Here is a 121559-nt window from a genome sequence, read left to right on the forward strand (position 1 = left end):
CACTTTATTATAGCATTATTATATATTTTGCAGAAAATGATTATACCGGTCAATATATTTCGTCGTGATAGAATAGAGAAAACATAAGGTAAATTGAATTCTAGAAAAGCTAAACATAAATGAGTAAATGACCAAGTTACTAATTTGATATACGGATCTAAAATTTAAAATTTATGAATTTTATAACAATTCTAAGTGTGCAGGGTAGCACATGATTTTCTATTCTTTTCTTTTCTTAGTTTTTTTTTTCTCATGATCTCTCTATCCCACAAAAATAGAAATAAGTATGCTTACATTTTACTTTGTCCAAACTCTACCAATGAAATTACATTGAACATGTAATTGATTTTTTTTTTTGGAAACTCCAGGGATAACCCACAGTTGTTACAATCAGTGTGCACTGGCTAAAACCCCCCACTATATAATAGCTTGCAAATCACACACGAGATGTAAATCGCAATAGGCAAGTCTTATGCAATAAGCTCAACTTAGAAGGCATTGAGGAGTGATCGATATCGAATCATCTATGTGGATGACCACCATCCAAACCAACTGGGTCAAGCCTAAAGGACAAGCAAGTCATTGTAATCATCTTATTCTTACTTCTTTTTTCCTAATTCAACAAATATATTTATTAAAACATCTTTTTCCAGTTTATGTTTTGACAAAATTGTACATTGACTATAAGCTCAATTCATAAAACATTGAGGAGTAATCGATATTGAATCATCTATGTGGATGATCACCATGCAAACCAACTGAGTCAAGCCGAAGCATTATCATCTTATTCTTACTTCTTTCTTATTCTTACTTCTTTTTTCCTAATTCGACAAATAAATTAATTAAAACATCTTTTTCCAGTTCATGTTTTGACAAAATTGTGCATTGACTGTGGTATTACTCCATTATTATGGTTATAAAAAAGACAAAAGTGCAATGCAACACCATCTTTAAGAATAAAACAAGACAAAATAATAGTAAGACAAATGTGACACCCTAGATAACTCAAAAAGACAAAAAATACATAAAAGTTACAATGGACTTTAAGTTACTGAAGTGTTTCTCTAATATCAACATGAACAAAATACAACAAATAATAACCAAAATAAAAATAAAAAAGATAGAGAGAAACACAACAGTAAAAAAAAGTGAAAATTCACCCCTTAAAATAAGACTAAAATTTCAAAATTCACCAAAGGGGGGGAATTTAATTTTACATGGAATACAATTATTTTTCACAAGGCAATAGATAGATTAAGATTAACATTTTGCTTTTCACATAAAGAAAGCCAGTGATACTGATGGTGATTCAAATTGGATCCTCCTCCTGAGTATGAAGAAATTGCTTCACTAATTTCACTTATTATGGACGACGCGTTACTTCTCTGAGTTGAAGGATGGTACAATGATAGAGACAATGATAATCCACGTTCATCCTCGACTTCTTCTTCTTCTTCTCTAACATTTTCCATCTTCCTCGAGCCCTCGAATGCCTGATCAACAAAACAATGGATGTACGTACTATCAGTATAGTTTAACCTGTTGAACTAAGTAAATGGTTGAATATCTATAGCCATTTTTGAACAAACCTAAACATTGTTTGTATATAAAGGTTAAACTCAATTGTAATCTAACATTTTGTAATGATACAAGATAGTCATATCATAAAGAGCAAATTTTAATGTAAAATCATGTTGTTCAGGTTTTGATAAAAATATTATCGAGACTATGTCTTACATTACTTTTGAAGGATCAAATACACACCTGATAATTTTATTTTTTTAAAAAAGTTCGAGCAATATAGCTCATAATATTGTTGACTGTGAAGTATAATCCAATAAGTCCAAGGCCAATTTTTTTTTTATTTTTAAGTATGTTATATGAAAAATAGTAAATATCTATATATAAACTTCTCACTTATGAAAAAAATAGTACCAAAAAGACTACTCATTACTTATTAAATAATGTGGTCCACCATAATAAATGCACTGCTGCTTTCATATTTGTACCCTACCAAATGTATTAAATACCTAAATTTACCATATGTTAACAACTAGAATTTTTTGTCAATATGCTGAGGTTATTGTATGAAGAAAATACAAAAGCTTAGGTAGTATAGAAAGACTAATTAATGTTGGAATATAATTGTGCACCATTTCCTCATCAACGTGTTTCTTCATGTCAAAACATGACCAATACACAATAAATACTCTCAACCACCCATCCAATATGAAGAAATATTTACACTATCAGGTCACCCGACATATAACATTAAGTAACTGTCCATGATAATCGAAGATTATGAACCTATAAATGAGGCGTGCGACTACTAAAACATAAGAATGAAATTCTTTTATGCTAAACAACAAAATTCTTCACTTATCCTATTCAGTGACTGATTAATAACAAATTATCAAAATAATGTGTCATCCTAGAACACTTTTTAGCAAAATTCGTCGCTTATCCTATTGTACTTGTTATTATGTTTATCCTTTAATTAATTATTCTAATGCTTCTTATAATTTCTCAAATCAATATGGAAAGTTTCCCAAAATGGCTACCATTTTAAGCCATTGATTTAAAAATTATTGCCCCATATGTCATGGTAACAAACTCATCAATTAGTGTACCAAAAGAGAAACTCAAACCACACCAATGACTATACTTGGTTTATTTTCTTTTTAAGGAAAAAAACATTTTTTTTAAAAAAAATAATTAGAAAGAAATAAGACAAAACAAGAAAAGAGAAAGTAACATTAACTTTATCTGTCAACTACTTACTAGTATACCTAATACCCTATGGAATGAAGACTTAATAGGTTTTGCCAGTTGTAGACATCATGTTGAAGATTCAAGCAAAGAATTTACAGGCAAAGTTAGACAAAAGGAAGAAAAAAAAATAAAAGTATGATGTATGACTAGAGTAGGAACTTGAAAGTAGACGAATAAAATGATGTAGTACTATTTAGTCTCAATTTATGTGACACTTAGCTTTTCTGAGAATTAATTTGACTAATTGTCAAAACTAAACTAGATTGAGGCTAACTCAATAATTTCTTTGTCCAAATTTAAGTGGCACATTTTTTTTTTTGGTCTGTCGCAAGAATTATGCCACCTAACTATATTTTTTAACACATTTTAACTTTAAATGTGTCAAGTCAAATAATATCACATAAATTAGAACAGAGGATGTACTTTAAAATTATATAGATATTCAAAAATTATACGAGATAATCATAAGTAGCAAGTTTTTCCATGTCATATGATGTTATATGTTAAAATATTTATCAAAATTCACATAATTTGAATATTGAGCGAAAAAACACCAAATAATTTGGGACGAAGCTAAAGCTTCGGTTCAAATTTTGTATTTGTGTTTAATATTTCACTTAACTATGTATTGAAAGTTCTCAATTTATAAACTTAAAAAATCTTGACTCCGCGCCTCGAATTACCAACAGTAGACTCAACCTTATGGTATAGGAAAAGCTGCACAAAAGGAAACAACCCCTACTACTACTAGTACTACTACTAATAAGACTTATAACTAGCAGTTTAATTTGAACAAAAAGAAAAAAAAAGTATATTGGGATATGTACCTTGAAAAATTGAGAATCTTGAACTTCATTGCTTCTTGTAAAAGGATTAAAGATATGAGTAGTACTATTGCACAATGGATGTGTTGTTTCATTTTTCTCAGCCATAATACTATGGATATAATCATTTCTACTGTTGTACTGATTGGTCACTGCTTCACGTATTCTCTGGCTGCTGCACCTCTCTATTCTAGCTCTGTGGAAAAATTCATAACAATAAGTTGTGTGAGACAAGTGCAACATGTGTTGTTTTTCAAGCTACTAATGTCATTTGTAACAAGTTTAATTACATATAACTCTATGTTGTTCGGACTCTTTAAAAATACAATGGAATTTATAACGGATTTGATATGAGTGCGGTGATAGTTTTAGAGGGTTCAAGAAACATGATTGGTAATGTAATTTAAGAATTTTTACATTGTTAATCTTTACTTATTACAAGTTACATGTAATTCTATGTTGCTTGGACTCTTGAAAAAACCGCTAGATGTGTGTCATGTCCTCTAAAAATGCTACTCCCTCTGCCCCATTTTATATGAGTTAATTTGACTTGACACATAATTTAAAAAAGAAAGAAAGACCTTAAAAGTTGTGATCTAAAATAAGTGATAGATGTTTGTGTGGCTATAAATCATTTCATTAAAGATAAATAGATATTTTAAAGTTAACTTGTTACTTAGTATATAAATGTTTCATTCTTTTTGAGTTTGACTAAAAAAAAATGAGACATAAAATGAATAGAAGGAATGTGTATTTTTAAGGATCTGATATGAGAGCGACGATGATTTAAGAAGGTCCAACATGGGTGCAATTGCATTTATGAAGGGTCTATGCAACATAGCTATAGTAGTTCTTTAAGGTGTCATTTGGTTGGTGGTATGGTATAGATGAGAATATATTATGAGATTAATTTTATCTTACGTTTTGTATGGGATAACTTACTATCATTTATATTTAATAGGTGAAATAAAATATTCTTGAGACCCAATAATCCCTGTTACCTAATACATAATAAAATAACCTTATAGAATATCTCGAAATTATTATCCTTATCGGATTGACCAAACCACCCCTTCTTTTGGGTTACCAATATATAAAAGTAATTAGACTCTGAAAAAGTTAAAAGGGAAGGATAATAATGCCATATCAAATGCAAAATCCTTTTTGTTTCTTAGCACAACACTTTTTAAGACATGGGAAACTGAGGCAAACAAAAGAGTACAAAATCACCTTTTTGTGGGTTGAACACTGTTAAAGTATGGTGTAGAATCTGATCTCTCCATATTGGGGCTGCTGCTAAAAGATGGATATTGGAAAATCATAAGCTTTTGTTGTTCAACACACCCCTCTTCTTGTTCTTGTTGTTGATAATGACAATCAAGATCTTCTAAAGACTGTTGTTTTCTTGGTTGAATGCTCATTCTCTCTGCTGCTATTTGGCAAACACAAGAGAAATTGGTTATGATTTAAAGTTTATCGGAAACAGCCTCTTTACCATCACACATAGAAAAAAACAAGCTCTATTTACATTTTAACGTCTTATGATGTAATTCGTGGGATTACACTGAGTATGTTGTATTGATAATAAATGACAACTAACAATTTTTTTCTATATAAAATACGCCAATATTAGAGGATGTAAGGGGATGGTTTGCTTGTAATGGATTTTAATAAAGAAAAGAAACGTGCATTCATTGGGAAAGAAAGAAAGATGTGCAATAAATGAAAGTGAGATATAAGATGATTTCCAAAAACATGTTTACATGTTAGAAATATATACAAATGTGAAAAAAGCTAAGATCAAGAAAGTCTAATAGAGGAAACTCAACTAGAAACAAAAAAGATATGGTCAATAATCCATAATGAAAGAACATTTAATACTAGTACTAGTAGTATATACAAAGAACATTAATATACATACCTTGCCTGTTGACATCACTCTTCATGCTTCTGTACATCTGTTTTCATGAAAACAAGTATTACTTACAATAAAGTTTTAAACTTTACTAACTTTACAGAACTTACAAAACAACAAAGAAAATGGTAAAAGAGGTGGAAAAAGAAGGGATCTTTAACCTGAAGATGACTTTTGACATGAGAAATAGTAAGTCCTCTCACATCCATCATCTGAAGAACAAGCTTAGGTGTAGCCTCTATACATATATTAGCACCAAAACAAAAAGTCAAAAATAAGAAGGAAAAAAAGTACAATAACATGTGCAATGTAATCACATAACGTAGTTCGAAAAAAGGAAAATTAGTGAGTAAAAAACTTACTGTCTTGGCCACCAAGTTTTTCAATAGCATGAACAAAACAATGATGAAGATCAGGTGTCCATCTCAAACGTGGAACTTTTGATCTTATATATTGTCTAACTCCTCCATTTCTTCCACAATTTCCCATTCTTTTTTTTCTCAAATATCAAAAGGGTATCTCCAAGACTCCTTTTTTATCACAAAAATCACTTCAAAATCCAAAAGGATATCTCCAAGACTCCTTTTTTATCACAAAAATCACTTCAAAATCCAAAAGGGTATCTTCAAGACTCCATTTTTACCTCCAAAATCACTTCAAAATCCAAAAGGGTATCTCCAAGACTCCTTTTTTTCAACAAAAATCACTTCAAAATCCAAAAGGGTATCTCCAAGATTCTTTTTTTACCTAAAAAAATCACTTCAAAATCCAAAAGGGTATCCCCAAGATTCTTTTTTTACCTCAAAAATCACTTCAAAATCCAAAAGGGTGTCTTCAAAACTCCTTTTTGAATGAAGAAAAAGCCATTTTCTTCAAGGAACAAAGAAGAAAAATAAAGCTAAGTTTTTTTTTCCATATAGAGGTTGAACAAGATGGTGATATTTGAAGTTAGAAAAGAGAAGGTATTTTGGCAATCCCGTTGAAAGTGTCTAGGTTTAAAGCAACAAAAAAAAAAGGTACAATTATTACCTGTAGAAAGAAAAAGAAATGAAAAAAAAAAAAGATCACGAGAAAAGGAAATTCCTTGTCAAAAAAATTTCATTCTGCCTGCAGAGAAAAAAAAATAATCTGATATTGCTATATATGTATTTTGTTTTCACTCTGCTGAAGAGAAATGATTACTAAATACAAATAGTAGAAGCAACTGATGCGCTGATGCTTTGACTATCTTTGCTTTTGGCTCATATTTTCCTTTGTTTTCTCTCAACTACTATCTTAATATGCCCATCTTCCTATCATATCATCCTAAGCTAATTTATGTGATATAATTTAATTTGATATAAAATTTTAAAAAATAAAATAAAATTTATGATCGAAAATGAATCATAAATATTTGTATGGCTATAAAATATTTATTAAAGATAATTAGACATACTTCACTATCATATATATATATACTATTATTACCTATACTTTTAAAATTCTTACCACTAATTAAAAGTTTATTACCGTATATTGAGGAAGATACATTTCGATCTATGTATTTTTCCTACTAGATACATTAAAATAGGGGGAGACGCAAGTGAGATAGAGAGAAAGGCGAGCAAGATTCGTTATGTATTTCAGATATATGTGAATCACATTAAGTACATACTAGATATAGGTATCTATATGTATATGGGATACCAGATACATATGAGAGTGGCGAGCGAGATTGGATAGAGTCGAGGAGATTTGTTATGTATCCGATACATGCGAAATAACTTCAATACAATATATTTAGAATAAATTAAACCTGATTTTGACCTTATGTATTCCGAAATACATGTATCTGGGAGCATCTGAATGTATATGGATGCATCAAAATCTGATAAATTAGCTCCTAAATTCAATTTTTTGAAAAGTTTTTCGGTGTGTTCTCAAACAGTCTACTATATGAAAATAACTACTTAACCATAAAAAAAGAAGTCATTTTCTTTAATTATACACACTGATCTAAATTAAGACAAGCCTCGGGTTTTAATATTTATTGAGGCTAATATATATATTAAAAAATGTGATATGCTTTAAGTGGTTAACTTATACCTAATTAATACTTGATACACATCAAAGATTTATAAATTTGAGTCAAAAACGTCTAATAAAAATATTATATTATATGTTCATATGATTATAGTAGCTATAATTCCTTAACTAAATTACCAATCAATACTTAAATAAGAAGTTATTCACTTCGTTTCAACTTAATACTTGATTTTTCTTTTTAGTCATAAATGTTACTGTATCTCCAATGAATATGAATACTTGATTTTTCTTTTTAGAGTAAATCAAAAAGAAATTCACATTGTTTTTTAATATTCAAGTACTCCTTATAATTTTCTCAAAAAAAATATTTTTCTTTTATTTCACATTATAATTAGTCAAGTAGATCGACATATATGACACCTGTACAAGATACCACGTTTTACTCATTTAATTTGGATACACATTTTGTTTATTTGATTAAATAAGACTATCAATATAAATTAATGTATTTGGTCAATAATTTGTCTTTTAAAATAATCAATCATAAATGCAATTTATAACATTAAGATATTCAAGTAATTAACAGTTATATCAAACTACATTTTAAACTCTAGTCTAAATGGAATGGTATTACATAATAATTAAATAATATATACGATGTAGACCATCTAATGATGCATAGTTATTATTGTCTATTTCCCACCTCAATTTCAAAATCTTAATTACACAAACAAAAGTAAGAATAAATAAATAAAAATTAAAGTGAAAAAAAATCTTAGGCTATTACACCACCAAAGGTTAAGGCTTGAATTACACGTACTTCAATATCATTAATTAGTGGTGTCGAATTTGAGTTGTGATATAAAATCGCATTTGATTGTAATTTACCTTACTCCCTCCTCAATGTAGGATTTTTTTTAGTGTGAATTCAAATTAATTGAATTTCAAAATGAATATTAAATACCGGTTAGAAAATTCAACAATTATCCTCGGCCATTACAAGGAGAAATACTTTTTTTGTTCAAATTTATGTGACACACATTTTTTCTAGTTTGTCCCACCTCCCCCATATAATATCACCTTTCTATGATTATAAATAATTTAACGTTAAAATATCTCTTTCACCCTTAGGGATCGTTTGATAGAGTGCATTAGCTTTGTGTATTACTAGTATCTTGTTTCTTATGTATAAGTAATGTAAAAATTAGGTATACACATGATAATCCATGATATTAGTAATGCAAAAAGTTTCAATGCATGCATTAGCGTTGTTAAATATCCAATTATCCCTCAAAATCTTTTCCACGTCCTTTCAATTGTATTTGAGGAGGATATATATGTAAATAATTTTTTATATATATAAATTACGTAATGCATGTTATTTTTAATACATCAAATCAGATACTTTATAAAAAATAATCTCAACATAACTAATATTTACAATACCAAATATCAACATTACTTATGAATCATATTAAGCAGTATTCTTATATACTCAACTGAATGACTCTTTAATTTATTTCTAAATTTTATGTCAAGTAAAACTAAGTCAAATCGAAAATTAAGAGAGATTATAACAACTTTCCAAAGTCAAGAAAAAAGAAGTCCATTTTCTTACCTTTCACAAAGTCAAGATAGAGAAAAGGTCAACTTTACCTAAAACAAAGGCAAAAAGATTAAAAGAAAGAGTCCAAACAAAGAAAAAGTCATCAAAGGACAAAATTTGAAAATAATGAATAAAATCCTAACCGTAGAATAGATTTCTTTTGTTGGAAATCAACGGTAGAAAGACAAAGAGAGAGTGAGGACAAGATGGTAAATTAGTCAAAAGACGGTTTTGGTAGCCGGTGCCAATTATTTGAAAAATTAAACTCCACGTACAAAAAAACATCCTTATTTTCTTGCACTTTAAATACCATGTTCAAATTTGTCCTAATAATTATTATATTAATTTTCACTTTAAAAAAATAGTATTGTGTATTAATTGCTATAAAATACCTTAATTCGATCATCTTGTTATACTTTTGTATGAAAAATATTCAAATTTGTCACTATATTATTTGAAATTGCTCAATATTTATTATTCATTACGCATTTGATTGACTATAAAAACGATGATGTATGTTCAAAATACGTCATAATACCATTCGTTACACCTTTGGTTGTTGTTTTACTTATTTAGCAGGTGGTATAACTAATAATATTGTTGAATTCTATTAAGTTTTTAAAAATTTTTCTTGGGAATTTTTGACTAATGTCGTTAGAAATCTAATTTTGAGCATATGATTCGTTGGAGTGTTCTATATATTTTCACATAAATAACAACCTCCAATTATTACAATATCATATTCAATGCAACCTTATAAAGAGGTGTTAGAGAAGGGTAGGATATATGTAATTTTTATTTCTATCTTTCTGTAGAAGAGAGATAATTTTCGATAAATCCTTAACTAAAAATAAGTGTAATCAAAGTAGGATTGCTAGGAAAACAATGATAGCATGATAAACAAAACAAATTAAACAATATTTTATAGTAAAAATAAAGAATAAGATACTATGCGAAGATTAACTACTACTACCAAGGAGAAGATGAGAAAAGTAGGCTAATTAACCCCTGCCTCTTCCGCATAAAAATACGGCAACACTCGGCTATTTAATATCCTTCTATCTTAATTCTCGACCTTTAGACCTTCCCATTTAGAGTTATGTCTCCACTAAATTGAAAATGTGTCATATTATGTCTAATCATCTCCCCTCATTTCTTCTTTGGCCTACTTAATTCTACCTCTCATAAAACCTGATATAGCTAACCTCTCACCATAGGCGGAGCCACATTGTGGCTAGGGGGTTTTATCCAAACCCCCTTCGGTAAAAAATTATATTATTTATATATGATTAAAATATTTTTTTATGTATGAATAGTAGATGTCGAACCCCCTTGGGCTAGTTCGTGTGTCTACTTCTTCAGAATTTGAACCCTCTTATTGAAAATTCTAACTCCGCCGCTGCCTCTCACACCTCCTTAATGCATTCGAGCACCTCATTTTCATATGTATGAACCATCGTTTTTCTCATCTTGTCTACTATAGTGATAACTCTTACCTTGTTTTATATAACTCTGTTTCTAATCTTATCTCTCATATTATGCCTACACATTCATTTAAGCATCCTAATTTTTGCTATCTTCATATTGTGCACGTGCACATTCTTTACTAGCTAACACTTTTTCTCAATAATGTAAGTCTAATCATCACTCTATAGAACTTAACTTTAAGTCATAATGATACATTATTATCACACAGTACCCCTTCACGCCAATATGATACGTGATATCATCATTAATCTCTTTATTTTCCTGGATTATAAATCCAGGACACTTGAAACTTTACCCTTCGAATAGAACTTGTATATCGATCTTCACTTTCATATATACGCTTCGTATGTTACTTCATTGAACTTGCACTCTAGTCTCTAAATACTCCATTTTAATCTTGATCATCCTGAAAATAGGTTTTACGATCAGTCTTAAAATTTTCAGCCTATTATTAACTCCCTCATGCATCTCATCGATCAATATTTATAACATACATCACGACACCTCTCACTCAATTCAAGATAATTTAAAAACTTTCAAATTAATCTCTTTTTTCCTAAAAAAGTTAATGGACCCTTGATCAAGGCTAAACTTGTCATTTCAAGCTGTATAAAAAGTAATGTCTCCCTAAAAGGACAGTAGTCAAACATTACTTTTTATATACCCCTTGTATAAAAATACAACAAATTCAAAAAGCCAGTGGTGCATTAAATTCTTCATCCAAACTTAAAAAGAAAGAAGCCAAGAAAATTAAAAAATTCTGTAAATATTTTTGAAATGACTGGATTTTTTTTTATAGGGATTGACAAAGTGAAAAAAAGAAGCAGAGGGGTGAGTGGGGGTGGGGTGGGGTGGGGGTGAGGGGGTGGGGTAGCTCAGAAGGAATGATGGATATTCCTGGCTCATTACAGAGAATGGAATGATGCAAAATTGGAAGAAGTCATAAAGAAGAGAGAGTCAGAAAGACTTTCACAATAACTCCAAATTTATTTTTTTACCATAGGACCTTGTCTTATTACTCACCTCGTCGTCCATGATGCAAAATTGGAAGAAGTCATAAAGAAGAGAGAGTCAGAAAGACTTTCACAATAACTCCAAATTTATTTTTTTACCATAGGACCTTGTCTTATTACTCACCTCGTCGTCCATCTCAATTTATGTGATATAATATTTTTTTTAAGAAAGTAACAATCTATAAATATTTTAATGCCATTTTTAATAATTTAATTATGAAGATAAAGAAAATTTAAAAATTAATTTATTTTTAGTTATAAAAAATAACATTATTTTGAAATAAGACTTAAAAAGTGAATGCCATATAAGTTGAAACATAGAGGAAAATATACTCCAAAGGTACATAGGACAATTGATATGGGCAGTTGATGAGCAGTCACATGACATAACACTTTTTTCTCTTTTATTTTTATTTATTTCATGGTTTTTTTCCTAATATTTTAGCATTGCTTTGTATTATTTTTCAGTAATGATAAAAATAGCCTACAATTTATTTTTCTTAAATTTTATTTTATGAAATTACATTAAACATGTTATTATATTATTATTATCTTATTTTCCATTCAATATTCAGTATCGCTTTAAGAATTTCGACTACTATTGATTTGTATGAATAAGGTTCATTAAAAAAAGAAACGATATCATATTTTTCTTAATTTTGAAGGCTCAAAATTCAAGACTTATGATTAAAAATAAAATTGATCATAGCATATAGCAAGTGATTATAGAAATATTTATGTACATTCGTTCTTTATTACCAATACAATTATTGTTAGCCATAAAAGTGTATTTGAAAAACACCCACTATTATATATTTATTGATTTTATTTTTATCTAAAGGTACTTCTGTTTTAAAATAAATAAATAAAAATGTTCAGAGTGGCTTAAATACACTTCAGGTATTTCACCCAATACTTATTATATATGCCTTTAATTAGCATAATTATCGAACAACTTATGATATGAAATCATATATGAGATATATGAGATGAAGTTGAAGTTTTGTTTGGACATGCAATGTGAATTTTTAAGTTCGATTTTGTGCTTATAAATATTAAACCTCCGTAAGTTAAAAAAAAAAAAACATCAATATTACCCCCAACTTTTTTATACAATCTTACTAAATAAACAAAAGTATAACACATTATCACAAAGTTATTCTAAAAAAAATACAACAGTTTTTTATTGAACTTTTGTTCAGTAAAAAAGTAAATTTAATAATGAGTTGTAGTGTACTACTTTTTAATAAAATTGAATATGGTCAATATTATTAGTAACTATATCATCATGTTCATATTCCGTGAATATTTCATCACTTCTTTGGTATTTTTGCAAAAAAATATGTAGATATAAAATGATGGATTTCTTTTACAAAATATAAACTTGTGGGTCAGTTTTTGTATTTGAAAAAATATAAAATTATGATATGAAATTTCAAATCAAGTCTTTTGAATAATTTAGAATTTCAGCTCATGCCGGATAATTTAGAATTTCAGCTCATGATTTGAAATCACATGTCGTCCAAACACTACTTTCATTTCATAATTTCAAATTACAAAATGAAATCACATACTCATACATTAATTTTATCTCATAATATCAAATAACAAAATAAATCACATTTTCAAATACCTACTTAGTCAAGTAGACTAGAAATTACTTTAGTACTAATATTTTTTTGTGTATAATTTTAAACACCAATATTTAAGATTTCACCTATTTTATTGACCATTGGATGCTGGGACAATTGATTGCAGTGAGAGTAGCCACAGATCATCAATTTTTTCCTGCCATACCCATAGGCCATAGGAGTCACCACACTATATTCTAGGCAATTGTCAATACATATTGACTTTGAAAGAAGTAATTTTGATATTTTGATCAAATATTTATAGGGATGATAGTGGTGGATCCTACTATACTTATTATTAATAAGTATGGTATTCAGATTAACTTGTATCCATCCCAATTAATTTTATAAGATATTAAGTAATTTTGTTCACTTAAATTAAAAAAAATGATCAGAAGAAATCACTCAGTATTTTTTTTATCTCTATTGTAAATTTAAATATCAAATCTCGTGATGCTCAACCGATTTCATTGACCTCTAAAACATACTCTTGAATTATGCATCCGTGTGCACTTTATTTGCAAAAACTTTTTCCTCTCTTTATATTAAAAAAAATTAAAGAAAATATCGAAATATGACTATCTATTGTGTCAATAATACAAGAACAAACTTGACCAAGACACACAATAACATATTTTATGTAGTCTTTATAACAAGTGGTATCTAAAAAGACTAAAATATATATATGCAGGTTTTATTCGTATTTTTTAAAAATAGAAAGAATGTTTTCGATAAATCGAGATAAATTGAAAATATTTAAATGAAATTTAAACTAGGTTTTAGGTCTAAGTAGGTAGGGTTATAGGCTTATAGGGAAGACCCTGATGGAATAGCCAAAAGGTATAGTATATTGTACTATGTAGATTAGAGCAAAAGGAATGAAATGAGTTTAAGAGGAGAATAGAATAGAATTACAGGCCTATTCTATCTATAATATATCAGAAGATCTAAATAAATATCCATCTTGATTCTTGAATGCATGCTTTGTACAGTTTGACAAGATATATCCTCCACACCACACCTATGTATTCTTTCATTCTTCCAAGTTTTTTTGTTTTTTTTTCGGCTCTTCTCATCCTCTTTTAGTTTTTTTTACGATTTTTCACTCGGTGTCTGAAGCTCGTAGAATTTCAATTTAATTTAGATTGTACACTGCAGAATTTTTTTGGGAGTGACACTCTCAATAGTATTTTCTTCATACCGAGAGTTCGAACACCAGACATCAGGATAAAGATGAAACAGTCTCATTACTTCCCCACAATCTATGTTGGCTCATCCTCTTTTAGTTACATATACTTTTAAAGGGTTGTTTAGTCACTTGTTAGAGTTAAATGCATGAATTAGTTACTAAGAAATTTATCTACTCCCTTCGGGTTTTTTATTTAAAAAATGTTCTAGTTTAACTTGATACAGAATTTAAAAAAAAAAACAAAGAAGACTTTATAATTTTGTAGTTCTAAATTAAAATTATGTTAAATGTACGCAAATGTCCTTTAATCTTGTGGCATTAAACATGTCACGTGAATTCAACTATTGTCAAAAAAAAGGGGGGGGGGGGGTCATTATTTTTAAGCACACTAAAAAAAAGTATGTCATTCTTTTTTAAACGAAAGGGGTATTATTTTATATACAGAGGATTTAGTTATTCATATATTTTCTCCATTCCAAAAAAAATTGATTTCTTCTGATATGATGTGTGTCTCTATTAGTATATACTAGTATTCGTATCCAATCGCTATGCAATTATTTTACTTAAAGAATTGAATCATTAAAAAGTTCTACCCAATTATACGTAGTGTTCTTGGTAGAAATAAAATACTAATTTGTTATACAATTCTTAATTGTCTAAGTTATTAATGAGAAAATTTTGTATTATTTCATTACGTTACATTAGTTTTTAAATGAATTCGAAGGACAAATATTGTCACATTATCTTTATCACTCTTTCTGTAAATCATTTTCTATTGTAGATTAGTTTTTCTCATATAGGATTTTACATGTAATCGTAATATGATTTTATTAATAGTTTTAAATTAAGATTTTACATTTGTCCAAAACATAAAAAGAGATATTTTTTTATTAAACAACCATTGATCTACATATACTTTTAAAAATTATTTTTCCTATTATGTGCGATAAGATACTAAAATTTTCATCCATATTTTTCAATATAGAATTTGAGATTTAGTTCAAGTTAATTTATAAAATTTCCTATATGAAAATTTAATTAATTTTTATTTTTTTATTAAATTGCTCGAAATTTTTTCATTATTCAACACATTCTCAATTCTTGACATTATCTTTTAAGAATTAAGTTACATGATGCTATTTATTGCATGATTTCTTTATACATCATCATTCTCCTATTTATTCAATTCTTTTTCTACAATGATACTTTTAGTAGTTTTTTCATTTGTATTTCATTTATAGTTAACAATGTCATTAATATCTTCCATATAAAAGTTTGAGTTTTACCTTTAAAATTGAAATATCAACATGAAAATTTAAATTTAAATTTTTAAATTTAAAATGTCATTAAATGTGTTTTAGTTTTTTTCATTATTTAATTATTTTATTTTTTTCATTATTTAGTAAGATTTCAATTATATGATCTATTCAAATAGTACAACTTTTTTTGATAATTCAAAATATTTATCTCAAAAATTAAACAACTATACTCTTACACTGAAGTTTTTTAATTATATGTTTTTCATTTTTTTTGTCCATTGTTGTTGTGTTATATTTTTTAATGTGTTCTTTTTTTAAAAAAAGTAATATTTTTCACATATAGCCTTTCCATTACTCATCTTTTAATATTATGCAGATACATATATAACTTTTTACTTCTAAAATTTTATTTATTTATTATGATACTTTTTTTTATTAATAGATAAAAACACAATAATTGTATAATTTTTTTGTACAATAATATATATATATATATATATATATATATATATATGTTAAATTAAAAGTGTATGAAAATAATAAAAATAAGATAAACGAGACTAATTAAATTATAGAATGTATCAACAATTAAACAAATATGACTATTACGAAGAAAGTATAGAAACTTGATGTCCTCCTCGTGATTTACATGAATTAATCAAGAGGTAGGCATCACGTTGGCAATATAGACTACCACTTCAATTAGCATTGCACCCTGTATAAATAAGGTGTCATAAGTGACCTCTCTGTTGAAATTTCTCTTTAAATAGCACCAAGTTCAATTGGTGCTCTAAATTTAAGCCATTTTGTTGTCAATCTTGAAGTGACTACGCGAAAAAATGATTAGATAGTGTTATGTTAACTTGTAGATATTATCTAAAGAGAAGGTAATTTCTTAAAAGAAGAAATAGAATATACCTCCTAGCATGCATGATTGCATTATATTTACACGTAATATTATCGCACACACGTACATCATTCACGTCTCAACAAATTGCATTACGAAGATCTGTCATGTACAAAAAAAATCATTACTATATTAAAATTTATATTCATAAAATTAAGAGAGATAAAATAGAGATTATGAACGTCGTTCTCCAATGAATATTTTATCAACTATAACTCTAAGTAATGAATATCCTCTAATAATAAATTAAAACCTTCTCACAAGACTATATACACAGTTCAACATGATATCATAATATATAAAGCTCTTAAGTTCAATCTCAATAATCATAGACAGTTGCATAATTATTGATTTGTTTTTGTTTTTTTTTGAATTGGACACCATATGTTTTTGAATTGTACATATAAAGCCGTAAATGGGGTATAGTTTATTTAGAATGTGGGGAGGGAAATGGGGTAGTTTTTTTAGGAAACTGTTTTTAATTTTTTCCCTTTTCTTCTTTTGTCTTTCTCATTCTTTTTGGTATTAATAATGTATAGATATTTTATTTTCTTTTTATTTTGGCTTTTGATTTTTTTCTATATTTATATTTTTTCTTTTTAAAAGTATAATAATAAAATATTAATTAACTATTTCTAGGGTAATAAAAATAGAGAAATTTTCAAATGCTAGATCAAGATCAAAATATCTAATTTAAACTTTAAAAAACTATTTAGCAACTAAAATGATATAAAATTCAAACTTGATTAAAAAAAGTGCTTGCACTAAAAAGGTGTTTAAAACAGTTATTTTGTCATTTTAATTAAGATACTAAATACTAATAGATAAGTACTATAAAAATATAATTGAAATAACTTTTTTTAGATAACTACCATTTACTTGGAATGTTTAGTATTATCTAATACTCCATATTATGAGAAATTGCCATGCAGGTTTTTTATTATTATTTTATTATTTTTTTGTATTAAATATAACAATGACAAATTCATTATAATCCAAAAAATAAGGTCTGAAAATATTAAAATATAGGCTGAACTTTTAAAAATCACCCTATTTTTAGAACCGTTTTAATTATTTTTTTTTTAATCGTAAAAATCACCTTAAAATCATTTTAAAAATTAATTGGTGGAGCCAGTCCTTTTTTTTTTCTTGGAAGAATGTAAATTCAACGTTTTCTCTTGTTTAGTATTAATTGTTTTTATTTCCAGTTAAACTAAATGTCAAAATTTGATGTATTTTTATAAGAAAAAAACTAAACGGTGTGGGAAGTTAATAATTATTTTTTAATTTTATTTTTATTTTTAATGTGCAGATAATATAAGGGCCAGTTAACCTTTTTTAAAAAATAATTAAATTTGAATTTTAAATATTTTCTTTTCAAAATAATATATTTACTTCGCTCCGAAAAGCTGAGTTTTTCGGATCGCCTCCTATGTGGTTAGCGTTCTTATTAATTTTAATTATTTAAAAAATCTATTTTTTTGTGGTCCTGACATGTGACACTTTTATCTCTTCTATTATCTATAAATAAATGCTTTTTAATTTTGAATGCGAATAAATAAATAATTATATAAAATTGAACAATCATACGTTTATGTATAATGCCAAATTTAAAAGATAGTACAAATTACAAAATCCATATTATATTAAAACTCTCCACTTTTATATAATAAAATCTATTTAACCCCTAGTCAGCATTAAATAAGTAGGGCCCTAATTGGATGTTTGAAGTGTAAAACTAATTACGCTATTGAAAGAGATTAGTCGATTTAAGACTAGTAAACTCAACAATTTTAGTACCAAAAAGTAGAAAAAAGGTCACGATTAAGGGTATTTTAGTATCAAAAAGTAAAGAAAAGGTCATGATATGGAAAAAGATTTGTTTAAATTTTTTCTATGTTCTTTTGCTCAATTTTTTCAAAATGAAGTAAACTTCTCTTCTATTAAAAATCGGGAAAATAAATTTCACAAACACATCCCAAGGACTCTTTAGGTTGGAAAATAAGTTATCTCCAAATTAATTATTTTAAAATTGTTATTTTATTTTCAATGTAAAATAAAAATAACACTAAAATTTTAAAATAAGTTATTCTATAATTTATATCAATCAAATATAGAATAAATTTATTTTTAAATTATTTTCAAATTAATTATTCCTTATTTGTCGTACTAATGAGCCCTAAGTGATAACAGTATGATGCTACAGAATCGTTTGGTGTGAGGTATAAGGTATAATAATTACAGAAATAAAATATAGGACTATTTTATCATGCATTTAGTTGGAAGTATTAGATAGTTCTTGAATTGTTTATACTATCATTTCTACCATAATTATGAGATAAATTATTTTTTATATATAATAGGATATATAAAATAATTTATTCTAATATAATTAATCACGTAATAACTTATTTCCAATCAATCGACCATTATGAAAGAATGATTGAATATAATGGGATCCATGTCCCTGGACTTTTTGTCCTCCGGGTTACAAATTAGGTGAGATGGGATTGAAATTTATAGTAACACAATTTTAAAAATCTATATTTAATGGAAAGAACTTTTGTAGTCACATCCATGTGATTTAAAAATTGAAATATATGCAAGGTTTGACTTGTTAAATTATTCTAATGGCTTCACATATAAGGTAAGCATTACGTATACTCTTTTCCTCAAAAAATTTTCTTTTTTATTTAACGTGTTTGATATTTAATTTGAGACTTACAATTTCAATTAATTAGATATTTTATGTCGTGTAGAATTTATTTTAAAAAAAGGTTTCTCATACTTAAAAAAGATAAATCATGATCATGGCTCAAATTTGAAATGTTTTATTAAAATTAATGAATTAATATTTTTAATTTTAATCTTAGCTACTTTTTAAAAATAAAATAAAATATTAATAATGCATATTTTATAATAGGTCTTATTCTTCTACTCTTTATCAAAAGATTGATGAATAATTATAACTATTATCTTGATATCAAAGAAAAGTTGAAGATAGTATATCTTTGATATTTTATTTCAAAATTATTATTTTCGTTTGGCATAATATAAACGAATACTACAATAATGATGTACAATCATGAGTTTATTTATATTGAATTAAAATTTTATATTATTATTTTCATTAGGCATTAAAAATTGAAGATAGGATTCTTTGATATTTTATTTTTAAGAATTAATATTTTCATTAAACATATATAATATATAAACGAATACTACAATAATGATGTATAATCATGAGATTATTTATATTAAATTAAATTTTTAATAAAATGTGAAATAAAATAATCTTATATTTCTTTTCTTATCATGCTAATCAAAACGAGCTATAGGAAGAATATAAGTTTTTTCTTTCAATTTTTATATTTTTCCGTTCAACTTTTTAGCCTTTTAGGTGTGAATAAAAAGTGAAAGAATGAAAAAAAAAACTAATTTAAGCCTTTCATATTATTGAGTACTCAAAAATTCCGGCTACCTTATGAATACATATAAAACTATATATAATACTTTTTTAATATAAGGAATAAATATAATTATAAATACTTTTACTTGCTTTTCAAATTATATAAGGCCCTACATGAATGTAAGCATATGAATTACTATATTTCTGTTTTTCTTTTGCTTCTCCCACTATTTGGTGAGCTCATGTCAAGAATCATTTGTTTATATAATTTAAAGGGATAATAATGGCGGAGAAAGAATTCACATTGAGGGTTCAACACTTTTAATAAAAGTAAATACGTAAAAAAAATCAAGAAAATTCAACATTTAAAATATTTTAGTATAGTTTTTTCTTATGACGATTTTCTGAAACAAGGAAAGGAGATAAATCTATCTAAGTAAAGTGCCCCTTCGAAGGCTTTAACTTCATTCGGAAACTTCTTCTTTTGTTTGAAGTTTATTGGACAGGAATGAATTCAAACAAGTACCCCCTTCCCGAATCCGCCCATGGAGATAACATTTCGGATCACTCAATTATTGGTAAATTTTAAGCTTACTCTTTGTAATATTTGACTAATCATATTTAACCTTCGATAAGTTAGAATATATCTTTTTTATTCTATTGCTTATGAAAATCACATAATTCCAGAAGCATTACTTATTTCACCATTAATTATTCATGTGTTGTTTTGTTGAGTTTGTATTGTTACTCCATACTTGAGGGAAATATCCTCAAGGGCGGAGCTAGAAGTTTGGATACAGATTTTGATGAACTCAACAATTTTTATTTAAACAGTGTGTTTGTGTTAAGAAATTCACTAAATAAGTATAATACTAGATTTATATTCCGAATATTAGTTATTTTAAAATTCAGAACTCATACAGTTAAAATTCCAGCTCTGCTTCTAAGTATACTTTTAAATACAGTCCCAATATTCTGCGTAAAGAACCAAATGCACACATTTTAATGTTGAAACAAATGTGAAACGAGTGATCCTTGATCTTGTTCCTAAGTTGAAACAAATGTATATCTATGTTAAAATTCTAGATGTTCCAAAATAAAAACATGTGTAAATAAATAGAGAGAAAGGACTTTTTCCCTCCTTCTTGTCTTGGAACATGTAACAAGATCGCTTGGTGTGAAAGATAACACCAAATAATTTTTGAATTAAATTATAGTGGCATTTAAGTTGGTGTTTGATTGATAAGTCCGGAATAACTTATTTCAAAATTAATAAATAGTATCAGGATAAGTTATCCCTTCTCTTGGTGATATATTAATCTTGAGATAACTTATCTGTAATAAAATAGGTAAATAACAAATATATCCCTTTAAATATTTTTTATACCTCACTTTTCATATTCATATATATTTACATTATTTTTAATACCATTTATAACAACATTCACTCCTTATTTTTATGATAATTCTTCATATTTTTTCTATTAAAAAATTACACTATATAATATAATTTTTATTTATAAATTTAATTGACTAATTATTATATTTATTTATATTTTGATTTCTCATAAATTCTTTTTTACTTTAACAAATTTAAAATGAAATTTCTATTTTTAAATTAAATAAGAAGAAAATTTTATTTTTAACTACATACGGACATCACGGAACAAATAAAAATATTTAAGGTAAAGAAGATGAAAGTTTTATTTTAAGAATGAATATTAAATAATTAAAGCTTGCAAAGAAAATATATAAAAAAAAAGTGAAGGGTATTTTTGTAAACAAAGAACTTATTCTTAAAATTTATGCAATGCATATTATTTTGAATACAACAAACCAAACACTAAATACGAACTTATCCCAACATAACTTATTCCATCATAACTAATTTCATCATAACTTGTATTCAAACCAAACGACCTCTAAGTGTTTGGATTGGCTTTTCTAAAGATGTTTATAAGTTATAAGTTAAAAGTCATAAATTGGAAATACTTAGTTTTTGGATTTTGACTTATTTTTGAACATTTTCAGCCCCAAACATGTTCAAATTTATTTTATTTTTAAAAAAAACTTAAAAATCAAAAGCTACTTAAAATAAGTCAATCCAAACACCCGCAAAGGATGGTATTGATTAATAAAGCTTATAAGCAGATTGTTCATGTAATCAAAAGGGCAAAATATTGCAAATATATTGTTATTCTATCTAGTAAAATGAGTAACAATCTCTTGTGCTTTCTTTAGTATAAGTTTTTTTAAAGAAAATCACAACTAGAAATTCATATTTATTGGCTGCTTTTGTTGTTTAATTGTTACTATGGAATTGTATGCTTCAATTGTGACTTGTGTGTAGGGGGAATTACGATAATGAATGATTTTTCAGTAAGAAAGAGCTTATTTAGTCTGCCCTATTTGCAAATATATAATCTCATGAAATGAAAATTTGTATGTCCAGTTTGAATTGATCTTAATGAATATTAGAAAAGAATCGATATGAATAACAAGATTTTAACCAGTGACATTTTTTAACCAAAATAAAAACGTTACCAAATTACACTGCATCCCTTTGACCCTTTCAATTGGTTTACAGTAGTGTTATTGTAGAGAATATCTGCTCACCAACCTCCTTTTTAATCACCCTTTAAATCATTTTTTTTCCCCATAAAAATCTAATTTATCTTGTCATTTATTTTATATTTTGATCTTTATTGATTTATACACTCATCATCACCTCACCTCACCACTCCAACCAACCCTTACTTACAATTAAGCCCAAAAAAGAAGTTTCTAAATAAGAAGCCCTTTTGTGCAAGTGAGGCCAAAGATTTACATGCAACAAAGATCCCAATTTCATGTATCCGATTAAGCAAGCCCCATCCATCAATTTCCATCCCGACAAAAAAAAGTGAGCGTCTAACGGGAAAGGTTATTTTACCAAGTAAGGTAAGGCAAGAAACAAGAGCATAGCAATTGCACAACAGTACAATTTTTCAACAAAGAAAATTCAGTTGAACTCCTCATTGGTTTTAGTTCCATAATTGCGATATTGTCAACCTAGTACTATTTTCTTTTCTCACTCAACTTTATTCATGGACTACCATGTATTTTTGGTTATAATTTCCCCTCCTTTTCATGTATAATTAGTCATCATAAAACACAGTCATTGCCTCATTAGTCTAGGGCATTTTAGAAGCCTTAAACTTCAAGTTGAAGACCTCAAAATGCCATCAGATAATCAATGAAAGACACATAGTTTGCATTCATAGGTTTGGTGTAATCACCTGGTACACAAGTTAGATTTCCTAAAGATATTATGAACACTTGTAATATGATCCTCTTTCACTCAAATAAGTCTCAGTACCCATTCTTGCCGTACTAGGGCAAATTTATAGGCAAAAATCGGAGCACATGAATCTATGATCTCTCCGTAAAACTAGATATTTTATGTATATATTTTCTAAAGTTGGTATAATATTATTGTTGACGCTCATACTGCAAGAAGACTACATGGTGCACTTGGTTGAAGGTTGAGTTACTTAGAAGACTAGGAATACATTCTCATTAAATACATTTTTTCCTTCTTTTTTTTTTAGGGGTGCACCCATGCAATAGAATTCCTAGATTCACCACCGCTTGTATGTTTTTGTTGTTGAACAGCAACATCTTACATGAATTATGAAGGAATGGAACAAAATATTTAAGCAAAATGTCAAACTGGTTTTGGAATAGTATAAAAACTGTTGATGAGAAAACATTATTTGCATTCAGGTAGAGGTTACAAAGAGTTCACCATCTTTATCACTCAACAGAAATCAACTCCAAATATAAATCCACCAACTAGTATTTAGACAATTCTCTTTGTTACTGGAGACCTCTGGCAATTTTTCACCTCCCTGTCAAAACAGTCACCATAGTTGAATTCAGATGAAGGAAAGCATGATTTGGTAAAACACAAAGTAAAGTGGTTTGTCAACCATGACGACCACCATAGAAGATAAACCAACTTCATACTAAGTGAGAAATAATATACAAGTGGCTGTAAGAGAAGAAAATTATAATGAAAATTTATAAGAGATACTCTTGAATCAGTCTAACAAATGATACTAGATGGATTAGGACCAGTTCACTCACCACCACAATAACGGTTCTTAACGTTTTCATACTAATTGTTGAGGAGCATCTTGGTACTAAATCAAAAAAGAGAAAGTAGCTCAGGAGGTTGACCAACTTCCAAGAGTAAACATTCCAAGTGTCATTGAGGTTAGAAGAAAGTTGAATAACCATGCACCAGGAGTGTCATGCAATGTCCATTTTTATGGTCTTCCAAAGCTTATTCAAGATTACCTGGACATTTTGTAATTTTGCAGACTACCAGAATTACTAGGTTATATGCCTTTGAATGGATTTCTTTAGCAGAGTAGGCAACCCCTTGGTTCTTATTATGGATAGAATCTTCTCTTTCATCTATCCAAAGAAGGAAAGAGAAAAAAAAAACAGAAAGAGAAGAGAAGAAGAAAGAAGGAAGAAGTCATAATTTTGCTCCAACTTAAATCTTGTTCCTTTCCCACCAAGTAAAACCAAAGGTTGGGAGTTTTGAGAGCACTAGAGTAAAGGGAGAAAGAGCATTAGAAGCAGTTGCGGTCCTTGTGGAAATCTAAGGCCCATAATGTTAGTTGCTTTATGCCGCTAGTTACACACAATGTATGCCGCACTCGTGCAGCCTTCAGACTAGAGGGTTGGCAATGTGCAGCAGGTGCTTAGCATTCAAATAATTAAGTGGGGGGATTGGCAGCAACCTATTTGCAGTATTCAGTGGCAAGTCAAATCTGGTCTTTATTTCTCAACATATTCAGAATTCTTTCTGTTAAGTCATACACAGTGAAGGAGCTATTGAGTAGGTTCGCTGGCTGTTAGGTGAATGAGGAAATCAGAGGAAGGTCTGGAAATACAGTCTCAGAATGTGTCTGTTAGGTATTATGGAAAGGAAGGAACAGTAGATGCTTCGTTAAGGAAATCAAATACTTACAGAAGATTAAGTTATAGATGCATATGGCTTTTGGCTTTTTGGTGTAACTTGCAGGATGTTAAAGATGAAAATACTCAAAATAGCATATGCTAGATTTCATACTCTTTACAGGAATAGGATCATGTACAGCTGGAACCCCTTTTTTATGTTTTCATATAATTACCCTGAAACCATCTTAGTGCTAATATTCTTATTTTGACATACGATTATTTACCTCTTCAAACAAAAAAGTGAGAAGGGAATTTGCAGGTGGAGTTTACCACACCCAAAAAAAGAATCTCTGGGCTCCATACATGTGGGCTATGTGTTAAAAAGTAATACAGTAATAGGAGTACTAGATCAGAAAGTTGTACGGTAGATGAAAATTAGAGATGAGCACTACAAAAAGACAAAAAGAAAAGGATAGAAGGGAAAGAAATTCAAGGAATTCCTAGTAGAACCCTTTGGAATACCTGGGAATGATAAGGTTGCCGCAAGCTTGGCCGAACAACAACAAAATACCCAGTGTAATCCCACAAGCTCGAACATAGAGAGAAATAGAATTTTATAAACTTACTTTTCTATACTTCTAACGGCATCACCTTATAAGAGTTATATGACCTTTTCATTGTTTTTCGAAAATACCTCCACTCAACCTCGTGGAACAATGGAGAAATCATTTGCAGTGACTTCTTCAAAGAGATCAACATGAATTATTTCCAGTATGCAAGGGGCTAGACAAAAAATTTAGATTTTATGATAATTATAGTTAAAAAAGTCTCTAGTCTGCTCAAAATGCTTGCAGCAATAAAGTTGTTGCTGGACAAACAACCACCTATATCAATTGCTACATAAGGTACTACTTATGTTCCATGAAAAAAAGGATTCTTTTTTTACTTACCAATCATCGCATGCCCAACTATAAAGCTGATAGCTATTAACACAGAGAATAACGAAGCTCATATCTCAATTAGATGAAGCGTGCTTAGGCGAAAATCACTATTACTCACTAATCAGTCAAACCTAGCTACTAACACAGAGAATAATGAAGCTCTTTTCTAAGTTACAAAAGTGAGGTCAAATATCAGACAGACTCTAAAACTTAGTCTCAGGTCTGCACTCGCTGAAAAGAGTCAATGGCAAATGAATAATTGTTGCAGTAAGTGAACCCGAAAATCCTCACCATGATAAAAGAAGGAACTAACATTCTTGAAACTATAGATCATCAATTGTAAGAGAAACATTCAATTTCCAGAAGGAAAAGTTGATGACAAAATATATGCATCAATGGTGAAGAATCTCAAGATTTATTACTATAATCTCAATCACACACGGTGTCAGTTTCCAATAGACACATTGAGGACATGTTCTAGAACCTACCGAACTCCATCAGCTCTCAGAGAAAATCCTCAAATTTTCTTCAAGAGCAGTTGATGGTAAAAAGGTATGGATATGTGGCAAGGAATCTAAATATGTGCCAACATAATCTCAATCATGCACCACATTATTTTCCAAAGAAACACTCCATTATGATTTCCTTAACTTTTATTCAATGAAAGGCCAATCATATGCTGGATATTGAGTTTTGTTGTGCCAAATGCCCCTAAAATCTATTTAAGTTCTAAATGAGTCTCATCTAGACCAACCCCTCCATATGTAATTTGCACAATAATAACTAGAAAATTCGCACAAATACCACATAGAAATTGTTTTTTTATAAAAGCATTAAATCTTGTCAAACCAATATTTCACACAATATCTAAGTTTATCATTATCAGCTCCCTTCTCACTATGTTGTTTTCAAATCTGTCAAAAATCATACTCAAACACAACAAATAAATGTCATATATTAGCAAATAATATGGCGTGGTTTATATGAAGCAGCAATGCAACTCAATGCATGATGAGCTAAAGCTAACTAAATTGGAAATTCTTAGATCAAGCCAAGTGGACCCTAGAGATTAAAAGGCAGCAAATGTCAAACAAATCAGCAACAACAACAACAACAAGAAAGTACCCGGCGTATCCCACAAGTGGAATTTGGGGTAGAGTAGAGTGTATGCAGACCTTACATCTAAGCTATTTCCAATAGATCCTCGACTCAAGTAAAAACATTTCAAAGCAACAGGAATAAAGAAGTCATGACAAAACACTACAAAAAACATGTCAGAGCATTCTTACTGAGGAACAATAACTACAACAAAATAACTCGATAATTGAAGTACAAGAAATATAAAATAGTAACTGAGATCGAATGACAAGAAACTACCAAAGTAATACTACGACTACTAGCATGGAAGGATAGGCGAAACAACACTCTACTACCTAACTAACCTTCTACCCTTATCAGTGTGATTGTGTCTTCCATAATCTCCTATCTTAAGGTCACGTCCTTGGTCAGCTGAAATTGTGTCATGTCTTGCCTAATCACCTCTCCCCAATACTTCCTCAGCCTACCTCTACCTCTCCTGAAACCATCCATAGACAATTTCTCACACCTCTACACTGGGACATTCGTGCATCTCCTCTTCACAAATCTGAACCCTCTCACACCTCTGCACTCGGACATCCGTGCATCTCCTCTTCACATATCTGAACCATTTCAACCTCACTTCTCGCATCTTGACCTCAATCGAGGCCATTCCCACTTCGTCCTGAATATCATCATTTTCAATCTTATCTCTCCTAGTATGGTCACAATCCCAAAGCAGTGTAGATAGGCAATATGAATAATCCATGCCCATTGCACTCAATTCAGCAGCCTGTTTCATTCCAATACAAATACATTTGTCCTAAATACAAAATGGAGCTGGAAAATTAATCCTTAGTATCTACTATAATCTACACTCTCCATACTTTTGAACTACCAAAATGTTAACACGATTCTACAAATAATATTTTCTATATACTACTTTTTTTAGAAGGGATTACTGTACAATTTTCAAACTAACTTGTTAACTACTACTCTGATATTTCCATGTTTCTTCTATAACGGTGGTGTCTAGGCTACTTTGCCACTTGTCAATTAATCTACTGGCTACATGCTACCTTCAACCAACAAACAAAAAGTACCAGACATCTGTCCACCAAAACTTAATACTTTTGTCTAGATATGAGCCCTAGTTTCCTAGGGTCCATTGCAACCTTAGTGATGGTTTCATTCCAATACTAAAAACACTATTGGAGTGGGAACTAGAACTCTCTATCTACTTAACAATAACTATACTCTTTTCATTTCAATATCGCATAATTTGTCTTTTAGTACAAAATTAGTGAAATTCTTTAGATCTTTTAGTTCTTTGAATCCTACAAGTATCCTTCCAAGAAATCCCTTAAATCAATAAAATGGCAAAAAAATAAATAAAATTTAAGCTACACTCAAGGGTGTGGCTTAGTGGTCATTAAAGTGGGTTGATAACATGATGTCTCACCCCACTTGTGGGATTTCACTGGGTATGTTGTTGTTGTTGTTGATAACCATGATGTCTCAGGTTCAAATTCCAATAGAGAAAAAAATACTAGCTAATTTTTTCCTATCTGTCCTAGCTCCTTGATGGACAGAGTTACATGATATTTGTTGCTTGTGGGAGGTGACAAATATCATGTGGAACTAGTCGAGGTGTGGGCAAACTAGCCTGGACACCTATAACAACAACAAACAACATATCCAGTGTAATCTCACTTGTTGGATCTAGAGAGGGTAGAGTGTACTTAAACTTACTCCTACCTCGTAAAGATAAAAAGGTTGTTTGTGATAGAAACTCGGCTTAAATAAAGCATTTCCAAACAGTTTGAAAAAAGGAACGGCGTAGACACCATGTTATCACAAAAAAAAAATAGCTTTCCATTCCAATTTGGGTAACACTCTTAAGTTTTCAAATGTTTGATAAATTCCACAAATAATACAACTTTCGCAACATTAAAACAAACTTGCCAAACTACTACTTAATTCATTCATCAAGTTAACATCTTAAGCACTACATTAGTCAAATACCATCATTAAAAACAAAACATAGCAATTGGGAGCAAAATCAAAGAGAGGCTCTAGGAAAAACTCATTAAAATATATATAAGGAGATCAATTCGAACTATCAATATAACAACTAAGAAATCAAGTAGCGATTAACTGACCTAGATGATGGAAAAACTAGGCATTAGCAGTCTTAGGAATGAGAGGAGGAAAAGATTGATGTCCCTTTTGCTTCATTGGTGCTTCCTCTTCACGGATCTTCTGCATCTGAAGCATGCGCTCCATAACAAGCTCATACGCACACTTTTCATATGAATGGCGCTCATCCTCACACTTCCATGGAAGATAAAATTCCGATTGCCGACACTTGTTCAAAGGAATCAAAAGGTGTGCGCACTGATCTCTATATGCTAATGGAACTTTGTTTTCCACCATTTCTGCTTGTGTTGCTATCATCTTCTTCGATGAACCGGGAACCTCCATTGCCAAATTGACTTTGCTTGTTCGATTTTTTTCTCGGCGAATTTTCCCCTCTTTTTGATTGCTCTAGAGATTAACTATTGTGCTTGTGCTTTGTGATGTATTATTATTGGGCTTTGGGCTTTGGATGTTTGGGGTTGTGATGATTGGGTTAATCTTCAGGCCCAAAATAATTTTGTGTTTTTTGAAAAAAAAATGATACGGCAAATTATGTGAAATGTAAGCCCATGTATTTTAGTAGGGATTACACAAATATTATAGTGTTATGAGCTAATTACATTCTATTCTTATTTTTTTAAAATTATAAAAATTTCTTAAATTTGGTGGAATTTACTTTAAACTCTTTGGGATGTGGTCTGGTCGACCCAATCATGATATTGAAGGAGGGATACATCCCAAAACGTTCCGATACATTACGTCTTGGTTTCAAATACATCCCTCAACATCTCGATACATCGTGTTTCAATTATGGATAAATCACTCAATGTTCCAATACATCATGTATGTCCCGATACATCGTGTAAAGTGATATATCCGAAAATAAGAGAGAGTAGGGATTTTGATAATTTTTTTAAGTGATAGAGAATTTTAGAGAATATAATAAAATAAGTTGTATATTTAGATAATTTTTCCTAAATTATATTTACCATTTTTTAGCCCATTTTACAAAATTTACAAAATATGGTCATTCGGCCTTCTTTATTGCAGCTGAAGTGCATGTCCAGCTGCCATTTGGGTCGTCTTCTTCCTCTATATCTTTTTCTACTTCTTCGTGGTTTCTCTTTTTTCTTTAAAATTTGAAGTATTGCAAATATGAATTATTTGGAGGAAATTATATATTAAAAGATTTGAAAATCGAAAAAAATTATATCTAAAATTTGAGACTGCATAGAAGTGATTTTAAGTTAATTGAGATTAAATAGTCAATTTATACTTCATGTATAGTTAAGTTATATTTAGCTTTTGAGTGTATTATATTGTATAGTCACTATATAATTTCTCTAACATTTGACTATCTTTTTAATGCAAATAAAATATGGTTATATTTATTGCAAACTAATTACTTATACATTTGAAACTAATCTAAAATGATACTTTTCCTGTCTCAATTTATGCGACACTCTTTTTTTTAATCTATCTCTAAAAAATATTTTTTTTCCTTATTTAGCAACTATTTAATGGTATTATCTCCATTTTACCTGTATTAGTCCCACTTAACACTTTATTAAGGAGAAAAATCAAATAATAAAAGTAAGCAGTAAAGTGATTTTAATAAGGGTAATTTAATTAACATAACAATTTTTTATTCCTTATGTAAATCTTTGTTTGTCTATTATACTATTTTGGGATGTCCAATAATATTTGTCCAATTTATAAAATCAATGAATAATTTATCATTTTGTGTCTATTTTACCCTTGTTATTTCGTACTATTTATTTTTCAATGTTTAGATGACTTATATTTAATGCGGGTGATTTTATAAAATTACCCCTATCATTTACTGTTTCTTAACCCCTCTGCCAAGTCAATAGTGGACAACTATTGTTGGACAGAGGAATATTTCTTAAATTTTGTGTCGGATCAAACCGTGCAACATAAATTGAGAGTGAACAGAGTATGAGGTAACGATTTATAGGACCGATAATTGGGACTCAAAAATAGTTATAACTTAAAAAAGCGATAAATTAGTTGAAAAATAGACACAAAATCTAGGACCCTATGGGAGATTGAGACTTTTACAAGTGAAATTCTAGGATCGTGTCTTAAAGTTCAAAACTACGCAAGTAATACTCAAAAATCGTATGTTGGGAATTCAAAACAAAGAAAGTGAAATTAGATTAGTATCATTTAAATCTTACAGTAATAATCCGTTGAATTCGAAATCAATTATTTATAATTATCTAATGAACTTTTTAGTATATATACAAAGTTTGAAAAAAAATTATTAAGTTTCAATAAATCTGTAATTGACCTACGCTTGCCTTAGTCACAAGCAAAAACTATGGTATCAAGATATATACTTTGAGTTCATGAATCTACCATAACTTATTTAATTTATTGATTCCTAAATTAATTATTTACTATTTTACTTAACTAAACTTTTTGAATAAATATTAATAAAATATTCTTTATGTATTTTTCAAATATAAAAATAAATAAAAATTATTACTTATTTTTCGTGAAAAATATTTTCCTCCGTACCAAACTATACACCCTTGATGTTGTCATATATGTACTAATAGTCTCCCTTGTCTTAAATCAATAACTCATCATTCTCGCACCTATAAATATAATTCTTGGCAGTCGTCATTATCCCTTCCCAACAAGAGCCACCACCAAAAAACAAAAAGAAAAGTCTGTTATTTTTAAGTCTTGACAAATCACTAGTCTTAAGTTATATGTTGTTCATCACCAAAATTAAAGAATGTGTTAGGATATAAAATATTATCTTCATTAAAGTTTACAAATTCAAGCTAGAGGTATTTATCTGTTGGTTCGATTTGATTTACACGTTAAATCGATAATCAGATTATTAAGATATCTATGAAGCTAGGTGTGTAGGTAAAAGAGTATTAAAGTTAACAAATTGAGTTATTGATTGAACTATTAAAGAAATTCAAAGAATTATTAATTGAACTAATAATTTAATAGCATCAAATACAAAAAGTTTTGAACTGTTAAATCGATAATCTAGCCCATACAAATAAATCAATACAGTAATATTTTTTCTGTTCAATTTATCGATTAAATCAAAATGGTTTAACCCCCCCCCCCCCAACCAAACCCAAAACCCCTCTTCTCTAATTCAAGCTTCAAAATTTTTATAAAAAATTGTGATGAATCAAACATAACCGGTCCATAAGGATGAATCAATAACATCTTGCCTATTAGGTGAATGGCGAAAGGTAAAAATAAGATAGACTTTAATAAAATAGAGTAAAATGGTAAATTCAACGGATCAATTGCCTTCCAAAAAAAAAATATGTAACAATTTTCGTAATTATTTTTTGATTTCTCATCTAGTGTCCATATCTATACGATAGTCTAACTAAACTACCATACATAATACTGAATTCACATAGGTTCCCAAATAAAAAAAAAGTATATATAATGGCACTAAGAAGCAAATTAAATTCAACTTCAGACTAATTTAATGGACAAATTTGAAAACAAAATTTAATAGATTAAAAACTAAAACAGTAATGAAAACTGACAATATGCTTGATCTTTAGCAAACAGGCTCCACAAGAACATACCTAATAAAAGCAATGACACAAAATGGCAAATCAAAACTTGACAAGGACTTCAACAATTTTATATACATTTGGAATATTTATTTTGACTACTAGCTAGTTATAATATGTATACACTAGATGTAAAACTCTGTAGCCTAATAAATCATATTAAAAGTGAACTTATATACTAGTCATGTCCCAATGTATGTTACAAATAATTTTTTTCTTCGTAGTCTGTCACAAAAAAAGACATATTTCCTCATTCACAAATGTTTGATAACGTCATCAACATTTTACTTATGTTGGGTTTTACTTATTTTTCAATTTTTTAATTGATATGAGATCGCAAATTATGAGCGAAAAAAATCTGTAAAGCACTTTCAAAGGTCGAAATCTATTAGGGTCTTCATGGAATTATCTAAATATAATAAAAATAGAAACAACAACCCTAGTCGCAAATCAATCAGCCACAATAATACGATATTATAAGTATCTTCCTCTTGATCGAATCTGTAATCACATACAAATCCAAAATCGGGCGGATCTTTGTTCTGAGTAGAGCATAAACCTAAAAAGATGAAACAGACTCATTCAGAAATAAAAAAAATACCATCGCAGTTTGGATTAAATCTCGATGAAAGAATACATAGACATTGAAATTTTAAAAATACTCTCAACATCAAGCAGATACATCGATAAAAGGATTTGAAATTTTAAAAAGTTCTTTAACATGAAGCAGACACATCAATAAAGAGATATTTACTTCTAATTAGCCTTTTATTATTATTATTATTATTATTATTATTATTATTATTATTATTTTAAAGTTGACAGCCAAGAAGAAGGTGACGAAGGAGCAATTTGTCTGAGAGTGAGTAGAAGATACGAAATGAGAGAAAGGGAGGCAACGTTTGCTGGTCAGTGGACCCAAAATTATCATCACATCATCCTAGCCTAATTATTCCAAAAATATTTATTCGCGCTCAATATTTACATATTACTTTAAATTATGGTAACTTATCGTTATTAGTTAATGAATGGATCAGATTAAAATATATATTAATTAATCATGATTATTGTAAAATTACGTCTACTCTGAGTTATTTAGCTACAGATTTACGATGAACTCCCTAACTAATTAAATCCAATCTTTTTGGTAGCCTCTTTTCCTCCATCATTTTTGCATTTTATGTAGTGATATGAAATTATATAAAATAGAGAAAAATGAATAGGACAATCCGCTGCACTAATTAAGTTTCTATTATTTACGGAGTCTGAAGAAAGATCAAATCAAAAGGATCAATTATATGTAATCTTATTTTGTATTTTTATAAGAGGATGTCTTCACATTTCAAATTCGTAACCTAGATTCTTACTACTAATAAAACACTATTTTTCCATTGAAAAATATTCAGTGCCTATTCTCATTAGATATTTTTATTGAAAGGTGAGAAAACAAAAAATATAGCAACGTTTTCATACGAAAAAATAAAGAAGTTACATATTATTTCAGTGAGAATCTGTTTCTTACCATTCATTTTCTCAATAAGTTGATTCGATGAAAAATTAGTGAAAATATTTTCCATTGATTCATGATGAGAAAAATCTTTGTTTTTATTAGTGCCTAATTAATAAAAGGGAAAAATGATACAGATGAAAAAAAGGAGGGTAGGGGGTGGAGGTGAGGGTGGGGGGTGGGGTGGAGGGTATTATGGATATGTGTTTGTCTATGCATGACACCTAAAACAAATATAGAGGAACCTCATATAGCATCTTTTCTTGAAAAAATTCATTTACTAGCAAAGTGTTAAATGAGAGAAAAAGAGAGAGAAAAAAACATCAAATATATCATGGGATGAATATTCTCTTAATTCCTCTTACTCAAGTCTCCCTCACTTAATTTTAAGTTCTTGATAAGGTAAGTGTAATTTAATTCTTCTCTTTGGTTAATTAATTTTCCTTCATCTTTTTTATTAATTGAGTTAATTTTCTTACTTTAATTTCTCCAAACATTTAGAAGAGCAAAAAAAGAGATCAAGATCAAGAGGAAATTAATTAAATCAAAGAAAAAGTTAGTGTATGAAGCTTTATTGTAATTAAATTCTTTTTTTCCTTCATTTTTATGGTTAATTTCTTGATATTTTTTTATATAGATGGCTGGAGGTTCATCAACATCATCATCTATGTTTTTTGGAATGAGAGAAGAAGAACTAATTCAAAATCCACAAGAAATTCTCCTTCAAGCTCAAGTACCAACAAAGAAGAGAAGAAATCAACCAGGCACACCAAGCAAGTATCTAATTAATTAATTAGACTAATTCTATGAAAAAAGGTTTTTTTTTTTGAAACATAAGAACAAGAGAGAGCACTAGTTATTTTTTAAAAATTTCTTATATTAATCTATCTATAGTACAAATAAAAGTTGAAAATAATAATTTATAACATAAGTTCAAGTTTTACCTTAATTTGTTTTTGAGGAAAACCCTAATTTTGATAGGGTCTTCCATTTTTTTTGCGCTCACCCTTTTCAGTAATGGACTATGAGAGATAAAAAAAACGAAAGAAACCGACTAAAAACTTGAACCGCTTGACTAACCCCTTCATATATAGTTCATTCATTAGTGTTAGCGTATATAGTTGAAACCAATCAGAAGTGTAAATCGTGATAGCAAAGAATTATGTATCTTCATTTTTTTAGTTTCCACCATATATATGATGAATTTTATGAACTATGAGGGTAGTTAAATGAAAATTGAAAAAATCCATTTGTTCAACTGAGTCCATTCATTGTGGAATTTTGTAAGTTTCCATCATATATAAATCATATATACTAATAATTCATCATTTTTTTTTATTGTGGTGGAATGAACAGGTCCAGATGCGGAAGTGATAGCGTTATCACCAAAGACCCTAATGGCAACAAATAGATTCTTATGTGAGGTATGCAACAAAGGTTTTCAAAGAGAACAAAATTTACAACTCCATAGAAGAGGACACAATTTACCATGGAAATTAAAGCAAAAAAATACAAAAGAAGTTGCAAAAAGAAAGGTTTATCTTTGTCCAGAACCAACATGTGTTCATCATGAACCAAGTAGAGCACTTGGTGATCTTACTGGGATTAAAAAACATTATTTTAGAAAACATGGTGAGAAGAAATATAAATGTGAGAAATGTTCAAAGAAGTATGCTGTTCAATCTGATTGGAAAGCACATACCAAAACTTGTGGTACTCGTGAGTATAGATGTGATTGTGGCACTCTTTTCTCCAGGTACGGAATTTCGTCGCTAATCTGTCGCTAAATTAGTCATAATTATATAACATGATTATGTTACTATAGTGATATACAGAAGTTGATTAATTTGTTTGTTGCTAATTTTTGTATTTTTTCTAGTAAACTCAACTATTTATCTTTTTTTTTCTTTTCTCTATGAGATTCGTCACTAAATAGATCGTAGCTAACGAGAGTTTTTGATGATTTAATGTTTATTTGTTGTTAAATGGAATTAGCAATTGATTTTTATTGCATTGTTCGTTCATCGTTGATTCCTGTTTTTTTTAAGTATGGAACTCGTCTATCTATCTTTTATAATGACCAAATTTTCTGAGTGTTGTCCACTTTTAGTCACAAAAAGATCGAAATTTAGGAACCATTTTTCTTAAATGTTGTGATTAGTCGAATTATGTCATATAAATTACGTAAGAGAGTATAGAGTTTTTTTCTTCAAGTACTCAGTATTAATTGTTTTTTTCCTCGTAGGATTTTGGGTCGTGTCTTAATTAATTTGGCAGTGTGACTGATCATTCTTTCAAAACAACTATTGATTATTTAAAATTTTAATTTTTGTTTTTATTTGTTTTATTTTATTCATCATAGTCTAGTTGTTACTTGATGAGACTTTTGAATTAAGCTTGGCATCTTTTTTTATTTGTTTTTTCCCCAGGTGATGAAAAAGTTTTCTCCATTTTTTCTTGCAGTTACAAGATTCTCTTTTCTTTAAAAAAAAATAATCATTTTTCTTCACTTTTTTTAATTTCTTTCTTTTTGGTTTTTTTCTCTCTGGTAGTTTTTTGTTTTTGTCTTTGGATCTTTACTGGCATAGACAATGTGTACACGTGAAATTATAAACACCTTGGTCGTATTTTTTTTTTGTCTTTTTTGTTTACCATTGGTAGTATATAATAATTTATTTAAAAGATTAAACAATGATAAAATTGTTTAGTAAATATATTACTATTTGTAATGTTTGATTTATTAAATTAAAAATGGATTATGAAATGTATAATTTATTTTTTCAATTTTAACCTGTCTTTTATTAAAAAAATATAGCTTTGACGATGAGTAATGTGTTATTCCGTTGTTTTATCTCGAGATTAGTAATTTTAAAATTGTTATTCTTCATGAAAATAGGGTACTATTTCCTTCGTTTCTTTTTACTTGTCACATTTCATTTTTCAAGAGATAATTTGAATAGTTTTTTGAGTTAAATTGAATTAATATAATTACTACTACTACAACAACATATCCGGTGAAATTTTATTAAGTGGGTCTTAAGATGATAGAGTGTACCCACACCTTACCACTACCTCGAGAAGGTAGAGAGTCTATTTTCGAAAGATCCTCGGTTCAAGTGTCTCAAACCCAAGTAAAAGAAGAAGAAGAAATAATGAAGACAACAAAGCAATTAATAAGAAAGACAAATGTAAAATCTACAATAAAGAAACAACAATAACAACAAAATAGTGTGATAATAGAGACACAATACACAACAAAATACGATGATCCTCCATTAATCCTTCACCCTTACTAATCTTCTGTCCTAATACGCGTCCTCCATTCTTTTCTATCTAGGATCATGTCCTGGGTAATATGGAATTGTACCAAATCTTATCTAATCACCTTTCTCCAATAATACAATATTTTAAATTTTAAAAATTTAGATATTCAAAAATTATTTAAAAAATACTATAAATAATAAAAAATATATATCTTAAAATATTTAAATTATTTATCTTGATATTACGAAATTATAATTTTTTATCCCACCAACAAAACGAGCGTATCACCCAGAGACACTCTCTCCTAGGAAGTATCGTCCTTTTTCCGTTACATTTACCTTTTCAAGTTATTCACGTGTTGCTATGGTCATGCATGAATAGTAATACTTGTCAGATTTTGTTCTTTTATTTAATTGGTTGGCTATATTATATGTTCTGAATTTTTGCAGATTATACCCTTTTCATGATAAAGTTTTTGACTACTTTCTCATTATATATATTCATTCACAAATTAAAGTAAATGTGAATTTATTATATATAGTAGATAGTAGGGGCGAAGCCATCTTGAGTTCAATGTTTTATTTGAATTAATTTGACGAAAAATTATATTATTTATATATGGTTAAAATAATTCTTTGTATATATATAATAGATGTCGAATCTTCTTTGGCTAGTTTGTGCGTCTATTCTTCATACTTTAAACCTCGTTAATGAAAATTCTGACTCCGCCACTGATTGATAGATAGATAAAAGTTATAAGTATATTTGAATTATTATTATTCTTAGAAATTTTATACTTTAGTAAAGTTTTCTCATGTCTATTGGCGATTGTTTTCAAATATTTGGTCATAGTTAATTTTGAGATGCCATACATGAATAGTGATAATTTAGATAAATAAAGGAAAGAACGAATAGGTAAAATATAAAATTCAAAATAATGAGGGTATGAGGTATCATTTTAGCTATATTAAGGCTATTTTTATGTGTTTTAAATTAGTGATTTATAAATATAGTTTTTTAAACTGGCAGTTTCATTTATTGACCATTAATTTCCTAGTATCTTCTGTTGCATTTATTTGTTTATTTATTGTGGAAAGTTTACATCATTTATTTCCCAATTTTGGCAAATTATTCTTTGTCAATATTCCTTGCATTATGTTTCCGTCAAATTTGGCCAGACTTTTAGTTATACTATATATTTTCATTAATGTAAGAAATTTTATATCATCAACTTATCTTTAGTTGTGATATAATATGTAATCTATTTTTATTTTTTAAAATTATACATTTTAAGGTGGCTTATCTGTCGATATCTTGTAAGTTATAAATTCTTTATAACTTAAACTTATATTCTTCATGTTCTTTTTTTTTTCAAGTTATAATTTCGTCTATTCATCATGTTATTTTTTATATTATTTTTTATTTTGTTATTTTCCCAACAACATTAATTTGATAATGACAAGGCCGCAAAAAATTAGATTGAATTTATTGAATATTGTAAATGCATTTTAACTTCATTTTTTTCTACAAGTTTTCTTTTCTAGAATGGGACCACTTGCCAAATTTTGAGTCATTATCAAGTCAGTTTCTTTTACTAGTTTAGGTAAATTCAATTGTATGTTTAATCATATAGTACATAAAAAGTTTTTACTTAGACTAGTTAATATAGACAATATTCATGTATAGTAGTTGTTACAAAAGTCTACAATTTGTTAATTTTAGCCCTAAAAATATACTATTGTCATTGTCATTAGTGCAAAACAATTTGAATTGGATTTAACTTACCATACTCAATTCTAATTTATCTTTAATCTCACTTATTATGATGATTATGTGTAATTATCTTTATTTGGGTTGAGCATAAGGTCTTAATTAGATTCTATATTTACTTCAGCGCGAATTATTAGTTTCATTCCCGAATTATTTTCTGTCTTAGAAATACCCCTTTACTTGGCTAACTGAACTTAAATACACCTCCGATCTTGCAACCCTCGTGGAACATGAGTGTCAGTTGATAGTATTAGCTCAATTTTAGGAACCATGTACTAGTTTAGCGGAGAGATTGTAAGTTCATGTGCACCACAATTTCTATACTAAATCTGCCCCTAGAGAGAGAGAGAGGGGACAAGGCGGGCATTTCAACCCTCACCAACAAGGAGTTTAAGACCAACTGAGCTATTAAAATTCTCCTTTTTTTTTAGCTTGAGTTTGTGTATTATTTTTTGGAATTTGATTTATATACATTAACACCTTACACTTTCCTTCTTTTTTTCTTTTACATCATATATATAAATATTTCTTAAATGTCAATGCACATAACTTAACCTTGTATATATATATTTTTTGTCGTGTTAACACAGGCGCGACAGCTTCATCACACACAGAGCCTTTTGTGATGCCCTGGTTCAAGAAAATGCAAGAAATATCATTTCACCAAACACCTTGATGAACACCCTTGGCATGAACAACAACCAATATTTATATGAAAGTAGTAGCAACATAAACTTAGGTAGCTTCTCCAAATTGGGCAATAACAACAACAACAACATCACAAAGACTACTACTAGTAGTGGTGTTCAATTTGATCATCATCATGACAACAACCTCATTGGGTCAAGTACTACTACTAATAATAATAATTCCTTTTTCCTTCAAGAAACAATTCAAGATTATAATGCCAACAACAATATCAAGCCATTAATGGTCCATGGCCAAATGCAACTTCCTAGTCTTGATCAAAACAATGGCAATAATAATAGTAGTAGTGCTATGTTTAACCTCAACTTTTTTCAGAACAATTTGTCTACCAATGGTGGAATTTTGGGTGATCATCATCATGATCATAACAATAATATAACTTGTTCAATTCCATCACTTTATGGGGTACAAGTACTTGAGAGTAGTAGTACAACTTGTTCAGCTGGTGGACCAATAATGTCAGCCACAGCATTACTACAAAAGGCAGCACAAATGGGATCTTCTAGTACAAGTAATATTAGCACAACTGCCTCATTGTTCAAAGCCTTTAGAAGTACCAGTGGTTCATCCTCTAGTGGTACAAAATCTGATCAACAAGCTTTCAACTTTGGCAGTGAAATTACAGGTATGGTATATTTAATTCTTATAATTTGATATTTTAAAAAGAATCGATTTCATTCAACATTTGATTCAAAGAACTGCGCTTAGCAACCCCCCCCCCCCTCTCCCTCTTCCTCTTGTTCATGAAACGGCTCTGTTGCAATGAATGACATAGGTTATATATGTAGTATCCGAAATAATATTGGAGTGATCTAGTAGTTGGGAAGGGGTCTAGAAGTGTCTGCTACTACACCACATTAGGTTTTACACATTTACGGAGCTAAGGAGCTCAATCCTTGCTCTTTATTCCCATTTTCGCTCAGGCAAACCGGGCATTACTTTTTCATCTATTGCACTTTAAAGTTTTATATTAAGTTAAATTTTGGTGGTCATAGTGCTCAATATTGAAAATATATTAGGTTCATGCAGAAGTAAAGCTAGGATTTTTGAATTTTACGTACGGAGTTTTAAATAAATTATTTGGACACATTAAGTGATTTTTTAAACCCAACTAAGGGTTTGGGCCAAAATTATAGGTTCTGTCAATACTGTAAAGCACTAAGCAGGATTGTAGCCCTCCCCCATTTAATTAAACTCATTAATAATATACTCCATTTATCCAATTTCATATGACAATTTTCTTTTAATTTATTTCAAAAAGAATAACATGCATGTATGCTATTTAAAAATAAAGTAACTTTAGATTTCATAGTTTACCGTTAATAACAGTATTTTATGGATGTTGAAGTGTCTATTACATGTTTAAGACTGCGGTTTCGATTTTCTTTCTTTCTTGTTTTTGATGCATAATCAAACATGTACCATCATATATGTTAATTGAGACGTAAAGACTATTACGTTTGTTTTCTGCTTGTTAAAATTTTTGACTCCGCCATCAACCGTGAAAACTACTTTGCATGACCTTGTAGATGGTGTCATCAATGCTTATGGAGGTGGATCACATGAAGGGTACAATACAACAACCAAGTTAAACTTTGAGCAACATCAAGGTCCACCTCAAAAGAAACAATTGACTAGAGACTTTCTTGGAGTTGGGGAGATAGTAAGAAGTATGAGTGGAAGATTTAGTACCCAAAGAGAACAACAACAACAGCATAATGGATTGAACATGATGAGCTCATTATTGGATCCAAACAGAAACCAAATCCAACAGAGTTTTGGAAGTGCTGCTAATTTTCAATGACTAACTTGTTCAAGAAACAAAAGCACAAGAAAGCACAGGTATAAGTTTAAATTTAGCTCATTAATTGTACAATTGATTCTGAGTAGCTTTATCGAGATCAGAAACAAATCATGCAAAGGCTTCTAATAGTCGGTCAAATTTTTGAAAGGTCAAAAGTGTTTGTTTTAAAAAAGTGAGGTGTTTGGCCGAACTTTAGGAAGAAAATAAATATTTTAGGGAATAGCATAAGTTGTTTTTCATGAACTAAAAAAAAATATTTTTTTCTAAAAGTAATTTTGAAAAAAGAATACACTTAGAAACACTTTTAAAAAACCTCGTTAAACATTAATTGTTGCTAAAAAGTTTTTTATAAAATTTATTGGTCAAACACATACTTTTTTTGAAAAGCACTTTTGAAAAAAACGTATTTTTTAAATAAGTTGAGTTTAGAAGCTTGACTAAACAATCTATAGCTCTGTAATTTGTTCTAGTTCTAATTTTAATTTACTAGCTACTTATTTCATGGCTTTTATTTGTGCAATATAAATACAAAGACATTTTAAGTACTAAATATGGGTTACTGGGCATGTGAGTTTTTGATATAGCCAATTTGATACCTTTGTATTAATTACAAATTTGACTCTGCATTATTCGTAAAATTTAGACTCTTCATTTTTATCTATGATTACTCGGTAATTTCCACAAGCACAAATTCTTTATATTGTTATATTAATGATATGTATTGAGATTATTATTTATAACTTAACTCAACAAAAAATATTATTTTATGTTAATACATTTCTAACGGGGAGTACGATAGTATATCTGATCCACTTGGTTAACGTTAAGCTTATTTTTGTGCCAAAAGGTATAATTACTCTATTTTCAATATTTCGAAATTATAATAAATTCATAGAGACACACAATTAAGAGAACGCCCTTATTGATTAATTTATGATTATATTTTGCAGGGTATGTATCTATGTTTGGAAGAAGGAGAATTTCAAGGATGAAGAAAAAACTTTGTTTTTTTTGTTTTTGTTTTTCCTTTAAATTGTTAAGACTTTCCCCCCCCTTTTTGTTGCTATGAGTTCTATAGTCTTGACTCTATTTCTTTAGTCCTTTCTTTTTAGTTTTTGATGTACTGTTTAGAAAAATAGGCCAGGGCACAGACAATATATAGCTTGATGAAAACAGTACTCTTTAGATCTAAATGTACATATATAATATGTTTGAATTTTCTTAAATTTCTTAGTGTATTTATAATAGCAAAAATAATAATTAAGATTGAAAAATATCACAATAATCGAGGTTTTTATTTCAATGTAATAGGTGTTACAATCTTTATAATTCTTTGATATTTTTTTTCTTTGAAAAATAAATTTAAGGACTTTTTAGTTTGATCTTGAACTAGACGGATCGTCACAAACACTTTAATGATCGCCACAAGTAATAAATATCTCACGAACAAGTAACTTTGATCTTATACACCTTGGTATTTGATTCGCCTTCATTAAATTTGATCTTGAACACCTTGCATAGTTGATTTGCTTTTAACTTGTAGATGAATGTTTGCGGTTTGTAGAGAAACTTGTAGTTTTTGATTCACAAGTTCCCTAGATTTCTTATATATTTTGTCTCTATTTTAAATTATTAAGATCCTTATTTATTGTTGTAGAATAGAAGGATTATAATGAGGATGAACTCTTCGACATAAATATATATTGACCTTTTTTTTGACTTTTGATTTGACTAGACAAGTTATGTCATTTTGATACATGACATGATTTTATTAATTCTTTCATTTACGTCATTTGACATGTGGCATAAAATTTGGCCTCTATGATAAGATGACTTTATAGCCCAACAAAAAATTAAACTCGTATTTATTAGACTTAAATAGTTAACTTAATTATATTATTCCAGAATATTTATTTAAAGTAATATGTTATGGATTTAAAAATATGGTCTAAATAATTTAATTAGTCGGTAAATATTAGTCAAATTCTGTCCCCTGAATAATCTAAGGATATTAAATCGACTGAAAAAGAAATGAGAATGGAAGGATCTTAGGAGTATAATACTAGTATATCATAATTAATAGCATATGTTATTTGTCATTTTTACTAGGTAATCGATTAATGAATATCATTAAGAAATTTATATGTGATTACCACCAATTATATATAACACAATTGTGTAAATACACTTCTGTTAGTTAAGAAGTATCATTTCGATTTGGACTAAAATTTTAATTTGGTGTATAGCATGACGTAGTGGATAATAACTAAATACTCTAAAAATCAAACTTTAGTTTATCGAGTGATTAGTGATCGTGAGACATTATTTAATATGATAAAATATTCTTGAACTTTGTACCCCTACCCCCTCCAAAAAAAAAATAATAATCTTAAACACGTAAGATTTAATTAAATGATTTTTTTTTATAAGTCTTTGAGTATTTCAAACACATACAAATAATTTGTATCTGATTGAAAGTGTTGTTGCAATGCAAAAGGTCATTAAATATTATCAAGGGCAAAGTGTCACGATTCAATCTGACCATGAGTGACACCCAAACTTAACCTTCTAGATGGGAGAACCAACGATACAAACCCTAACTTATATTAACGATTCAACTTATAACCCATTACAATAATGCGGAGCTCAACCTTATTAAAGTCAGAAATAACAAAAGCCACTAAAATCTATTACGTAACGTTTCCCAAAATCTGAAAGTCATCATTTCAAGAACATCTAATTCTAAAATACTGAGGCTGAAAATATCAAACAACAGAATAAATAAATAACATAATGTGTCCGAAAACTAAGGACATCATGCCATGCCCGAGAGAATTCAACACGAGCTAGAACGAATAGCTCACCCTAGAACTTGATGTGCTGGACACTGGCTAGAGCTGAGGTCGAGTCAAAGTCGATGGAACACTCGCTACACTCCACAAAATAAAGCAAAGAAAAAAACACAAGGGTCAGTACAGGATAACATGTACTGAGTAGGTATCATCAGCCGACTCAAAATAGAAATCAATATGCATAAAGTAATAGCGGAAAATCAAACATACCACTTAACAGGTGGCAACCAACAAGATCAAGATCAAGATCAAGTGACAACATAATGAACAATTACATAACCAATCAACAATATTAAGATTATACATGAGGAGTTAGACCTCCACATCACGCCCTTTTGGAAAATGAGTTATTGGAGATTTGGTAGCATTAAGTCATTTTAAGTTGTTTTCCTTTAATATTACCGTGTCGGAATGTGACACTCGATCCAAATATATCATGCCGGAACGTGACACCCGATCCAAATATAATTAATTTATCATTCTTTATTATTACATTCCACTTCATTAACAATATTTCATCAAGCCTTCTTTATTCAAGGCACCATTTTTGATAGGGCAAGTTCAAGATTATGAATTTCACGATCTTGAGATTTCAGACCAATCACAACAACATACCAACCATCCAAACCACAACAATTAAATGCATAGTAAACTTCACACATTACTCAATGACTATCAACCACTATTAAGAGTTTATCTATGATATATAATAAAACCATAACCTATCTCAACCGAAAAACTGAAGTCAAGCAAGCTAATTAACCAATGAGTTTCCTTTCTTCAATGCCTCACGTTTCCAATCTATCAAGTATACAATATTCGTAAGCAAACGAATCCGTACACATCGATATTATATACCTATTTAACCTAGATCCAACAACTTAGCCAATTCTATAATCAATTTCCTAAAATTCAAACCTAGGATTAGGTCTTAATTTCTCTAAATAACATAATTTTAATGGTATCATATAACATAATACACTTAATATTTAATTACCTATCCCAATACATCAAAACGTGAATGATATCCAAGAAAATTTCAAACATCGGAGCCACATTAGAAAGCCACTGGTGCCAACTTACGAGTTGACAATATGCTAAACTTTTGCTCTATTTGAAGTTGAATCATTCTAGCAATCATTAGCACATCATTAGCTTTAATTATTAGTCATCATTACGACCTTATGGTCGACCCAAACAAGCCGCTATTCAAACATAACAAAGGAAAAGAAAACCTGCAAATCTTTCAACCTAGTCAATATAATTTAGTTCCTTTCAATTATTATTCAAAGTAATAAAATTTCACTAGCTAGACATCAATATACAAACGATACCTGAAGTTGTTTTTCCCTTTAGTGTCGACGCCGCAAGTGAGTTTTGTCTTCTCCCTTTCTCTTTCTTTTCTAAATATCTACTAAAAATGATAGTCATACTGACTATTTTAATAATTATGGAATAAGTGGTACAAGGTATTAAACATATTACCACTTTAGCCCATTAATTAAATAAGTTATGGAAATTCACCCTTCAATTAAATAACCATAATTATCGAATAGTCCAAAATACCCATTAAAAATTTACGGAATGAATCTTTTATGAAATAAAAAGTTCTAGTTTTCAAAACGACCTAATGGGTCGTTATACAAAAGGGTAAATATATTCCATAATTTTGCTATGTAAAATGGATATATCCTTACTTAAATAAAATATGATGAATCTATAGTTTAATAATCAAAGAAAATAGAAAAATTGACATAATGTTACACATCATATTAAAGTGGAGTGACTAAAATGGAAGCTCGTATCCAGTTTCTTGTGGGATAAGAATATGCCATCAAGATTTATAGGGTAAGTTTTACAAAGCGATTTGTTCGATCATTTATGTTATATAGCAACTTTTAGACGATTAAGAACTTACACGTTCAGAAGATGAAAGTAGCGGAAATGAAGATGTTGAGATGGATGTGTGAACATACTCGGAAAGACAAGATTAGAAATGGAGAAAATCGAAATAATGTGGGAGTAACCTCCGTGATGGACAAGATAAGAGAATATATTTTGACAAGATTTTCATGAGTCAGCTTAAACTACATATCAACCTAAATTTTTTAATGGACAGAAATGAAATAAGCTAATAAATGCATTGATCGATAACATGCTCAAACTTTAATGAATTGAATGGATTGTAATTTTTATCGACAAATTTTACTACTTTTAACTAGGGCTGTACAGGACAAACCGATAAACCGCACCAAACCGACAAATCGAACCAAACCGAAAAAAAAACCCAACTAGTGGTTTGGTTTGACTTGGTTTGGTGTTTGAAAAAAATACCCGACCATTATAGGGTTGGTTTGGTTTTAACTAAAAAAGTCAAACCGAACCCAAACCGACCCGATTATAGATATACTACTTTTAAATTATGTTATACATAAAAATATTTATTAAAATGTAATTTATAAATATTTTTTAAAATTTTTTCATAATTTTTGTTTTCTTTCTTATATTTAGATTTGGACTTGAGTAGCCCATCTAAATAATATACAAAAAAAACTTATCTTATAAAGTTATATTATAAAGTTAAAACTTCAAACAGTGTTGTGCCTCCATCTTATATGTTGATATTTTGTACTAGAATTCTTTTTAAGAAGCACTACTCTGTGCTTTTTATTAGATACTATGAGAAACCCAAAAAAATTTGAAAAAACCCAAAAAACCCGAGAAACCCGAAAAATCCAAAAAATCCGAGAAAAATTGATATCGAAAAACCCGACTTTTATTGGTTTGGTTTGGTTTATAGATTTAATAACCCAACACAAATAATTTAATTTGATTTGTAAAAAATCCGAACCAGCCCGGTACATGTACACCCCTACTACTAACCATTGTATTCATTTTATTCATATACAACCTTTTCAATCTTTATCTTACAAATAACCTAAAAAGAAGAAGTAGATGAAAAGTTCGTCTTGACAAAACTTGCACCTTTTCAAAAATGACTCAATCAAAATTTAATTCCATTGAAGTTTTTTGATAAAAGGAATATATATATATATATATATATATATATATATATTTCTGTTTTCCATCCGATGTCCGAAGCTCGTAGATCTCCGATTATATTCGAATCGTACTACAGGGCTCATTTGGGGGTGATGTTCCCAACAAGATTTTTTTCATTTTTAAGGCTCGAATCCGAGACTTCTGGTTAAGGATGAAGCAATCCCACCATTGCACCCAAATCAATGTTGATAAAATGTGATATGTCATAAGCGTGACACTTCAAATAAAACCAGGACATTGTCAAGTTATCAATAAATTTAAGGGTATGTAAATGACTATTCTAACAAGTTTAGAGGACAAAATTTATAGCTTCTTTGTATAAATTTAGAGAAAATGATGAAAGTTCATATTAGTTCCTTTAATATGTATTAAACAATATTAAACTCACATGTATGTCAAAGTTAATATTTTTAGTCTCCATTAAATATTTAATTATACATATATTCGTTAGATTAGATGTAAACAGTGGAATGTTTTTTTTACTATAAATACCAAGAAAGTCATATCAAATCCTAAAACACGAAATACAAAAGACTACATTTAGGGGTGTTCAAAATCAAACCGTAATCAATAAGCCAATCACAAAATTGGCTTACTAGCTTATTGGTATTGAGTTGTCGAATAAACGATTGGGGAATGAATAATTTTTTTATAATTAACGGCTTATTGGTGTGGAGGCGGATTATTCAATTTTCTTATCGGGTAAACAACCGTTAATCTGTTAAGACTATCATACCTACACTTTTATTTTAGGTATATTAGCTTCATTTAATATTTTACCATAATATATAAGAGTAATCATATATTTTTCCTTTGTTTATCGTAACTCCAAAAGGCAAAAGCCGTAAAATCAGAAAAACTTATTTACTTTTCTATAATTATATAATTTGCCTTCAAGAATAGAGAGCAAGTCAACAAACTCAAAAAAATACTAAAGTTTTAAAAAGGTAAAGACGTAAAGAAGTCCCTACTCATTGCATTTAAAATAGTGAAAATAAGTCATCTTTTTTATAAGTTGCGTTCATTGAAAAAAATATACCATAAAAATTAATTAGAGGTTAATCGATACACTGCCTGATAACCGTTTGATAATTGCTAATCCATTAACAAACTAACTGATATCTTATAAGTTAGCTAGCGAATTAATAAATTTAAAAATCGATATTCAATAGGCCAAACCGTTAAATAAAATTATCTGTCCAATCCACCGATAAGCAACCCTAACTACACTAGTTGCACCAAAAATTACACCAAACTATAAAAATAAATATAAAATAGCAGAAACTACAAAATCATACCTCTAATTTCTAAATATGAGTTCCCACTAATTTTCTTTCATTTCATAGTTCCCGTCTAATCTAACAAATAAGAATTCGATAAATATTTAAACTACCAAACCAATTCATTACATACTTAAACATACACACTCACAATAGGCATTCCAGTATTTATATATATCACGAGCGATACAAAAATATATTAAATAATCTCTTTCAATAATCAAGAAATAAGAGATCTTTTTTTTACGGAAAATGGTAAAAAATGTCTTTAAATTATGTAAAATAAATAAAAATGTCATTTATTTATAGTTTGGTTAAAAAATATCTCTATTATTGCTAAATGGGTTAAAATCCCTTTTTCGAATAAATATTTTATTTCTTTTCTTTTTAAACGTAGTTTGTTCCTAATAAAAAGACCCCTTTAAAGAATAAGGACATTTTTGATCTATTAAGTAATAATAAAGATATTTTTGGACAAAAATATTGACGATAATGACCTTTTTGGACCAGATTATAAACGAAATACATTTCTATTTATTTGACATAGTTTAAAAATATTTTAAACCATTTTTTAAATCTTTTTTATTATCTCAAACTAGAAGGAAACTTTTGGAATAATACATAAATATGTACTCTTAAATTGGATTCAGCTAACAACTATGATATATAATTTTAGTAGTGCACAGATAGACACTTTAATTTTTTGAAACTTAAAAAAATAGACATATTTGTGTTACATGATAATTTTGTGTCATACACGATTTTCTATGTGTATTGTGCCACGTAAGATATGTATGACTACTTATTTAATTTTATATAAGTTAAAGTACCTACTTATATATATTTAAAATTAGAGATAAAAAAATCAAATTAACAATCATATTTATTGCAGCGAAAACTTTTTGTAATTAAAGCAAAACCAAGTATATGTATATGTAAAACTATAAACTATAAAATGATGATAGTATTTCCTTTTTCTGAGCCGCAGGAAACGAACAGATCGGAGTGTTGCTGAAGAAATCTGCATAAGGGTAAAATTTTTTCACAATTAGGGTTTCTGTTTTTCTCTTTCTAAATAGTTGCCGCCGGAAAATTGAATACAGAGAAGCCATGGACGACGTAATGTCGGCGTCGGACCAGCAGATGTTAGTTTCTTCTTTCCTCGAAATCGCCGTTGGTCAAACCGCCGATACTGCCCGACAATTCCTCCAGGTTTCAAAATTTTCAATTTCTAGACTTGCTTTAATATAACAATGCATGTGTTTTGCTGTATATGGTTATTGATTGTAGCAGATCCGGTATTTAACTCTCAGGCTATGGCTGTGGACTAGTGTGCGATTTGAACTTTTTTATTTTTACTATATTTGAAGTCCAAGTTGAAGGTTTTGGGTTCTAATTGCTTTAGGAGAGTTAAAGTTGTATGTTTTCAGCATTATCGTGCTGAGATATAGAATTAATCAATTTGAGCTATAGTTTTTGTTCTTTGAGTTCTTTTAATTCAAAGATTCGAGCTTTATAAAGAGGAATTTATTTATAAAAAGAAGATTCGAGCTTTGTGAAAGACAATGTTGGTTATATATGGCTTTGGAGTGACACCATTATAGCTCTATGGCCCAGAAAATTAGCTTAAAATTGGTTGAAGTTGGATCAGATATTGTTTTATTTTGTTCTTGACCTGCAAGTTTATGATATGTTTTTAGTTTGAATTAGATTATGGCTTCAGGCTCGTAGAAAGAAAAGAACAGAGTTAATAGTTTGAATGTATACAAATTTGAAATTTGGAATAATAATCAATGATCATATTATTTAAAATAGCAATGGAATCGATAAAGCTAGCACCTTTGGGCTAAGTTGCGCGGACTCTTCATTTTTGCTGCCGCACCCACGAGACAGGTGTGGGTGCGGGATACGTGTGGGATTCGGTTAACCCACATCAGATACTTTAACCAATAGTCCATGGACAAATTTGGGGGAAAATTGAGATTTTGATAAAAGATAAAATAGATTTAAGACATGAGTTATGACATACTTTTAATAGTATAATCCTTTTGTCTCTTTTTTAGCTTTTCCTCTTCGTTGCTTCATGTTTCAAGCCGAACAGAGACATGCTAAATATTCAAGCGATTGTGTTCCGACTTTTGGTAGATAGTAGCAATGATCTATAGGGAGAGTTGGTGGAAAGTCTTGAATGACTTTCTTTTTCTTTTCTAAGGGGAAGAATATCTTATCTTTATAACTATATTTTTATAATATTGAATATTTTTAGTCGAATACCCGCACCTGTATCCATACTTGGATTCGTATGCCCGAATCTTAAAATTTAGATTTTTCCGATTCCGACTCTCGGATTTGCATCCGTCTCGGACACCCGCACCCGAGTCTGAGCAGCTTAGCCTTTGGGGCACTAGTCAAGGATGTGTATGTAGTCGTGGTGCATGCGGCCTTCAGGACATAACCATTATGATAAATTGAAAAATTAGCACCTTTGGGGCCTAGTATGTTATGATAATAAAGAAACGTGGTCTTCTTTTATTCGGAAAGTCTTGTGATAGTATGCCCAATTATATGTTCTATCTGTTTCTTGTTTCTAATACATGAGATGATGTCAATCTTGTGGAAGTTTTATGAATTTAGGGGTTTCTTTTTGTTTGGCACATGTTCAACTTTTAGGAAAGGAGGTGGATGAGAGTTGGTACATTAGATTTCATACTTTTTTGAGCTGTTATAACAATTGAGCTCTTCCCTTTGTCGGATCTTCTGATTCTATAGCACACAAGTTAATTTCGTCAAGCTTTGCCGGCAACTTATTTTGTGATCTTTTAGTTGTTGGGTATGGAGATATATCTATTTTGTGTATTGGTAATAACACGAGTCCATGGGTGAAAAAGTAAGCAGATAATGAAATGCCGAGTAGGTACTGATGGCATTGAACCTTTCCTTGATTTTGGCTCTTGTTGCATCTTGTTTTCATCTGGGGCCTATGCTGAATTGAGTCATGATGCAATCGAAATTGGCGATTTTTCACCATTTTTGGTAAACTTTTAGGGCCTAGTTTCTTAATGGCGGTGATTGCAAAATTTTCTGCACTTGCAGGCAACAAGCTGGAAGCTTGATGAAGCAATTCAGCTTTTCTACATCGGAAATGAGGGTGGGGCAGCAGCATCTTTTAATTCTCCACAATTGGGAAATGATGCACTTCTTGGTGATCCGAGCTTGAGGTATTTTGAATATAGATACCCTATGATCTTTCTATTTTAGTTATTCTTTTGTCCTTTTTATTTACTCTTTGTATTTTTGCAATTTTTTCCTTGCTTATGATCCAGTGGATCTGTGAATGACTCGGCAGACAACAACTTGGTAAAAGGCGATGGAGATGATGTACGTCCACCTTTACCTGTAAAAAGGGAAGCTCTTTATGACAATGCGGTACTATATGGGTATGCTGTTCAACTTTTCATGCTTCTAAATCTCTACTCTTTTTTTTTTTTTTTTTTACATTCTCCTGTTTTACCGGGAGCGGTTTGGGGTCTTTCTTGCCATCTCTTGCAATATCTGGAGTGTGAGTCCATGCTGTAGTTGTACATGCATTTAGATATTGGAAACTGTGAATTGACTGTCTTAACAAAGAATACTTATGGTCGTGTGCATTGCTAATCTGTACTATTTTGCTGTTTCATTTTCTAATTTTTTTTTCTGAAGGATGTTTCCTCCCCTTTCATTTGTACCTTTTTTTTTTGTTTAATTGATTTTTGTGTGTGCTTTAGTTCTTCGGGAATGGGAGGTTCATCACGTGAACCTCGTCTAGTCGTTCCCTTCCGCAACTTTGAGGAGGAAATGAAGCATCCGGGAGTCTGGGAGGCAGAGAAACGTTCTACTTCTACAGCAGATACTGCTCAAGACAATCTTGCTTCTTTGTATCGTCCTCCTTTTGCCTTGATGTACCACGGGTCTTTTGAGAAGGTAAGTGGACCTTATCAATGAAAGATTTGTTCTCAGTTTCTTGCTTCAGTAAATAGTTCATTTGTTTCTGTGGTGATTTTTCTCGCTATTGTTTCTCTTGCAAGGATTTCTCTGGGTTTATACATCTGAAATTTATGTGGGGTGTGTTCTGGCAGTTGTTAAGTAGACAGGTGGAAAATTTATATGTTACCCAAAGAATCTATAATGTTGCATTTCAAAACTCAAAACTAACTAGTAACAGAAGTTTCACAACTTGTGATGATGTTGGTTACATGTGTTCCTTTGATCATGTTAGAGGGATAACAATGTAAATTGAGATGTTGTTGGGTTTGGCTTTCGGAGATGTTAGATATCAAATTTTCTTCTTATTATGCTTCTAGCATTGCTTCTTTACTTCTTATTTTATCCTGGTTATCGTATTCTCTTACTAGTAACTAGTTAAGTGTAGGTGCTTTGGATGTGTGTATCGCGTTAATTAATAATAAGTGTGGATAAAAAGAACAAATTTATTGTGTGTATGTTATATTATTAAGTACAAAACTTTTTCAAAATATCGTAAAATTTTTAAGATAAAAAATGACCTTAAAGGAACATGATAGCTGGAATCTTAGTATTTCAGTTGACTATCTGAACTTTCACCATGTTGGCGAGGGTTCGATTTCCCATCTCCTCCCTTTTTTTTACCTTTCCCTGTCCCCCCCCCCCCCCCCCCCCCCTCTTTTTTTTTAAATGATAACTCACCATCACACTAACAATTAAGGAGAAAAAAAAACTAAAAATTACCTTTTAACTTTATTATTTGTCTCTACCTTCAATGTTTATTCACATCTTCTTTTTTTTATAACCTCCTCCATAAAATCCCTCTCTTCTTCATTAAAGAATAGCCCCTCTCCAATAAAATATAGCCCTCCTTCCTTATTTTTCATATCTCTTGTTTTCCTTTTAATTTTTTTTAATTATTTCTTGTCAAGGTCTAAATACATAGTTTTGTACAGTGTATTTATATTCTTGCACATTGTTATAAAAAAAGTTTAACAGACTTTTCAAGAATCATGATTTGAGCTAGCAAGCTTATATTCAATGTTAATTTGGCCCTTATTTCTTCTAAATTTGGAAGGGAAAGTGCAAATCTTTGACAGAAAGTCTTAACCCAAAAACAATTACATGAACTACTTCCTACAATCAATTTGCAGTACAAAATTGAAAGATTCCAAGAATTGTGACATGCTCAAGATACAATTGATCACAATTGAACTGCTCAACATAATTAAAGACACTACAAGCAGTTTCATTAACAACCAAAATTAGAGATTTGTGTGTATAAGAAGAGCTTCGAGAGAGAAATCAGAGACCTGGGTCTCTTCATTTGCAGATGAGAGAATGAAAGACTTGGGGTAGAAATATCTATTATTTCATTTATTTTTTAATTAGGTGAGAAAATAATATTATTTTAAGTTTACATGGATTGACACATCAGATTAAAATCTTATTTGGACAGAGCGTGTATACCGCTACTGAAGTTAGATATATCAAGGGGGGTAAATAGTTTTAATTATCCTTGTTTGAGGGGGGTAATTAAGACTCCTCATTGTATAGGTGTGCATTTAATAATGTGTGTCAAGTTTAGTTTTTTTTAACTATTATAATTATATATAGATAAAATTTTAATGATTTTAAAGAGATTTATTTAAGGTAAAATTTTAATGATTCTGAAGTTCTAAATTTTAGGAATTTCTACATAATTCAAATAAGGAGAAATTTAGTAAGAAATTTTTTAGTTGTTTTTAATTTCAAAATATCAAGAAAATATTAAATTACAATCTTGTCTATTGTAGAGTCTTTTAATGAAGGGCAAAAAGTTCAATCAACATTTCTAAGTATTTCATACTTTTAATATAATATAGATAGGCTATCATGGGGTCTATGCATTCCTCTCTTTTGTTCTTTTTTTTTTGGTTGGTTAAAGAGTGTTTGCATTATTATAATTACTTATCAAAAAAAGAAGTGTGTTTGCATTAATAACTAAAAAGCACCACCATGTACAACAAATATACTAAAGTAGGAAGTCTTACAAAAACAAGTGACTTTCTATAAACAGCAGCCTACTATCTGTACAAAAGGGGATATTTTGAAGCTTCAAAATTCGAGAAAGTAGGATACTGTTAGGGTAAGTAGGAAGTCTTACAAAAACAAGTGACTTTCTGGAAACAGCAGCCTACTATCTGTACGAATGGGGATATTTTGAAGTGCCAAAAGTCAAAAAAGTAGGATACTGTTAGGATTTATGAAATGGGGTGATTTGTTCTTTCTAAAAAGAAAAACTTAGTTGAACAGCAATCTTTATTAATGTTCTGGAGGGCTGTACTAGTTTTACTGCATTGAATTGATTCTTAATCCATCTGTCTTATGCTCATCAAACTGGTTGTTTTAAACTGTGGAAAGGAACAATCTTGCGTGTCAATGGTTGCCATCTCTTGTTTTAACCTTTTGCGTCGTACATTATTATATTTTCGCCAAGGGAGGACATTACTACTTTGCTGTGTTCCTTTGTTGGATATTGTTACACTGAAATCTGAATCATATGTAATTACAGGCGAAAGATGCTGCTAGAGCGCAAAATAAATGGCTCTTGGTGAATATGCAATCCACGCGAGAATTCAGCTCACATATGGTATATCTCATGACATCTCCCCCTCTAAACAAAGATATTGGGAACATAGTGGCTGATTCAATAGAATCTTCTCCTTTTTATGTTTGTGACTCACTTTTGGTTTGTGTAACATGCTTTTGAAGCTTAACCGAGACACTTGGGCTAATGAGGCTGTTGCTCAGACTATCAAAAGTAACTTCATCTTCTGGCAGGTTGGCGCTCTTTCTTTCTTTTAAACCACTCCCCCTGTTTCAATTTGTTTGTCTGGTTTTGACTTGGCATGGAGTTAAGAAAGTAAAAAAGTCTTTTTAATCTTATAGTCTTAAATTAAAGATATGTAGAATGTGTGAAAATGTCCTTTAATCTTGTGGTCTTAAATGTGCCATGTGGAAAGTTAGAACTAAAGAGTTGCCAAAAATGGAAAGAGGCATTCTTTTTGAAATGTACGAAAAAGGAAAGTAAGACAAACAAATTGAAACAGAGGGAGTGGTTTGGTAGTCAGAATTGCATGCAGTTTTACCAGTGTGCCTTATCTTTTATTTGTTTTACATTAATCTAGGACTTGTTTATGGCACTGACCTTTTGACAATGTTGCCGTTATGTCTAACTTAGTACATTTGCTAGATATTCTCTAGAGGTCACTAGAGTTGTTAGAACTTCTTGTGCTGAAGTCTGTTAGAAATTTGGCTCTGTATGTTGTCATGTTAGACGACATCAATTGAATCTTTGGTTTTGAAAGAAAGAAAAAGCACAAGAGACTATGGTTGTGTTCGGTATGAAGGAAAATGGTTTCCATGGAAAATTTTGAGCAACCGAACACACCTTATATACATACTTTTCCACATGCAATGCTAATGTGCCTGACTAAAGTGCCAGGTTTTGTGGTATTACTATCCTCTCTTAGTTTGAAATACATGAGCTTCTTTAGCCTTGAGCTTGGACAGGGGAAGGAAGCAGGGAAAAATATGGTTCCACACTCGCTCAAAGGAGCAGATGGCATGCAGTCCTTACACTTCTGAAGGTGCCTGGGTAAATGGTTGGAATAGATTGAGGACACAATCCCAAATACATTTTTGACAACTTTGACGCCATAGCTAGCAGCTAGAAATATGAAGACCAATCGGTATATAAGTTTGATGTTAGTCTGGCTTCCAAGTGAAACCGTAATGGACTAGCCTACATGGTAAGATATAAGAGTTAAAAGTTCTTGAGAGAACTTGGAAACAGTTATTAGTGTAACTTTTAACTAACAGACTAGCCTCTTTGGATAAATTTAAAAAGTGCTTATAAGCACTTGGTTTTAAGCTAAAATGATAAAAATAAGCCAAAAGCTAAAAGCCAATCCAAACAGGCTCTAAATGGACCTATAAACTGTTCCATTGAGAGTGAAAAGTTTCTATTTATATATCCATGCTGAACATCTGGCCTGTAGAATCTGTGTCACAATCTTGGGTTTGTACTTGCAAGAGCTTATGGAGAAGACACAAATGATAAAGCAGGCAGTCTCCTTTTTTCTACTTGGGGTGATGTTCTGAAGGGGATACTAAGTTACTGTCATTTTACTGGAAGTCCCCAAAGGGCTACATTACTCCTGTCATCTTATTGGCTGCATGATCCTGAAAGTAGTTGCTTGATTACTTCTGTGTTTTCCCTTCTTTTTTTTTTTTAAATTGGAGTTGGAATAGGTAAAACTCTGAAAAATGTCTTTTCTTATTTCACCCACTGGTCGGTTTGCTTGTTTGCATGCAGGTGTATGATGATACTGAGGAGGGCAGCAAAGTTTGCACATACTACAAGTTAGATTCTATGCCTGTCGTATTGGTAATTGATCCTATAACAGGTCAGAAGATGCGTTCCTGGCGTGGAATGGTTCAGCCAGAAACTTTGCTAGAGGTTTGTAGTTGTTCCTTTACCTTGTTCTATTTGCCTACACAAGTTGTAGGAGTTGAGTAACTTTTTGTGTTTATAGCAATCTAATACAACTGAGGGGAACGGGTATATTGTATTCTGATGCAGGATCTCCTATCCTTCATGGATGCTAGCCCCTCAGAATATCATGTTAATCTATCTCATAAACGACTCAGAGAAACTCCTCAAGCACCTCGTCAAGCTCAACCTCAACCACAGCCTCAGCCTCAGCCTCAGCCTCAGGGTAAGTTTCTGTTTTTCTGATGCTGTTTAGTCGGGTTATACAAAGAAAAAGGTTTCAGTATTTTTGGAAGAGCTATATATTGCAAAGGCAAAGTGAAACTTTTCGGTGAGGTGACACTCACCACTACAAACATACCGAGTGTAGTTTCACAAAGGTGGGGTCTACAAGTTCATAATATGGCCTCGAAACACTGTAAAGAGATCACTACATTTTTTGAAGTCTCTATGTCATTCATCTTGATTTAAACCTTATCATGCAATGGAGTTGCATCTGCAGACCACCTCAGCCTAATTCATGAATGCAAAGTGTATATAGCTTACCTTGATATAGATTAAGGAGTTACTTGTCTTGACCAGTAACCACATTGGACATATCTCAAGTTGATAACCGCAACCTCCACCCAATAAAAAATAGAAATGAATTGAAATATAAATAGGCAGATGCCTACTCAATCCAGATGGAATCTCATTTATAACGCTTTGTTTTGTGCAGATGAAATTGGAGAAGAGGATGAAGAACTACAACGAGCATTGGAAGCCTCTATGGAAGGAATAGAAGATCCTGGTTCAGTTGCCTCTAAAGAGACTAATGAAGCCAGTGATGATGTAAAAGAGGAGCACTTGATAAAGAAGCCTTCTTATCCTCCTTTACCTGAAGAACCCAAGGTTGACAGGAACCTCCTCTGCAGAGTTGCAATTCGCTTTCCTGATGGACGCAGGCTTCAAAGAAATTTCTTACGAACTGACTCAATTAAGGTAACTCTAATTTTCCTTGTTTTCTAGAACTGATGCCTCTCAAGTTTGGCTTGTGGTTTATTCTGATTTGATCTCTTAACTTATCGGCTTTGTGCATATAGAGAAATAAATTTCTTTTCAATTAGTTCAGCATATGATATTTACATTTAACAGGAGTTGAATCTCCCAAGCTCACGAGGATACGGCGTCTTAGTTAGATTTAGTATTTATCCATGTAATACAAGAAAACTAAACTTCATCTGATAAAAAGCATGATACTCTTTAATAATGTAGTGATTTCCTTGTTCTTTTGACACTATTTGTATACCAAAGATTATTTGAAGTCTCTTGGAATGCAGTTGACTTATGCTGTCTTTTCTCTTTTCAGCTGTTATGGTCCTTTTGTTCTACTCAGTTTGAGGAAGCTGAGACAAGGCCATTCAAATTCACGCAAGCTATTCCAGGCGCATCAAAGTTTTTGGAGTACGATAACAACATAACATTTGAGGAATCCGGTCTTGCCAATTCTATTATTTCATTCACTTGGGAGTGAATGATGGATTTTATTTGTGGTTACTCAGCAAGGATGTCGATGCAAAGAGGGCTTGTTCCTACTGCTCGGGTGCTTTCTGCATTATCTACTTATTTAAGAAAAGAGAAAAAAAAGTTGTTTTCTGCCTTTCCTTTTTGCTGTTATTTTTCTTTCAAATATAGTATCTTGGCTTTGAAGTTGTATAAGATGGTATTAAGTTTGTACATTTTACTAAACATGTACATAATTATGATTAGTTCTTGGTGTCTTCTAGTCTTTACGTCTTGTCAATTTGGTTATCTTGACCATATGATGCTAATGTTTGTTTAGGCTGCTGCGTATTGCTTTGTTCGTGATAACTACAACAGGCTCTTTTGGCACCCTACAATAAGTGATTTTATCCCTTGTAAAAAGAAACTGATTCTTGAATCCCAAAAAAAACAGCAAATCCAATTTATCGCAATCAATTAGTTAACATGTTAGTATTCTGAAATATGGGAAAATGCTTGTAAAACTATCTGCCCTCAACTTCTCTTGTCTTAAAATACTGTTTTATGAATAGTAGTCGGAGAAGTACTAGAAGATTGCACAAAATGAGCTTTAAGGGGTTGTTTTGTACAAGGGACAGGATAATAATTTTGGGATAATATATTGGATTATTTTCTTATGTTTGGTTAGGGGCATTAGTTAGTCACATAATTATAATTATTATTGGTGGGGTAATTGATCCCATGAGATCTTCCAATCATGGAATAACTTTTAAAATTGTTTATTCCATTCCTCTACCAAACAACCCCTAGAGGCTGCGATTTGTACCTTTTAAGAAGAGTATCACACAAAAATTGGCTTGAATTGTCACAATAAAACACCCCTCTCACGTTAAGTTACTAGATGTTATTTTCTTGTTCCTTTTTTGGAGCTCCATTGGTGGTTTCACTTTCATGAGGAAAATAGAAGTTTTTTCTTCTTGCACGTTCTCTGACTTGTGAATGGAAGAAAACATAAAAAGGAACACTTCAATCCTATTCAAGTGCCTTTAAGAGGTTAAAATGACCAATTTTAGCAATGATAATCCAAATTTATCAAGAATAGAGGATAGTGTTGTGCACTTTTGAAACTAGAACAGAAGACAATATCAGAACATTTTATGACTGACCAAGTTAAGAAGCTTGAAACACAGGCTCAAATTTGTCCCTGAGGTGGCGGGACGAAAAAACATAATAGAAAATTTACCAAAATCTCACCAATTGAAGGATCAGGGTTAATTGAGTGCAACACGATTGATTTAAAAGTAGTTGTTAAGCTTCAACTAGCATATATGAAAGTAACAACATAAATGAATTTGGTAGGAAGGTTCAGAATTTGCGACTGATAAAGACTTTTAGGCATGAAACATCCATATTTGCACTGTAAAACAACTATCTTGATACAGCAGGGTAAGAGAGAGTGGGGTCTTAGTATGTCATCATAGTTCATATATCCCACCTCTTCTTCGCGCGGAACATCAAAGCTGAAGATGAAATGTCATCTTGAGGCACTTGAAGCATAAATTGTACTTTCATCTTCATGGGAGCTGTCTTTGCTTTTCCACTTTCCTCTCCAACCTAAACAAACAGAAGAACATGATACGAAAATCCATGTTGTAGACTTCGATTTCAAAGAAAATGATGCAGGAGTTGACACGGTCATTATAACATCAGAGCTTCATAGTTTTTTCCTTTTTGATTAGTTACATATTGGAATAATAATATCAATCATTAGATAAATAAGCATCTGTATCCTTTTCTTTATTTCCTGTCATCAGGATAAATATGTCCAATGGATGAAATCGTATCTAGGATCTTGATTATAAGCTAAAGTATTCAGTATCTTGACAAATGTGCAGCGGCCAGAGTAAGTTAAAAAAAATAAAAATAGAAAGAATTGGTTATATGGTTCCATACAACAAGATGAAACCAAAAAGAATTACATGAGACAAAAATCTCATAAAGTAGAAAAACATTTAGCATATGAGTGTGTGATCTGCATATCATTGACAAATCAATGAAGCAAAAATTTTGAACGCTAGTATCTGCATGTAGTTCTCACATTTTACTCAGCCAGAAAGGATCCTCCAGCCATCCATTTTTTCTCTCTTTCCAAGCCATGTGTTTAATGAAAAATTACTAAGTTGTCAGGAATATTGTGGTAGTTAAAATTGGTAATTATTAACCTAAGCTGTAATACCTGTTAATTGATTGGCAGCACCCACTGCAATAATCTTACTGGGCAGTAAGAATCTGAGACATTCTCGAGAACTGATTGGATACAAAGGTGTACACCTCATCCGAAGAAGGTTGATTCTTTTACTGTGGGTTTTGTTTGCATAGAGGAGAAAGAAACCTTCTTATTTGATTGTTTCTACCTTTAATTATTGACATAGTGTTCAGGCTAGTTTCCCTCTAGACATTAAGAACAAAAACTTACTAAAAAGGGCAAGTAAGACTACAATTTTTTCAAAAAGAAATAATTTGAAGAAATGAAAGGAACATGTCAAAGCCATCAACATACTTTTTTGATAAGGGCTATCAATGAACTTGAAGACTACACCAAAGCAAATTGAAGCAGCAAAGAAATTAAAGCTCAAAAAGGAATTTGTTCCCATTTGTGAAAGGGTTGCCAACAGAACTTACCCATAGAGATGCCCACCCAAGTCGCACTTCCGAATCATAACCCGCTTTAAACTTGAAGTCTTTTCCGATATTGTGTTTATAGACTGTGCTCCAGTAGTTTGTGTCCAAATTATACCAGTAGCTGTGACCCCAGAATAAAAGATATCAATAGAAGAGCACCCATTTAATCCCAAAATTTTTCTAAACATGAATTAGCAGTTAAAAGAATCAAGTTCATGAATACAAAACTTATGGACATCGATGGTAAATGTTGTCTATCCATGAATTTCATAAAGGAGCTAATATATTCAACGATCTGCAGTTGTAATCATGAGAGGAACTTTTGAACCGGGAGCTATATTTCCATATTAACAAAAACAGTATTATTATTTCGATACGACGCTGTCATGGGTCAGGCGGTATAAAAGCAGCTCCCACCCTTTTGGTATATTCAGGAAAAGAAAGGTTCATTATCCAAACTCCGGAAGCATAATTTCACTATACAATTTTTAATAAAACAGTGACATCTAACATATGGTACATTGTTTTTGTAAGCAAGCAAAATGTACTAATGTTAGATTTGCTATGCTATGCGTAGGAAAATCATAATCTACCTAACAAACATTGAGGCCAAATGGAGATAGAGAATGGGGACATCACCTCAACTTGTCTGAAGGACCGAATCGACGCTTGAAGGCAAATGACACTGCATTTGAAGGCAAGGAAATGCTAGGAATAAATGTCATTTGCTCATCCTGAAACATACGAATGGTTAACTCCAAATAGAGATTCAAATGAAGAGAGAAACTTCCAACCATATAAATTATGGAATCAGATGCTGCAGGTCTTTAAGATAATCAATTTTGGTGTGCATTTTAGATAGACGGAGACAGAAGCACTGAGGGGATCAATCGAATCAAAATGAATGTGCAGATCTATTCAAAGATAATGCAAAGGAAAAAGTCTCAGAAAAAGACATAACTAAAACACTTAATGTGATTTACAGCATAAGTTTCAGCAACAAATATTGTTATTTTAGAAACCATCAATTTCTACCACAGGTTATCGATTTAAAGAGGGGAAAAACAGATAAGCAGCTATGATAATCCAAAAGATCGCTTTGCCACTCTAGGCATTTGTTATAATTCTCTTTTCACCTATTATATAGTTCTGTTTTTTTTTCTTTTTCTTTTTCTTTTAAGTTACTAATACTAAAAAGGGAATCACAGTAAAGTAAAAAATGAAACAAATCCTTCACAAACCACTAAAACATAATGCAAATTTAGTCTTGTCACATGTTGATTTACTAAATTTGCTTTACATGTTCAGCCTCAGAAGGATGCTTCTTGTGCTCTCCTTTCAAGAGTAATAGACCACCTTGTGTGTATCTAAGAGAGAGAGAGAGAGAGCATTTAGTCTGGTGTACGACTAAATACAAAATGGTATAAAACAGTGACCAACCGCTTAAGAGCCAAGAAAGAACTCAAGAAAAGCATAAAGGACTGGACATCTGCAATCCAATACAAGTTGGGTCAAAACAAAATGAACAACTAGTGAAAAAGAAACTACCTTAAAGCAGTATCTCAGATCCAAAGCTTCATCCTTGTATTTTGCAGTACAAACTCCATTCAGGAGCTGGCCTTTGAGGATTCCATTCACTGATAGTATTCTCTTTGCTTGCTCCTCCTCCTCCTCCTCCTCTTTCTCCTCTAGTGAAACTTCACCTAGAGGAAATCTGAGGGTTGCTCTAGGCTGCAGCAGGATGATTAAAGAATGAATGAGAAAAAAATGTTAGATAAAGCACAGATAGATAGAGCCACACTCAGATGCCATGCCACAGTATTCGTCAAACACAAGATACTAACAGCATTCTGAAAACCTAAGCTTTCTCCTCACTGTCCCAGCAGGAGGGCAAGATTTTATTGTATAGCACAACTGCACAACAATATACAATGCTATATCTATCAGTAATCAGGGCCAATCAATATGTTCAGACAAGAGCTTAAGAAGCCGCAAGTACTGTAAGCTCAGTATTACATTCCCTGTAATTTCTCAAAGGTAAACCAGGAACCATAGTCAATATTATCAACCTGCAGAATGTTGATAATATCTTCAACAGTAATTTTTCTCAAAGATAACCTCGAATCCGAATGGATACTGTACATATAAATTCGGTCATACCTTGCCAATTACCGGAACAGCAGAAGACAACTCAAACTTGTAAGCTGGACCTGCCAGATCAGCTACCATTGACAGTTCTCCTTGTTGCGACTAGTATGACCAAAAGAAGTGAGAGTGAGAAGTGGTATAGTGCACATAAAGCATGAAAACAGAAACAATCATATCACACACTAGATAGGAATACGGAGACTAAAGCAACACAAAGGAGTCAAAGTGTCACATGAATTTCTAGAAAACTAGAGTTTAATAATGATCCTGCAACATTGATGGACAATAAACTGGCCAATAATTTCAGCACAAGTTAGGTTCACAACAGGATGGCACACAAAAGATAGGAAAGAAAGCATGTGCATCTTTATAAGTGCCAAGTTATCCAGACTCCGTATTGTCTACTTCCTCCACCCCATTTTGTATGATGGTGTTTGACTGGATTAGGAGTTCAGGTTATAACAACAGCAACAACATACCCAGTGTAATCCCACATAGTGGGGTCTGGGAAGGGTAGAGTGTATGTAGACCTTACCTCTGCCTCATAGGTGAGGTAAAGAGGTTGTTTCCGATAGACTCTCGGCTCAAGACAAAACCGTTTTAGAAAAAGATGTAATGGAAGTACAAGAGACAATAGAAAATAACAAAAACAATAGATAGTTGCAGAACAGTACTACAACAATAATTCTATAATCAAACTATACAAAACAACGGGTAGTAAGGGCATCAAGCCAATACACTCCTACTTACTCATATAGATGTACTCCTACCTACTCACATTCCACCCTAATTTGTATCCTCCACACCTTCCTAAATTATAATGTGGAGTTGCACAAGAAAATAAGATAATTAAGATACAAAGTTTCTATACTGTTTAAAACCTGCACCAGATGAGAAATGTGAATAGCATGACACAATGCAGAATTGGTTTGAATGGGTCCTTTCGTAGTGCAAGTGGGGGATTTTGGGTTAGTCTCCCGCCTCACATTCATACACAAATCGAGAAGCCGAAACTGATGTACTCCGTCTATCCCCCTTTTTTTTTAATCAAGAAATCTGTCAGGAACCAACCTTTAGGGCCAACTGCAGCTTTCTATTATCAGGGATAATGGGCCGCCCCTCTACCCATCTCCACTATATACTCAACTTAGTTCGCTTAACACAGGGCTTGAACTTGTGACCGAGTGACACTACTACTGTTTGAGGAGTCATGTTTTCTTTTACTTTGATTTTTTGAAACATTCCTAAATATAATCATAATAAATTATGACTTACACTACTTCTTAGGTGATTTTCAAATATGTATCTTAAATTTCAAATGTATTAAACAATCGATATAGCATTAACCTGAAATAGAGCTGTTTCATTGTATTTTAAATTTCAAAAAATTGGGAAGGGATATCTAAATTCACATGAAACTAGGTAGTTTGACCTCTGAATATAGATGATGATATCTACATAGATGGAGCTTATACATACTGAAGTATGAAATACCACATGTGGATATATATAGACACACCAATCTGCCGTTATCAGAACACCATCATTCATTTGGAACAGAGACAGTGTAAAATTATACAAATAAAGGTCAAACTGCACTGAATACAAAATTACATACCCAAATATAAATACCCCTACAGTAACCAGAACAAGTGTGTTACATAAAGCAGTAAAGTTCACACCTTCACATCATGTGCAGCATTAAAATGCAAACCAGAAACCAATTAAGGAGCATCAATATATTTAAGATTTGATGAGGCAAGCAATGTACTCTTTGATTAGGATTTATTAAGCAAAAGGGCAAAGCATCTCGCATTTTCAAACAATGTTCAGCTATAAAATCATGGATTAGCTTTTTCGTTTCAAAGAATGTAACTTACATTTCAAAAATAATAAGAATCCGTATTCAATTCATACAGTAATTAGAAATTTAAACCTCATACTCTAAAACCCATCATTCTTTTCTTTATCAAATAAAGAGACAAATATAAATTAACCAAATAAAGATCAAGCTGCATAGAATTCAAAACTCCATAATCAAAATATAAACATCATTACTGAGTACCCACAAAAAATATACATAAATCAGTATAATTTCACACCTTTACTTCATGAACAGCCTTAAACTGCAAACCAGGAGCCACATCAAACGAAGCATTGACAAGAGCATTCTTCTCTTCAATATCATAATGAAGTGACAAATACTTCGAAGTTAACGTCAATTGAGGATCCGATAGCTCACCCTTACCATTATTCTGAAACGAAAACTTCAACTTCGCCAAACTATCCAACACTTTGCATGAAATTCTGTGGAAGAACACAGAGCTATCACTGTCAAACTCTGTCGTCACTCTTATCTTCGGCCGTTGCCGGAACCATACCGATGGACCAAATCCGGCACCGGTAGTCGCCGGCGGTGATTCCGGTGGGGTTGAGGGCGGTGCTGCGACAATTAAGGAGTTAGGGTTTGATTGGGATTTCAATTCCAATTTGGATTCTGCCATTAGAAATTGAAAAAATTGTGCTTTGTATGAGAGAGTAGAGTAGACTTGTTTTTAGGCGGAAATGTATATGAAGATTTTTAATTATATTTATCCTTTGTTTGAGGAGAAATTAAAGCTCTTTTTGTTTCATATATTGTATTATTATATTATAATGTAATATATTATATTAGATGATTAGTACAATGTTGTATTTGGTGCATCGCCAAATAGGGACATTAGATCACACACTTGGGGTATTGGGTATCGCTTTTGCAACTAGTTTGTCGACTTTGCATTAGTCACAATTGCGTAGACCCAATCACTTTGGGTTTCACATCTCAAAACAGTTTTTAGCGGCAACATTCATATTAACAAAGTGTTAAAAGTTTATTTTTTTTATTAATATTAGTTAATTATTATTTTCAATGTCATTACAAATCATGTTGACGATAAATCATATGATAAAGAAAAAAATATATATTATTAATATAGTTTGACCAAGAGAGCTACATATTATAAAACTACTATTGAAAAAACATTAACATGTTAGGAGAAAATCATCCCTAAACAAAACTCTCAAAATGATTATATTGTGGATCCTATTGTGTTCTTGGGTATGAGAAGAGAGTCGTCAATTTATAGAGTTCTAAATTTTTCCTCTAAAAAAAGAATAACGAAATATGAAAGATAATTATATCTCTCTTTCATAAAAAAATAAATTTTGATAATACTTTTAACTTTCATCGAAAAGTAAAACTATGGTAAGAAAATTAGGGCAAAACCCAAGGGTAATTGTAAACATTTCATTTATATATATATAGTCATCTAGGTTCAAGTAATTATCCAAGTATAAAACAATTTATTGAACCAGAAGTGATCATAAGTTCCCTCAAAGTTAATCAGCAACAGAGATATGGGAGGTAGTATCACATATTCTCCTCTAAAAAAAATATATTAGTGGCTAACATAAATCCGTCTCCAAATAGGATTTGCAACAGATTATGTTGTTTAGCTACAAAATTTGTCTGTCTTTAAATCCTGTTTTTATCTGTAGTAGTAGAGATGCATCACCAACACGTTACTTGTTGAAGATTGAATCATTTTCATTGCTCTCAGAAAATGGTATTTCTAAGAAAGAATCACATGAGTTTGAATCCGGTGGCTTCAATTGGTACTTGCTCATCATTTTTTGTCTTTATTTTTGTTAGTTGTTTTTAAAGACATTAGACAGGAAGAGGTAGGCCGAAGAAGTGCTAGCGAGAGATAATTAGACATGACATAACACAACTTCACTGAAGATATGATGTTAGATAGGAGGATATAACATGTTAGGGTAGACGGGTAGAAAGTATTTAAGGGTTGTCTTGCTCTCCTTATTTGGCAGATAGTATTAGTATTATTCTCTTAGTTCCTTGTTCTTCGATTATTGCTACTATGTGTTGTTTCTTATGCTTTGTTTATCTCATTATTCTGCTATGTATGGTCTGTTACGTACGCGTTTCTCCATTATTTTCTATGCTTTATTCTACCTCTGTATTGTTTTTTTTAAAACTGCCTTGTTATATGTTACTTGAGACAAGGGTCTTTCGAAAATAACTTCTCTATCTCCACGAGGTAGGGGTAAAGTCTGGATACACTCTGCCCTTCCCAGACCCATCTTGTGGGAATTAATACACTGGGCTCTCACAATTGAATAACTATTGTTTTTGACATAATGAAACTAATATACTAGTGTTAAAGTACTTGATACAAATCCTTCAAATTAAGTGAAAGCTAAGAATACATCACAGTTAAATCCTGTGTAATATATTGCCATTAGTAGTATTATATTGACTTCTTGACAATTTGTCAAGAAGGGAGAGTGATTTCGAAGGGAGTCTTGTGGATACTCGAAAGGCAGGCTTTCTAAGCTCAAAGAACTGCTGCTTTTTTTTCTCTTATTTGGGTTTTCGGTTAGAGGTCTGCAAAGCTGGACATGTTGCTCATTGATTAGAATTGTCAAGTATAGAAATATTCCCTTGGCTATAGACTTGTTTCTTTTATTGAAAAAGATAGTTTAAAATTTCATGAACATGTGATAGGAAAATGATCATTTCATCCTGATGGAGATGAAGATGGAGATGGAGAAGGCCATATATCTATATACTTGGCCGTTATTACGCCAAATTACCTACATGCTGTTTGGGAAGTGAATGCCTCATTTAGCTTCTTGATATTTGATCAAATTAATGACAACTATACTGTAATGAGAGGTATACTACTCTTTTTTCCACTCTCTGTCATTATTTTCCTCTTGACGTATGATTACTTGTACATCTTTTCTGATCCAATTCTAGGACTACATTTGTTTTGATGCAGGAATGGAGAGGCGTTTTCGCTATATCAAGACTGAATGGGGTTTCTCGAAATCTATCTCTCATGAAACATTCAAAGATCCCTCTAATGGTTACCTTGTTGATGACAAATGTATCTTTGGAGTTGATGTATATGTCGTCAAGAACCAGGGAATAGGTAAATGTCTGTCCTTAATGAATGGAACCAAGCCTTATAAGAACAAATGGAAGATTACAGAGTTCACAAAATTGAAGAAAAAAGTGTACTATTCTGAAGAGTTTACTGTTGATGGTTATAAATGGTATATAGTTCATGCCTTGAACTTACTTGTCCACTAAACTTACTTTAAACTGTAACTTTATGGGTACTTGATGCGTTTGGAATATGCAGGGAACTTTTGTTATATCCTACAGGTGATAACAGACAAAATGGTCAGAACATCTCCGTCTTTCTTGTATCGATTGATGTTTTAGGATTTGATCGCCAAAAAAGACTCGGAGGCAAAATTTAGCATTTCTGTCAAAAACCAGATTAGTGGTGAACATCACAAGAAGAGTGGTACTTTCTCTTATTCCTTTTTCTCAATGAGTCTATGATCTGCTGAAATGTTTTTTATATATCGTAAACAACCTCTGTGTACTTTCAGTCTGATGTTTTCGAATAATTTGGCATTGTTCTCTTACAGATGGTATAGAATGGTATTCAGCTGCTGCATCCTCATGGGGCTGTTCACCATTTATAGCATGTTGTGAATTCAATGATCCTAAAAAGGGCTTTCTTATTGAAGACTGTTGCGTTGTGGAAGCTGATGTTTCTATAGTTGGTGGTGTTAATTGTTTAACTTAATCTTATGGGTTGTAACTTTAATTGGCCAGAATTCTTGAACTATGTTCTTTAATTTTGCTTGAAACATTTCTCTGTTTCCTTTGGCTGTGACAGAATTGGGATCTTGCCATTTAAACTATGATCATTTTACTGGTGCCATTAATTGATTTTGTCATGCCATGTTTCAATTCTCTTTGTTAATTTCTTGTTTGCAATACTAGTTTGTACTCTTTTTTGACCTAGAACTTCTTATGGACTCGTTGAGAATGATTCTGCTGTAGTTCATGGCTTTTTGGTCCTGTTCGTTCAGTGGTTACGAAATCGTCTTTTCATGTCAAAGACACGAATTCGATTCTCGTAAAGGATAGGTACTCATTCCCAAATGCTTTCCGTTAGTGTTCATTGTTGAGTGATGGCTCAAGACAAGATCATCACTTCTCTCAGTAATGGACTTCCTTTACTTAGTAACCTTAGCCTTAGATGTCTTTTCATAGATTCTCGAACCTCCGATGGACATAATGTCCATGTATGCACTTTAACTTGTGTAAGCTATGTGTGGGGTAAAATATACTACAAGTAAGGCTACCTATGAGTTCAGCTAAAATGTTATGGATGATGTTCTCCTAGTTTTATACGGATTTTAGTAAAAAAAAAATTAAAAAAAAGTTTGGACTTGACTGTCCATAAAATGTTGACTTTTTCCGATTAAAGAAGAAAGGGAATAATCAAAGGAAATTCCCAAATAAGATAGAATCACTTCTACCGGGAGCTTTTGTTGAAGTAGGGTGGTAGGGAAGATGCAATAGTTGGAAACAAGCGGAACTGGAATTCTCACTTGAAATAAAATATTAAAAAAGAGAAGTTTTCCATGTTGAGAGAGATCTGATTTTGCTACTCAAATTTCATCTGCACCCCTCGTGTGTCCTCTTCATGAAAAGAGAAATTAGTCTACGACTAGCAATTTATCTTCACCATTGAGTATCCTTTAGTGTGAGCATGAAGCATATAGAGTTGACATGCTGACAACCGTCTTTCTTCGAAATTTTCTGAAAGGGTCGATCCTCTCGTCCCGTTTGGCTATTATATTAAGTGTTGACGTATGCCCTTGCACAATGGCTAGCTCCCAAACCGTACGTGAGCTGTCTCATAAGGCTCTTCCTTCCGTGAAATTATTTTCTGCTTCGGCCTAGTCGTCTGTGTTTCTTTTGAGAAGGCTGTTCAAGGGTAAGGTCATTGTGTTCTGATTTCTCTCGCATTATATTCCAGGTACAATTCATAAACATCCACTTTGTTTTATGAATCATCTATAAGACATCAAATATCTTGCAACATAAATGCATCATAATTATTTTACTCTTGCTATGACATTTGAGGTCTTGCAAGTGACCACCCAATTGCATCTAAAAACTTTGGGAGTCAGAATCCAATCCAAGATTGAGATAAATGTGTATCACACAAACATATGACTCTGCGTGTAACCAAGCACAATCTAAGAGTGTACCCAACAAGTACGCCATGAAACAGACTTTAAATATGGGGGAAAAGAATACAACAACATACCTAATGTATTCCCACAATTACCTCTACCTCGAAGGGAGACATGTTTTCCATAGACCCTCGGCAAGGAAAAACAGATAGGGGGGAAAAATAATCAATTGAAATCTGTAACATACAAAGATGAAGATAATAATTACACTAGAAATAACACAGCTTCTTCCACAACTCTTGCTTCAAGACTACAAACAAATAAGAGACATAACTAATATCTGCAAAGAACAAACTATTTTTCCAGAGTCCTGATGAACCATGCTCCATGTACAATATCTCACTATATGGTCTTTGCTACAATAACTTCCAGGCAAGACGAGTATCGTAAAAGCCAACTCATCCAATGCACACTATTGTATATCAGCGAATAGGGTGGTACTGTGTGATCCCCCGCTTCGGAGGCAACTTCCTCAAAATGAAAAGGACAAGCGAAGAAGGTAGAATCTCGACCAGCTGCAAAGAGTTGACAGAAGTCTGGTCATCCTCAAAAAACATATAAACTTCTTTCTGTGCACTCAAATCTCGAATACTCATGGGTTTAAATTTACATCAAACTACACTAAGCTAGGAAACAAGACACAAATATGACTTTAAATTCAATACAGATACTCAACCCTCCTACATCCATTGTTTCATTACGATGCTTTATATTAGAGCCAATTTTCAATTGAAGAAAATGTCAACCGAGAGAATATAAACCTAACCGAGGAACTTCTCAGCCCCTGACCATGGAATTAACAAGAAAAGGCCTTGGGAAGAAGTTTGACACAAGAAACAAGGTGTAGCATGCCACAATCGGGTATATCGTATTGTTTTTCCAATCAAGTTATGATTCAGAGGTTGGACTTAACACATTACTAACTGAAAATACTAATCTCTTCACTGGAACATAAAGAACAATGTGCGTGACAAAAGCAATTACAGTAAAAGTTCAGTGCTGTAAGACCTTACCAGATAGTATACAAAATTTAAAATTGTATGGTCCAAAACATCAAGATCCGCAGCTTTATCAAATGCATTGAAACACATCTGTGACGCACATGATAAGAGAAATAAGAGTAAGATGGGAAGAAGAAAGTTTCATACCCTTCTTAAACAACTTCAGTTGAAATCATAATCTGATATCAAATTGATTTGAAGTTGAAGTTTTGTTTGAACATGCAATTTGAAATTCTTAAGTTGTATTTTTCCTCATAAACATAAAAAAAAAACCACAAGTTGTGATAACTATCAAAAGTTCTCCAATTCTTATACAATCTTACCAAAGAGCAAACCATAATTCATAAACAAGATATCAAAATATCCTAAGGTGCCGCATTGATAAATCACATATCTCCCTGTTCTTCTTACAAATAAATATTTGTGATCATAAACTTTCAAACACACATAATTTTATAAAGATTCACTAATCGACAATAGTAGTATCCAACTATTATTTAATACAATCCTTTCACATGGAACGGACAATCGTTTCACGCAGAGAATTGTCTTTTTATAAAATTTAAAATAATGGGTCTTTTTTTTTTGCAAAATATAAATTTATGGGTCAACTTTTACATTTTACAAAATTTGAAATCCCAAATCCTAAATTTTGGAGAATTTGGGATTTGAAATCGTGATCCTAAATCGCATGTTGCTGATTTGAAATCATGATCCCAATCGCATATTCAAATGTCTACTAAGACTAATTTAAAATAATATTCACAATATAAATATACCATATAGGGAAGAATCCACAGAGGTCAATCACATATCACAAATATGGATCAACTCCTTTCTGAAGCTTTTTGTGGTATGGTCATAATTCAGTTAAGAATAGTTTATTCACCAGAAATATGGTCTTACCAAAATGCATCTAATGAGGAAGCATGAAAAACATATTGTCGTCACATAGCCAACCTGCAGATTCCAAATTATAGAAGTACTGTTAAACGACATAAAACAAGAACAGCACTGATAATGAAAGATATACAGTAACATACTTCCTGTAGTTTCTTTTGCCTCCCCTTTGATTCTACAGGGAAACGCCGTAACATAAGGAAAAGCCTGCAAGGAGGTAATATACAGTGAAGGAAAATTGTGATCACCAAATAGGTAACGACACATGACTTATCCACCTAACATATTTTTTCACCTCAAATTATATTCAAGTGTGTATGTACCAAAGGCAAAGGGACAAACTAAACAACATGTAGAACCCACTTTCGGTAGCATTCAAAGAGTGAACTCATATCAAATATCTTATCAGGACCTAATTAGGTTTCACACTATACATTTCAAAACTATAATGCAGGAGATTTTGTTAGCACATATCCAGTAGATGATAAGAGAAGTAAAAAATATTAGACGATAATAACAGCTAAATGTCACTATATCCTTGTATACCAGTACATTGAGTTCTATCATGCAGGAGTCTATCTAATTCATAGTGGCAGATTATTGTCGGCTCAGTCATGCAATCATGACGCTAATTCGTACAAGTGCCTTTTTTGTTGCTGAGAGCCCAGAACTGCAACTAACAAGTTATAGTTTTGGCTGAAAAATGAGTAGGTAAAAACAAGGAGGTCACAGTCCCTATGATTCAACGAAGTAATCAATCACAATGTGGCGAATACAAGTTTGGTGCCAATGAAAATAGTCAAATGTTGGGTAACAAGAGGAAAGTACCAGGGTATAAGGCATAACAATATGGACTGCTATAGATGAATGATAAACTATATGCACTGGCAATCAGAGGTTGAATGATATCTACTATCTGCGACACCGCTTACTATAGGAAATACATAAGTTCAGAAATAGGAGATCCTAGAGGCTCAGCTGGATTAATCTCAGAAAGGTTAAAATATAAGGATTTGGTCCCTTCGGGGACATCCGATAAAATTGGAACGATACAGAGAAGATTAGCATGGCCCCTGCGCAAGGCAGTGTTATCAAAGGCGCGCTTAAGCCCTAAAGCGAGGCTCAAAACGTGTTGAGTTCTTCGCCTCACTTAATATGCGCTTCAATGTCATCATCAAGGTTCTAAGACATTTTTCCTTGCCAATGAACCTCTTCTGAACAGACAACATTAAACAATTGATATTTCACTTTATCGTAATTATTTTTCAATTTCTTTGTTCATCTATTTGTCATTCATGCTTACAAATTATTAGTCTTGGACTAAACATATATATTTTGTACTTTTTCTCCCTTTGCACCTTTTTTCATTAAAACCCACACTTTATTTGCACTTTACAATTAAAACCCCAACGGACCTTAAAGCTTTTTTGCGCTTTTAGCTTTTGACAACACTAGCGCAAGGATGACACGCACAAATCGAGAAATGGTCCAGAAAAATTTAAAAAGGGCAGCCCGGTGCACTAAAGCTCCCGCTATGCGCAGGTCGAGTACATAGACCTTGCTTATCCAAAAGACAATTTTTGAGCAAAGTATACAACCAATTACACAGCATAACTAACAGACATTTATGGAAGTGAAAGTGGCTAAGTCTTTCGTAAAAGTGGTTACGCCTCCATATAGCCGTTAATCATATATTCTTTTCATAAAAGTAGTCATTTCTCACAAAGGACAGAAATAAATTCACAGTATACGAATGCTGCTTGTTCTTGTGCTTCTAAGACGTGTGGTTCCACCAATACACACCTTCAGAGGGAAGATTCAATCACAGGTAAGAGAAATTAGATCTTACCTTCCTCCATAAAGAAGAAAACCCAAGGCTGCAAACAGAGATACACCTGCAAAATAATGCAAGTAGAAAAGAAAATTTGTCAGTGCAGTTGCAACATATCTATGCATTAGAAAATATATTTAAAATAAGTTTAACATAAAACACAGACCTGCAAAGAATGCCTTAGATAAGATGACGAGTGCAGGAACAGGTTTCCACCATATTATCAGCCATAATATAATCTGGACGATTTAATAAGAAAAAGAATAAATTAAGCAATGAACATCCACAAAGCTATAACCATGAAAATAATTATCATTTTCTCATTTACTGTTTTTGTAAGAGTTAGACCAGCTACATTATATGGTAGTAAATGTTGGACCACTAAAGCCCAACATATCAAAAGAATTGGAGTCTATTGCTCAGAATTGGAGGCCAACTCATGGAGTCGATGTTTAAGAAGGAATTTGAATGATTGAGAGTTTGATAAGCTGGTAGTACTTCTTGCAGCCTTCAAAATAGCTCAACCATTACTCACAATAGGGACAGGCTCAAATGGGCAGCAACAAGAGTGGCTCATACTCAATTAGAGCTAATTATCACACCTTTGAGCTCCAACAAGGAAAGGATTGGCCTGTGGCTCTGGAAACTTATATGGAAGACTAGAATACCTCCAAAGGTTAGTGCCTTTTGCTGGATAACCCTAAATGAAGCATGCCTAAGCCAGGACAATCTCAGTAAAAGTGGCCATTAGTGTCTAACAGATGCCGTATGTGCAAAAGACTCGGAATCTATCAATCATCTCTTTCTTCATTGTCCTGTTGCAACAGACATGTGGTCTACGTTTCTTTCACTTTTCATACTGCAGTTGACAACGCCATGCAGTGTCAGGGAAGCTTTTGCGAGTTGGGGCTCCTGGAAAGTTGAGAAGTCCATCAAGAAAATCCAGTCTATGGTTCCTGCTGCTATTTTGTGGTTCTTATGGTCAAAAGGGAACTAAAGATGCTTTGATGGCATCTCAACTGCCACATCTCTACTCAAAGCTAGATGTTTGGCCTTTTATACCCCTGATCACATTTTTTGGAATTTATCAGCTATATTGTCTTATAATATAATTTTTTGGTTTCTACTAAAGAGCTAATATCTTCTTCTTTTTTGAATTCTTGCATCTACTGGATGCTTTTGCTATTAGTACACCATTTACTTCATCAAAAGAAAAAGATACTCTCACGAGATGTTGTTACAAAATATGTGAAGTCAAATGATCGGCTTGCGGATATTTTCATCAAGTCCTTCACTGGTCCTCGTATGTAGTTACATCTGTAATTAACTCGGTACATATGACTTATATGCACGAGTTTGAGGGGGAGTGTTAGAAGATTAATGTATATAGGATTGAGCTTAAATGGATAAACATGATCAGTGAGGATTCATAAACATTTGGGATCGAGGCATTGTTGTTGTTTCATGTTAAAGTCCTATAATGACACTGGCAATCAGCATTCACCAAACACTGTATCCGTTCTTGATAATGCATCTTCAAACTTAGTAATCCAGTCCTTTTCATGTAATTTGATTTGAAATTAGTACTCTACTGCCTGAAGATCATTTTTGTCGAAATTACTATACCCATGTGCTTTTTTCTTCTATAAATACTTCTAAAATCTAATGAAATACGGAGTTTTTTGTCTTTCAAATGTCCCAATGTCCAACTGATTAATTAATTAATTCTTTATAACATATTCTATTTAAATTTTTTTGGACAAATAAGCTAGCAATCGTTACATTTTCCCAAAAATTTCCTCAGCACTTCTTTGAGATAAATAATCTTTTTGTGCATTTCTAAATGTGAAGTAAGTCCCTTAGTAAGTCCCTGTATCTTATTGGTGAAATTAAATTATAATTACTAGTACTAGTGTTTCATTCTTTTTTACTTTGGGAATGGGTGCATTTGGGGGTTGGTGAGGGGGTTAAGGGTCGGACATGTGTGACCTATCCTAAAGCAACATGAATAGACTTTTTAAGCTTGTGTTGGATGGATAGTAGTTCAAGACAAGCTGAATGCTGGTTGTATAACTAATACCATTCAGAACCTATTTAATGACTTATGATTAATAATAGCTACAAAATGACCTTTTTCAGAGGCATCCATCCACCAAATACCACCAACTCGTCATGTCTTACAGCCCATTTATTGTGTGATTCAAGACCAGAATTAATCACCCTGGTTCACACTAATTTGACCACATGTGACTTGTGAGCAGCTAATTAAATAATTCAACCAATTGCACTTATGTGGACCATATGGAAAAGGAGAAATAGGAGTTTTTTATGGTATAAAGAATAGTCTCTCATCCCATAGTTTTTTTTAATGCACCCATGAGATCCCTATAAGCATAGAAGATTGAGTGCTGTTCCTACAAAATCAACTTTTTGGGGGTAAGATTTTCTACTTTTTGGTATACTTCTCTGTACGGGCATTTATTTCTATTTATTAATAAAATGTGACACTTCATCCCTCCAAAAAAAAAAGATGATGGTGTGTCAGAAGTGTTCTAGATGGAAGACAATCTATCATAAGGTCCTTTTAGCTGGAATCATATTTCCTTCTTTATCCTTGGCTCGGGATTAATCTTCAAATAAGGTTCTTGAACTTGAAGTTCAACAATAGGGGTATTTAATTTGGAGCGTCATTCACTTCAATTGTCTTCGTCTTGACTTTGCTTGCGGAAATACCACACTGTCTCTCCCCTCAACAGGCTTCAAGAGATTCAGCCAGCAAATATAAAACAATGTAAGTTCCGATGTCGTAAACTACTCGCATGGCTGGAACTACTAGGATACTCCCCCCCCCCAAACTCCTCACCCCACCACCCCCCAAAAAAGGGTAAAACCAGTAGTCATTCTCTCCTCTCTTTCCCCTTTGGACCTTTGGAATGTTAAATTAAGCCGATGTGAAGTTATGAAATAACATAGACAACAACCTAAGTAACATTTTAATGTAAAACAAACAAATACAACCTAAATGTCAAAACAAAGACCTCTGTTAAACTTGAGAAGTATTGCTAACATGGAACAACAATTATTGTTTGTGAGACTAGTCAAGCCAAATTCAATCTGGCAAAATAATTCTTGGTTTAAACCTTTTCAATATGTTTAGAGTTAATTTAACTCGAAAGCACCGAAGTTTTTCGAAAGAAAGTGTAGCATAAGAACTAAATAGCTACCTGAATAGCATAAACCACTCCATTAATTGTGAAGAAACTAGGCCTAAGAGCATCCGTAGATACAGCACGTGCCTGTAACAAGAATAACAGATATATTAACCTTGAGAATTGACACAATCTGCAAAACATTGAGTTGAGGGAACACACGCGAACCTGATAATATATCTCAGCCCAGAATAATACTAGAAGCGCAAAAGTCGTGAAGAATGCAAGACTTGGCATATCAAGCAAGATGTGTTGGATAATCTACCAAAATATTATATGTATGGTTAAAAGATGAAAGAGACCGAGATGAAAATGGTAACCAGACATCTAACCAATGTCAGTAGCTAACCTCAGGGTTCAACTTCTGAACATCCCGACGAAATACAAAAACCAGAGAGCGAACTACCAAAGGACAAAAACACAACTTCAATACAATATAAACCTAACAGATCAAAGCAAAGTGAAATGTAAAGGAACAATCTTTTCCCCCTAGTATAACCAGACTAATAATTTGAGTAACACCTCATAATATTTCCATGAGGATGTTTCCAACATAAATAATCACAAAAGAAGATACCAACCCCCATTAACCAAGAAATTGAGGAAATGGAAGACTTTCTGAGTGGTCCATCCATACTCGGGAACTCTCATTTGAATCCGGATTAATTGCACCTGCAAATTGACAAAGTTAGAAACAACTCTCCAGAATCACAGATACATTAAAGCATTGATGTCACGGACTGTATCTGCTTTAGAACATATATTAAAATGGCTATTTGATAAGCAAGATGAATTATAGACAAGGAAATTCAGATCATTATCCAAAATCAACTAAGGACGCAGATAAATGATAAAACCAACTTGTAGCTGCTTCCAGTTTCAAACTGGAAGAGAATGGATGCATAGTGTAAGTAGTTTCCTTTTTTACAGCATATATAAAGGCCAATTTACAGGCTTCTAGGAAGAGCGACTCCACACCAATTTCTATTATAAAAAATGTACAATATATGCAGATAGCTATCATAGAAAACGAAAAACTTCAATGAACACTAATATCAATTTACGAATTACCCAGTTCACCTCTAGAAGGTTTTTTCAAGTATTAAGTTCCCTTCCTACCTCCACCATGAGAGTTTTGCAAAGCATAGCCGATTCCAAGTCCAAATAAAGGATGAGGATAGCAGTAGATTGATAAATCCTCCAACGGATACAGAATCATGTTGCTATCCAACTTGAAGTGTAATTAAATGATTAATATGATCCTATCTCAAACCTGACATTCCCCACCCCCCTTATCCAAAACACGAAAAAGTCTTAATTCTTATGAACAACACGGGTTTTTAAATCCTTTGTATTAGCTTCCACAATAACCTCGGTACATTAATTGGTCTAAGCAAAATACGACTCATTTAAAATGAGTATTTAAAATCAACAATTCGTAAAAAGAATCTTTCTATAGGATTACGTGTATTTACTTAGGTTCCTTCCTAATCCTCTATTTAAGGTTCTACCAACAACTGCAACCCACCACCACCAACAGGACGCGCACAAACCTTGCAAACAGCTCTCAAGTTTCAGTCTTTTGAGAAATGGAAATCGTATTGATAAAAGCACCAAGAAGGTACAACAAGAAGATCTACAGACAAAAAGCAAAAGTATACCCCTTTCAGTTAGCAAAAGTATACCCCTCTCAAGTTTCATTCTTTCTTGCTGAATACATCCAAACATAACATAACTCTAACATCGCTCACTTCCAATAAAACTCACGATAGATTCAAAAACCCGAATTGCAACAACAAAAACAACAATATGCTCTGTGTAGTCCAATAAGGCGCGGTTCACGGAGGCTAAGGTGTAAGCAAACGTTACTCTAAAGGCTGTTTCCGAAAGACCCCAGCACAAGTAACACAATTGTATTACATCCAAATAGAAAAAGCTAACAATCAACAATTACCAAAAAGTTTCATATATCTCTACACCCATATAGCTATAAATCATCTAGTATTCAGAAAATTCATCACAGTTAAATAAAAAAAAGGGATAAATTACAAGAGCAACGACAGAAACGACGCCGTATAAGATCGCGAGGACATGGAAAATACGGTCTTGCCAGATAGGAGATTCATTCACTTCATCCCACCAGCTTATTGCCTCATGTAAACGGTACGCCATCACCACCGCCGTCGACGACGGGTCCACCGCCGTTTCTACCCGACCCATTGCCGGAGATCCGAAATTAGACACCAAAAGTAAAACCCAAAAAAAAGGAAAATTTGAGAATTTCTTTTGATCGGAAAATTCTCGAGTCTAAAACGGCCGGCGAGAAAGGAGAGAGGCACGGCGGCGTTCCCCTGAACTTTCTAGGAATTTTGATTATGAAAAGAAATGTTGTACGATGCTTAAAATACATTGATGAGGGTATTTTCGTCCGAAATGTACAAGTCTTTTATTAATCAATTTGGACAGCAAATTGCTAAAAGTAAATGACTCGATCTATAGTTGTTTTCGACAGATTACACGTGGGGTGAATAATGGATAGGGGTTGTGCTTTTATTTTTAAGTTTTCATTTTATGTTCGATATCTACATTAAATTTTGATTAATTTAAAATTGTGTTGCATAGGATTCATTCGAGAAAGCTTTTTCTACCAAGGAATAGGTTAAAAAGATATAGTTGCGAATAATTGTGTGTATTTTTCTATACGGATAATTGTTCATAATAATTAAAATGAATAACTTTAGAATTAGATTAATAATTCATTATGATAGGTTGAAATAATTTTATACGGTATGACGATGAAGCCTCATCATCAGATAAAGATGCCCTCTTAACTACTTATTTTTTAAAAATTTATAAATAATTTTCAATTTATAAGTTACTTAAAATAAGTACATCCAAAAGGACTCTGAATAGGTATGAATCTAGAAAGTAAAGTTTATGTATTATTGGTGTTTGTATTAAAAAATCTAGTTGGCACGTGTCTTTTATTTAAAGTTTTATCATTTAATTGATGGTTAATTAAAGTTGATATGTTTTTGTCCTTTAATTGTGATTAACAATTGATGTTAATTTATGTTTTTAGATTGAGATATACCTTAGCCGCGTCAAAAATACTTATTCATTTGCAATGTCTTTATTAAATGTCTAGTGACATGATCAAAATAAATAAACGTAATTTATATCCTCAATCATTATACAATAGCAAACAACTTATCCGGTGTTATTTCACAAATAAAAAATGTAAATTTGTGTATGCAGACTTTATCCTTATTTTATTATGTAGGTAAAAAATTATTTTTGATAAACCATATCATATCTTAAATGAAATTATTTATGAAATTGTATGTCTAACATAAGAGTGACCAATTGTTTCATCAAAGTCTACCAACAGCTTAATCAAACTCCAATCCAGCGTCACACATTCTCATAGTCGGACCAATTGCTTCATCAAACTCCAATCAAGCGTCACAAATTCTCATAGTTGGACCAATTGCTTCATCAAACTCCAATCCAACGTCTCAAATTCTCACAGTTGGACCAATTGCTTCATCAACATTCTCATTCTCATAGCCGGACCAATTACTTCATCAAACTCCAATCTAACTTCAGACATTCTCATAGTCCGACCAATTGCTTCATCAAACTCTGATCCAGTATCACACATTCTCAAAACTCCAATCAAACGTCACACATTCTCGTAGTCCGACCAATTACTTCATCAAACTCCAATCCAGCATCACCACATTCTCATAGTCCCATAAGATGAGTCTAGTACTTCCCCTAAGCACTCATCAGGCATGAAAACAAAAGAAAAACTCGTCTGAAAATTACAAACTTTAAAGCTGTGCTATTTCACTTCATAAAAATTGTCCCTTTTCTTCCTTCACACCACACTAGTTGCCACTATTAACTTCCAACTCTTCCAGGTATATATGGGGAAAAAGTTGCAAAACTACAGAAAAAAAACACTATCAAACATGTTTCTTATTAAGCCTCTAATGTTTACAGTCAACACCATTTTTGGCAAAACTACAGATCTGCCAAATGCCACTAACCGGTGGAAAATTTTCCATCCAGCCTTGAGTATAAATACAACAAAGAAAAAGAGCGTTCTCTCTACTTCTAAAAGATAAAATCAGTAGAGCAGTTGAATTTGCTCATTCCGAGCCAACCTAAAATAGCTTAGGGAAATTGATGTATCTCCATCATTTATGAGAAAACAACGCCCATCTTCTTAGCAAAGTCATCTTCATCATCATCTTCATCCAGGTATTCTTCACCAGCGTCAGCATTCTCACCTTCGTCTAAATTGTAATCTTCACCATCAACCTGCTCATAATCATAGTCTCCATCTCTTTGATCATGGCCTTCAGCTTCAAGGTCTTGATCGTCTGCTTCTTCCACAATCATCCCTTCTTCAGCTTCAAGTTCATTTGCATCATGGTGTGCAGGAGATTGATGATCAGCTGATACAACTGATGGAGGGTCAGACTCTTCCTTTTGCACAAGGTCAATATTGTTCCTGGAGATAGAGGAAGTCACCACTGGCACAGAGTGGTCCTTTCTTTCATGTTGATAGTCTTCACTCTTATCAGATGTCATGCCCATTTTACTGCTTCTTTTTCTCTTCAAGATCTCTTCCAGTGGCATTGGTCCGTCAAATGATACATTATCCCCTCCTGTTTGCTGATAGTCATCACGCTTTTGGAACTTACGCTTCCCTAGGGCCTGTTGCTCGTCAATATTTTGTTCATTGATCTCAGCAGTTTTCCGACCTTTAAGTTCAGCAAGACTTCTTGGACCAGAAAAATTAGAATCATTCTCGCTTACATCTCTTCTTATACGTGGACCACTGTTATTTCTTCCAGTATCATTGAGATCCTCTTGTACTCTTCCCTTTATTCTATCGCGAAGCCTTCCCTGTTGAGAGAAAAGCTGTGGCCTTTCTGAAGATAATCTGCCGCGGTCCCTAGCCCTATCCAGCAGCATGTCTATCCCATTAGTTGGAGAGGGTGATCTACTTGGTAGCTTAATTCTTCCTTGAAGACGACTAGCAAGGGAACTATCATGTGAAGGTACATAGTGTCGATCCCTCCTGGAACTCTGGTAGCCTCGATCCTCAACATGCTTTTCACTTGCATAGTCATGACTAATGACTGACCTCAAACCATTAACCCTCTTATGCTTTGATAAACGATGCCTCAGATCTGACTCTCGAACTTCTTCAGGGCTGTGAGCTCTACCATAGCGTCTCCTTTCAAGATGAGTGGATTCCCCTTGTACTCTCTCAGAAGAGGCTCTATGCTGCACCCTACCAGAGCGACCAGGAAGCCTGTCGTGAGAGTCATGCCCGTAGACATCATGGTACATATCTTGGTCAACATCTGCAGATCGGCCAATATCATATTCATTCCTTCCCCCATTTCTGCCATATCGACCTTCACCATGATAAAAATCAGTACCTCTGAGCTCATCATCAACAAGAACATCAAAACCAGGCGAAAGCTCCCTTGAAATCTCATCATCTTTGTTCTGAAAGCTACTGTGATCATCAAACCTAACAGACTGTTGCACTCTGTTGGATCTACTGATAGGATTCCCATTTGGAGGTGGCACACTTTTTGGTTTGTGCTTATGATGCGCAACATCAATGAATGGATTTGGTGGCAGCACATTCTCATTAAAGGCAGCATTATTCTTAGGCAAAGGAGCTTTCAGTTTCTCAACTGGTTGTGCTTGTACAGATAATTCACCAGACTTCCAAATATTTGCTTGAAAAAATGTCTTCTCTTGCACACACTTTTCAAGCCCACCAAATGCCTTAAAATTGGTTTTCTCAGTAGATGCAGATGTAGTAGATACAGGGTGTGAAGGAGCTTTGTTAGATTCAAACATCGGTGCATGGAAAAACGGACACCTATCACCTTTTAAACAAAAGCCTTGCTGGAAGAAAATGCATGGTACACCTTGCTTAGTAGAACCATATGGAACATTCGGTGTAGATGCAACAGATGCCACTGGAGGTACGGAAGATCCTGTAGGAGTTGAAACTTGAGCTCCCAAAACTCCATCAAGAGGCTGCAAGAGTAGAAGATTATTTATTATCATGTCAACAATTAGTCTACAGACACAGTGCACTCCTGGTTTACTACTACTACAACAACAACAACAAGCCCAGTATAGTTCCACCATGTGGGGTCTGGGGGTAGAGTGTACGCACTCCTGGTTTACTAATAAAAGTAAATACTCGTAAGTTTACATCACGACAAGGAACCCTTGGTACTGACAGCACATGGATGTAAAGATTGTGTAGTATGTTAGTGAAGAATGACTCACAGGGTGCCGGAATGCGCATTTTGGGTTTAAGCAGCTTCCATTCAACCAGTACCAGCAATCTCGAGGATTAAGCCGAGCAACGTCACTATGGCGGTACTCACACTCGCTTCCCTATGGACAAAATGAAAATAATTAGAGCGTCAGTAAATACTGATCTAGATCTGTATAGAACAAATTCGCAGATTGAATCATCCAGAACACTATACATCATGGAGAAGCCAATCACGTCTGTATTCATTCGCACACAGAAATTGATAATGTAAAAGTACGATGCCAACTGCTTTTGTGTAACATTTGCTATTTCCACACTGGTTCTAAAAGGACAAGTTAATGAGAAATAAATTCAGTATTTCAGTTACCACACGTGTTAAATTGATTTACTGTCTCACGTGATCCGACCAAAGCAACGACAATTTAAATGCAAAACCAACATTCTGTTGTAGACAATAACGACAAATGTAATTGATAATAATTATACACGTGTAGCCATTCCCCTGCACACTTATTTTCCACATCCAAGTCACTAACTTTACACTTGCTCCGAGATTGACTCTCAGTCCAGAATGTATCACAAAACCACCATACAAGTCAAAAAAATAAAATCTTTGATACACATCTTTCTCGAATAAAAACCAAATCCACAAGCTGCGAGAGTGAATAGATCAAAACGGCAAATAGCAGGAACCTAACCGTTCCCAAGAACGACAAAACACACAGGCACCAAACGACAACATGATGTAACTTGAAGACTACCAGTTATATAAGTTAAACCTTCCAGATAGGGCAGTGGCTTCACACTTTTAGACAATCTCGAGGACACACAATTCATTTAAAATCCGACAAAAAAATAAAAGATACTTCCTTTAAACTGATATCGCAAGCAACAAAAAAGGAACAAGAAATTCATAATCAGTCATCGGCAGTTCAAAGTTCAAAAGACAGCCACTATCCAATTACCAAAAGAAAAACCACACATCTTCCATATCACTAGGGTTCACCCATAGCTAAAAACATAAGTAGATCAAGTTCCAAAAAATCAAAGAAATCACCTTGGATTAGAAAGCGAAAAAGAAACCAAATGTTAATTCATTTGAACACAGATCTTGAACTAATTCGTACATCCAACATCTTTACGACTCAAATCAACAACTACAAGTACGTCTCAATCCCAAACAAGTAAAGATCAAAATATACAAAACTCTACATCCAGATTAAAAATTGGATGCCAAAACCAAGAAATCCTCTAAATCTTGCAACTAATCTTTATGCTAATTAAGATACAAATCTCTAAAAAACAACAAATCTTAACCCCAATTAATCTCTAAATCTCACACTAAAAGGAGGACTGTAATCTTAATCTTAATCTTAATCACAACTAATTGGTATCATTTACTAATCAAATTAAACCAAAAATGAAGAAAAAGAGCTAAGCTGAACCTTCTTGCATGTAAGAGGAGAAGCGAGAAAGTAAACACAATCAGTGTTTCTCTTGAGTGCTTCTTCTTCAGCTGAAGGCGCCGCCGCCGCCGTAGAAGAAGGTGGCGGCTGAATTTGCAGCTGCTGCTGTGGCTGTGGAGTAGGTCCCACCATGATTTTAACCTACAAATAACCCTAACAAACAGATCCTACAAGAAACTTTTGGGAGTGGATCTAGGGTTTTCAAGCTTATACAAGAAACATATATATATATATATATATATGTATATGTATACAATTATGGGCACATCTGAGCTATAATTGATTCAGGTTAGCTTTTGTAGAGAGAACCACCCTAGGGGGTGGAGTGGGAGTGGGGGTGGGGGAGGAAACTGTTGAGAAAACAAGGTGCGGAGAGAGAGAGAGAGAGAGAGAGAGAGGGAGAAAGAGATGAGGCTTTTTTTTGGTAGAGGCTTTTAACTTGGTCAAACAAAAAAAAATTATTTTTGTCTCTATTTTTTTTAAAAGATCCTATTCTGGTAAAAATCAGATTTTTGGGAAACTTCATGAATTGTTACGAGTATATCGTATGGTGGATGTCTATTAAAGTACTTTTATGATTTTTTCATGAAATTTATAATTAATAGATTATTTACAAGTAGTTTAAGTAGACAATTTTAGATGTTGATATATGACATTTATGTGAAGTGTCACTTGACGATAATGCAAAGCGATATGTGTCAAGTCACTTGACTTACAACATAACATTTATGTTAGTTTAAGTAGACAATTTTAGATGTTGATATATGACATCTATGTGAAGTGTCACTTGACGATAATGCAAAGCGATATGTGTCAAGTCACTTGACTTACAACATAACATTTGTGTTGCATTTAGGTTTCTCATACTTTATATATATATATATATATATATATATATATATATATATATATATATATATATCAGTTTGGAAAACAATAAAATCTCTTCTTTTTTTTCTTAAACTTTTATTATTATTTTATTACACATTATTAATACGAGACTCTATCATCTTGAACCATTTTCATGAAAAAGATGTTAAAGATATAATCACTAATGTTCTTTAATATTGTTAAGATGATAGCTTTATAAGATTGTTTGGAAGTGTTTCACCAAACTAAAATCATGATCGTTGTTTGATGTAGGTCTAAAATTCAAACATTTCTTGTTCATGTATATTTTTTTTACTTTGTTTATCTTTTTATGGATTTATAACTTGATTATAAATATAAAACAGATACAAGCTTACACTTTGACAGAAATTGAAGAAAGAAAATTGATCACTGAAAATGGTTAAATTGTATAGTATTTTATATTAGTTTGTAAAGTTGTAATGGCTTTGAAGTTTCATATACTCTCGAAAATATATCAGAAAAAAATCTCTACATAATATAAATACTATTACGATTTGATATGCTTAAAGCACGTTCAGATTATTATGTTTCTTTTCTGAAAAATGAGGACTTTTGAAAATGTTATAAATATAGATTCATTACGTGAAGTGAATGTGATGGTATTTAATTAAGCTTATAAATACGAGCGTTTATTTGGTTCTGAATATATCACGACTTATCTCCGTAAGAGGTAGAATAATTAAGAAAAAATATTCAGAATATTCTGAAACAAAAAATGATGTTAAGACATCGAACTAAGTCTTGATGTATGATGATGATAAGATGTTGGGTTCGAATCTCATTACTTTATGATCTAACGTGTCTTTATATGGATAAGGTATTGGGTTCGAATCCTAATGCACCATATTGGTGATATAAAAATAATTAAAGTAAAAATAATGTGTTTTGAATGAAAGATCGTAAAATCTGTCTGACTGAATCTACTTCATTCTCTATCTGAATGTGATAGCAATGTATAATAAGTCTAAAAAAAATAATTGATTGATGTATAAGTATGAGCATGGAAAAAAATTATAGTCATTATTATGATATAAATGAAAGAGCATTTGAATTCTTAAAATGGTCCTTCAAAAGGATAAAGGTAATTTTTTTGTTTTTAAGATGGTATAGATCATTGGGTACGTGATTATCATATGATCTAATTTAATAAATTTTAAAAGTTTTTCATCACAAGAAAGTAATACGAAGTGGAGGAGCACTTCACTTTTCAAAATGAAGTTGAGATGGATCATATAAATGTGATAAATATTATGATATGTCAATAAGCTTATGATACAATTATGAGGCATGTACAATATTTGTATTTCATTCTGACTTCATCATTTATACTTAGGACATCAATTTGAAGAGCAATAAAAGCACACTTGTACATGTTGAAGTTTTAATCTTATAGTCCAACGTAACTGTTCAAGTGCAACTCTAAAAATTAAATTTTCAAGAATGAAAGTCAAGGTAATAAAATTTTAAGAATAAATTAGGATATTGTTCATGTCTTTATTAGCAAAAATCAATTACTTGTTCGAACACCAAAAATTTGGTATGTAGCAAGTACCCCTTTCATCATTAATTAAAAATTTCAAATTTGAATTGTGAAATGAAATCACTTAAATAAGAAGTGTTTTTAATCTCAAAGAATTTTCAGACGTGAATCAGGATAATTCCGACCACAATACCACATACTATATACTCATTCCCTTCGAAGTACTAAAAAGTATTTCAAAATTTATAATTAAAGAAAAAGTCATTTGACTATCCAAATATGCACCACTATTTTTGTCACAAAAAGAGTATAAAAGTTTATATCCCATTCTAATCATTTTCATTTTAGGATCGTAAAATTAATATACTCCAATTTTTTCTTATAGTCTCTCAAATAAAAAGTTAGCCTTTTATTCCCCCTTATTCTCACCTCAAAGTTCCATTTTTACCTTATATTTGAACAAATTAGGAGAAGTGAATCAGAGCCTAAAAAGGGAAACACAAATGCAATTGGTTAGAATTTTGTAACAAGACTCATTTGATTTTGCTCAATTTGTCCACTTTGAGAAATAAAAATAGAAAACCACATTAAAGATCCATCAATGTGCATTTTAATTCTCTAACCAATCAGACACTATTAGAAATAGGATATGAAGTATTTATGATGTAAATAATAATGAAATAAATCCACAGAGCTTACAAACTCCTTATGTTTGGTCATAGATTCCAAGGTAAGACAAAATGAAATCATAAATATAAAGTAGATTTAAAAAATAATATAATAATAAGTGATTTGAATTAGGTCTTGCGTCTATTTCAGACACACTTGAGGTGGGAGGGATCAACCTATTTTGCCTTGTAGTCTCTTGAGCGCAGCCCCAATTTCTTTTGAAAAAATTACTAGAAAAAATATTTTTTAATAAATAATTATTGATTTTAGCGATATTTTTTATTTATTATTATTTATAGCAATATTATGATATATTTACTATGTATTAAAAGTGAATTATGCATGCAATATAAATGTATTATAAGTGTTTTAAAATGTATTATATTTGTTTGGTAAGAAATTGACATAATGTATTATAAGTGTATTAAAATATGTGATAAATAAATTATCCATTATTAAAACTTGTATTATATGAGTTTTATAAATTATTCTCGCTAATATGTATTAAAATTGTATTATAAGTATTCAGTGGAAAAAAATATTATTGCTATAAATAGTAAATATTTTTTTTAATGTAGTACATTTATGTAAATTTCCCATTTCTTTTTTGGGTCTTTACTAGTTCACTAGAAGGACAATTAATAAAGTTAAAAAATGAGCTATTTACAATTAACAAAGTTAAACAATATTAGTAGATAAAAGTGTATTGACTTGTTGACTATTCTAGTAATCATAGTGTTACTTTTGTTTCTTGTTCTTCAATTTATGTTATTATATATTATTTCGTGTAGTTAAATTATAATATTATTTTGTTGTAGTGTTGTTCTATTACTATATATTGTTTGTTACTGCATGTTGTTTTCTTTATTATAATTATTTCTTTTTTTAGATTGTTTTTACCTTGAGCTGAGGGTCTATCGAAAACAATTGTTTTACCTATGAGGTACAGGTCAGGTTTGCGTACACTCTATCATCACCAGTCCCAATTTGTAAAACTACACTGAAGATGTTGTTATTGTACAATTCCCAGGGAACACTCTTTTGAGATGCCTCATTTTTTCAACAAATGTGATATTTATTTATTGAGTTCTATAATCAGACAAGCATTTTGCCCAAAGTGTGAACTAGCAAGAGAATTATGATGTCAAGAAAAAGTGTGAACTTGACAGTTTTTTATATGGTGCAACTGCATAGCATAATTGCTATGTTTGACTAAATTTGGAGTAAAATTGTTTTCTTACCCTTTGAAAGCAGTCTTACTACACTAAATCCTTTAAACTAATCTTTTAAGTGGTTTCATCCTCACAACCCTATGTCAAGAAGAAAAAAAAAACTGAGATTTATATCTAGGTCTCATCTTAAAAATAATAAGAATGCATTAAAAGTAATTAATAGTCATGCATATACTAATTTCAAATTTTCATCTCCTCTAACATCAACAACCTTTTTATCTCTACGAGGTCTGACTAAGGCTTGCGTATACTCTATTCTTTTCAGACCCCATTTATGAGAGTAAACATCTAGAGAACATCTCTCTCCACATTGTTTTGAGGAGGGGAAGGAGGAGGAGGGGTTAGGGGTTAGGGGCTTTGATTGGGCATGAAGTTCAAAAAATAAATGGAGAATTTTGAATATTGTGATCTTAAATTAAAGATGTGTGCCACCTTTAAATTTTGTGGTCTTAAACTTGTTGGAATTGGAAAACTTACTAAATATAGAAATAGACACTCTTTCTGGAACAGACCAAAAAGGAAAAAGGAAAGTACATATTTACAAGTAATGTACAGTTTACATTGGGAAACTTGATGAGTTTACATCATATTCCTAACCTTTTTGTACCACATTCTGAGCAGAACTTAGAGGTCTCTCTCAAGTAGGGAGTACCACATTCATCGCAAAACTTCGCAGGACTTGTAGGCTGCATTATCAATGTCGTTAAATAGGCTGTGAAGTCAGTATTTTCAAAAAAAAAAAATCTTTGAAAAAGCAACATAAAAAGATCTCTCACCATTATATGCATGCGCCCTCCTACATGGCCTAATTGTTGTAAGCAAGCCATGTGTGGAGAAATGGTTGGCGACTGCTGAGCATGAACAATTTCGGGCAAGTGAGACTGCGGGCCACATTGTTGATTGTGAGAGAAATGGGCTATATGTTGACTTTGGTTGATATGGTGCTGGTGGTGGCTCTGCTGAAGGGGATGAAATTGAGCCTGATGGGCCAGAGGTTGCAGATGCTGCTTTGAGGTAGTCTGCTGACTATCCTGTTGCAGAGATATATTTGAACAAAATGAATATGAATCAACAAATACAGTTATATACACATCTGCATTGTCGTAAAGATAAATCAAAGCATCCAAAGAAACATCGCATGCAGCACTAAGCTACATAGACAAAACAAAAAACACAGTTTAGTAGGCACTGATATCTGTTTAGTGTCAAGTACCTCATAACTACTACAAAAGCATCCCCAAGTTCCGACGAGAAAAGTTTGTCGCCTATTTATCCACTGGGGCAAAACTTCTCAAGTCCTCTATAAACCTTAACAAAAAGTTGGCTTTACTATTGCGTCTAGTTCATTTGGACCTAGCAGGATTGCATGGTAGTCCTTCAACCTATTAGGTCTAAAATGCTAGACATATTTCAGCGCAGGAACTGCTACTGCTGATTCTATGCAGTTTCTAGGAAAAGGATGTTAAACTGTCCGGGTTAAGGATGCTTAGAAACAGTACTAGTGTTTCTTGGTGAGTTATTTGTTTATTTTTGTCAGCAGCTTCTGGCAATTTAGAGCACAAAATACGCAAAACAGAAAGCGGTTAAGGTTTAATTCATAAATTGCCAAAAGTAAGTCACTACTAATGCTTATCGCAGAATGTCTAATTAATCTCCTTGTCCATTAACTGATTGAAAGATTGATTCATGAATTTCCAAAAAGTATTAATGGAATGTGCACGGACAATGTAAAGCATCTTAGATGGCTATTTCCAGTAGAGTCCGTTTGCTGTTTCTTCTTAACTATTGTCTGATATATAGTATACCATTCTATGCATGCTCTAGTTTATCCGACGAACAAGGAACAACGTACAATTAAATTAAGACAGTGGAGAAGAGAAAAGCCTTACTTCACTAACCGAGCGGTAGCTTTGACCTGCAGCTAATGAAGACGCATTGTCTGTGCTGGTGAATGCCTGATAGACATGAGCAGAAAAAAACTCTAATCAATTCTACAAACAACATAATAGGCAAAAGGATACATATGATGCCTACAAGATCATTAAAACTTACTGACAAACCAGTGATGTTGGAAATTGAGTTTGACGCACGTCTATACTTGTGTCTTGGAGCATAAAATTTATAGTCTCTGGGGGATATAGCGACTTCATTTCGGCCTGTCATTCTTCTGAGCCTAAATTAATAGGAGTATGGATCAATTTGAAATGTTGATATTTCATAAATTAAAACATTGACTGGCACCATTTTCCTTTGTTTTATGAGAAACTGTAATTTATTTAAAGTAAATGAAGAATACACAGTGGTAGGATAAAGTGTCCTTAACTGACAAAAAGGAAGATAACAAAGTCTGATTAAAGATGATTAACTTCTAGATTCTATCTTATTCCCTTATTGTCTTCAAGGCCCACTTACATAATCATTGCAGCAAGAGATCGATAACAAAGTCAACTGCTGATAGATAAATTTGAAGGAGAAAAAACTGCTAGATACAAACATCACAGTTCTTAAAGCTAATTGGACCTTAGGAAGAAAAAGTTGAGTAAATGCGAATCAAAGCATGCCTCTACTATCCTGAAAGTGTCTTAACTGAAGGAAACAAGATGGGACATCAAATCGTGCAATCATGCAAAGATCAAAAGGTGTAAAGTTCAACCACTACTTCTGCAGCTTGTGGTTGGATTATGAAATTTCAAATCGTTAACAATCTCAAATTGTGCCATGTTAAAATTCTAAAAGGATACCACTGTTGTAAAAGCAGCACTTGGTGCTACAATCAATAAAAAACTTTATGCAGACTCACAAGAAAAAAAGAGACACAATGTATATAAGGAGCAAAAAGCTATAGTTAATAAACAAGGAAAGTGAAGAATTCTACAGACGAGACTAAATAGGATACACCATGAGAAGAAAAACAAGGATAATAATAGGGTGCAAGGTACAATATGCCTCCACAACATTGGATTTCATGTGTGATCTAAACTGGATTAAGGTGATGTAGTCCTACCAAACCAATAGTCTTTGACTAATCACGGGGAATTTCGTCAAATATCATTGTGCATGACAGTTACATTTAACTTAGTCCTCTAGTGAAGTTTCATAGTTTCTAGTAATAGTGAAAATTAGGAGAATAAGATCCTACGCATATATTAACTAATACTACAATGTTCGGCTACCTATTACCCTTCTACCCTTACCTCGACCTCCAAATTTTCCTATCTAGGGTCATATCCTTGGTAAAATGAAGATGTGTCATGTCCCGTCTAAACCATCTTCCCCAATTCTTTTTCGGCCTACCTCTACCTTTCCTAAAACCTACTATTGCCAACCTCTCACATCTCCTCACTGGTCCATCCGCATTCCTCCTCTTCACATGCCCAAACCATCTCAGTCTCGCTTCCCTCATCTTATCCGCCACAGAGGCCACTCCAACCTTGTCCCATATAACCTTGTTCCTAAACTTATCTCTCTTAGTATGCTTACACATTCATATAAGCATCCCCATCTCCGCTACCTTCATCTTCTAAATGAGTGAGTTCTTGACTAGTCAGCACTCTATTGGACTTCGAATATGTCAGACAACAGAAGTGCAAATTACACCAAAGAAAGAAATTGTCTTCTGAGTTAGTCAAAATTCACTTTGCACAAGCAGTATTTCTTCTGCTACTTTTCCAGCATAAAATTGCCATAAATCTGATATTACCTAGAAATCCTCTAGAAAATTATATGACAATTTTCTTCTACATGGCTTTCAGACACAGCATACTTACTAAACCAGAAAATGATTAAGACCTGTTCAGAAAGCAACCTTGGAATTGGGATTCCCTATGCTCATGTAAACGGCCTCGGCCAGTCGGTAGATATAAAAGAATCCAGCCATAGGCCTGACCGGATATTGTTTGACCACTACCAGGTGTAATTGAGTGTGTTAAAAAATTTCAGATTGTTTGCATAGGATTGGGTGTAATTGAGGGAGAACAATTACACCCTCCAATTCTCAGGGGAGAAGTGAGAATTGTTGGTACTGTATGGTATATTTACAAGGTAATTTATCAAAGTTTCTTTTACTTTTATTTGTCAATAATATTATTCTTTTTACACTGTTTTTCTTCTATTTCTTTTCTTTTCATTTTCCAATGTTACATATGTTGCTTATGGTGCTTCTAGGTAACTTAGCAACTTCTCATATTTTGCTCCTTCCTTTTTCTCTCTATTTTGCTTTGTTTTTCTTAGTTGTGGACTTGTGGTATTACATTTATTTATGGGGAAAAGGCATAAATAACCCCTGAAGTTGTATCGAAAAATCAGTTACACACTTTAACTACTGAGGCGATCCATTGCACACCTATACTACTCAAAAGTGTATTATTTACCCCTTCCTACACCCAACCCCAGATATTATGTGGTGAGTGAGAGTCACTCGCCCCCCCCCCCCCCCCCCGTGCTGCCACGTATTAAATGAACCCATATCTGATTCTTTTGACCCATACCCATTAAAATATTTCTCATTGCTAAAGAATTCCATTTCTTATAAACCCAAATTCAATTTTGTCCCTTCTTCTACATTTAGCTTTATTCTCCATTCTTTTCACTCTTCAAGAAGCACTCTATTTCTCCTCTCACATTTGAAGCATAGTTTGGAACCTAAATTTATGATTTGGGGTTTCTTAATTAATTATCAAAAGGGTATTTTTAGCTGGTGTTCTTACATGTAGTGGCTAAGATTGGAAAAATAATTTGTGGAATTAGGAGATTTTTCGTTCTTAATTGGAATCTTGAAGCTTCTGAAGATTTAAGGAAATGTTTTTTAGTGTTGTTTATTCTCATTTGGTATTTACAAATACATTTGGCTTAAACCCATGTCTGCATCGCACCTCTTCCAATTAATGATCTTTCAAGCCATTATAGCACCTTCAATAAAAAAAACACTATAGCAACTCAATACCAAAAAAATTCCAAACAACTCAATACCAAAAAATTTACGGAAAAGATAGAAACAAATCAAAATGGAAAAGAGAGGATTGAATTAAAATGGAAAAGAGAAAGGAATAAAAAGTTACCTTTGATTCTCCTAGAAAAGAACTGAGCTTGAACTTCAATTTGGGGCTTCAAATTTATGCTTTGAAAAAATTTAGAGTTCTTCACTTTTTTGGATGAAAATATTAGGGTTGGGTGTGGGTTATAACATTGAGTGCCAAGAAAGTACTGTTGGAGGATCATTTTAATTAAATAAAAAATAAAAAATCGCGATTGACGCACTAAGAAATAGTGATGGAAACGCGCTTGAGGTTGGGTGTAGGAAGGGGTAAATAAATACACTTTTGAGTAGTATAGGTGTGTAATGGGTTGCCTGAGTAATTAAAGTGTGCAACTGACTTTTCGATACAACTTCGGGGGGGTATTTATGCCTTTTTCCTTTATTTATGAGTTTTTCTATTTAAAATGTATAGGACAATATGCATTCTTAATATCTACCAATTTATAATTATTTAATACGTTTTTCAAGAAAATATGGATTTTAACTACCTAGTATTAAATATACTCCATCCATCTCATGTTATGTGACAATGTTAACTAGGCATAGAGTTTAAGGAATTAAAAAAGACTTGTGACATCTAAGTGAAACCAAATATATCCGAAGTACCAGAAGTAGACTATTCAGTGAGTGGTGGTGAAAGTTCCAGATATCTTTTCATTTTAAATGAGTGGTGGTGAGGGTCCCAACAAGTCAATTCATTAGGGGTAAAATGGGGATGCTAAGATTAAATAGATTTAGAAAAGACAAAGGTATCATTCCTCTTGGGACATACTAAAAAAAAGAAAGTGTGTCACGTAAACTGGAATAGAGGGAGTAGTATTTAACATACTTAGATGCACATTTGTCACACGCTAAAATTTATTTACCTGTTCATCTGGAAGAAAAAAAGTACATTTATTTTTTTTGATAATCAACTTTCAATCAAAAATACACTTGTGGGATTTAACTAGGTATGTTGTTGTTGCTGTAACTTTCAATTAAAAATACAAAAATATCTTACTATGCAATTACACTTGTGCAACCAGACATGATGCAAGGAATTTTGCCATAATTACCTAAATGACAAACAAACAGGTCTTTGTAATTACTAGGCTACACAGTGGTTTTCAAACACAAAGTAAGTCAATGTGGAATGTAGAAAAATGCATCTATTATCTCATGTCAACAGAAGTACTAACAAAAGAAGCTGCTCCAATATCCGTACTACAACCAACAAAAATTGTTCTTCCAGAGAGCTATACGATGCTAAACTGAGACCGAGATATAGAGAGGGCAAGAATTCCAGGCAAAATAACTGATTATTTAAAATAAATCAAACCTCAATATTTATGATGGAGTACTTGACATACCATTCTGCATCATCAATACATAAGCTAGTTGGTTTCTCCACAATGGCTAAACCATTAACCACGACAAACCGGACACGCTTCTCCTCTTGTATAACTAATTCAGGAAACCTTGCCCTTGTTTCAAAAGATGTAGCCAACTCTCGCCTTTTAAATATGCAAGGTCCTGTATATTAATAACAGCAAAGTATGAAGTTAACCATGAAAATGAAAGGCCAATAACAGGAATCATGTAGTTCAATTGTCGTCAGGAGAAGACAATTGCAGGAAACAACATTTTCTTTCTTTCATCCTTGTCAGGAAATAATGATATATGTAACCAGCAAAAGAAGAGGAAAACAATGAGTAAATTCAAAAACTAAAAGTTGATGGGCTAAACTAGATGTTTCCAGTGATCCAAGATTGTTCACAGCTTCATGTTTCTACATAGATAAAAAGAATCTATTTCTGATTTTTTTCTCTCCTATTCATCTTTTTGACCTTTCTATCCTCTCCATCCTCGCATGGATGAAGGGAAGCAAGATGTAGAAAAGCAACAACGTAAGCATACACTAGCCTAAAATTTGAAGCTGACACATAAAACAATAAAATCAGTCTTCCTCTTCCCAGATCCCAATGAAAAATCATATATACTATAGCAAGATAGCTTAAATGAGAGAAGACCACGACTAACTTGCAAGTGTCGAAATAAAATTTTGGAGCCTTAAATGTCATACCTTTCCTAGGAAATTTTTTTGCAAGCTTTCTGTATAAACCACCAGCTGCTTCAAGGGCCACACCGATGGTTTTTTCACGCATGCCATTCAAAGAAGAGAGCCTTACATTCACTTCATTAACCAGTGTTTCATACATGTTAGCCACGTACATCAAGGGCAAAACATATGTAGCATCACCTTCATAATGGATTTCTCTAGACTTCCGCTTGCTCATTTTATCTTGTGAAGATTGAGCAGCAAAGTCTGCCTCTGAATCTACAACATCAACTACATGTGGCCTTATGAAATGATCTACAATAATGTCTAAAAATCTTGTCCTTGCCGTTTCAATTGGCGAAATATCTGGTCCATGAAAACTGGTATTAGCAAATCTAAAAATAAAGGTCATCTAGTTGCTTTAATCCATTTAAGATCAAGTATAAAATGAAATCTCCAGTTACCATCAATAGTAACAATATTGTAGGAACCCGTTGAAGATCCACTATTTTCAATGCTAGTACGATCTTCCTCCACCACTATACCATGAAGTGGTAATGAGTTTCTGAAGGTCTCATGGAGGCAATCCTGAAAAGATTCTAATGCCATTAGACTTCAGGAATAATTTGAGAACATGTAAGCTCACTGGTAAAAGCTTCACAGGCAAAAAGCCAGTTTCTAACATCAAAAACAAAGTTGTCTGAATAGCAGGGAAGCTTTGCTTACTCCCTAAACAAGTTACCCAATTTGGCTTAACAAAACAGAACGCCAATGCCATTAAAACAAAAGACGACCATAAATCACAGGGAATGAACTTATCTCGGAAGACCTAAAATATCTAGAATCCATACTGACTTAAGGAAAATTGGGGTACAATGGAAGAAAAAGATCGATGTACGTGTAACAATTAGTTGGGATTAAGGCTAAACCATGTCAGGCATGCTTATTTTAGATCCAATCATCACTAGGAGTCCTTTAATCTTGCTATATACTTGTAAGCCAGTGGAAAATGGACAGACAACTTCCAGTGTAAATTATTGAATATCGGATGGAACAGACATGTGCATAGTGAGGATTCATACAGCCGACGCTAACTAGCTTAGGGTTGAGGCATAGCTGTTACAATTGTTTGTCAAATTAATAAATCAGAAAGGTATAATTGGTAGAACAAGATACGCTGAGCCTCACCAAATAGAAGAATAGCAAGCCGGAAGGCTGTATTAGTTATAGAGAATTTGGCATAATGTATAAACAGACACTCAAACTAGACCTCAGATGGCAAGCAAGCACTTCAACTTTGAGAGTGCACATCTAGACACCTCAACTTGGTCTCAACTACCAACTAAACACTCCTACTCATACTCATTGTGTCTTGTGGACACCGTACATTGACGTGACATATAATAAATTACTGGCATAATATATAAACAAACACTCAAATTTGACCTAAGCTGGCAAGTAAGCACTTCAAATGTGAGATCGCACATCTAGACACTTTAACTTGATCTCAACCGATAACTAAACACTCCAACTTGTCCTTATTATGTCTCGTGGACACCTGATGCTAACGTGACAAATGATAAATTATTGGCATAACACATGAACAGACACTCAAAGTTGGCCTCAACTAGCAAGTAAGTAGTTCAACTTTGAGAGTGCACATCTAAACACCTAAAATTAATTTCAACCGGCAACTAAACACTCCAATTCGTCCCCACTATGTCTCGTGTGTACTTTATGCTGACGTGACACATAAATTTTGAAAGTGCTAAATGATCATTTTATAAGTTGGAGTGTACAACTAACAAATGGAGATGAGTTGATGTGCTTAGAGATGCTTACTTGTCAACCGAGACATCTCATTGTATGTTTATGTATTATGTCTAAATTATTTTCTGAAATTTGAAAATCAAAAGGGCTCACTCACAACAGCTGTGGACTCTTCGCCATTATCCATGCTATCCTCGGTTACATCGCCTCCTCCACGATCAACATCATCACCACCACCAGCACCTCTACCACCCATACCCTCCGCATTGAGATCATGCAATGAGGTTTCTATATAGGAATCCGTCGCCGACCTCATATCGTAGTGCTGCACCGGAACCCTAGTTCCCATCTTCCCTATCAACTCACCACTCTACAGCCACTACTATAACTCCGCTAAGTAATTGAAGCATTCAGTAACGGAATCTGCGAGAAATTGAAAGTAAAAATAGTAAGTGACTGACCAAGCCGTCTCAGCCGCCGCCGCGCCTATAGACGGCGGCGGTGCCGGTGAGTGAAAGAGGAGGTGGAATTCGAAGATGAATTTTGATTTAACGGACATACAAACCTTAACAGAAAGCCGAGGCTGAAGATGGCGAAGCAGTTTCCGAACCTAATTTCCGATGTTTCCTTATCAGTATCCGAACCAAAGCCGTCAGGTCAATTGTGTATTGCGGGGGGAGTTTAGTTGGATGCTGGTGGGATCCACTAATGGGTACAACATTACCTCAGTGTAATTATACAAGCGCGGTCTATTTCGTAAAGATAAAAAAAAAAAGTTGATAAACCTCGATTCAAGTAAAATATATAAAATCATGTATGAAAAGAAAATACAAGTGAAGAAATCATGTTGAAAATAATGAATAAAAGAAAAATAGTAACAATAAATAATACGATAATTGAAGAAATGGAAAAAAAACATATAATAATAAAATCAAAGAATAGGATAATAAGAAAGTAATAATAATACAAATAAGGGAGATTAGACAATGATCGATTACGTACTAACCTTCTAGTATAATTCTCGACTTTGATATTCTTAAATCGATAAGTTGCAGGTGTGTTATCTCCTCTCTAGTCACTTCTTACCAATACTTTTTCGGCCTAACTCTACCTCTCCTCGGACTCGTCATGGTCAATCTCTCACACCTATTCACTAGAAAATTTATGCATCTCATTTTTTACATGCTCGAATCATTTCAATCTCATCTTTCTAATCTTAATCACCATGAAGGTCACTCCCACCCTGTCATGAATATCTCTGTTCCTGATTCTATCTCTCTTAGTATTTGCATACATCTATCTCAACATTCACATTTCTGCTACTTTATCTTCTAAACATGTGAGTTGTTGACCACCAACACTTTGGTTCATACAACATAGTTGATCCAACAACCACTTTATAAAATTTATCTTTAAGTCTTAGTGGCACATTTCACACAAGACACCATACCGCATGTAACCTCCATTTCATCCAACTCGCTCCATTACAATGTATAACATCATGTTAATCTCCCTATTTTCTTGGTTTATTGATCAAAGATACTTGAAACTTCCTCTCATAGAGATAACTTATGTATCAATTCTCACTTGCACATATGCCTCATGACTAACGTTACTGAGCTTACCCTTCAAATACTATGTCTTAGTCGTGTTCAACTTGAAAATTTAGACTCTAGGATTTATATCTAAACCTCTAGCCTATCGTTAATTCCCCTATTTGTCTCATCTACCAATACTATATCATTTGCAAACAACATAAACCATAATACCTCTCCTTGAATATATTGTTATGTCAATGCATTCATCACCAAGACAAATAAAAAGTCATTTGGAGAGTATTAGTAAAAATAATGAATGCATTAACTTGGTGTATTAGTAGTAGCTTGTTTGGTACAATTTTTAATGTTGTGCATTAATTATACACTATATTGTGTATTAAGGTGTGTATTACTAATACAATAAATTGCCCCTCAAAACTTTTTTTTACATCTTTTCCACCATATTTGTGAAGGGTATCCTTGTAAATAAATATTTTCTATAAAAAATTATGTAATGCATGTTACTTTTAATACACTAAATAATGCATGAGAAATATCTTTTCATAGTTAATGCAAGCATAACTAATACAAGTATTATAATAAAGTTTATTTATCTAGCACAGTCACTATCTGATTGTATGTTGGGAAAAAGAAAAAAATATATCCCTCAACCTTGCGATTTAAAACGATTATATCTTTTAATTAAAAAGATGATGCATACATATTCTTGGTGTCAAAGAAATTGTACATATATACTTTCGTCTAACAAATTATGCATATTTGCTTTTTTCCGTTAATGATTAGAATTTCAAAAATCTTAAATTTGATTTTTTAACTTGAAAAAGGTCACATGACTTTAAAAATTACCTCAACCATTTCTTCTACTCCTTTAGACCCGATCACACTAAAAAAACTCAATTCATCTTTTGTTCATATACGACACCAAATCATTTTATGACTAAATAGAAGAGAATTGATTATTGTTTTTCATTTAGATCGGATCTAAAGGGGTAAAAAAATATGGTGATGTAATTTTTAAAAGTTACATGATATTTTTGAAATTTAAAAATTATTTTGAAATTATTATTTTTAAATTTAGTAAATATAGGTATGCTAACAAAAATAATGAATATGTATCATTTATTAAAACTTTAAATAGCAGGTGTATATGTAATATTTTTTTAACGATGATTATTTCTACTCTATATAGTAAAGTTGAAAAATATCTTTATAGCATCATTTTATTATAACCACAATTTTTTTAAGCTAATTTTTCATGTTATTATATTATATTTAAGGATTTGAGTACTATATCTTTAATTTGACCAATTTGACTAACTCAAATGTTACTCCACTTTGCTTGATTTTCAATTTTCCTCAGACAAAAAACTCTGTGGCTGAAATCCACGTTGATAAGTCTAAAGTACATAACCACACACCTGTCAAACAACAAGTGGTCAATACAAGCCACATGCATGGCAAAAATCTGGAACTGATAATGCTTTTTACAATTTCCCCCCACCTATGTACAACAACACAATAATGCAAAATACACAAAAATCTCAATTCATTTATCTTTTTTCTTCTTCATAATCCATCATCAATGGCTATTGCCACTTCTTCAGATTGGTCATTTCCTCCTTGTATTAACTGTAAAAACAGAATCTTGAAACCAAAATTTTGCTATTCTTGTAAAACTTTGCCTTTTCTTTCAAACATTTTCTTGAACTCAACAACTCTAGTTGCAAGATCCTCTAGTAGTTGTTCTTCTCCTGTCTTGGAAGAAAAAAAAAACCAAAAAACACCCTTAAAAGATTCCCAAGTAATTGAATTATTGGACTTGGAACAAATTCAAGATTTTAGTAGTACAACAAATGGTACTACTACTTGTTTGCCTGATTCAAAGGATTTGAATGGTTTAATTTCCAGTTTACTTAAAGATCCTCAAACTCAAGAAATTGGACATGATTACTATGAGAAAGCAAAGGGAAAAAAAGATTTTAGACCTGAGAAATCAACACTAAAGCTTCTTATCAGGTATTTGGTGAATTCAAACAAATGGGGTTCAATTTTTTCATTGTCTAAAGATTTGAGAAGTTTGAAGGTGTTGCCTGATAGCTCTACATGTTGTAGATTGATTAGTAGTTGTATGAAATCAAGAAAATTCAAGATTGTAAATAGTTTTCTTGAATTGTTTATAATAGTTGATAAGGAAATCTCTGTTTTGGCCTTTGATTCTGCTATGAAAGGTTACAATAAGTTGCATATGTATAGCAGTACTGTTGTGTTGTATGAGAGAATGAGATCTGCAGGAATTGTATTAGACCCTGGATGTTACTGCAGTATCATGGAAGCACATTCTAAAATGGGGCATTGTGATAAAGTTGTGGCGTTTTTCGAAGAATTTGAGAGCAAGAGAGTAGAGTCAACAACACCTCAATATGCTCAAATTTACAAGAGAGTTTGTGAGTCATTAGGGAAATCTGGTCGCGCTTTTGAGGCTTTGGAGTACTTTAGAGACATGACCAAGAAGGGGATTCAAGAGGATCATTCATTTTACTCCATACTTATATGTGGATTCGCGAGCATTCAAGAAGTGAAAATGGCTGAGGAGCTTTTAGAAGAAGCTGAAGGCAAGAGAATGCTAAGGGATCCCGCACTGTTCTTGAAACTGGTGTTGATGTATATTGAAGAGGGCTGTATGGAAAAGACTCTTGATGTTGTTGCAACGATGAATCGGGTGAAAATCCGAGTGTCTGACTGCATATTTTGTGCAATTGTGAATGGTTTTTCTAGAAAAAGAGGTCTAAGGTCTGCTGTTAAAGTATATGAAGACCTTACTTCACAGGGCTGTGAGCCAGGTCAAGTGACATATGCCTCAGTACTGAACTTGTATTGTAGGCTTGGATTGTATTCTAATGCAGAAATGGTATTCTCTGAAATGGAACAAAAGGGATTTGACAAATGTGTTGTTGCTTATTCTAGCATGATTGCAATGTATGGCAAAACAGGAAGGCCAAAAGATGCTATGAAACTAGTCGCGAAAATGAAAGAAAGAGGTTGTCAACCAAATGTTTGGGTGTACAATGCTCTCTTAGACATTCATGGAAAAGTTCTTAACTTAAGACAAGTGGAAAAAATATGGAAGGAAATGAAGAGAAGGAAGATTTTTCCAGATAGAGTAAGTTACACAAGCATTATAAGTGCATATAGCAAAGCAAGGGAGTTTGACAAGTGCTTGATATACTATCAAGAATTCACACTAAACGGAGGAAGACTCGATAGGGCAATGGCTGGGATTATGGTTGGTGTTTTCTCAAAGATGAATAGAGTTGATGAGTTGATAAGTCTTCTGCAGAATATGAAGAGAGAAGGGACTAAGTTAGATGGGAGACTTCAAAGGTCAGCTTTGAATTCTCTGAGGGATGCAGGGCTGCAAATTCAAGCAAAATGGCTGCAAGAAAGCTTTGGTGCAACATGAGTTCTTTTTTGTCACTTTGTAGATACCAAAGTGATTGACAATGAAAAAACTTCATTGTGTTGACACAAGAACTAACAGAGATTTGCCCATTTTAAAGATTCCACTCTTTCACAAACTGCACAATTACTTGTTGAACTGTAGCATGATGCATACCAAAGAATGAAAAGAATTGCTATCTCATCAAGCTTTGGAAAATATATACCATTGTCACCATCAAGATGTGAGGGGAGGATCACAGCATGTAGAACTCTTTATGTATGTTGCCGAGGGCCTACCTAAGCTCACCTCTCTACCTCCAAGGTAGGGGTAAGGTCTACGTATACTCTACCCTTTCCAGACCCCACTTTGTGGGATTACACTAGGTATGTTGTTGTTGTAGCACTCTATGTAATTTCTTGATATGTAAAGTAATTTTTGAAGCCGAGCCACAAGTATTGCTTCCACAATGGTTTGTTGACAAGTCATATTTCTGTTTTTTTGGGGGGTAAACTTGGTATCCAGATCAGCTTGCACACACATCGACTAATTCCACAAGGTACCTCTTACCTCCCACAAGTACAGGTATCGAGTAACTCTAGCCACTAAGGCTTGGACAAATGGGGTAAAACCGCCAATTTATCGTATTCTCAATGATAAATATGAGTACATTCAAATTATTCATAGGTCCTTTGGATTCTGTTTCACATAGGGGCTAAACTGATTAGGGTGTTTTCTCTCAACACAGAAACTAGAAAAGAAGTAAAAAGATCATTCTTCTTCTATCATCATATTCTACTCTGTCAATCCTTTTTCTCCAACACCAAAAACAATTAAGTTTGCACTGAATTCATGTGGTGAACTGTGCAATCCGTCTGAAATTACTAGTATTGTGAGTGGATTAGATTTCAACGTTGTCCAAGTAAGGGTGAGAACCAACCATGTAGCATCCCCATCAAGAAATCAAGAACTCAAGTATTGTATACATCATTAGTCCAATCTTTTTTAGGAATTACCAGTAATAACAAACTTACAAAATGAATCTCTTTATCATGAAGAGACTCGTCATTTGACCTACTTCCCCTTAATTGTTAAAAGAAGTAAAAAATTGTCTTGGTCGGAGTGGGGATAGCATTTTTCTTCTGCATGTCCATGGAGTTTTGGAAAATCCAAACATCTCAGAATCCCTCAACTTTCAAAACTGAGAAAAGAAAAGCTGTCCTTATAGAATTAACTTGATAAATTGTTCGAGGATATTGATACTAACATAATGGTGTGTGCATCATTTGCCATTGTCAACTAAGTCACCAAATATGATATGAGAGAACATTTGAAGTTCAAACCTTACATAATACTTGAAAGAGAGGCTACTTTAAGTTATTAGAAAACATCGAACATAGTGACCACCAGCAAGACTTTTGCATCCTCACATGAAAAATGTACAAGTAAAAATTTTGACTTCTTATGATACCGTTGTGCCAGTGAATTCAAGTTGCGCTACCGCCTCGTTGATCGCATCGATGACGTTCATTTTACCCCTACACACGACCTCGTCGATTGGAGTCCTCTCATGGCTAAAACAACGGCAAAACAAATTTCAGTGAAGAGCACAAGCAGAAGAAGCAAAAGAATATTTGATCTGCAAATCAATTAATTAAAAAAAAAAAATCGATGCACTAAAGCTCCCGCAATGCGCGAGATCTGATGAAGGGGGACCACAAGAGTCTATGTATCAGCCTTACAATAGACCCATGTAGTCCGTCCCGTTCCCTGACCCGCACATAGCAGGAGCTTCAATGCACTGAGCTGCCATTTTTTTGAATATTATTTTATATATTTGCAGATCTGCAAATCTATACAAGTTAAAAATACATCACCTATTTAAGGCTGAGACATTTGCACCAGCAAGGATTAAGTTCTTCACTACCTGACAAGACGTCATATAAATTAAGGGATGCTAAGGACTTATAATCCAAGGAGCAATGCAAAATTTACCTCAATATGTCCATTTAGGCAAGCCCAATGAAGAGGTGTATTTTTCTCCACATTGGAAGCATTAACATCCTGTTACCACGAATTAGATTAATCATGTTTCATCACTCAATGTGTAGCTGAACATATCAAAGGATAAGAGAAGTCAAAGATCCACCCCAAAGAGAATAAATTTTGATAATCAGGTAGTCCCCCCAATGTCTGACTCAAATTTTACCAAAAAATATTTCTTTTGCCCAATGATCAGAAATGCACTCAAGTGTACCACACCGTTTTCTTCAGTGAATTGGATAATAACGATTATTCATTAAAGAGAGACCGTTAGATCATATCAATAAGTATGTAAACCAGTAGATATGTTCAGATATGTAATAATGCAAATAAGTGGGGCAGTCCACTCACCGCTCCATTACGAATCAGATATTCTACGATGCCACAATGCCCATTTGCTGAAGCCATATGAAGTGCTGCAAAAATTAAATAGCCAAAGCAAGAAGGTAGTTCAGCATGTCATATTAGGAGCCTATTATTTTTTATAAGGACTACATTTCATGTTAGAATCTATTACTTCAGGCAGATTATATAATTCAAAACTTAGGACTTCAAGGTGTGGCAGATACTCAACTGACCGCATAAAATTCTTCATATTAGTAATCAAATATTCCTAGTTAAGTATGTAGTTCAAGAATTAGAACCTCAGATATGGTAGATATTCAACTATACCAAAATCTAAGATGTGGCCTTCGGGTAATGAAGTGGAAGAAAACTAAGGATAACCACTAAGACAAAAATACTAAGTGACTTCTTCTCATATGCCTAAACCTTAGTAGGCAGAATTACCCATACTTGTGTTGGTCGGAAGTAGCAGGTACCCACTGGAATAACCGAGCTATAAACAAGTTTGCCTGAATACCGCTGTTATTCGGAATTAACTCAACTCAATCAACATAGCAGGTAGTCAGTTTATAACAGTTGGCTTGCCTGTATCAGACTTCGCATCCAAATGAGGTAGACACTCAAGAGGGTGGGGTCTCAAAATTCAAATTTTGAAAGACGGGGTCAAACTGTGGTCAGAAATTTGTTAAACTAGCTGGTCATTGGTCTTTGGGCTTACGACAATCAAGAAAACTTGATCTCACAAGTAGGCACTCCAGCTGCTGCACCATTGTGACTATGTTGTCATTGATCCAAGGGAAACAGGCTATCCTTGTGGGGAAATTCATAGCTTTGAGAAGAAAGAAAAAATGGAATGGAAAGGTGTCCATTAATTTGTGAAATTATTGGAAGTTTTTGAGTATTTAGGCTTCTGAAATTCACATTTTATATACATGCAATTTAAGAAGTATATAACATTACTAAATATTTGACCTTAGAAATAAGTTTAAATCACACACACACACCCCCAAAACGCTTTGGTATAGTGGTAAGAATGTAGCACGTGATGTGTGGGTTAGGCATGTCACAGGTCCGAACCATGTTGCAAACAAAAGCCTGGTACTTAAGTGGATAAGGGTAGAGGAGCAGACCCATTATCCACCGAGTTTCTAACCATGGGCCATTGGCCCTCAGGGATTTCTCAATTACAAAAAATAAGTTTAAAATATGTTAAAGGCATGTCGATAAAGACTAAATCATAAGGGGTCGTGTTTAATCAAATTTTTAGAGTTGAACAACTAATTTCATGGTTTCTCTACAGTTCTACCAATATAGAAAAGAAACATGGAAGTTTTTGCTACTTCCAAATGTATGTTTCAAGATGATTCTCCACATGTATGACCAAATAATCACAAAGAGAGTGCTTTAGCTTTATAAGATAAAAAGAATGATTTATCTTATATAGGATAAAGCAAATTCTTTTAACAAAGAAGTTCATACCCCATCCCCAAACCCCTTTCCGTTTCTTATCTTCATGAAAAAAGAAAATCATGAGTAACTCTTAATCTTGGTTTGGTGATCCCTGATTTTAAGTGCTTCATGTGACTTCAGATTTTCGAAGCATGTTCATACTCTTATATAAGGAGGGAAGACTAACCAGGTAGGTTGATTTCCTTTAACAACAATGTTGCATACTTGAATAAGGCCCAAAGTCCATTTCTTATCATCGTGTCAAAGTTAGTCCCCCATGTTATATTGTCCACGGACCAAATGTCCAGTCCTAGTTATATTTTACAAGACCAAGCGATAAGATTGCAATACCTCCAATAATCAATAGCGCCATGTCACCACAGTCAAAAACAACACCAAAATGCCACATCCACTCCTATGGTTACCTACAGGAAAAGGTTAAACAAGGTAGGAAAATACAGAATTACCAACATTATCAAAAGAGCACTTCCAACAATTATATCAAGATAGAAAGTACCTATGGTCCTTGTTTTCACACGACTATGCTACATAACTCAGTCCATCGAAATCAGTAACTGAGGAGCCCGCCTCCATATTTAGTGAGAAAAACAAGCAGAATGTACTCATTTCAAGACATGCTTGAGAAGCCAAGTGGGTTACCGTTGTGTAGGCACCAGTGCTCTGATTGACGTTACAACTGAGGACCCACATAACTCGTTAAGAGTGTCATGTGATGGTGGGCTATTGCTCCATTCATCCCTCCTGATTGTCCTTTGCTCGAGCCCCCCTCCATATTAGTGAGAAAAACAAGCAGAATGTACTCATTTTCAAGACATGCTTGAGAAGCCTTGTGGGTTACCGTTGTGTGGACACCAGTGCTCTAACTGACGTGACTACTAAGGGCGGGGCCCAAATAACTCGTTAAGAGTGGCATATGATGGTGGGCTATCGCGCCATTCACTCCTCCTGATTGGCCTTTACTGGAGCAGGAGACACTTCAAAATAATTAGCTGATTTCAAGTCTTCCCGACCTTCCGCAATAAAAACACCAACAATGACATGAAATGGTGGCGCATTAGTCAAAGGACATTGTCAGTAGTATCACTACGGAAGGTCAAGAAGACTCCCAATCAGCTAATCATTTTGAAGTCCTTTTTCAGTAAAGGCCTATCAGGCGTGGTGAATGGAGCCAATAACCCACTATCACATGGCACTCTTAACAAGTCATCTGGGGCCACGGTAGTCATGTCAATCAAAGCAAGGGAGCCTACCCCAATGGTAATGCTCGAGGCATCTCAAGCATGTCTTGAAAATGTGTATGTTTCACTTGTTTTTCTCACTAAATATGGCTTCTCATCTACTTATTCTGAAGGGGTGAATTATTTAATATAGTGGTATGGAAACAAGGACCATAGGCACTTCTATCTTGATGAAATAATTTGTGGGAAGTACCACTTTGATAATGCTAGTTTGCAGTTTTCTGCCTTGTTTAACTTTTTCCTTTAGGTAACCATAGATAGGATGTAACTTCCCAGTTTTGTTTTTGTTGTTGTAACATAGCGCTATTGATTATTGAAGATACTACAATCTTGTAAAAAGATCAGGACTGGACCTCTGGTGAGTGGACATATAACACGGGAGTCCAACATCAAGCAAAACCAAGAATTGGATGAGTCTGGCTCTAAAATCATAATAAAAAAGGACCTTGGTTTTATGTTGTCCACACACTGTTCAATCTTGAACATAAGGCGCCTAATATATTTAAACCCAATTCCTGAAGAAACCCAATTGAAACTTTTGTTTATATGAACATAACCTTTTCGGAAGCCGGACTTGTCACCTGAAAATGTAATATGTATCTTGCCTCTGGTATTAGGGTAATCTATATTTGTTCCAAAAATTGTTTGGCAATTCGACTTAAAGGCATAAACCTTAAATTAAACTTCCATTGTAAAGATTAAACCTTTACAAGATACTGATTTGTTCTCAAATGTCAACCCACTAGGTATGTTGTTGTTGTTGCTCAAATGTCAACCCAAGAGTTTTTACAAATTTTAAAACACCTTTTTTCCAACAAAAACAAAAATGAAGAAATTGCCAAGTTGATCTCCAATGCCATGATAAATTTCAGGTCTACTGGAGAAAATTTCCCTTCTCTAATTTCCTACCTTAAAATCCTCCCTTGTTCTTCCAAACCAATCTGTCTCTAAACAATCTAGCTAAAGTTTTTAAACGAGATAGTCACACGCTTCAACACAATATTAGAGCAGGCAAAGATCATGAGTTAAAATATCACCATATTTGTCCCATGAAAAAGAATCAAACCACCACACATAAGGGGCGCGTTGAGACACAATATATATTAAGCAATTAAAAGTATTCTCTCTAACTGCTTAAGTATACTTGAAATGGTCACACACTTCAACATTATTGATATTCTCAGCTTGAGTAACCATCAAATGATCAAATAAACATTTGAGAAGTATGGAGGAATGATATTAATCATCAAATAAGTCATTTCAAAAACTTAAACCTGTTCGGCCCTCAGAATCCTTTGAATCAAGAGAAACACCAGAAGATGCTAAGCTCATGACATCATCCAAATCATCATATCTGGCAGCCTGTTTATAGAGAACAAGTGGTTGAGAGATCAAGGGCATTAACTCAAGCAAAAAAGCCTACGCCACTTGGCTGAAAATTGAATGTAAAACCTTATTGACTTAAAATTGGAATTTATGGAAGTTCAAAGTTAGGCAGACTTCTGTATGTACTACAGTGATTATGCTATTTTCACTCAATCTGCAAATCAAGACTGCGGGCATATCATGGTCAACATAAAACAAACACATAAGCTAACTTGAGGTACCTCAAGCAAGGCTTCAATAGATTCAGACGTTGTTCCAGAAGGAGGCTGCTCCACTGTAACCTCGTCAGCTCCCATTCCTGTCAATTTCCAAAACAACTTTATGAGTGATTAAAGAGAGCTATAGTGATAGAAAGACAGATCAACGAGCTACTCTATCGCTTCCTTTTTTTCTTTTTTTCTTTTCTAATTGTAGTGTCCAGGCCAACTTTCACGCACCTCGACTAATTCCACAGATAGTTGTCACCTCCCGCCAACAATACAATAGTTACCAGGTAACTCCATCCACCAAGGCTAGGACAAATGGAATCACCTAGTGTTTTTTTGTTTCCACTGAGTTTTTAAACCAGAGACCTCAGTATTGTCAACCACTTCATTGACTACTAGGCCACACCTCGGGTGCTTCTCCCAATCTCTTTTTCCGAAGTTCTTTAAGAAAGCTAAGATTAAAATTGAAAATAAAATTTTATCGGATACAACCTAACACGTGATTCAAATTACACCCGGTATATCAAATTTTTAGTCCAATGAACCAAACATCTAACAATTAAAGTACACCCACAAAATAATCTCCTTATTATTAAATCGCCATAAACTCCCACATTGTAATCACACTAAACCTGTTCACAAACCAAGTGACTCCTTAACTGATGTATTATTATTACTTCTTAGATTTATCTTTTTCCTCCTATAATCATGATGTCCGGGCCCCTCAACTAAATTACACAGGATCCATACCATCTCCCACAAGTGGTAGCAGGTAATTCTGTCCACCAAAGCTAGAACAAATGGAAGAAATCACCTACTATTTCGTCTCTGCTGGAAACTGAACCTGCAAACTCATACTGTTCAATCCGCTTCATTAACCACCACCCCACACTCCTGTATGCTACTACTACTTAGAATTTGGTTGCTAATTCTCACCGGCAGATGAAAGAAGGCACAAAAAGAGAGAATTTACCTGGCAGTAAGTGTTGCAGTAAAAGGCTCGACGGGGCGGCGGCGGCGGCTTACCGATGAATAGAGCAGAGCACAGAAAATCCCTTGCTCGTTAATATGAATTGGTGTGTAACTTTTTGGGGGTGTTTGGTACGCCCCATAACTATCTTCGTAAATAAGTTTGAAATTAAATTTATAAATTAATTTATAGTAATCTTGTCTAATTTGAATTATTTTATTTTATTTTATCACTTAATTTGCTTATCTAAGATCGCTTAAATAATTTTGAAAGAATTTATTTCCAGATGAAGTAGTTAAAATAACAAAATATTTCACACATTTTATAGTTATAGATGATATTTTTGTAAACAAATAACTTATGGATCATTTGATAGAGTGTATTAGGAAAAATAATACATGCCTATTAATAGTACCTTATTTGTCAATTAGTAGTATCTTGTTTGGTACTCTGTTTTGTACTGAGGAGTATATTATTAATACGTGAAAATTTATGGTATTAGTAATATAAGAAGATTTAATGCATGCACTAGCATGGTTAAAGATCAAATTGTCCCTCAAATTTTTTTTTACTTTTTTTCATCATATTTATGAAGAGTATCTTTGTAAATAAATATTTTTTAAAAAAAATTATGCAGTGCAAGTTATTTTTAATATATCAAACTAAACAATGCATGAGAAATAATGCAAAGCATAACTAATTCAAGTATCACTAATATAGAGGCCGTTAAGATTGGCTTATAAGTTGTTTTCAGCTTTTTTTAAGTGTTTGGCTGGCCAACTTAAAGTTATTTTGTGTTTAAAATAAGCCCCAATAAATAGTTGAGTTCATTTGAATGAATTTATTTTAAACAGTTTATAAGTTAAAAACAACTTATAAGTAAAAGAAAAAAAAATTGGCCTACACCTATTTTTTTTTAACTTATAAGCAGTTTTCAAATTATAAGCTGCTTAAAAATAAGTCAATCCAAACAGGCTAATACTCTATTTGGCATTATTCTTATACAACCTACCAAACAACCCTTGTTCTTAGAAATTATGCAATTCGTGTTATTTTTAATATAACAAATCAAACATTCACTAAGAAATAATATTAGGATAACTAATCATATCATAATTAATTCCAACATAATTAATATCATTATAACTTGTCTTCAAACCAAACGATCCCTAAAACTTGTCTTCGTAAGTGTCCCTTAAAAGTCGTGGACATCTTTCAATTTGACATTTAAATTAGTATTTGTTCTTATTGAACATTTATATAATTCAAAATTTATATTCCTTTCGGATTATTTATTTATCATGTTTTTTACTAAAAAAAAAATCATCTAAAACAATTGTCATTTAAAAGATCAAGATATAATTGAGCACGTTTTTCTCATTTTGTTCTTTCTAATAATTATTCATGAAACTTTTAAACATAAACTAATTAGTATAAAAACTCTAAGTGAATAGCAAATGCATGTATTCTAATATTGTTATTACTTAGATTAGCTCTCCTTTTATTTATTAAAACTAAACTAACGTTTTACTTGATTAAAAGAATAAATAAAACTAAACTAACGTTTTGCTTGATTAAAAGAATAAATAAAAGGATAATAGTCAAAACACATAATTTCTTAAGGGACATATAAATCAAAAAAAAATGTTACAAGTAAAGAAATATCATATATGCTCCCTTCCCTCCCCCACCCCCACCCCACAAAATCTAAGCAAATGAGAAAAGATAGATAAACGGGTGACCTTCATGAATCTGACAAATGACTAACCTCAGAATAAAGACGTCGGATGACTCACTTGTCAATTAGAGCATTAGCTAAATATGTAGCGGATAGGGTTGATCACAAAAACTAAGTAAAATCTAGGTTCACTCTTCATCTTATGCCCAGAGCAAGTAAAAAAACAACAAATATACAATTATGCCAATGAGAAATAACATATGAAGTGTAGAAGAGAGATGCAAGTCAGTCAAGAAAGATGAGATAATGATATGCAAATTGGTATAGTCCATTAATATCCAACAACAAAAACTCCAAAACCACAAAGGATAACTTTAGCCCAATTGTCGTACAATACACAATATCAACACCTCGTAGCTATGGAGTGTAACTCTTGTCCAACCATCTTACCATTTTGAATACAAAGGTTGACTCTAGATCAACGTCTTGCCTAGAGGCTCAGGCGGATACAGAGGATGATTATGGCTCAATCGTCATATGCACCCAAGGATAATAAGATAAAATAAAATAAATACATCAATTATAAGGTTAAATAGACATAAACAATCATAGAGGATAAGAAATATCCAAATCATGATATATCCCAGAGATATCACCCCCTCCTTCCCCCCAAAAAAAATCTCACTAGAACAAATGAATTGTGATTTTAACAAATTTGTCGAGCACATCCTCGCTCCAAACATGCGTCGGACATAAAGCTCAGAAGAGCGACACTCAAAACTGATGGTCTAAACTCAAATTATTTAGACTCCTTAGATTTCTTCTATTAAATCCCTATAATAATCACACACACAACAATTCTACACACTTTGATCTAGTGATGATAACACAATACATGATATATATATATATATATATATATATATATATATATATATATATATATATATATAAGATAGTGATATCATGATATTAAACTCTTCTATGTACAAATTATGGTATTAAGCAATGTTTTAAAAGGCGGAGGCGTAAGACGAGGCGTTTTATGTAGTACGGGGCGAGGCGTAAGCCCTGAGACACGAGGCGTAAGTCCCATGAATTTATGGGGCGTACCTCTCATGTATATTCAATTTTATAATTTTACTACTTAGTAAATAATCAAAAGTAAAACTTTCAATGATTTTACAAATAAATTTTAATAAATAATCAATAATATAGAAAAAAAATATCATAATTATTATTTGAGAAATGTATTCATAATTAATAATATAGAAAAAAGTAGTATAACTACTATTATGATAATAGCCAAAATAATATTTAAGATAAAATTATCATTTATCTTCACATTTACTAGTTCTTACGCCCTATGGATCTACGTCTTAAATTTACGCCCCAGAGCGTTTTTGATACACCCTGCCTTGAGACTTGCCCCGAAAACATTTTTTAAAATACTGATATTAAATGAAATGATAAATGTGTAATCTCATACACATCGAATTTTGAACTTGCCAAAAGGATGTCTTGATTAAAAAAAATTGAGACACAAAAGAACCTACCTTTTGATATATGGATCAATTAAATGTAACAAAAAAACAATTCTTTATTTAAAAAATCTGTACTGAAATTAGAAAGTATAATTGTGAGAAAATTTTTAAAAAATTATACATATATACAATAGAAATAATAAATAAATAAAAATTATGAGAATATATATATATTATTTAATTTAATGAGATTTTTCTTATCTCTACCCAAAAAAAATTAAAAGTTTTTTTTTATTTTTTTTTATTTATATTTTCTACTTTATATTTTTTGGGCCTTAAATATGGATGGCGTGGGGGTGCGGGGGGGGGGGGGGAGTGGATTCACTTTGTTCTTGCCAAACACCTTCTGCACTTTGTTCTCTCCGCCCCAATTCATTTTTTCTTTATTATAACAACTAACTTTTCACCCATTCTATGTGCATATATATTTAATTCCTCCCCTTTCATTCTGATACTGCATTTTCTTTTCATTTGTTTGAATCAAGAATCCAATTTTCTTCGTGGGGTTTTCTAGATGGCTGCTATTATACAAGGAATTGGTGCTGCTACTGCACTTACCTCAGCCAATTGTTTGGACACCAAGAAGTCATTTTTCCACAATTCTCGCAGATCTTTGTCAGGTTTGTTGCAAATTTTGAATCTTTATGTAGTAATCGAAATGGGGTTTTGTTCGTTTTGCTTAAATTTATGTCTTTTGAGTTTTTGGTGCTGTTTTCTGATTCTGGGTTTATCTGATCTTTGCGTCTTTTGGGTTGTTTTTGATCTGTCTCAAGTATTATTTGGTCCACTATAAGAATTGTATATGTTCCATTTAGTCCAAATTTCAATCATTTGTCTTCCATTTTTGTGGAATTTTATGTAGTTGGTGCAGAGAGGAAAGGAAGGAATTTTGTGGTTAGATCTGATGGGCGTTTGAGCTATGGTTTGAATGGACATGGAAGAAGAGCTGAACAATTGATTACTAATGCTGTTGCTGTTAGTATTCTTTTACTCTTTATTTATGATTGTGTGTTTATGTATGCATATAATCATATACTAGCAGAAATGTGCATAAATGAGTATTTAGTACCCCTCCCGTTTCAATTTGTTTCTCTGGTTTTTACTTGCACCAAGTTTTAAAAAGTAAATAATAATTTTGAATCTTGTGGCCTTAAAATAAAGATATGTAGAATGTATCAAGATGCCCATTTAATCTAGTGGAAAGTTAAATTAAAGAGTTGCTAAAAAAGGAAAGATGCATTCTTTTTGAAATGGTCTTTTCAAAAAAGTAAAGTAACACAAACAAATTGAAACAATGTTATTGTTTTGGACTTAGAGATTGGTGTTGCGTGGCTGAATATTTTATGTATTATGAGACACTTTAATCATTTATAGTGATTGCTCCAAAAAACGCAAGCTTATCACCAAACGTCTCTTTAACTATTTTACAGGCAAAAGAAGATACTGCTGCAGCTTCTACTTCATCCAAGCCAGGGTATATTTACTTCTCTTCTGAGTTGTACATGCATAAAATGCATGTATATCTTTACAGTTCAAATTGCTTCCTTGTAGTTACCACTTCACTTGTCTCTCCTAATGTCTGTCTTCTAGGTCTCTAATCATCACTTGTTTTGTGAAACTTCATGTCCGGGTGGGTAGCTTGCCAGCAGATTAGACTAGTTTTTTTTTATAAATAAATCTTGGCTGACTAGGGAAATGTTTGGCAATCTTGGCTTGAAAAGGAGCTTGGTTGGTAGGATTATGATTTAACGGAAGCTGTTAATCACGACGGTGTTGTTAAAGGGAATAGAAAACACAATCGCATTTGCTGTTTTGCTTCAGGTGATGCCAGTTCATCCTGCGATGAACATGTCTAATTATCCTCTTTGTTCTGGATTGTGATAGCGGAAGCAAAGTAAGGAGAGTGATGCTGGGAGTGATATAGTTTTTGTGTTTGGATTAGTACACGGGATATTAAAAAAATAAAAAATAGAGGAAGGACTACATGATGAATAAAAGTTCAACCCTATTTTCCAACCAAAAGCAGGCATACATAGAGAGGAAAAATATACTTTTTAGTGAATCTTCTGTTTCAGCCAAGCAAGTCTCCCGTGGACTTTTAAGAAAAGAGTTACTAAGGGTATTAATCGCGCCTATCCTCTCATTGTTTCTTGTGGTACTGCTATTTCCTCATCTATTATTTGCTCCAAAATATAATGTTTTAATTTGCTGTGAAAGTTTTCATAAGTATTTTATTGAAGTGATTTCCAACTCTAAGAGATTGACTATCGAAAAAGAAAAAATAAACCTAAGATGTTGCTGAAACTATACAACTATTACAAAGATCAATTCGTATTTCTAACTTGTAAGGAACTGATGAAATCTTAGATTGTGTCCTTGTCATTTATTTAATTTCATACACGCCAAAAAGCTACCAAAGGGGCACAACTGTATTGAATTCCCAGAATACATTCTACCTTGCACTGCATTTTACTGCTTCTTCTTGGAACTTGTCACGCGACTCACAAACAAAAAGAAGAGCAGAGTACCACTATAGGATCCCAAAGAGAAACAACAGAGACAGCATGAAATATGTCTCTTTTTGAGATCTCATCATCTCCTATTTGTTACTGATAGACAAATTATCTTCAACTTTATATCGAATCATTCGGGCCCTTGCTAATAGTATTTTTCAACCCTAGTTTAATTTTAAACTTTACAAAGAAATCATAACTTTACCTTTGAATCTACAAATATGTGATAGTTGGGGAGCGAACTAAAATTCAGTTTTATGGATAACACCAAGTTGAACCAAAGGTTTGTATTTGTAAATCTATAATGTTAGTGTATGAGATGTTATCTGAAGTGGATGTACTTATTGTTGTCAATTCTTTTGCTTGCACTAGCTCCTCCAGGAAAGTCGTGATCTAAGTTTTCACGATACACTGGTTAAGCAATCTTATATTTTAATATCAGAGATCCCTCTGAAGATTGTCATCTTGTCATTACTACTATTGCTTTTCCTTTTAACATCCTTGTACTCTCGTCAAGCTGTCTCCATAGGAGTTGTTTAAAAGGGAGGTTACATCCTTTATAGGAAATTTGGCTTCCTTTATCAAACTCTCTGAGACTTTGATTTTGTGTTCTGCTTTCTTGGATTCTGAGGTTCTCATTACATGAAATGTTAGGGCCACCAGAAGCTAGTAAAGTGGTCCCTTATTCATTCTCTCTTCCTAATGCATAAGATACATGTTCTGGAATTCGAGGTATTTCTGTTACTTAAGGTTTAAAGAGCTCGTTAAGTTTTGATTGTGGTCATAACTGACATTATCTTTGGATGTATTTGAGTTATCTGGGCTTCCTTGATGGGGTATTCCTAATTATTGAGGGATAGATTATGTCTGTGGTTTTAAAATAATTTTTGTAATGGTGCTTGCTTAATCATTGAACATGCATCATTGAATCATCCTCTGTTGGCTGGTTGGATATGTACTCTTTTCTCTTAACTTTTTTAACCGTCGGTCGTTGCGTGAACTATATTAATTACTGCCCAATTGCTTGTTACCTGATTGTTCTTTATCCGGATTTCTTGTTAATTGATTACACCACGTATGTGTTTGAATGTAAATCTTTAGGCATGAACTATTGCTCTTTGAGGCCCTCCGCGAAGGTCTTGAAGAAGAGATGGACAGAGATCCCACTGTTTGTGTAATGGGTGAAGATGTTGGTCATTATGGAGGTTCGTACAAGGTGACTAAGGGCCTTGCCCCAAAGTATGGTGATCTCAGGGTTCTTGACACTCCCATTGCTGAGAACTCTTTCACTGGTATGGGCATTGGAGCTGCAATGACCGGCTTGCGTCCAGTTATTGAGGGAATGAACATGGGATTTCTTCTTCTAGCCTTCAATCAGATATCTAACAACTGTGGTATGCTCCATTACACATCTGGTGGCCAGTTTAAGATACCAGTCGTCATCCGAGGTCCTGGTGGAGTTGGTCGACAGCTTGGAGCAGAGCACTCTCAACGCCTTGAGTCATATTTCCAGTCAATTCCTGGAATCCAGATGGTTGCCTGTTCAACCCCCTACAACGCCAAGGGCTTGATGAAGGCAGCTATCAGAAGTGATAACCCTGTGATTCTGTTTGAGCATGTTTTGCTCTACAACCTCAAGGAGAGAATTCCAGACGAAGAGTATGTGTTGAATCTTGAAGAAGCAGAGATGGTACGACCTGGTGAGCATGTTACCATTCTAACTTATTCCAGGATGAGGTATCATGTGATGCAGGCTGCTAAGACACTTGTGAACAAAGGTTATGATCCCGAGGTCATTGATATCAGGTCACTGAAACCGTTTGACCTTTACACCATTGGGAATTCAGTGAAGAAGACTCATCGCGTCCTCATTGTTGAGGAATGTATGCGTACAGGAGGTATTGGTGCTAGCTTGACAGCTGCTATAACTGAAAACTTCCATGACTATCTCGATGCCCCAATCGTATGTCTGTCCTCACAGGATGTGCCAACTCCATATGCTGGGACGTTAGAGAACTGGACTGTTGTCCAACCTCCCCAGATTGTTACTGCAGTTGAACAGCTCTGCCAGTGATTGTTACTACACCTTTTAGTTTTTGGAACTTGCGAGTTCTAGTTAAGGTGAGATGATTGGTGCATTGTTGTCTAGCTGCACCAAAATAGTATTTGGATTTTTAATGTTTTGTTTAGGTAACAAGACTTCATGGGAACATTATCATTGCTTTGTCTCATTAAAGTTTAGTTCTATTTGATAAATTAAAGCCGGATTTGTCTTACATTTAAATATCGTATGGCAGGATGTGTTTTTCCAGTTTTGTGTTGGTTGTGGCAACACGGTGCTATATACTGATTATGAGATGCTTAATGAACCAAGAATTTGATGTGTCCGACTCCGATATCATGATAAGAAATGAGATGCTTAATGAACCAAGAATTTGATGAATCTGACTCCGATATCATCACAAAAGTTACTCCCTTCTTTTCAAAATGCATGGTTTCTTTTCTTTTTAATTTGTTTAAAAAAGAATGACCTTTTTCCTTTTTTGGTAAAATTTTAATTTCTACTTTCCACATGGCATGTTTAAGGCTACAAGATTAAATGGTATTTTGTTATATTTGACATAACTTTAATTTAGGACTACAAAATGATAAAGTCTTATTTGTTTTCTTGAATTTTGTGTCAAGTTAAACTATGTCATTCTTTTTGAAAACAGGGAGAGTATCATTTTTCAAATTCTTGAGATCACCTCATTTGTATGTTCTTCAAGATGGGTCCATCCTTATCAAAGTTCATCCAAATCAAATCAAAAAAATTGGCATAGATATAAAAGATCTCTCAAGTTTCTAAAATACATCTTTTCTTGTGCCTTGTACTATAAAATACTATTGATAAATTGAGTAGTGCAAGACCCAATCTTGATGAATTAGGTTGATTTTGAATAAATGAATTCAAATGTTACGCTTATAAGAGTCCAAATGCACTCTAGACATATAAGTAAAGATAACTCTTTTATGAAAAGTGGATAAAATACGAATATATTTCTATATAAACAATAATTTGTTATAATTTTCTTATATTATTGTTTAACTTTATTAGTGTCACATTAAAAACATGTAAATACATGATCGAATGAACATGAGTTGTTATTTCAAAATTTATTTTTTTCAATTCTGATTCTGAGTAACACCTATTTTTATATGTAAAATAACAAAATAAAAAGTTTGATACTGTGATTATTTATCAAGACTCAATCTTAATGAACTATGTTGATTTTGAAAAATATGCATTTTCTCATTATTATCAGTATCACTTGTTTTTATGTGTAAAGTATAATTACCATGATTATTATTTCTATAAAAAGGAATAATAATAAAATATATCATGAACTCTTCAGTCCAGTCCATCATGATATCATTACGGTATGCCTATATATGACATGGTATCACACTAGTTTACTTGAATTCTTTAGTGAGCCTCTCAATCCTCCGTGATACATCACAATATATCCATATATTGACATAGTATCACTAAAGTCTTGTTTGCATCCTTTAGTAAGATTCCTTAGTCCTCCGTGATACATCACAATATATCTATGTACAAATATGATATCATTGAGCTCCTTCAATAAGACACTTCACAGTCATCCATGATATCATCATAATATACTTATATACTACTATGATATCATTTAAGTTTGTTTCTATCCGTAAGTGTTATACTTTTTAGCCCTCTTGTAACACCTCCTAAGTCCCTGGCTCAAATTAGATCAGGAGAAGCTACGGAAATAATTTTAAAGTCTGCAGATTTTTGAGTTTTACGGACACCATCTACGGACCGTAAAAGGAACCATGAACCGTAGATGGGATATGTATATGAGACTTTATATGCAGAAAAATTGGTCTGAGATTTTCAAGCGAAGTTTACGGATCGTAGATCAACTTCAAAAACTTAAATTTTCAGCTGAACAGGACGAGCCATGTTTACGAATCGTAGATTGATTTACAGACCATAGACAGATCTCTTAAACTAAACTTTAGAAACTCAGGAATTCTCTAATTTTTACAAACACACTTTACAGCCTGTAGATTGTTCTATGGACCGCTGATGAGTCTCGCAGAATCAATCTTCAGAAACTCAGAATCTTAGCCTGATTTCTACGGACAGGGATCTACTGTTCATAGATGAATAGACCATAGATTACGCTCGTAGATGACCTCCGACAGTTTTTAGTCAGGATTGTTTTGATCTTTCTCCATTATTTTAATTCCTGAACTATGTCGTTTTAGCTTTTTCTCAGTGCGATTAAGGAAAGATTAGTGATCTAAACTCTCCCCTCTCAC

General features: G+C 32.5%; 11 protein-coding genes, 1 non-coding gene and 1 pseudogene across 15 annotated transcripts; 6 read left to right on the top strand and 7 right to left on the bottom strand.

Moving 5' to 3' along the window:
* Positions 1–1048: 1048 nt before the first annotated feature.
* LOC129870513 (putative Myb family transcription factor At1g14600) lies at positions 1049–6544 on the bottom strand. 2 transcript variants are annotated; one of them, XM_055945324.1, is made up of 6 exons: positions 5874–6544; positions 5673–5749; positions 5518–5554; positions 4827–5028; positions 3600–3792; positions 1049–1493 (listed from the first exon to the last, which is right to left on the bottom strand). In XM_055945324.1, the coding sequence occupies exons 1-6, from the start codon at positions 5998–6000 to the stop codon at positions 1236–1238; spliced, it is 894 nt and encodes a 297-aa protein (XP_055801299.1). In that variant the 5' UTR covers positions 6001–6544; the 3' UTR covers positions 1049–1235. The 2 variants fall into 2 exon arrangements, with proteins under 2 accessions (XP_055801299.1, XP_055801300.1); XM_055945325.1 differs by having other exon boundaries at positions 4827–5025; positions 5874–6539.
* A 22643-nt stretch (positions 6545–29187) lies between these two features.
* LOC129869903 (NADH dehydrogenase [ubiquinone] 1 beta subcomplex subunit 7) lies at positions 29188–29493 on the bottom strand. Its single transcript, XM_055944475.1, has one exon. It carries the CDS (start codon positions 29491–29493, stop codon positions 29188–29190), a length of 306 nt encoding a protein of 101 aa, XP_055800450.1.
* Positions 29494–34506: 5013 nt separating this feature from the next.
* Positions 34507–43014, top strand: LOC129870871 (protein indeterminate-domain 5, chloroplastic-like). 2 transcript variants are annotated; one of them, XM_055945756.1, is made up of 7 exons: positions 34510–34644; positions 34744–34797; positions 34880–35015; positions 35599–35998; positions 39867–40609; positions 41514–41826; positions 42739–43014. In XM_055945756.1, exons 3-6 carry the CDS (start codon positions 34880–34882, stop codon positions 41786–41788), a joined length of 1554 nt encoding a protein of 517 aa, XP_055801731.1. In that variant the 5' UTR covers positions 34510–34644; positions 34744–34797; the 3' UTR covers positions 41789–41826; positions 42739–43014. The 2 variants fall into 2 exon arrangements, with proteins under 2 accessions (XP_055801730.1, XP_055801731.1); XM_055945755.1 differs by lacking the exon at positions 34744–34797 and having other exon boundaries at positions 34507–34644.
* Positions 43015–49915: 6901 nt separating this feature from the next.
* Positions 49916–59267, top strand: LOC129870676 (plant UBX domain-containing protein 7). Of its 2 annotated transcripts, XM_055945518.1 has the most exons (11): positions 49916–50014; positions 50087–50195; positions 52077–52201; positions 52307–52420; positions 52748–52943; positions 55537–55614; positions 55737–55805; positions 57343–57486; positions 57610–57745; positions 58238–58500; positions 58868–59267. In XM_055945518.1, the coding sequence occupies exons 2-11, from the start codon at positions 50094–50096 to the stop codon at positions 59030–59032; spliced, it is 1392 nt and encodes a 463-aa protein (XP_055801493.1). In that variant the 5' UTR covers positions 49916–50014; positions 50087–50093; the 3' UTR covers positions 59033–59267. The 2 variants fall into 2 exon arrangements, with proteins under 2 accessions (XP_055801493.1, XP_055801492.1); XM_055945517.1 differs by having other exon boundaries at positions 49926–50195.
* A 1009-nt stretch (positions 59268–60276) lies between these two features.
* Positions 60277–66505, bottom strand: LOC129871052 (outer envelope pore protein 37, chloroplastic). The gene is made up of 6 exons (XM_055945917.1): positions 65934–66505; positions 63844–63933; positions 63232–63414; positions 62323–62417; positions 61684–61804; positions 60277–60615 (listed from the first exon to the last, which is right to left on the bottom strand). The coding sequence occupies exons 1-6, from the start codon at positions 66333–66335 to the stop codon at positions 60484–60486; spliced, it is 1023 nt and encodes a 340-aa protein (XP_055801892.1). The 5' UTR covers positions 66336–66505; the 3' UTR covers positions 60277–60483.
* Positions 66506–67176: 671 nt separating this feature from the next.
* On the top strand, positions 67177–69661 carry LOC129870860 (uncharacterized; annotated as a pseudogene).
* Positions 69662–71111: 1450 nt separating this feature from the next.
* Positions 71112–80282, bottom strand: LOC129870393 (tobamovirus multiplication protein 3-like). The gene is made up of 11 exons (XM_055945165.1): positions 79950–80282; positions 78482–78572; positions 78250–78302; positions 78069–78161; positions 77916–77987; positions 74858–74930; positions 74710–74755; positions 73004–73067; positions 72867–72920; positions 71973–72050; positions 71112–71474 (listed from the first exon to the last, which is right to left on the bottom strand). The coding sequence occupies exons 1-11, from the start codon at positions 80118–80120 to the stop codon at positions 71382–71384; spliced, it is 888 nt and encodes a 295-aa protein (XP_055801140.1). The 5' UTR covers positions 80121–80282; the 3' UTR covers positions 71112–71381.
* On the top strand, positions 73877–73974 carry LOC129871835 (U6 spliceosomal RNA). Its single transcript, XR_008762312.1, has one exon. It is a non-coding gene; the product is annotated as a U6 spliceosomal RNA (small nuclear RNA).
* Positions 80283–81866: 1584 nt separating the features above from the next.
* LOC129870277 (zinc finger CCCH domain-containing protein 17-like) lies at positions 81867–86088 on the bottom strand. Its single transcript, XM_055944999.1, has 3 exons — positions 85674–86088; positions 84237–84347; positions 81867–83978 (listed from the first exon to the last, which is right to left on the bottom strand). The coding sequence occupies exons 1-3, from the start codon at positions 85824–85826 to the stop codon at positions 82110–82112; spliced, it is 2133 nt and encodes a 710-aa protein (XP_055800974.1). The 5' UTR covers positions 85827–86088; the 3' UTR covers positions 81867–82109.
* Positions 86089–90468: 4380 nt separating this feature from the next.
* LOC129870709 (uncharacterized protein At2g02148) lies at positions 90469–99494 on the bottom strand. Its single transcript, XM_055945555.1, has 9 exons — positions 99396–99494; positions 98988–99253; positions 97525–97648; positions 97085–97426; positions 96372–96534; positions 92040–92160; positions 91877–91942; positions 90764–91018; positions 90469–90673 (listed from the first exon to the last, which is right to left on the bottom strand). The coding sequence occupies exons 2-9, from the start codon at positions 99177–99179 to the stop codon at positions 90572–90574; spliced, it is 1365 nt and encodes a 454-aa protein (XP_055801530.1). The 5' UTR covers positions 99180–99253; positions 99396–99494; the 3' UTR covers positions 90469–90571.
* Positions 99495–101895: 2401 nt separating this feature from the next.
* On the top strand, positions 101896–104295 carry LOC129869994 (pentatricopeptide repeat-containing protein At5g13770, chloroplastic). The gene is given in 2 exon segments (XM_055944553.1): positions 101896–101955; positions 101957–104295. Coding segments are annotated over 2 exon segments (1938 nt in total). The 5' UTR covers positions 101896–101910; the 3' UTR covers positions 103850–104295.
* Positions 104296–105027: 732 nt separating this feature from the next.
* Positions 105028–111622, bottom strand: LOC129869995 (uncharacterized). The gene is made up of 7 exons (XM_055944554.1): positions 111487–111622; positions 110529–110605; positions 110196–110283; positions 106220–106284; positions 105821–105889; positions 105703–105752; positions 105028–105399 (listed from the first exon to the last, which is right to left on the bottom strand). Exons 2-7 carry the CDS (start codon positions 110601–110603, stop codon positions 105288–105290), a joined length of 459 nt encoding a protein of 152 aa, XP_055800529.1. The 5' UTR covers positions 110604–110605; positions 111487–111622; the 3' UTR covers positions 105028–105287.
* Positions 111623–115018: 3396 nt separating this feature from the next.
* On the top strand, positions 115019–119494 carry LOC129869996 (pyruvate dehydrogenase E1 component subunit beta-3, chloroplastic-like). Its single transcript, XM_055944555.1, has 4 exons — positions 115019–115325; positions 115568–115680; positions 116136–116179; positions 118320–119494. The coding sequence occupies exons 1-4, from the start codon at positions 115220–115222 to the stop codon at positions 119290–119292; spliced, it is 1236 nt and encodes a 411-aa protein (XP_055800530.1). The 5' UTR covers positions 115019–115219; the 3' UTR covers positions 119293–119494.
* The last annotated feature ends 2065 nt before the right edge of the window (positions 119495–121559 follow it).

This window comes from Solanum dulcamara, chromosome 10 (genome assembly GCF_947179165.1).
Source record: "Solanum dulcamara chromosome 10, daSolDulc1.2, whole genome shotgun sequence".
Taxonomy (NCBI): domain Eukaryota; kingdom Viridiplantae; phylum Streptophyta; class Magnoliopsida; order Solanales; family Solanaceae; genus Solanum; species Solanum dulcamara.

Excerpts from the sequence above, each read along its gene's own strand:
- LOC129870513 (XM_055945324.1), bottom strand. The coding sequence starts at position 6,000 with ATGGGAAATTGTGGAAGAAATGGAGGAGTTAGACAATATATAAGATCA. Across the intron at positions 5,555-5,672 it reads ATGTCAAAAGTCATCTTCAG|ATGTACAGAAGCATGAAGAG; the intron begins GTTAAAGATCCC and ends TCATGAAAACAG. Across the intron at positions 1,494-3,599 it reads AAGATTCTCAATTTTTCAAG|GCATTCGAGGGCTCGAGGAA; the intron begins GTACATATCCCA and ends TTTGTTGATCAG.
- LOC129869903 (XM_055944475.1), bottom strand. The coding sequence starts at position 29,493 with ATGGAGGTTCCCGGTTCATCGAAGAAGATGATAGCAACACAAGCAGAA.
- LOC129870871 (XM_055945755.1), top strand. The coding sequence starts at position 34,880 with ATGGCTGGAGGTTCATCAACATCATCATCTATGTTTTTTGGAATGAGA. Across the intron at positions 35,999-39,866 it reads TGTGGCACTCTTTTCTCCAG|GCGCGACAGCTTCATCACAC; the intron begins GTACGGAATTTC and ends GTGTTAACACAG. Across the intron at positions 40,610-41,513 it reads CTTTGGCAGTGAAATTACAG|ATGGTGTCATCAATGCTTAT; the intron begins GTATGGTATATT and ends ATGACCTTGTAG.
- LOC129870676 (XM_055945518.1), top strand. The coding sequence starts at position 50,094 with ATGGACGACGTAATGTCGGCGTCGGACCAGCAGATGTTAGTTTCTTCT. Across the intron at positions 55,615-55,736 it reads GAGAATTCAGCTCACATATG|CTTAACCGAGACACTTGGGC; the intron begins GTATATCTCATG and ends ATGCTTTTGAAG. Across the intron at positions 57,746-58,237 it reads GCCTCAGCCTCAGCCTCAGG|ATGAAATTGGAGAAGAGGAT; the intron begins GTAAGTTTCTGT and ends TGTTTTGTGCAG.
- LOC129871052 (XM_055945917.1), bottom strand. The coding sequence starts at position 66,335 with ATGGCAGAATCCAAATTGGAATTGAAATCCCAATCAAACCCTAACTCC. Across the intron at positions 63,934-65,933 it reads AGGCTGTTCATGAAGTAAAG|TCGCAACAAGGAGAACTGTC; the intron begins GTGTGAAATTAT and ends TGGTCATACTAG. Across the intron at positions 61,805-62,322 it reads GGTCCTTCAGACAAGTTGAG|CTACTGGTATAATTTGGACA; the intron begins GTGATGTCCCCA and ends CTGGGGTCACAG.
- LOC129870393 (XM_055945165.1), bottom strand. The coding sequence starts at position 80,120 with ATGGGTCGGGTAGAAACGGCGGTGGACCCGTCGTCGACGGCGGTGGTG. Across the intron at positions 78,573-79,949 it reads TCGTTTCTGTCGTTGCTCTT|GTGCAATTAATCCGGATTCA; the intron begins GTAATTTATCCC and ends GTCAATTTGCAG. Across the intron at positions 72,051-72,866 it reads TCCTCATTAGATGCATTTTG|ATGTGTTTCAATGCATTTGA; the intron begins GTAAGACCATAT and ends TGTGCGTCACAG.
- LOC129870277 (XM_055944999.1), bottom strand. The coding sequence starts at position 85,826 with ATGGTGGGACCTACTCCACAGCCACAGCAGCAGCTGCAAATTCAGCCG. Across the intron at positions 84,348-85,673 it reads CTCCTCTTACATGCAAGAAG|GGAAGCGAGTGTGAGTACCG; the intron begins GTTCAGCTTAGC and ends TTTTGTCCATAG. Across the intron at positions 83,979-84,236 it reads AATGCGCATTCCGGCACCCT|CCTCTTGATGGAGTTTTGGG; the intron begins GTGAGTCATTCT and ends CTACTCTTGCAG.
- LOC129870709 (XM_055945555.1), bottom strand. The coding sequence starts at position 99,179 with ATGGGAACTAGGGTTCCGGTGCAGCACTACGATATGAGGTCGGCGACG. Across the intron at positions 96,535-97,084 it reads AAAAAAATTTCCTAGGAAAG|GACCTTGCATATTTAAAAGG; the intron begins GTATGACATTTA and ends ATTAATATACAG. Across the intron at positions 90,674-90,763 it reads GAGGGCGCATGCATATAATG|CCTACAAGTCCTGCGAAGTT; the intron begins GTGAGAGATCTT and ends TTGATAATGCAG.
- LOC129869995 (XM_055944554.1), bottom strand. The coding sequence starts at position 110,603 with ATGGGAGCTGACGAGGTTACAGTGGAGCAGCCTCCTTCTGGAACAACG. Across the intron at positions 106,285-110,195 it reads GGATTCTGAGGGCCGAACAG|CACTTCATATGGCTTCAGCA; the intron begins GTTTAAGTTTTT and ends TAATTTTTGCAG. Across the intron at positions 105,400-105,702 it reads AATGTCTCAGCCTTAAATAG|CCATGAGAGGACTCCAATCG; the intron begins GTGATGTATTTT and ends CCGTTGTTTTAG.
- LOC129869996 (XM_055944555.1), top strand. The coding sequence starts at position 115,220 with ATGGCTGCTATTATACAAGGAATTGGTGCTGCTACTGCACTTACCTCA. Across the intron at positions 115,681-116,135 it reads TGATTACTAATGCTGTTGCT|GCAAAAGAAGATACTGCTGC; the intron begins GTTAGTATTCTT and ends ACTATTTTACAG. Across the intron at positions 116,180-118,319 it reads TCTACTTCATCCAAGCCAGG|GCATGAACTATTGCTCTTTG; the intron begins GTATATTTACTT and ends GTAAATCTTTAG.